Source organism: Fringilla coelebs (assembly GCF_963513975.1).
Source record: "Fringilla coelebs genome assembly, chromosome: 18".
Taxonomy (NCBI): domain Eukaryota; kingdom Metazoa; phylum Chordata; class Aves; order Passeriformes; family Fringillidae; genus Fringilla; species Fringilla coelebs.
This window is the reverse complement of record NC_140044.1, coordinates 6,022,645-6,124,963: the sequence shown is the minus strand read 5'-3', so window position 1 is coordinate 6,124,963 and position 102,319 is coordinate 6,022,645. Positions and strand designations below refer to the sequence as shown.

The following is a 102,319-nucleotide window of genomic DNA, read 5'->3' as shown; positions in this document are numbered from 1 at the left end:
GCAGTGTCTGCACCTGCTGCCAGTGGGAGCACGGGGCTGGAATCCCATCGCAGGGCACTGCCCAGCCCTTCCCGGGGGGCAGGAGAAGCCCCCTCCGGGGTGGTTTTGAGGGGGTGTCAGAGCCTGGTTTGGGGAGCAGACACTGGGCTGGGGCAGCAGGAAGATGTTGCAGCTTGATCTGAGGGTGGGATGTCCCCCACTGCATTAGGGGGGACCCACATTTGGGGAAACAATGCCAGACGCTGCTTTTCTTGGTGGGCGCCGTCGGAGCAGCTTTTTTTAAATTTCAAGGGGGTGACGAATGGCAAGCCCGGATTTTTAGGAGTGGGGGGAGTGCGGGAGGCTGCTGCCGGCGGGGGATGCCAAGGGTTAAGGGGGCGGGCGGCGGCGGGGCGGCGCTGGCGGAGCCGATTGCAGCGGCTCCTGCGGCTTCGGCTGCGCCGGGCGCGGAGCAGCGGCGGGGAGCGCGGGCGGAGCCCCCGCCGGAGCCCCCCGCCGCCCCCGGCCCCGCCGCCCCCCGCCGCCACCATGGTGCAGAAATCCCGCAACGGAGGCGTCTACCCGGGGCCCGCCGCCGAGAAGAAGCTCAAGGTGGGCTTCGTGGGGCTGGACCCGGGCGCCCCGGACTCCAGCCGGGACGGAGCGCTCCTCATCGCCGGTTCCGAGAGCTCCAAGCGGGGCAGCATCCTCAGCAAGCCCCGCTCCGGGGTCTCGGGCAGCGGGAAGCCCCCCAAAAGGAATGCTTTTTACCGCAAGCTGCAGAATTTCCTCTACAATGTGCTGGAGAGACCGCGGGGATGGGCTTTCATTTACCACGCATACGTGTGAGTAAAAGGGTGGGGGGCAAAGCTGATGGCAGAGACCCCCCCCGGGTCGGGGTGCCCTCCTGCAGCCCCTGAGCCCCAAATGAGCCGGAGAGGAGGGATGCTCCAGCTGCGGAGCGGGTGCGGGGAAGGGATGCCGGGTGCCAGGGCTGGCTGGGGAGCCCCGGGGGATGCTGCGGGGGGCGGAGGCTGAGCCGCTCCCCCCCATCCTCCCCGAGATCGGTCGGGCCGCCCGGCCGGGCCGCTGCTGCATCCCGCATCCCGCATCCCGCATCCCTCGCCCCAGCCCAGGCGGTGCCCGGGTTCGGGGCGGTGATGGCCATCCGGGGAAGGGGGCGGGGGGGAAGAAGCTGCCCCTGCAGAGCTGGGGGGAGGCTCCCAGGAGAGGTGCGCTGCACCGAGCCCCTGTCTCCCCCTGCCCGCTCCTGCTTGCGGGGGAAGGGGCTGCTCATGCGGTCGGTGCAGGGGGCTGGAGCAGCGGGAGTGATGGGTAGCGACTGTTCCTCCGTCTTGCTTGAAATCACCATAGCAATGCTGTGAGCAGAGGAACAAAAAGCTCTGCTCAGGCACCGTCTCTCCTCCCCCCCACCCCCCAGCATCCTTCCCTCCCCGGCCCCATCTTTGCCTGCTGGGTGGCTGCAGTCGGTTCGGGGCCGGGGTTGGTTCTGGGGCTCTGCTCAGGGTTCTGGAGGTATTTCTTGTCCCCGGTGGGAAGCGTCTGAATGGGAGATGTGTCTAGAAAGAAATGCTAATCAGTGTCTGGGGCTCCCTGCCTGTACAGCCGAGCGGTAAACAAAGGAGCATCCCTGGGTGCTCATCTCGCCCGGGCACCCGGGTTTTGGGCAGAAATGGCCCAGCTGACCCGTGCTTGGCAGAAGGATTCCCTGAATCTCTGAAGCATTGCTGCATCGGAGTGCAGATGACTTCCCGTTGTTCCCAGGCTTGCAAAGGGAGGGTCAAGATAAATCTCGGTGTTACTGCAACTCCCTTCCCTCTGGGACTTTCCACAGTCCCACTGGGCTCTTCTGCAGGCCTGGGCTCAGGCTGAGCTGTTCCTACTCTTGGTGCCAAAGCTTTTTTTGTTTTGTTTTTGTGCTTTTCCTCATGGCCAGGGCCTCTGTCAGCCACGGCAGAAGGATTTCTGGGCCCTTTTCTGGTTTTTACCCCCCCTCCATCCCTTTGCTGTTATGCTGCTGTCAGATAAGGAGTTGGGATGTGCTTTCTGCTCCTCAGCCATTTTGTACATTGAGGCCTTCCTTGGAGGTGTTGGTGGGACCAGTCAGAGAGGGGAGATCCTTGCTGGGTGGAAGGGGGAGGTTTGCTGAGCATTGCAGAGAGTTGGGGTCCTTGGGGAAGCTCATCTCCCCTGGGAAATGGGAGAGGAGGAGAGAGAACATCTGTGGAGCTCAGCTGCAGCTACAATGAGGAGTGTGAAGCCCAGCACTGGGCATCCTGAGCACCTTTCATGCTCCTTTCCACCCTCTGGAGTTGTGGGTGGTTTGTGTCACAAAATCTTCCAGAACGGTGTGGAGGGGCCGGGTGCTGATGCTGGGAGCTGGGTTATTGTGTGTGCACCGAGCTGTTGTGTGCAAGGGGCTGTTAAACACAGCTGAGACCACAGCTGGGACACTGGGCTGACAGGGACAGACGTGGAAGGGGCTGAACGCCACATGACAAACAGCAGGGGTAGCTCTGACTGTGAGGGCTTTACCAACATCTTTGGCTTCTTCAGCTGCTCTGTCTTAACTTCTGACCTGTTTGGCTCTCTGCATTTGCTTGGGCAGCCAGGAGCAGGAGCAGGGTCACCCCAAACTGCCCTGTTCCCAGTGCCAGCCTGCTCCCAGTGCCCCTTGGCTCTCACCACGTAGCTGCATCCCCCCCAGCCCAAGCAGCTGAGTTTGTTCCAGGATTGTGACTCCACTTGTATCTGCTGTGGCACCACAGGGAGCCTGTAAAACCAGCCTCTGCCCCCAGCCTCACACACCTGCTGGGAAATGGAGGCTGAATTCTGGGCTGAAGTGGTAATTGCACCAATGTCTGTGAAGAGTTGGTGATATCATCCTTTTTTTACAGTGTATTGGGAAGTTGTATGGACTCCAGTTTTCTGTACTATACCCAGGAGGGGTTTAGCCTTGGCAGTTTGCTGCTACAGCTTTGGAAGAGCTGAAGGATATGGGAACCTTCACAGAAAGCTGCCAGGATAAGCTCATGCCTCAGTTATCCCCCCTTGCTGCCTGGGTGAGCCTGGCATGGCCTGTGCCAGGTCTGGGAGTGTTGGAATGGGTTTTGTAGCTGGAAGTCAGTAATGCAGACAGACAGGACAGATAAAAAGCTTATTCAAAGGTGTGGGAGGAGGACAAGCCTGCCTCAAGGTCATAAAGTTTGTATGGAAGGGCTGGAGCCATTCCCATGTCCCAAAGGCCAGCACAGTGCCCTACCTGTGCTGCTGGGGTCCCTCTATCTCCTTGTGCCCCAAACCTCATTTTGTGCCAAAGCCTGGAGCACAAAAGCACCTTTAGCCCTCATCCTGCAGGAATGGGAGTCCTGAAGAAGCCTGTGGATGAGGGTGCCCTGTCCTGCCACTGTCCTGGCTTCAGTCAGCCCTCTCTACTGCCAGCACCCCTCTCTCCCTGCTCCTGCTGCTCACAGGGACTTTCTTGCATGAAGGTTTATTTCCAGTGTGAGTGAGTTGTGATGCTGCAAGGCTGGGTGTTATCTCAGAGATGCTTACAGACCCAGCTGCCTTTGCAGGCACGGAGCTGCTCTGGGGCTGCTCAGGCAGCTCCCTGCACCCAAAGCCAAGCAGAAACTACTGGGACTCTCCCAGCACAGAGATGTTTCAACAAATATGAGAGGTGCCTCTGGGTAAGAACCTCTGCTAAATTCCTGCCTGCAGAGGCCCAGGCTGGGTCTGATGCTCTGCCTTGAGAAGCCTGTGCAGGTTGCATTTATTTCCAGTGCTGCATCCTAGATCCAATCCATCTGATTTCATTCCCCACCTCTTCCTGCTGTCGATCATTCCCTTTCGCACCATTTCATGCATAAGAAATCAGGGAAATTCAAACCAGGGAATCTCTCACTCCCCCAGCCCTGGTCTCATCTCAGATGTTGCCTCTCTAAAAGCAGAGCTGTTACCTCTGTGAGCAAAAGCAGGGTTTTATATTTCTGTGTTATGATTCATTTTTGTACTTAATAGCTCTTCCTACACTGACACAACTGGGTGACCTGCTCTTGGGAGCTGTGGGTATGATATATATGATATATATGATATATCATATATATTTTGCATAACCCCATGGACAGCTGAGCCTGGTGGGACGCATTTTTGAGTGTAGCTAGAGGTGCTCTCTGGCTCACAGAAGTCTGAGCCTTCTTTATTTCTCGCCTTCTCCCAGTATTTCTCTCAATACCTTTCTTTTCTACTTCCCCCCCACCATTTTTCTTTTTTTTTTTTTTTTTTGTTTTTTTAGTGACAGATCCTTTCCATTGCAGCACATGGCTTCATTCTGTTCAAGGCTGAACTGAAACTTGAAAAGTTGAGCTGTGTCTAAATAACAGGTCAGGCTTTTTGAGGCGTGCAGCAGCACTTGGATCTCAATTTAGTTTTCTGTGCAGGAGGCCTTTGGCTTCTAAAAGTTTTCTATTTTATTACTCTGAATGATTTTTTTTTTTTTTTCCTTCTAGCCCTTTTGGCTTGGTTTCTGTAACCTGTCCTGTGCACAGGAAGGGCTGTTATACTTGAAAGTGATTTTTTTTGTCTCTACCTGCCGTCTTATTTCAGGAGGGATGACTGTTCTGTGCCAGCCCAGTCAAGGTGCTCACACTGGGCTCCCCCATGGTCTGAGGTGTCTGGAGACACATTTGCTGATCCCTGGGTGAGCTGCTGAGCTTTGGTCCCTGAGCTGAAGAAGGGGCTGCATTTGGAACAGTGGCAAGAAAACAGCCTGGATTCAGGCACCTTTAAAGCTGGGTGCTCAGGAACCAACATAATTCTTGTATTTCCTACTAAGAATTTACAACCCTGATGGATCTCTTTAACTGTGTTAAAAATAGTTTGGGTGCATTTTTTCATCTGCATACTGTGCACCATACATTTAGTTAATTAAGCAAGTGCATGGACTTAAATTATAATAAGGAGGAACATTTCCTGTCTAATTCCATTCAAATTTCCTTGTGCCATCCCTATCCCGTTTGCTCTTCCCTTTTCACCCAGGGGAGCCACCTCTCTCTCCTGTGTCCTGCCTGCTCTGCCTGCATCCTGCCATGGCCATGGCTGGCACAGGGGGAGCACAGAGAGGGGACGAGGGGTTTCCCTGGTGTTCCAGGGTTTCTCTTTGCAGCAGTGGCCTCTTTTGTCACTCCTTTCACTCCTCAGAACTGATGGTTATTTCACGTAGATCCATTCCCAGATAATCTCTTGCCCCAGAATTCGGGGTGAATGTGGTCTGGCAGTCCATCCCCAACCCCTGAGGAGTGGTGGTTCATGGCAAACCCTCAGACAGGGTTGTTGTGGGCAGGTAAGATGCCACCCACCCCAGCCCATCACCAGTGACATGCAGGGACCTCTCCTGGGTTCCCCTGCCCACCTCCAGGCTGAGGGGGATGAAGGGGCCAGTACAGTTCTCCCACAGGTGCTGGGCTTAAAAAACCTGCTGGCTCTGACCTCCAGGGCTTCTGCCCTGAGCTGGGGGGTCCTGTGCACCCCAGGGACAAGGGGACCTTCCTGCTGGGATGCCTCACGAGCTCCTCTCCAGCTGCTTAGTCAGAGCTTGGTGAGAGCAGCCTGATTTCAGTTGCTTTAATGTGTCACGTTCCAGCCATCATATTCACCCCACACTGACATTAAGGAAATGAAAAACAAGCTGATCCCCTGGGTGACCTCCTTTTTGTGCTGCAGCACACCTCAGATGAGTCTTGCTGTGGTTCGATGTATTAAAGAAGGAATAACCCAAAATGCAAGCCCCAAATCCTGTACTAAAGGGAAGATGGGCATAGCTCAAAGAGATAGAGTTACAAAAATCAGGTTTCTTGATTTTTTGTTTGCATTGCAGCACAAGGAAGGGGTGACAGGGTGAGACACTGTGCCCAGGGTGAACTGAGCACAGGGTTTGCCAGGTATCCGTGGTGCTCACAAGGATAAAAAGCATGTAAATTCAGTGTTCAGCTTCTGGGAGTTAAGTAGCAAACACTTAGCCCTGCATAACCCTTTTTAAGGTAGCCCAAATGCTCGCTGGTTTCTTAGTTCCTGAGGAACAGATTGTTCTTTAAATTGTGGTGACAGGGAGCTGTGCCAGTCCCTTTTCCTGCCATGTAATCTCCTGTGGAACAGATATGGTAGAGCTGAGAAAGGTGGGGAGTGGTTCCTACAGAGGATTAACGGCCTGTCCCTGTTGCTGTGACGTCCCTGCACATCAAAGAGAGGAGTCTCCAGCACTGAGACACACATTTCTTCAGAATAATGCAATGATTTTTCACCCCTGTTGGTCCAAAATGAGCCACATTGCAAAACCAGATTGTTGTGGTGGCCTGGACTGAGTTTCATGAATGTATTTAGGATGCATTTAGAGTGTATTTAGATGTGCTTGACTAGTGAACACACGATGGCAAAAGCAGGTCGTGCAGAAGGACAGTGGGTGCAGGGTCCTCCACCACCACACATTTAAATGGCTCTGATCAGGCTGCAAGACAAAAAGATTTGGGCTGTTCTGACAGCCACCTGAGACGAAAGATGATTCCAGCAGGACTGCAAGAGTGGGCATTTCAATGTAAAATTTGTTTTCCTCCGAGAGCAATGTGTGTGATGAGCAGGTTGTGTGAGCCTGCTCAGCTCCCTGAAGCTGTGGTGACCTGGGCTCCCCACATGGCCTTTTCCTGGGAAAGCTGCAAACCCAGCCTCCTGTGACACTGACAGCAGAGGTGTCTTGGGGGCGTCCTGTGCATTTATTGCGAGGCACTGGAATGATTACTTGTGCTGTTGGATGGGGAGTATCACACAAAACACTGGCTGGGGTGGCAGAGCTGCTTCCTTACAGCCTTGGGGCTTCTTGGCTGCACAACTGCCAATCAATGAGGGAAAGCAGAGAGCTCCTGCAGAACTCTCTGGTCTCTCTTTGGCATCACTCCAGCCTTTTAATGTGCTTTTTAGATGTGTGGAAAAGTTTTGGTGTTGGTAAGCACCCATAAGGTGATTTTATTTTGGAGTGGATTGGATGTCAAAGAGCTGCCTTTTCCAAGAGAGGAAGCAAGAAGATCTCTGGAATCTTCTCACCTCTCACTCTTGCTTGCTTGCTTGATCAGAGTCACCGGGGTTGCTGGGTGCAAGCCCTTGTGACTGAGCAGTCACTTGATTTGTCTTAGGATTTATAATGTCCAGATGTTTAAGGTGCAGTGAGCTTTCATTGTGAGTTTGGTGATGCTCAGATGCATGGTGGATTCCTCGTGGCAGTCCCACAGCAGCCTCAGTGCAGGGTTAGGTGGGCAGGTTTGCCTTCTGGAGCTGCCCATTTCCCTCTGTTGGTGGCAGAGGGAGCCTAACTTCCCTTGCAGACCTGTGAGAGCTGGGTGGGACCAGTGCAGGCAAGGAGGAGAGAAGACAGAGCCTGGCATGATTTTAAACTGAAAAACAGGAGCGAGAGGAGGCATCTCCCACGTCCAGCCACAGCCTGTGGGAACTGGGGTGTTCAAAGGCAGAAGTGCACCCCAGCAGCTAAGGTGAAGGGGAGAGATGAGGCTCTCCACACTGAAATGAGATGACCTGGATCTGAGATCCACCTTTGAGAAAGGAATCTTTGTAGCAAACCCTGATCAACTCTCGTGATCTACAACCCAAGACTGGGAAAACTCAGAAGCCACCGAGCCGTGTTGACCCTGCTTGCAGCTCCTGAGCAGCCCCAGTCGTGTTCCAGAGCGAAGTGCCCCAGTGCCATCTCCATTCAGAGAGCCTCCTTTTCTTACTGCCACCCCCATGAGGGTGGGACAGGGAAAGGAAACCAGAGGACAGGCAAAGGCAGAGGGAATCACTGAGTTAGGAGGCGACTGCTCTCTGTCTGAACTTCCTGGCAGCCCCATCGTGGCTGGTGCTTGGTCTCTTCAGGACAGATTTTGCCTTGCGGAGGGTCTTTCCCAAGCATTCGCAAATTCCTCATTTGTAAACAAACCCTGATCTGCCTGGCAGTTCTGCTCTCTCGTTTAGAGCTCTGCCAGCCCTGGGGAGGTGACAGTGTGGGAGCAAATTAGGGCTGGGGTGGCAGCAGAGCTGCTGTCATGCACTGCAAGGGATGAGCACAGCAGGGCAGGCACTCCTAACGCAGCTTCCACAGCGAGCCTGTCACTCTCCATGAAGTTATCATGATGGCCAGGGAAAAATAAGCTCTCAGAAATCCTGGCTCGAGGGTGACTTGTGGACACCTTGTGTGTCTCCTGTGTGAGGGCACTAGGTTGTGTCTGGGTACCTGCTGTGTTTGTTTCTTGCAGATTTGGTGTGGTGGAAAAAACTAATATGGGGTGCAAAGGAAAAAGAAAATCAGTCAAAGAATAGTTAAAGTGAATAGAAAGGGGAAAATATTGTTCTGTTAGTATTACAGCAGTGTGTAAGCACCCCTAAGGGGAGTAGAAATCTACAAGCTTCTGTTCTGCCCATCAAGTCAAAAAGAGCCAATCCCTGCTGGAAGACTTGGTGTACTGAGCATCCAAGACACAGAAAAGGCATAAAACAGTTGTTGGGGTGCTGCTGGTAAATGTTATCTTTGCTCCACTTTTCTTTTTAACAGCATTTCCTGTCACCTGATTTGCTTTTGGATTGGTGGTTTGATTTCTGTCTGTGCTCCTTGGGTTTGCACAGGAAGGTGGGGGTGGCTTTGGCCAGCCTGAGAACCTCAGCAGGGCTGACACTGGGCTGGGAGGATGAGGGTGGCATCTTCCCAGTGACATGGATCACCCACAGAGGGACAGTTTGCTGTGATCTCACTGTTCATTACAGATGCAGCACGGGGAGGGCTGTGAATGGGTCTCATTGACTTTCTCCTGTTGGGGTGTTATATGTGGCAGTGAAATGACAGCTCTGGGAGATGTTCTCCTGCATGTTTATGGGCTTGTGCTCAACTCAGAGTCTCAGAGTGGCCATTAATTGGGTTTATGCTTGCTGGGAGGTTCGTTACCTGATCTGAAGAATGTAATAAGGGATGTAAGAGCACTCCATCTCTGAGTCAAGAGGAGAGCAAAATAGGTAAATATAAATATCTGTATATTATAGCTGGACAAGCAGGGAGTGAGGCTCTGTTTGCTATTGCCACTCCAAACCATATGGTGGTTAAGCCTGAGTGCTTCCAGAAGGGGCAGTGAAAAACAAAACCTGTCCCAAATAACAAGGACTACTCAGTGCTTTTGAGGCAGGTAGACTGCAGGAAGGGCTTGGGCTGGTGTGACCATTGCCTCAATGCTGGACATTGTTATTTTTCAGTGGTTATTCATCCTTCCTCTTCTTTTATGCCTGGCAAGGATGGAAATGCCAAGTCTTGCCCAGTTGACCTCCTGGTAGGCCTTCCTCCATGCTTTCTGGGGTTTATTAGCAATGATTTGTGCTTTAAGGACTGGTGAGATCCCTGAGTCATCCCCTTAGGCAGGGAGCTATTTATTTCAGTGTGTGTGTTACACTCCCTGGGAGTGGGTGTCTCTCTTCCGCTTTTGGATCCTGCCCTGACACTATATAAAGACTCCAGGCTTGAATGAGCAACAAAACCAACCCTCAAACTGGCTCCATCCTTTGGAAGATCCGTGCTGCTGATCCCATCTCCCCTGGCTGCAGGAGCATGGGTAGGAGCTTGCATGGGATGTTTTTCCATCTTGGGGTGTGGAGATGCTGGGACAGCTCCTGGGGACCTGAGTGTGCTGCATGTCCTTGTCCAGGAGCAGCTCTTGCTCTCCAGTGGCTCATGGCTGAGGGGGAGGTGGGATTTGTACTCCAGAGGTTTCTCTGCTGATCCTGCTGGGTTTTTGATTAGTGGGGTTTTCATTATTTAGAAGAGATGAGGTGTTGAGTGGCTGTAAGTCTCCGTTGGTATCACAGCAGGGACTGGAGGTGCCATGGGCAAACGTGGGTGGGCTCCTCTGAGACCCTGCCAGTGCAGGAATTTTGCTGTGTCCTTTTCCCCAGGGTGGGCCTTTCTAGACGCACCCCATGCCTGCAGAAAGCTGCCCTGCAATGAATTTGGGGGAAGGAGTAGCACCTCTCTGGTACCTGCACAGCAGCCAGCCTGCTAATGGCAGTGTTCATCCAAAAGCTGACTTCACACCCAATTAAGCATCACCCTGAGCCAGAGGGACAACTCCTCATGTCATTATGTCTTGAACTCAATTGCTGGCACTTCATGAGGGCTGTGTCTCCACAGCCTGAGGGAATGGAGCATTTAATCCACATCAGCTCTAAAGAAACTTGGTTCATGTGATCTCTGGTTGGGTTCTTGTGGGTAGGGGATGCACATCTCTGGCATGGTCTTTTTGTTATTTATGGCTACTCCTGTAAGGAAGGGAAAAGTCTTAGACAGAAGGAGAATTTCCTGAGCTCTTTGTCTGTAATTTACCAGAATTTTGCATTGAATTTTTCTTCTCCACCTTTTCTTCTTTTAACATCTTGATGTTTTTAATGCTATTCTTAATTAGCAGCTTCTTGCTTATGGTGCCGGCTAATGAGGGATAGAAAGAATTTCTGCACTGACCTTTTGTAGCTGATGATGTTTTTCTTTTCTGCAACAGAAAACAGATGTAATTGGAAACTTTCTCTGAGCTGCCCCTCCAGACCCAGAGGCTGCACCCTCCCCCTCCTGATGCAGTTGTGGGTGCTGGGAGCACCTCAAGTCATATTAAATGACACAGAGAGAGCTGCTGAGGCTTGGTGTGAGGATCAGCAAATTAATGGGATAAATAGAATAATAGAATTGCATTAGAAGGGATCTTGAAGCTCATCTTGTCCCAACCCCCTGCCATGGGCAGGGACACCTTCCACTATCCAGGATGCTCCAAACCTGTCCAACCTGGCCTTGGACACTTCCAGGGATGGGGCAGCCACAGCTTCTCTGGACAACCTGTGCAGGGTCTCAGCACCCTCACAGGGAAGAATTTCTTCCTAATATCTAATCTAATCCTGTCCTCTGTCAGTTTAGATAATACCGTGTAGGTATGAAATCTGGTTTTAAATTGGCAGTGATTTCAAACAATCTTAGTATAGGGAGAATGATTTGGGGTTATAAGTATATGAAAAGGTAATGGAAGTGTCTGAATAAAACAAATAAATAGGACTCTAAAGTTGTTTCTCTCCTGCTGTTTTTACCAGGTGGTGGGGATGTAAACATCTACAAGAATGTGGGGCATATCCCAACCTTGGGTCTCCACCCAAGATTTGGAATAGCCAAACCTAGGAGACTTACTAATAATTCAGGACTTGGTTTTGCCTGGACTTGGCCCATGCATATGCAAGAACTTGGGCACTTGGGAGCACCTCCATCAAACCTGCCATTTTTGGTTCCCCTCTTTGCAGACAACATTTTGTGGGTGTGTGTTTGGCAGAGAGCACCTGCCCAAAGCCCAGCCTGCTGTAGATGAGCAGGCTGAACCTCCAAGAGGAGTTCAGTCCTCTCTGGCCTTGCTCTTCCCCCCTTGGGAGGTGAAAATCACAGAGAAATTCACGAAGGTAATGAATTGCTTCCCCATCAGTTTCTGGGGAGACCCATCTACTCTGCAGCCACATCCCTGTGGGATGTGTTGGGAAGAGTGCCTGGAGTCAAGCCTGTCCCTGTGATGGCATTTCCTGCTGGCTGCAGTGGCCTGGTGGGATGTGCATCCCATCTGGGAAACAAGGGCTGGCAGAGCCCAGGACAGCAGCACAGACCTGATGGGCTAGCTCACTTATTTTCCATTTGCTAAAAGACAGCAGAAATTAAATGAAGATTAATTAAACTTTTTTCCCCCTCCTTCCTGCTTCCTCTTGCTCTTTGCTGTTTCTAGGGAAGACTGAAAATATGTGCTGGAGAGGAAGCTGAGCTCTGAGCATCCTTTCCCAAGTGCAGCATATGGCCCCCATGGGACTGCAGGGAAAGGCCCTCTAATTATGGGGAAAGTCCTGTGAGGCTGGGTTACACAACCAGCATGGAGCTGCTCCTGCTTTGGTTTAGCAGCAGGCTGAGGATGCTGTGACTCCAAACACTGTGACTTCCACAGTGCCAGGTTATAAACTGCGCTCTGGAAGTGCTGTTCCCACATCCCCATCAGCTCCTCCTGCAGCTGAGAGTGGCCCTGGCAAACCAGCCTGGCTGTGTTAGACCCAGGACTGTAGGTCTGGCTTAGAGGGAGCAAGGAGAAGGTGCAGATGCAGAGCAGGAGACCCAGGGCCAGCTGCAGACCCAGCCAGCTGCTGAGCTCAGTGCTGGTTTCCCGTGGCTCCTGGAGCCTGCAGTCCTGGCTGCAGATTGCTGTAATTCCCAAGGTCAGACCCGTGCTCGCTGCCTGCAAGGAATGGGTGGTACCTGCAGCTCTGCAGGAGATGCTTTGAGCAGCACCAACCCAGCTGTGGTCCTGCTGTTGGTCATTCCCTTACTGCAGCAGGGTCTTGCCCCACATCTGGGCACATCTGTGTGTGCCTGCACCAGGAACCTGCAGCATCCCTGAGCGGAGATGCTGGATGTGACCCAGGCGGGTGTTTCCCTGTTTTTCCAGAGAATGAGCTGTGGAAGCCGCCTTGGGAGTAAGCTGGGAATTGGATGTGGGATCTCACTGCTGCCAGGCTGGCTCTGATTTCCTCTGGAGCCCAGGGGAGAAGCACCATCTCCTTCTCCTGTTCCCAGGCTGAGCTGCAGCAGCTCTCCCAGGCAGCAGCAGTACAGCGATGCCGCAGGGCTGGGGGAGCTGCTGGGGGACTTGGATCATTCCTGAGAAAAGGGGGTTAAAAGCAGGTTTTTGCAAGCCTTTGCCTGCCATTTTAAACGGGAAGGATGTTTCCCTGGCAACGAGATGGATGCTTCCCAGCAGAGCATATGGCTTCCATCGACTTTGATTTACCAGCGTGTTGAAATGGCAGCTAGATAATCTCTCTTCAGCTTCACTGTGCCCATGCCATGTGTCCCTGGTCCTTAGGAGTTTTTAAAGGATCCAGTCCCTGCAGTGCTGCCCCTGCTCCTCTCCCAGGGCTGGGGCTGCTGGGGTGCCAGGGCTGAGTCTGGGGATCTTTGCAAAGAGGGACCTGCACAGAAAACCTGAGCATCACCCAGAGCAAAGATCTGGAGGGTGGGAAGAAAAACCTTCCTTGCCTCTGCTGCTTTTCCCCAGCTGAGCAGCTCCTCCTCCTCAGAGACTACAATCCACAGACCTCTCTTCTTATTCTCCTCCCTGCTTTAAATCATTTTTAGATGTTTTCCACCTTTCACCACACAATCATCTGCCTCCTGCAGCTTGCTATTTATTGTTGTGTTTACTGGCACAGGGAAATAAGTAGAGGGGACAAACCTGTCATTTGCTGTGCGGGGGAACATGGGGGAGCTGCTTTCTGGGAGCTCGTGGCTTTCCCAGGCTGGGTAGTGTGTGCCAGCCCCATGGAGCTCATGGGGCAGCCTCCTGTGAGGGGCAAAAATGGGGGAAGAGGTTCTTATCCTCACTGCTGCCCATCACTGTGGCAAACTTGATGAAAATCAGCCAACAGGTCCAAACAGGTAGAGGCAGGGAGGCAGCCAGACTGGGTGATTGTGTGAGGCTCATCTGTTGTCAGCGATGTCAGAAATTTGGTCACCACCTGCTTGGTGCTGAGCCTGATTCCCATCTGCCCATGTCTGGGTGGTTCATAGCAACGAGCAGCAGGGATGGACAGGTGTGGAGTTTGGGAGCTGGCTGGGTAATGCAGCCTTAACTGAAGTGAAGAAGTTGTGCTGACCTGTGAACTGCTGCATTGCAGGGACAGCTGGGGGGGACACGCATCATTCCTCCCCTCTTCCACTATGGAGGTTTTGGGGGAGTTTTGGGTGGGGTAATGCACCTTTTTTGGAAGTATCCAGGTGAGCACAAAAGCCCTGAACGTGCTGGCTCTCGACCCCAGCCCTGCTTGCAGCAGGCCCCCAAAGCTGCCCCGTTCAAACAAGGCTCCCTCATTAACCGAGGACGCCTTGGTCTCCCGTGGCAGGGCCATGGCTTCCATCCCCTTTCTGCAGGGTTCAGCTCTCTGGGCAGCCTCTCCCTCTGCAGAAGGTTCTCAGTGTGTGAGCTGTGCTCTCCTGCTCCCATCCACACCTGGCCATCCACCTGCAGAACCTGGGTTATGCCAGGGAAGAAATGAGAGGTGACAGAAGTGATTAGCTGTCCTTTGGAGCTGGGGATTCATGTATCAGGTGCAAGGAGAGGCTGTGCCCTGGCAGAGCTGGCACTGTCTGTGCAGGTGCCACCAGCTGCCCTGAGCCAAGGAGGTGCCCATGTGGGTGGTGGCAGGATGATGATATCCCCATCACTCCTGGGGAGCACAAATCTGCCAGCAGCTCAGGGAAACTCTGCTGATGGAGAGGAAAAGGTGGAAAAGGACTTTTGAATTCAGAGTTGCAGTTCTGGGAGACTCAAAATAGTTCTGTTAGTGGTGAAGTTGAGCAGGGATTGACTGGCAGCTGGTGTGATGTTCTCCTCTCCCTGCGGCATAACTGGGCTGGTTCAGCAATTTTAGGGCTAAAGAGCGCTGTCTTCTAAATGCTGAGCTCTCCAAAGATCCAAGTTTGCTTTGTGTCCCTTCACCCTGGGCAGCTCCTCTGGGCTGTCTGTCTGCAGGGCCCAGATGCTTCTCCTGCAAGAAATGTCCCCATGCTGACAGGAGCAGCTTCACAGGCATGGAAACACCAGGGCTGTGCTCTGCCACCCCTGCTGTGGAGGATCACAATATCCTGCCAACGTGGGGAGGGGATGCAGGGCTCCAAAACCACCCCTGGCCCTTTGTTTCTGTTTGTTGGACCTAGTCCTGCATTCTCTTTGCCAAACTCAGGTGTCTGTCAGGCATTGCAGGGTTTGGACCCAGCTGAGCTGGAACCTCTCCTGTGGCAGTGCAGCCCCTTTGGCTTTCAGGGGATTACTCCTGATTTGAGCTGGAGTGGGTAAGAGAGAACATCAATCCTGATTATTGTGGCATTCCTGTTATTCCTCAGGTTACATTTTTTTACCCACTTTGGGGGTCACAGTCTTTTGGGGGCTGAAATCTAATGGCTGTAAGCCAATTCTTTTGCACCTTGGCTGTGAGCTCCTGCTCACTACCTGAGACAAGAGAGGTAAAGTTAAACAGATGCTGAAATTGCCAACTCAGATTTTATATGGGCAGTTTGTAAATATTTCCTTATTTTCTCCAAGACTCTGTTAATTAAACAAACAAATTAAATTATCAGGGCTTTGGTAATCCTTGCATTTTACACTTTGGTGTTATCCATTAGCCTCTGGTTCTCAGAAACCACATCCTTGTCTTCTGTTAGCAAGGAATGAAGCTGGGGTTGGGCCCTGGGAAGTGACTGGGGCATTTGAGTGCCTTCAAAATTGCCATATCTCAGCCATTCTCCTTCAGTCTTAACTGGGAGGGAGCCCAAGAGCAGCAGTTCTGGGGTCCTGCTTGACAGCAGCACAAGCCAAGGACGTCTCCCATGGGGAAATGGAGGTTTCTAAAGGCAGCACAAGGATTTTGAGCCATTTAGTTGCCTTCTGTGGGTCTGGGACAGTTCAGGTGGCAGCAGCTCCCTAAGGATGCTCTCAGTAAGGAGTTGTGGGTTTGAGGTGCTGGAATTTGTGGTGCTGTAGAACTAGTGCAGAGTCAGAGATGGGGAAGGGAAGCTGCAGGAGCTCAGGGGGATGGAGCACATCCTTTGTGGGCAGGAAACCTCAGGCTCCAGCTGAATTGCTGCTTCTGGGACAGACCTTTGAAAAACCAGCTACTATTCCTGTCTGCTGCAGGATCCAGCCCGATTGGAGACAATCTTCCTATCTGCAATTAGACCAGAGCCTATTTTTGTATACCACATTCCCTCGAGGAATGTTTAGATGAGATGCAGCATTACATTTTATAGGGACAGCTTTCTTTTAACCCAGTTCTAGAGCTCACCTCAGATCGAGTGACTTGCCCAGGTCAGTCAGAGGAGTTTGACTTCAGCAAAAAAAAATTTAATTCCTGCATGCTCCAACCATGCAGCATTTCCTTGGCTTCTGAAATTTATTTTTCTTGAGGTGTTGTGGAAAAGCAAAGCTTAAGAAACAGAAATAACTTGATCTTCAAATAGGGATAAAGGTTGGATCAGGAAGGTTTGTATTCCTGTGCTCACTAGCAATGATTCCTCCAGGGTGGGGAGGAAGCAGAGGCACTTTTGGGGGAATACCCTGTGGGATGAAAGAGAGACAGTGCTCAGATTTCAATCTGAATAATGTGGGTATTGCATGAGACAGCAACTTTCCCTCACATTAAAATCAATGAACATGATCTGAATAAATGCCTGCACAGACATTTTAAGAATTACTTAAATGTCCAATATTTTATACTCTTAATTTACCTCCCAATGCACTGTAATTGCACCGTGGGCTTTAGGATTCTCTCCCATGAACCATTTCTGCAGCTGCATGAATATATTTCTCCCCACCAAATTTTTTGAAAGAAAGCCTCAGCCCAGCAGAGCTGGATCCCAGCAGGAACAGACTCTTCTGGCAGGTGCACAGGCTTGATTAATACTTTGGGTTTTCCTCCAGACATCTGGCTCCTCTGAGGCTGCGTGTGCAGGGTGAGGAGAATACGCAGACAAGCATTTCCAAGTGATTCATTCTGGGTGAGGACAAAGCAGAACATTGGAGCTAGAACTTTGCATGCAGTCATTATTATTAATAAGGCTTTTATTCAGCCTAAGTTAAATGATTAGAGCCAGCCTGTAAAAAATCCAAGCAATTCCTTACATTTAATTCCTTTTCCCACTGTAAGGGTTCAGATCTTGATCTCCATTCCCTGGCATTTCCAGACAGCTTTTGTTCTTTGAGGCTTCAATCCAGAAAAGCTCTTAAGCTCACTCTTGCTCCTAAGTGTGAGGATACACAATCCTTTGCTGGACTTGGGACAAATTATTTCATGGAAACCCAATTTCAGCTCAAATTCCTGCAGTCCATGCGTCTGGGTCAGGACTCTGGCACTCCTGTTACAAGGAAGGGCAAAGGGCTGGAGGAGCTTTTGGAGTGGAAACTGGTTTCAGAAGCGGTGGATATTGAAGGAAAAATTTCCTAAATCCTGCTTTTATTTCTGATAAACGTGCTTCCTAAATAGAAGGAAGGCAGGGCAAGAGGTTTTCTTGTGACTTGGTTGTGCCACTTTGCCATGCTCTTACAGGGAGATTTCACAGATGTGTAGAGGTGGCACTTGGGGACATGGTTTAGTGGCAGTGCTGGGGAAGGGTTGGACTCAAAGATCCTGGAGGGTTTTTTCAACCTAAATCATTCTATGATTTTCCTTCCCATCCCAAGGCCAGCCCTTTAACATGGATCTCTGAGAGCTGTTTCTCTGTGGCCTGATGAATTCTCACCTCCCAGCACACCACCTAAAGCCTCTCTGTGCACACCACAGCCTTCCCTGGAATGCTGCTTTGGTCCTCTGGAGATGCTCCAGTGCTCCTTTTAGACCACCTGCTCCAGTGGAAGGTGGCAGCCTCAAGTCAGGGGCTTGCAATTAGATGATCTTTAAGGTCCTTTTCAACCCAAACCATTCCACAGTTCACCCCACAGTCCTCAATGCTCTTTATGGCTTTGTAAAGCAAGGGGGTTCTTATCAAGGCAGCTCAGGCATCACCTGAGTGCACTGAGAATGCACAGGAGCTGTAAATGTTGTTCCAGACAGGCCTTTGATAATGATTTATTAAAAAGTTTATACACCATGACAGTCCCTGCCTTGGAGCCAGCCACTGTGCTCATCACAAACAATGTTTCCTACCCACATGGATGCTCAGGGATCCTCCAGGCTCATCCAAGAAGCAAAATCCCAGGACAGAGGATGGGGCTGGGCATGGCCAAACCTGAGGGGATTGAGATGCCATCAGGAGTTATTTTTGGGAAGGAGAGCATTTATTAAGGCACAGCACCAAAAGGCAGGAGTCTCCACTTCTATTTCCAGCTCTTCTAGTGACAGAATTTCTCTTGGGAGATGATTTTGGCTGAGACCAAGTGATGTGGGAACCCGGAGTGAGGTATTCAGGCTTCTATTCAGCCTTGGAAATGAGCAGCCAGGTTGCAAGTCACAGCAGGATTGCTTACATGAATAAAGATGATGGATGCTCCTGGCTAGGGGTAGGTGCCATACAGCAAAGTTTTTATCCCTGGAAAAGTCACAGCTTTCTCAGCATTTTGCTTCTGACTCAATGGAGGTTTAAACTGAGCTGCAAATACTCCCATTCTGATTTTGAGGCTCTCTGAGCACCAAAAGGCGTTTGCCAACCTCTGTTCCTCTTTGCTGTGGATGCCCTTTCACCTTCCCTTATTGTCATTTCTGTGTTTTCCTGGCCTTTGATTTACATCAAAGTTTGAGGTACTTGAACTGCAGGGTTTTACAGAGCCCACAGCAAATGGATTTACTGGGGTTGCACATAAGCACGTCAGTTTTATTTTAGCACAGTTATCAATGCCTTGTTTACATCCCCAAAGTAATTTTCAAGTGTTTTAAATGTTTTAAGTTGCTTTTCATGGTGCAGCTCTTGAATGTCTGTGGTGAAATACTCCTTCCTTTTCAGCTTTGCCCCTTCTAATTAAACAAATCATTAACAGCCTTTCCCAGTTCCAGGGAAAGCCATCAGAGTGGGCAACAAGCACAGTGGCTTATTGCAAACTTCTGTCACCTCCTTGTGCTGTACCCATCTCCATCACACCCAGTTGCTAATTAGTGGTGCTCCATCAGAGGAACCCCAACATTTCTGAATGTCAGTGAATGTTATTTGAATATGAGTATTTCAGGAATAAATTTAGAGGCCTTTTAAAATTCTTATGTAAATGGGCATGTAGATTCCAAGGGGGTTTCTTTTGGAAGGCAAATTAGATGATTAACCTGAGAAGCTTTATGATGATTCCATCATGTGCTTTCACTGGGGAAGAAAAAAAAAAAAGAGAAGGACAATCTTTCGTGTTTCTTGCATTTTAAGTATTTTCATTTCCAAGGAGGAGTTCAGTCATTCCTTTTTCTGTTGCTAACCTGAAGCACAGCGGATATGAAATGTGGATATGCAGATTTTGTGCTGGGATTTAAAATTTGTAATAAGAAGCTTGCACGGGTGTTTTAAGTCAACATAACCTTTGGATGTAAAGTCAGACTTTGGAGGTCTTTGGATTTACTGGCATTAGCAGCAGTCAGATTTGCACAGCTGAGTCTTGGCTGAGCTTAAAGGTCTCAGCAACAGGTTTGGGGGATGTCAGAGCAGCAGAAGGTGCTGGAGGCCTGCAGGAATGAGAGGTGGGTGAAAAAATGCAGTGAGGTGTCCTTCTCCAAGAGGCTGGAGACAGATTTCTCCTTCCTGTTACTCTGGAGAGGAGACAGTGGTCCCAAACCACCCTGGACCTGCCCCGAGTTTTGGGGACGCTGGGTGCTGACTCCAGCCGTGCATCGGGCAGGACCTGTCTGCTCAGGAGGAGGACATTGTCTGCTCCAGTGTTTCAAGCAGAATTGGCATCTTTAATGTAAAAATCATTAGATGGGACCTAATTAATGCTCCTTATTGCAAACTAACATTTCCCAGAGTCAGGCTGCAGACGTAATTTACTTTCATTAGATATGTGGCTTTAAAAATTAGATTCATCCCAACTGCTACACTATTTATTGGCTTGTTTCCCTTTCCTTAGCTATCCATTATTATCTGAAGCCCTTTCCTGATCTGTCTGGTTGGATTAGGTGGAATTAAAGCAGAGTGCAGTTTCCTGTTCCCCACTGCCCTCCCTCTGTGACAGCTCAGAGGATACATGTCCCAGTGTGCACGTACCTCTCAGCTTCCCTCTTCCACCCCTCTGCAGATCCCTCAAAGCCTCCCAGGAGCCAGACAGACCTCCACCCCCCAAATGCAGCTTCCTTTGTGAAAGGTGCCATTCTCTGAGTCTCCTTTTGCAGCCCCCCCAGAGGCTGGTGGGCCACATGCTCAGGCAGAGGAGCTGCATCACCCTGGAGCTATTTTGGGATGTGTGTGCAGCTCATCCTGTGCTGATCCAGAGCCTGCAGCCCTTGCTGGCAGCGCTGCTCCTTACCTGCTGGCTGGGACAGGGAGATCCCTTACCTGTTGGGACTGAGCCAGGGCAGGTTTTGTCCCTGTGGGGTTTGGCCATGGATCTCCCGTGCTCTGCTGGAGAAGCTGGTGCATTCCCCGCTGCCTCCTGTGCTCGGCAGAGCTGTAATTAATGCTGGCCCTGCCAGCCTGATCTGCATCAGGTCTCCCTGGCAATGGAAGCCCTGGGGAGCCCAGAGTGGAAATTGCAGCAGCTCTGAGCTGGCCCTGGGGAGCTGAGGAGCACAGAGAGGCTGGGGATGAGGCTGCAGGGATGTGCTGGAAGGGGGAGAAGCAGCACCCAGGTGTGCAACTGCTCCAGTAGCACCTGGAGCTGCCCCAGCTCTCCCCATAACCACAGCTTGCACAATCCATCCTTGGGATTTGAAGTGGTAAAGCAATTTCTATTCTTTCTATTCCTTTTTTTTCCCCCTCTCCCATCAATATCTGTCAGCTTAACATGCAGGAATCATCTTTTTTTTTTTTTTTTTTTTTTTCTTTTTTTGGTGGTGTGTGTCCCTGCCAGGGCTCATGAATTGATGCTGGCTTCATTCTGATCCATCCAAGGTGATCAACTGAGCAAACACAGTGTGCAAGCCTGCTCTGATATTGACATCCCTTCCTCAGGCACTTTACAGTGATGTTTGGTCACAAAAATAAATACAGCTCACATTCTGCTTCTTTAATCAGAAAATGTAGAATTCCCTTTTCCCTTGATCACTTTCCATTATAGTTTTTGCTTGTTTGTTTTTTCCCCTCTTTCTTCTCTCATTGATTATTCATTTGTTTCTCACTTCAGCATAGAAGTTTGCAGCAAAATCTGGGCCATTCCAGGTGTGCAGCAACCTAGTTGCAGCTCCTTCCCTCCTGGAGTGTGGGATTCTGCTCCCCCTGCCATGGTGTGGGCAGCAGTGGGGCCCTTCTCCTGCTCCCAGGGCATGGCCCCAGCAACCTGGAGAAAGGATGGATGGATGGATGGATGGATGGATGGATGGATGGATGGATGGATGGATGGATGATGGATGGATGGAGCCCATCTGACTGCAGGGCAGGTTGTGGTGGGGTTGTTTGTGGCAAGGGCTTTAAGAGACCAGCTTGGGGAGAAGAGATATTGAAGTGGCACCTACAAGACATTGAGTGACATGGTGAGTGGGATGGCAAGTGAGGCTTTCTTACTCTCCTGAGGCTGTTTTAAGTGTCTGCACACCAAATCTGGTGTGAGAAGGAGAAATTTGCAGTGAGAAATCAGGCAATTATCTGCTTGATGCTGGATTCATCTTGTGGCTGATGAAGCTCAGCCTTGGCTGAGGTGGCTCTGAAGGTCCCTCACCTCCAGCAGTCTCTTCCTCCCCACCACGTTTCAGCCTGTGGTTCAAATAAATACTGCAAATCTCCCTATTTTTACTTGTTACTGTGACATTAATGGTCACTGCAAAGCCACAAGCATGACCTGGTGGTGTGAAACTCCTTTTCTTTATTCACCAAAAAGCAACAGCCCCCACCAGCAGAACCAAACCCTATAAATATTCACAATGCAGTTGGTAGGAATGTGAGACAAAGTCAGACAGATGAATTATTTAATGCTCTTAAAGAATGCAGCTTTTAGTTTCTCCTTGCACTGGCCTACTTTATTGTATTAGTAAATCGATCCTGAGTAAATTAATTTCCCTGCTTTTGTTGGAGCCAGCAGTGGGCAGGGGTGGCAGCCTCCATCCTTGAGCAGATGCCAGGACACCTTGGCAGCTGCGGATTCAGGCGCTGAGTGTCAGAAGAGAGCCGAGCTCCTGTCACTCATCCTGTGCCCTTTGATTTGCATCAGCACATCCAGCACTGGGCAGCATGGTAGGGGCAGGCAGTGAGTGACAGGCTGGGGTGGCACTGCCCAGGCTGCTCCTGGATGGAGATGCCAGTTCTGGGGTCTGAGCATCTCCCTGATTCTGTGGTAAATTGGGGATTGAGAGAGCTGATATCAAGGTTGTATCCCTGCAGCTTGTGGGAACAGAGACCAGCCCAGCTCCCTCCCCAGTGCCAACAGCACCAAAATCACATTCCCTTGGGCTGGATCAAACCCCTCTTCTGTTCCATGTCTGGCCACAGAAGAGCAGAGTAACAACCACCCACCTCCCAGTGATGCTCCAGCAAACCCAAAAAATCACCAGTCTCTCCAGGCAGTGGGGAATTAATGTGGAGTGCCTGCCTGAGAAAGGAACATTAAAGCCACCCAAAAATGTCCTACTCTGGCAAGAATTGCAGCACCACTTCTGTGAGTTTTTGTGGATGTAAATGCATAAGTAGAGTCCATGCTTTCAGCAGACTGGCTCCTCAGCCAGTCTGCTCCTCTCTTATCCCAGTTAGAAATCTCCCTGCTGGTTTGGGTGCTTTTGAATGTGTGTTGATGAAAGAGCTGACATTTTCTTGGGAAAAAAATGTCAGAAGTGATCAGAGCTGCCAGCCGGAAAGGGAACTGGATTGGCACTGGTCAAACTGGGAATAGTCCAGTGGGTCCATCCACACATAATCCTTCCAGTTAGCAAAACTGGGCTTGACTTACCCTTTTTACATGTTGGTGTAGTAAATACTGAGAGAGAAATGTATCCAAAATTGCTCTCTGAGTTCATTGGATGAGTATAAAAATTTACTGCCATTAATACTGACCTTCTATCTCTCTCCCTCTTTGTGTTCTTTAGTTTTCTACTAGTGTTCTCCTGCCTGGTGCTGTCTGTCTTTTCCACCATTGACGAGTACCAGAACAGCTCAGAAGGGGCCCTTTACATCCTGGTAAGTGGGGCTGACAGTGAGGAATTAAAACAAGGTCAAAATCACAAAAACTCCTGAGACAGGAGGTGTTTGAGACAAGAATTTAAGCTGTCCCTTGTGAGAAGGGGACCACTCGGGCCTGTGGGTCGGAAATGGGAAAAAAAATGTTTAAAAATCCAGGGTTCATGGATTCCCCTGTCTCCTCTCCTTTCGTCTGTTTTCCTCTTCCCCATTCCTGCCCTCCATCAAATCAAAAGGTGATCCAGACTAGTTAGGACTTCACTGGGTTTGACACATGAGAAAGGCGAGGCAAGATCTCAGAGGGAAGAGAGCATGCACAGAATATTTAGGTGGAGATGGAAAAAGATGGAAAGAGCTCATGTGGCATCAAGGGATGGAGGATCTACAGCATGCCTGCACCAGTTCTCCCAGCACACACAGGCAACCAGTTTTCTAGGGAAAAAGCTGAAATCCCCTTTGTCATCCTCTAGGATTAGGTTCAGTGATTCCCATCTCTGCTCTTCCCTCTGCATTAACTGATTGGGTCCTGTAGACTGGTGGTAGGGAGACAGCGAGGTGTTCATCAGTCCTGTGATGGGGGAACAAGCACCACATGAGGAGGTGTAAAACTCCAGTTCATGACTGCAACGTGCAGAACCTCTCACCGTGCTGGGGAGGGGGAGGGAGGACACAGAAGCAGAGATCTGATGATCTCTCCAGCCTGGGCTCTCTGTCGAGTGGCGTAGACTGCTCGGCGCTGTATTTTCTGAGGTGCATTTTTCTGAGGCCGTGGGTTTGTCCTGGATTCCGGAGCATGGTCTCCACCATCCTTTCCCCCCCCTCAATGTCACTGTCCTCTTTGCAGGAAATTGTCACCATCGTGGTGTTTGGGGTGGAGTACTTTGTGCGGATCTGGGCCGCCGGCTGCTGCTGCCGCTACCGGGGCTGGAGGGGACGCTTGAAATTTGCCCGCAAGCCTTTCTGTGTCATTGGTAAGAGCTGAGCCCCGTGTGAGATTCCCCAGTCCAGGATGGCCATTCCAAGCACTGGCTTGCATGGTGCTCTAGTGTCCTGCATGTGTTTTGGGGGTTAAACTCAGCTGCTTATGGTCATCTTGAGAAAGGAAAAAACCCAAAGGCAGAAGTCCTAATCCATGGCCATGCTTTTTGTTATTTGTCACAGGGCTCTCCCTGTTGTCTGCTGACCTCGGAGCCATCCCAGTGCCCTGCATACCTCAGGTGTCACTGACAGCTGTCCACAGCCACAGAAATAGGGTTTAGCCAGGAGAAGCTGAGCGCAGGAACTGGAATCCTGCAATCCTCTGTCCAACCTCCACACCAAATTGTTCCCAAGTCATTGATACTCCGTGTCTCACTTTGCCTTCCCTGGTGCTGATGAGCTGCCTCACAAGGGAGCTGTGAGACTTAATTAATTATTGTTTGTAAAGCACTCAGCGAGTCTCCTGTGAGAGGGGCCATCTGGGCACAGCAGTGATATTTTCTGGGATTAGAAATGGACAGAGTGGCTGTGCCCTTTGCTGTGGAGGCTGCCTTTGGGAGCTGGCAATGGTCATATGCAGGATTTCAGTTTATTCCACAGAAAAACATTCCTATAAAATTTGTGTAGCAAATCAGAGAAGAGGGAAGTTTATGGGATCTTTGATATGTATTGAGCAAGACTTTTTTTCTTGGCCAATTTCTTGGACTTTCTTTGCCCTTAAGCACTTTAGGATTACTATGGAGTACATATGGATTTTCATTCCCAGTTTAGATGGGGGAATTCCCTTCTACATAACAGGCAGCTATGGCTGATAAAGGAATGGGCCTTTGGCAAGGATTTAATCCAACGTTAACACTGAATCAGATCAAAATCCATTTGCAGCATTTGACCCATTTTCTATGGGAATGATGACCATTGAGAAGGAAACCAGGATGTTCCCACAAGGTGTGCAGTGGCTGCTTTCATCCAGTTTCAGATTAGTGCTGTGTCTTTCCAACAGGGGTCACAAACGTAGGGGATCCCTGTCACCCACAGCACGAGGCAGTGGCAACACCATTCCCTTTGGTGTTGATCTGGCAGTGTGAGATTCACATTCTCTGAACCTGAGAGAAGCAGTGAGAAAAGCAAAGAGAATGATCAAAACAATTCTTATATCATTTGCTGCACCTGTGTTGTGCCAAAGTAGAATGCAATGTGGAGATTGTTTAAAAAAAGTGATGCTATTTTGTTTCCACACGTCCAGACTGTCGGTCAGGAGGTAGTCACGAGATTTTGCTCAGTTGAGTGTTTCTGAAGTTTCAGTTGAGATGTAGTGTAATATAGTATAGAATAATATAGTATAATAAAGTAATAATTAGCCTTCTGATATCATGGAGTCATTCTTATCATTGTTCCCTTCTCCTGTGCCAAAGTAGAATGTAATATGGAGATTGTTTGCCCAAAGTGATGGTGTTTTGTTTCCTTGGCTATCAGGGCCAAGCGCGTGTCCAGACTGGTGAGGAGACAGTCATGAGATTTTGTTCAGTTGAGTGTTTGTGCACTTTAGATGTAGTGTAATATAGTGTAATTTATCATAGAATAATATATTATAATAAAGTAATTAATTAGCCTTCTGATATCATGGAGTCCTCCTCACCATTCTTCCCTTTGCCGAGGGGGTTGCCTGTTTTCCGATCTGGCGGCGCTTCCTCAGCTTTCCCTGGCCTGTGTTCCCCCAGACATCATGGTGCTGATCGCATCCATCGCCGTGCTGGCAGCGGGCTCCCAGGGGAATGTCTTTGCCACCTCGGCACTCAGGAGTTTGAGGTTCCTGCAGATCCTGCGCATGATCCGCATGGACCGGCGCGGCGGCACCTGGAAGCTCCTGGGCTCCGTGGTCTACGCACACAGCAAGGTGAGCAAGGCCCAGGCAGGGACGGGGAGCTGCTCTTGGTGCTCTCCCCACCACGGACACTGCTTTGGTTCAGCTCTCCATCCCAGAGTTCTTCCAGGCCTGGGGAGATTGGAAGCACACTGTAGGTGCAACACAGGGGAGCAACAGAGACAGAGACACAAGGTCTGGCAGAGTGCTCCACCGGTCAAGGAAGGAAGGGAGAGAGAGATTCCAGTCATCGAACCAGTTCCCGGTGTAAGGGGATCAGTTAGGGAAGAGGTTGTTGATAATTGCTTCCTGATGCTGTATTTATGATTTTAACATTTCTCCTGCTTCCTTCATTTTCTTTTCCCCAGAAAAGCTTAGCCAGCTTCTCCAGCATTGTGTAAAAAACACAGGAAATTTGTGTGCCTCCTTTGTCCACCCTTGCACTCACCTAATCCAAAAATAATCACTCCTGTGAATTCTGAATTAAAATTTGGGGGATAGTCCATCCAGACCCCAACTTCACAGCTCCTCCTTTAGAGGATTGGACCTACCCTGAATAGAATCTCCAGAGATCTGAGGGTTCCTATTTCAGTTTCAACTCTGCTCCCCTGTGTGAACTGGAGAATTATCAGAGTTTTTAAAGTCTCAGTTCCGGTTTTTGCAGTAATGGAGCTCTTAACACTCCCTTCTCCATTTGCTATGTGTGTTTGGATGATTTGATCTTCAGACCTGGCAGAGCCACAGTCCCATCACAGAAAGTGCCACCACTGATCTCCAGTCAAAGCCCCAAAACCTAAACAAGTGCAGGGAAAGTTCAGATCCAGCAGCAAGCAAGAAACTCAGTGTTTGGAGATGCGCACCAGGACCGCAATTATTCTCTTCTTTCTTTTAATGATCTCACAGGAGCTGATTACTGCCTGGTATATTGGCTTCCTGTGCCTCATCCTGGCCTCTTTCCTGGTGTACTTGGCCGAGAAGGGAGAAAATGAGCACTTTGATACATACGCAGATGCACTCTGGTGGGGTCTGGTAAGTAATTTCCACAGAGCAGCTGCTGGTTATTAAAATAAAATGTCCATTAACCCTCCATCTTCTATCACTTACGTGAGGTATCGACTTAGAGAGTGCTTAGTTAACATTTTTATTAAATGGCCTCAGGCTGTTCCATTTAGCTCTTTTTCTTACACAAACCTCATAGAAATTGTTAGGGGATCACATTTCTGAACTGGCTGGAGCTGTAGGGGAACTGAGAACTGGTGTGTTCCCAGTCGTGGGATGGAGCTTTGTCGTGACAGAGGCAGGTCAGAGAGAGATCCTGCACCACAGGGTGCTTTGATCACTGTTTTGACAAGTACTGCTGCCCTTTAATTATTAAAATTGCACTTGGGCAAGGTGCTGTTGAATACGCTGGAATAAATTTCATAAAATTAATAGGGCCTAAGTAGCAGTAAGGCTCCAGTGGGGCGAGCACTCCCCATCACATTTCTGCTGAAAGGGCAGTACTTGTGGTTTGCTGTGCCTGTGTGTGTGCATGTGAATTATTGGATTACCCGATTAACAAAGAGAGAATTAATGACATTCTAATCTTCTTGCATTATTGTTCTTCTGCTCCATCACCAGTCTGGCCTTGATTACAAAGCATGTAATGAAAATCCCCGATCTGATCAAATCCCAATAACAGGCTTGGGGAGGAATCGGCTGATCAAGCAGCTCCTCCATTCCAACAAAGGGAAAGAGGCAGTAAATTGCTTTTCAAGCCCCTTAGTTAGGACAGAAAAATAAAAACAAAGCCCAGTTTGACATAACGAGAAAATAAACAATGAAGGAAAAGTGACAGCCCAGATTAGAGCTCAGTCTGGGGAGAACCATGGGCAGATTTATCCCTTCTGCTTCTGAGACTGTTTTGCCACTGAGAAGTTCAGAAAAAACATTGAGCTTCATTAAAATAAACAGTTTTTGTCAGAGTCCAGCTCATGGATCCAATATGGGAAGTTGTTGAGAGATGGGACAAACCAAATTTCAGGTTCAGAAGCTCATCCCTTGGTTGATCTTAGTGTGTCCAATACTTGTTGCTGTCTATAGAAATTAAAAAAATGTTGTAAACCAGCTTTGCAGTGATTATGGAGAGAGCCTTGCTCCGACTCTGCGTTTCAGTAAGGATTAGCCACGTTGATGCATTTTTTAACCACTTGGTCAAAATAGCATCTAATTGATAAGGCTTTTAGTGGGCCCAATTAAAAGGCGCTTTGGGATCCTCTTTCCATTTGTGTAAAAGTGATTTTTTTATTCTAAATGGAATGCATGCTTCCAATGCCACATCAGCATGGTGTCAGCTCCCATCCCTGGGGCCAGCGCTGTCCACGGAGGCTGTGTGACAGGGACAGCCTTTGGGAAGAGAAGTCCCAAAGATGTTTCTAATCAGACCATCCCTCTCTGCCTTTCCTGCCAGTCCCAGGCTCTCCAAATCCTCTTGGAAGCCTTGGGGTAATAACCAGCTTTTCCTACTAGAGGTGTCCATGGATTGAAGTGGGGAAAAGCATCTTCCCTGGCAGTTTGGAATTTAGGAGACTCTATCTCCAACAAATCTCTCAGGTCCTTCCCTAAAATGCAGCCAGCTCTCTCCTGGTGCATTGCAATAACACAAAACCCATCTCTAAATGAGGTGGTGTGGAGGAGCTGTAATTCATCCTCTCAGCCTAACGGGCTGTTGTTAAATAGGGGAGTGGAGACCAGCTGATGGGCACTGCTGGGAAGGTTGGGAATAAACAGCAGCAGGTCTCTGTGCATGCCAATAGCTTTCCTGAGCTGCCGAGAGGGAGTCTGGGGGAACGGAGCCGGTTTGCTTCCCCTGCCGAAGGCACAACCCCTCCTGGGGGAGGTTCCGAGCTGCCGCCAGCCTCTGCACCAGATGGCAGCTCTCTCTGTGACAGCAAAAGGCACCAAAACGCTCCCAACTGGTGTGAAACCGGCACGTGAGCAGGGAGGGTGTCGGGATGTCTCTGCATCCCGTGGAGCTGCCCATCCCTGCTGGTGCCCCAGGTCCCCGAGCTGCACCGTGCCTCTCACAGCTCAGGGTACACGGTGACCCGGCTCCTCCATGTGCCACTCGGCTGTTGTGGGAGTTTTGGCTGTGTTGTTTCAGTTTTAAGGCTGTCTGACCAAGGGCTGGGCACTGATCTCCTCCCTGCAGATCACTCTCACCACCATTGGCTATGGGGACAAGTATCCACAGACCTGGAACGGGCGGCTGCTGGCGGCGACCTTCACACTCATCGGCGTCTCCTTCTTCGCCCTTCCTGCTGTAAGTGTGTTCTGAGCCCACCTGGGCCTTGTGCCCAGCCCCTGGAGCTGGTGGCACTCCAACAGCTACAGTGTGATGCACTCAGAGACCTCCTGACTGTAATGTTCTCTGGCTTTTGAGTCAGAAAATGAAGGAGAAAAATTGAAAGCCTGCTTGAATATCCACAACTTGGGAATCATGTGCGTGAGCAAATGGGATGGGATGGGAGCTGTAGATTTGGCTCTGCACAAATATTTATGGAAGCAATAAAACCCCTTTTTTTCCCCAGAAGGCTTTTCCTTGGGGTAATTAATGTCTTTAAGATGAAAGAGGGTAGGTTTAGATTGGATGTTAGGAAGAAATACTTTCCTGTGAGAGGGGTGAGACACTGGCACAGGTTGCTCAGAGCAGCTGTGGCTGCCCCATCAAGGCCAGGTTGGACTGTGCTTGGAGCAATCTAGTGGAAGGTGTCCCTGCCCATGGCAGGGGGGTGGACTGAGGTGAGCTTAAAGGTCCCTTCCAACCAAACCAGTCTGTTGTGCTGTGATTACACCATTTCAGCAAATTCCCCCTGTCCCTTTGGCAGTGCATTTCAATGTGTTGTGGGATCAGGATTCCTGTTATCTGCTGAATGCCAGCACGGTGGGGTTCTTTTGTATTTTATCAGTTGGTTGGAGATAGTTTGGGAAAATTTGCAATTCCAGTGAGTGCCAGCAAAGTCTGCTGCCCCTTGGAGAGTGTGCACCATGATTACCAGGATGAAGGCTTTTCCCTTCCTCTATGTTTGAATCAAAGATGAGCCAGGAAAAACCTTTGGAGGGAAAGCTGGGGACAATTCTGAAGTGGAAGCTTAACTAAACCTCTGCTAGTGGCAAATCGTTGTTCTCTTCCCCAGGGCATCTTGGGTTCAGGATTTGCTCTGAAGGTTCAAGAGCAGCATCGACAAAAGCACTTTGAGAAGAGGCGAAACCCAGCAGCGGGCCTGATCCAGGTGAGGGTCACATCCAAGGAGCCTTGTGGTGACACCATCCTGGTTTTAGGGGGCTTCATGGACTTTTAGAAGTTGGGGAGGAAATAAATGGGGCCGTGTGTGTAAGGTGTGAGACAGCAGCTGGTGACTGGTTTTGTCTGGGAATAAATGCCAGGAAATCAGCTATGGGAAAACAGCATATGTGGTAGGGAATCTAGAGACAAAAGGGATGGAATTCAGCAAGCAGCCAGCTCAGCAAGACAAATGCATTAGGACAGTCTGTTTTCACTCTTTTTTTCTCCCCAAAGAGAATATTTATCCTGATATAAAGGTACAGTTGGGAGCATTTTCTTCACGAGAACAGATGTCCATGCAGAAGGCTTGCCTTGTTGTATGTCTTGGAGAATTGAAATTAGTCATTTTACATTCCCCTGCTCCTCTCTCTCCATATTTTTCACTTCTTATTGGGCAACAACACCCATCCTGACCTCAGCCTGGCAGTGAATGCCTGGGACCTGCAGCATTTTTAATTGAGCACACATGGTCAGGAGTATGATGGCACCACCCCAAGTTTGTCACTTTCCAAATCAAGGGGAAGGCAGAATGCTGGACCCATCCCATAGGACTTGGTGTGTTGAGGTTTATAAACCCAGGGGTGGTTCTGGCCACGCCTGGGTGCACAATCCCACTGGGTTTTCTCCTGCTCAGGCGGCTTGGAGATTTTATGCCACCAACCTGTCCCGGACAGACCTGCACTCCACCTGGCAGTACTACGAACGCACCGTCACCGTCCCCATGTACAGGTACCTCCTCCTCCAGCTTCCTCCTCCACTGCCTTCCTCGTGATGCCACTGTCTCCATAGTTATTTTTGTTATCTGAATATATAATTTTGCTCATTAATTTACGTTTTTTTTTTTTGTTGAAAAGTTGATTTTGAGCTCCTAAGGGCTGGTATATGCTTTTGCTTTTGGAGATTTTTTTGCTTTGTATTTTTTCATTGTTTTTCTTTTTGACTCGATTTTAATTTCCATGTTGCTTTGTGTTTTCTTTTTTTTCTTCCCATGTCTTTGTGTGTGTACATGCTCTTCTTTTCACCTTTATTTCTCCACGCCTGCTGGTAGTTGCATTGTGTTGTGACAGTTGCCGTGCCCAGGTGTGAAGACTTCCCTCCAAGCTGCCCTGGATCATAGGTAAACACCACCCTCACCCTACCTGCAGCTCCTTGTGCCCTCTCAGGCTCTCCTTGCTGGTCCAACTGGTCTCTAATGGTCCTTCTGCCTTTCAGCAAACTTCTCTCCCACCCTTGACCAGCCTGGCCCTCTCCCAGGTGCATTTTCCCTGGGTCCTCCTTTCCTTTCTTTTCCTTTATCTCTAAGAGGAGAAAAACTAACTCGGGATTCAGGGAGCGTTTTCCCATTTCTTGTATCTCATTTATCCATCCCAGGGAGTTGACACAAGCAGGGAATGACGTTGGAACCATGATGGATGAGGCTGCTGAGCACCAGAGTGTTTTAGCAGTACCCACCTGCCTTGCCCTACCTGCAGTAAAACCAGGCAGGTTTTTATGGTGAAACCATACAGGTTAGAGCAGTGCTGTGGAAATTCACAGCATCCTGGGATTTGGACCTTCATGGAGCTGGGGACAGAGTCCCCTGCCATGCCCTTCCAGCCCTCCAGGGCATGGGGAAGCACTGCATCCTTCATGTTCCCTTTGGGCCTGGTGGCTTCCTCAGAAGCTAAAATGTTCTATTCATTTTCACTCCACACCTCCCTGTATCCTGGGCAGGATACCCAAGTGCCCCTTCCTGGTGTATTTTTAGAGCCTATCCATGACTCTGTGTTTGTAGAATGGTTGGATATGTTTGTTAGATGTTCCTGTAGCTCTGTGGGGTTTTGTTGGGTGTGATGGGGCTCCCTGTGCCCCGTCTCCCTGCTCCCATGCAGGGCTGTGGCCCAGCACTGGGCTGTGGCACTGCAGGAATAATCCCTTCCTGATTTCCCATGTTACTGGTGCCTTCTAGCCCTCAGGCAGACAGCCTGGATGTATTTCCTGGGGTAAGCTTTAGCCTGTAATTCATACACAGCAGCCAGCCTCTTAACCCATCATAAAAACCTGTTGGAAGTCCCATTGTTGTGGTCAGTAAGTTCTCATTGGATTCATTCCCAGTGTGTGTCTGATTGGTTGCTTTTCCCCTAGAAATTTATGAACCAACTTGAAGATTTTATCTAAAAAACCCAAAACAACAACAACCCAACAGAACAGAACAAAGCTGTTTTCCAATAGCATTAAACCCACCCATTGAAACTCTCCCTCCCTGTACCTGACCTCCTGGCTGTACCTTTGCAGCACTGCCTGGGATCAGCTACTGGAGTAGATGAGGATGGAGCTTGGCCCAAAATCCACTGCAAAAAGCAGGCACTCAGGGCTTGTTTTCAGTGGACTTTGCCAGATTTTACTGCTCTTTGAAATACTGAACTCACCATGCAGCCAGACATGCAGTGACACCCTTTTGATTACCTGTTACACAACCCCCTTGTTAAAGCCTGTATTTCCACAGAGCTAATATGCAGGAAGAAATCTGAGCTAAAGATCTCCAGAAAAGGCTAAATAGAAACTCTGGGGAGGAGAAAGAGGGAAAAAAAAGTAGTTTGGAGAGCCTGCTTATCTTGAGTAAAAAGCCAGGACAGATTTGTAGCAGGGTTGTAGCAGTTTTGCTGGCTGCTGCTGTGGGTGCTGCTCAGCCCCACACAGCAGAGTCACCCTGGCCTTCCTTAGAAATGGATTTCTCTGAAGTCTCAACTTCTCCCTTAAATCCCAGCTCCTGTTTGTGCACAGATCAAGTGAATATCACCTGGGCAAGTGAGCTGTGGGTGCACCAATGGATTCAGCCCTCAATGAAATTGTTTTACCAAAAAACCAGTGAACTCCTTCTGAATATATTTTGAATGCTGTCAAATAAATTAAGTGGATTTTTTTTTTTTTTTTTTGAAAGGGAGTAACTGTATGTTCTGGCTGCAGCTTGCATCACTCACACTGACCATCTCTCCTTGCCTCCCCACTTCCCCAAGCCAGCTGTCAGGCACTGGCAGGTGCTGGTGCTGCTGCAGCCCCAGCAGCACAGCCAGCCCAGCAGCCCCTTAAGGCTGTGGCTGCTGACATGTGGCTGCAATGCACAGTGTGGTTTGGAAGTGGGCTAGAGGAACACAAAATCCCCTCTCTGGTGCCCAGGGATGATCTGCAGTCACCACTACCTCGGCATCCTTTCTGCTCAACACTGAGCTGCTCATCCCTCATAGCAGGAGCCTGTGCCTTTAGCTCATCTCTCTTCCCGAGGCATCTCTGGAAAGGCTTGGCTGCTTGATATGAGAAAATTGTTACCAGTGCCTTGGAGGAGCTCATATGGCTCCAGAGCATCACTCCAATCACTGCAGTAGAGCTACTTTGATTTGTCTGGGGGAAAATATGGTGGCCTCTGAGAGAATCCCAGATTTCATCTTTAAATCCAAAATGTGGCAGGACCAAATTCTGAAATGTGCACAAGGCTTCTGTGTGTGCAGGTGTGGTTTGGGTTGGTGCACCCAGACATCATAACCCGTTCTGCATCAGCTACTGGATTTATTGGGAAAAAATCTGCTCTTATTGTCACTCATGAGAGCAGGGCCTTGCTCTGAACTGCTATCATATATTGGCCTTCACTAAAACAACCAAACCCATGGGCACACCCTGCCCATTCAGCAGCCCAGCCCAGGGTGTCCCTGGCTGGTGGGGCTGAGGGCTGTGGATGTCCCATGGAAGGTCTCTGGGAGGCCCCCACACTTTCCCTGCCCCATGGTGCCCATTTGCTCTCAGAGCAAGGTGACAGCTGCCTGTCCCTGAGGGTGACACGGGCGTGCCATGGCTCCTGAGCCAGCCACAGCAGGAGCCAGCTCAGTCCATGCTCCTGTGCCCACCTGTGAGCCTGGCCACAGCATCTGCTCCTGGGGACACACTTCGTTCATATGCTAATTTTCTTTATTCTGTTTCTTTCCCCCTCTCCTCCACCCCAACTTCCCCCCCTGTTTTTCTTTCTCTTACCCCTTTTGGTTTTCTTTGGTGAAAACACTTGAAAAGCACGCAAACGCAAACGTATGGTGCCTCCAGGTATGAAGTGCATGTGACCCTGAAAGTGTGTGTCATGTCACTCCTTGTTCTTCATTTGGGACTGTAACATGCAAAGCCTTGAATTAAAAAATAAAACCCGAAACAACAACAAACAACAACAACAACAAAAAAAAGACAGAAACATTTGAAGATGAGTTTTTTTCCCAAGGAATAAGTGAAAGCCCAAAGCAGACACGCCCTGCTGCTACAGACTAACCCCTGCACCTCCATGTACATTTTAGCTGTTGGTAACACACAAGTGTTGGGAAACTGCCAAAATGATGATGTCAGGAAGGAGAAGGGGAGCGTGCTTGATAAGCTTGCTTTGTTAAGGATGATTTCTTGATGGTCTTTCCAACCTTCCCCGATCCATGCAACGCTTAACAAGAAAACATCCCCATTCATCCTCCATTGCCCTCTGCCCTCACTCCCGTGTGTTCCCTCTCTCTAGCCCTCTTCTCCCATCCTTCATTCTGTCATTTATCTGGCTCTGAGCTGCAGGAGTTGTGCCCACCTGGCTTTGAGTTTGCTGGTGTGGTGGCACTGCAGGGCACATCAGTGGTAGCACAGAATAAAACCTCCAGAGCAGCTGTGCCTGCTTTTGAGGGTAAAACCTGGAGAAGAGAAAGATCTGGGATGCTAAATTGATATGATCATTCATTTCTTCGAGTAATCCAATCTGATTTTTTGGTGAAAGGATGCTTCATCTCAGCAGGACTTTTCCATTTCAGGTTTTAGTTCCAAGACCCACCTAGAGCTAAGCAGTTATTAGCCACAGTTATTCAATCTGGGACTTAACCTTTTGGGATCAATCCAAATGCAAAGTCCTGGATATGGCTGTGTAAGATTTATGATAAATAATATTATCTCAGGTTCTGCAGAAAGGAGTAGATTTGCAAATCACAGGAGTATTTTATATGAGATGGGTATCTGAAGGTATAGTCAAGTTAATATTTTAAGATGGGGAATAAATGACTTTCATTTCAAGACTGCAGGACAAGCTCTGTTCTTAGAGCAGTTTAAATCCTCCCTAGATGCAGTAATGCCACTAGAGCTGATGTGATTTAGTGTCTGATTTCGAAACCCAGTTCCAGTTTTCACAGATGCAAGTTTTACAGCCTTAGTAAATCACACTTGCTGCTCTGTGTGCTTAATTTATAGCAAATTGCATCAATGAACTGCAAGTATAATCTTAAGAATATATTTTCCTGTTGTGCTGAACAGCAGCCTGTTTTGAGAATCAGACATTTTTCTATTATTGGCAGAGGAATAAGAATGTGCCACTTCTGTTCCATTTGTCGTAATGAAGTATTTTATAAGCTTCACAAATGTCCTCACTCATGAAAAATAGCTTCAGTTGGAGACATGAAGTCATGGTTAAGGCACAAATTGGCCACTCATAGAAACTCCAGCACTGCAGGGAGGCTCATTTAGGTTCCCATCCCATTCCAGCACCATTCTCCTTGCCACCATCTCCTTAACTGTCCATCCTGGGACTGTTCCAAAAAATCATCGTGGCGTCCGCGAGCGTGTCGTGGTGTGTCCGTGTGGCTCCCACCGTGTCGTGTGCTGCTGCCCTCCTCGTCTTGTGGGGTTCTGGTGGTGTCCTGGCCCGAGGCATGACCTCCCTCCTGTCCCCTAATGCTTGAACAGTTCTCTGTGCTCCCAGGAACAGCGGATCCTCCTTTCCCTGCGGATACGGGAGCCGGCGCCTGGAGTTAGCGTGGCCTTTCTCTGTGCTGTACTGGGAGGGGTGGTGGAGGCAGCTGGGGGGACCTGCAGCAGCTGACAGGTGTTGCTGTGGTGGGTGGCATGAGCTGTGTGTGTCCCGTGGTGTGCAGACTCCTCAGCCGGCTCCCCCTTAACCGAACACGCTTCCCTTGCTAACCAGTGACACACGGACCAGGAGGAGAGAGAGAAAACGTCAGGAGCCCCGGCCAGAGGTTCCTCCTGCACCTGGCGTGGTGGCACCTGTGTCCCCTGTGCCTGGGCACACACCAGGGCAGGGTGCTGTGCACCCAGCATGCTGCAGCAAAGCTCAGTTCAAGAGCTGTGCAGAGTTCTGCCTTTTTTTTCCTTTTTTAAGGTTCTGGAGAAATGGTGTGGTGCAGTAGCTGTTCCCCAAGCTGCTCTTGCAGTGACAGGTTAGGCTGAGGATGTAGCTGAGATTAAATTTCAGGTCAAGTATATGTTTTCACTTATTTTTAATAATAATTATTTCATTAAAATACTGGTGGTTTCCACCTCATGTGCACCAGGCCCACGAACCAACCACAGAAATGGTGAATTTCTGTGTTTGTTGTGTGTCTGTACTTCCTCATGGAAGCATCTGTGGTGGCCCAAGAGGTGGCCACCTTCAACACACTGCAGACCATGGCCTGATGCAAAAGAAGTCATTCCTTTTGGAATCCTGAATCCTCCAGTCTTTTGAGCTAATGAGCTCCTCAGCTGAGACTTCCACCAGTGAGAGCCTGGGATTTGCAATCCCAGCTGGAGAAAATGGGGTGATTTTCCCCTGTTCTGCTGGGCATGGACCTCCCTGAGGAATTAATTCACCAAAGAAGAGCTGTGCACCCTTCATTGCCTGCTGAGTACACTCTGTGCTGGATTCATGCACCACTCTGCCAACCTGGAATGCATCTCCCAACCCAGCTGAAGGGAGGTGACAGCCCAGCACTCATGCACAGCTCCACTGCATCAAGGTCAGCTTCTTCCTGATGTCTGGAATGAAGAGGATCATTAATTCAGCAGATCAGGATGTGCTTTTCTCTGGATGGAAGCGACTGAGGAGCTGAGCCAAAATTTTTCAGGCCTATTTTTGTACTTTTCTCCATACTTAGAATTGGAAAATTTTCTGATTGCCTCAATCTTGTGAACATAAAATCTCTGCTGAACCACTGTGGTTTTGAGGATAAGTTTTGTGCAGAGAAGAGGCTTTTCCAGTTGAGTTGGATTATTTTTTTAGTTAAAGTGTGAAACTACTGGTCTCATCATGACTGAAAAAATGTGAGCATGAATATCTCCATTTATTTTATTAGAAGCCTCATTCCTTACAGTCTCCCCCTGACACCTCCGTCCTATGTTTCTCTTGGTTGAAAACCTGGCTGGAAATATCAATATGAAATATGTAGGGGCCAAGCAGTATTTATTCCCAGGGTCTCAGGGAAGAACCCAAAAATGGATGTGGAGTTAATTCCATGTCTTTTAAGCACAAAAGCAGAATAGGCCACAGGATGTTCACTGGATTTTTAATTCTTACCAGGATTCCCGTTGTCAGATTCTTTTTTTTTTCTTTTTTAACTGAGACGGGAAGGAAGCTCTATGGTTTCTGGAAGGCAGTGACACAAGATTTTGTCTCATTTTAGGGCAAACCCTGACATGGAGAGTAGGGAATTGATTAAACTTGACTCTGGAGCACCCTGCTTTTTCTCCTGGGATGCTCCCAACCCCAGGTCTTGTTTTCTCTGCTCCACAAGCTTCTCCTTCCCATGCCTTCCCACATTCCCAAGAGCAGCAGGGTTGAGTTTTCCTATTTCCCCCCAAAGCTGGAGTTTCTCTCCATTTAGCAATGCCAACCTGCCAGATTACAGCTCTGCCAAAACACCTCCGGACTGCCCAGGAACCCTGGCAGCTGCTTGGTTTTGGGGAGGTTCAAAATCCAGTGGTGCAGACAAGTTTCTCTCTCTCTCTCTCGCTGTCACTTTCTCTCTCTTACCCCACTGCTCTGCCTCAGGACACTGTTGGAAGTAGCAGCCAAACCCCTCTCCATCCTTCCTGAGCTGTCCCCCAGCTGCAGTTGGTGGCACAAAGCTGGTTCTGGTTGAAAGAATGGGGCAGCAGGGGAAGTTGCCGAGACAGGAGGCTCTAGAATCAGCTCTGTCTGGATACTAATGCCTGTTGTTTTGTCCCTCTAGACTCATCCCTCCTCTGAACCAGCTGGAGCTCCTGAGGAACCTGAAGAGCAAGTCGGGACTGACATTCAGGTTAGCAGCAGAGTTAAGAGAGTTTGGAACGCACACACTTTGCAATATTTTTCTTTTTTTTTTCCTTTTTTCTTTTTTCCTTCCTGCCTTTTGCATATGGACATCCTTGAAGATGAAAGAGGTTTGACAGCTGGTCCCACATGGGTCACTCAGTGACCTCCTCCCTGCCCCTCTCCCGTGCTCTACATGAATTCCTTCAGCCTAACTCGGCTCTGGAGCAATGTCATGGTGCTTGACTGACATCTCAAAGCCATATTCTCAAAGGGGCTGATGGAGGTAGTGATCCCAGTCTTCCTCTGACCTTTCTGCTCCTCACCACACTCAGAGGACACTCAGGCCCATGATGTGTTAATTCATTCTCTGTTCCCTCCAGTGATAGCAGGCAAGGTTGCAGCAGTGAGAGGATTTTGCTAAATTGGCTGTGGAAGGGTTTGCATGAATCCCCCAGAAGGGCAGGAGCCCTGCACCTTCACCCTCTGCTTGGGAGGGGCAGTTCTTGGGGTTTTTGAGCACTCAAGGCTGCCCTGTTGGGGAATGGGGAGTGTGCAGACCCTGGGAGGGATGGAGAGGTGCCAGTGGGCACCGGGGCCAGCTGGGGGGTGTGGGATGGGGTCTGCCCTGGGCTGTGTGCCTCCACAAAGAATACACCCCTGGGTCAGCCTGAACAGTTTAAAATGTGAGTATTTGAGCTAATGACTGAAGCTGGGATTCCAAGCTTTTCTGAACAAGAAGCAGAGGTGGGGGGAAAGAGATTTTTCTTAGTCTCTCCAGGCTGCTGCCTTTAGCTGAGGGAGAGGGGTCGGGCTCTGTGCAGGTCTCAGTGGTCACTGCTGAGCAGCAGCAGGGCCAGGGCTGGTGCAGCATCACACTCAGAGCACACCTGTGTTAGGGGAGGCAGAGCCGTATCTGCTGAGAAAACACTGCCTGCTCCCTCTCTGAGGGGCTACAGGGACAGGGCTGGTCGAGCCCCCCCTAAACAACATTCCCCAGTGTAGGAGTTGTGAATCAGAGCAGCTTTTCCTCCCTGCTGGAGGGAAATGCCACCACAATGCCTGCTCAGTGAAGGTGAGGGGTGTTTTTCAGTGTGGCCTTAGCATGGCTTGCAGTGTCCTGGCTGCTCTTTTGTAGGCATTCAGCTCACTTTGTCCTCAATGATTTTCCAGGGCAATCCAGTTTCGGATCGCAATACGAAACTGCAAACCCAGACTGTGGTGTCCCACCCCCTCCATGCTGCCTTTGCCAACTGCTTTGGTAAAGTAGCTGCCAAAGACTCTGGAGGCACAAACCCCCCCTGAGGTGTCAGGGTGCCAGGGAAGGGGTCTGTGCCCCTTCCCACCCATGTCCAATCCCAGCACCCGGCGTGAATCCGTGCATTCGGAGATCTGACATGAGCCCTGTCCCAATGGCCAGGGAGGAAAAGCAAACGCACCGAGGTCATGGGAGCCATTCAAACCCTTCCCCATGTGCAAAACATGAGGGCAGTGCATTTCCAAAAGAAGGGGCCGGCTCTCTGAGCCCACAGAAGTCCTCCTGTGCTCACACAAATCACACGACCCTCAGGTGTCTCAGTGCTGCGTAGGCACAAGGATGGGTTGGGATGAAATCTTCAACCCTGTGCGTTGTATGTGTCTTCTCTGAGGTTGTGTGAGTCTCCAGTGATCTTCTGTCCGGGCCAGAAACTCCAGGAATTAAGTGCTCCTTTCCCTTTCTTCTGTCCACAACTTCCACTTAGTTGTATTGTTGGTATTGTCGTTTCGTTATGTTTTAAGAGTGAAGCAGCAACATCTTTTGCCACCTGACACCATGCTAATGTACTATTGCTTCTGTTTAAAGGAAAGAGCAGCAGCCTGAACCATCGCCAAGGTCTGTATCACTGCCAACAAGCCATCCCCATGCATTCCCTGTAGATTTCTGTGTGTGTGTGTGTACCATGTCGTGGCACCATCGAGGGAAGCATTCCTAGGTATTTCCGTGCTTTTCCTGTGCTGTGCAGTCCGATGTATCTACGTGTATGCTGGACCTTAAATCATATCTTCCCTCCAGTCTGCCTCGGGCTGGAGCAGGGCAGTGAGGCTGGGGCGGTGTGGAGAGTGGTGGCAGCACAGGCAGAGCTGGCAGACACTCACGGGGGTGACAGCAGGGCTTTGGTTTATGCTTCTTTATTTTATTTTGGTGCTGGGGTTATAGCTGAGTAACTCGGTATAACGCAGGCTCAACGTGTGCCCAGGGCAGGTGAGGCTTTGCCTGTGTCTCTGTCACCCTGCTGGGCAGAGGGGACGTGGGGAACACGAAGCCATCACCCCGTCACCGCGTTAGCAACTTCTGCTGAGCTCCTCTCACTGCAGGGCACGGCGTGGACCTGCTGCTCCGTGGGACACAGGAGGGCTCTCTGGCACGGCACGAGGTGGCATGGCAGAGACACCCTGGGTCCTCCCCACTCCCTGGGGAGGAGGCACATTCCCTGCTCCATCTTCCCTCCACGCCTCCAGCCCACGGTGCAGAGCGTGCTCTGGATCGTGGCGAGCACCTTCCAAGGGCGGCTGTAAATCTCACTTGTGGTAGAGCTTTTCTCCGTTCACAACTCCCAGGGAAAGCAGCAGGGCTGGTGTTTGGGATACTTTTAGGATGCTCTTCATCCACTTAGAAGTATTTAATTCTGGGATTTTTTTCGTCCTGTATTTTCCAGTTCTTTTAAAGAATTCTGGAACTGAATCTCTTTTTTTTTTTTCTTGGCTGATGAGACACAAACTGATGATCAGTGGAGATCATCTGCTTGGCTTTCTGATCTTCCATCTCATTCCTCAAAACACAGCTCACAGCCTAAATTTTGTAAACAATGAATACATTTTTCAGAAGTACAGCTAGAGCCTGGCATTCTGCAGATGTACCTCTCTGCCATGCCTCTTAGCTTATAAGAGGCCAGAAGCTAATTTTTCCTTGGCATAAAAGCCAACCAAAGATATCTGGGTAGATATACTGCTGACTAAAGGGTGGAAAATTTTATCTTTCCTTCCTTCCTTCTCCCTCTCCCCACCCCCCTTTTTTTTTCCTGTCATTCATTTGAGCTTTACTTTGCAAGCAGAACCTTTGTAGCACTCCATCTACTTTCCTGCCAAATAACCCAAATCTCCAAGATCATGTTTCAACTATCCAGATTTCGGTGTGTTTTTTAGGTTTCTTTTGGTTTTTTTTTTTTTGTTTAGGTGCAGCTCGAGTGAAGGCAGTCTCCATCCAGCATTATTAAAGCAGGGGGCATTACTTGGGAACAGCTCTCTGAGAGCAGACCAAAGCTGAAATCTTGGCCACCTGCATGTGGCATCAGGAGGGTCAGAATTTAACCCCAGGGTCTGGCTGCTCCTCTGCCCTGCCTCAGCCAGTAGTAAACTTTGGATGCATCAAAGGGTAAATCCACATTTCTTACAGTGCAATGAGACAAAATCCCTGTTCAGCCCCATCTGCTCCATAGCCAAGGAAATCTGAGGTCTGACAGTCTCTTACAGGGTTACCCCAGCCAGCATCCCTGCAATCTAATCAGACTAAACAGTCTTATTTCTGAGTCACTAGCCTTATTTCTTATTTTTAAATCTTGGTCCTGTCTTGCAGGGTTCATATTTATTTACTTGACACCTGAAGTTGAGTACAATATTTCTTCATAGAGGTTGCGGGTTTTTCCCTGATCATTTTCTAATTTCTCAACCTTATGTCACAGAAAGAAGTAAAAATAGTCCTTCCCTGTGCTTTTTCAGAGTATTTTTTACTATTTATAGGTCCTTCATCAGAGTAATTTCCAAGTGCTGTTTCCTGCTCCTGTGGCGCATCTGTCTCTTGTGACACTGATGGGTTTTGTTGCTAAACCCCAGCCCAAGAAGGGCTGAAGCTGAGGGTCTGCAGCTGCTGTGCAGAGCTTTAAAGTTTATTCCAGATCCTTCAGTTCTGCTGCCATGGCAGCACCAAAGCTCCTTCCTTCTGATTTGTTAGGGCAATACCAATTCTACCTGTTCCCACTGTTCTTTTCTTTCCATCTGATAATATCTCAGACCTCAGGAAGGATTTTTGTGTCTAAGGGGGCCCAAATTGCCTATTTTCCCCAATAAAATTTTCTGGGTCTTTTGCATTCACATCCCAAATCTTCCACCCACTCGAATTTCCAGCAGCCTCTCGGTGATGCTCAGTGTGTCATCCTGCCCTTAGAAAAGAGAACTCATCCTGTTTCTCTGCCCACCTGACAGTTAATCACCCACTTGCTGGTGATGCTTCACTCAGGAAGCTCCTGGGGATGAATTGTCTCTCTTAGCAGACCCCCAGCTCTACACTTTTACTGCTTCAGCTGGGAAAGGATTTTCCATTTTGCATTTCCATTGCTGTAAGGAAACAGTCTTACACCTGGAGGTAGCTGGATCTTCCTCCTGTTTTGTGATTCGTAGGGAGTGGCTGATTTCCTATATCCTTCTTTCCATAACTGATACACCACAAACCTCCTGCAGCAAGTGGAACAGAAAGAGCTTTTTCACTACTTTTCACCTTATTATATTTCAGTTTAGAGAAGGGATGCTGGCATGGCACATGGGATTATGCTGTGCAGGATAAACATTGTCTTGCAAGGTCAGGGAGCATCCCAAGCATTCTGCCAGAGCACAGGGTGGCTGTTGGAGTCCTGCCCTCTGACCCCAGTGCTGCTGTGGCCGTGCTGATTTCTGCCAACACAGCACTGGGACAGCTGCTGCCCAGGCTGGGAGGGCAGGAGGAGGTGATGGGGTCAGTGTGGCAGAGGCTCGGGGTCCCCTGGAATTTCTCTTGGGTGGCTTTTGATTTAGTCTTGGCACAAAATGGGACAGCTGATCTGAGTGACAGGTTATGTCCTTTCTCTATGGTTTCTGCTTTGTTTTCCCCCCACGAGCTTGTCTGCATCCAAATCTGAGTGCTGGGAACGCTCTGTGCTGCCTCGCTTGGGGGCCAGGAGCTCACCTCCCCCAGAGGTGGAGCCCAGGCTGTGATGAACGGAAGAGATGCTGGCCTTTTCCTACATGCCATGTACCCCTTCCCCACTTTTTATTCTCCTCCCTTTAAAAAAACCCAAACGCTTTCAGAGCCTCCTGTTGCCCATCACTTTGGGTGTTGTGTCCCTGCCCCAGCCAAGCACTGCCCCCTGCCCCTCCCCAGGCTGCCTGTGCTGCCAGGGCTCCGGGACCCATCCCACCTCCGAGACCCCACTCCTGCCATGCAGGGTTCAAATACAAATCCACTCTCCCTCAAATCCCCAGGGAAGGGGGCCTGCTCTGTGCTAGGGCTTTTCTCACCCCTCCTGCTGCAGAAATCCAGCAGATCAGCGTGGTAATGGGGGGTGATTACTCTTCTGTTAATCAGGCTGAAAATTAGCTGTGGCATCTCATTTCTGTTTGTTTTGCTTTGACTGTAATGTCAAAAAGACAGACACATGGTTCACCAGGGCTATGGAGGCTTCTGTATGAAATGTGGGCTTCAGATGCTCTTTAACAGATGGTTTGAGAAACATCTGAAGGCATCCATAACCACATTTCTTCCTTTTGCATTTTCAAAAATACAATTGGGCGAAAAGCTAAAAATTAATGAACCAAATGATCATAATAACACATTCATATCAGAGAAAAAGAAACAGAAGGATTCCAGGAAAGTGGGAAGCTAAAACTCAGATTACTTTGTCCAGCATGAGTTCAGTGCTGTGGGTGGTGAGAGGAACCTCTTTGGAAGGTTGTTCTCAGCTGTGGCTTGTCCTTGAGCCCAGTGAGCTCAGCAGGGCCTTGGCTGTGTATGGGGCGAACGCTGGGCTGGGTCCTTGTACCGTGTGTGTTTATCTGTGTGTATATCTCTCTCTCAGTGTGTGTATATGTCTGTCTGAGATACACACAACCCCAAGATCTCTCTTCAGGGGTGTGATTAAGGCTTCTGTACGCACTGGAGGATGCCTTTGGTTGACTCAGTGGGCCCCTGCTCATCCAGCTAAGGATGTCCAAGGTGTCCCAAACCTCTACTGCCCATGGAAACCAGGGTCAATCATGGGAACCCCATGGGCCACATGAGCCTGGGCTGGTGTTTGGCCTTCTAACCAATTTAACTGGTGTCAGAGACTCATGCTGGGACTGACAGTAATCTGGAAATAATCAGTTGCCTTTAGGGGAGCGGATTATTTGCACGGAAGGAACTGCATCTTTCTGGAGGGACTGCAGAGGAGACTGAGAGGAGAGAAACCCATGTGTCTCCCTGAGGCTCTGCATGCTCAATATCCCACTCCCACGCCAGCTCCAGGACAGCCCTGGTAGCACCACCAGCCCCTGGGGCTACCTGGGGATGCAGGGTCCCAGTGTGGACACCTGAGGAGTCCCCAGGATGCCGAGGGTGGCGTCAGCCGAGCTTGCATGGGATGCTGTGCCCGTCAGCTCCTCTGATTACCCACATCAAGTGTAAAATAAGACTGGGATTTGATGCCCTTCAGCCTTTCCAGTCTGCCCCTGAATTCAGCAAGAGCTGCCTGCTGGTGGTTGGTGGCCTGGTGGGGTGATGGGGCCACGTCATTCCCCTTCCACAGGTAGAGGGCTGCTCCATGGCGTGGAGGACCCTGGTCCTGGTGGGGATCTCCTGGCAGGGCAGTGCCTGAGCAGCCATTTGGGATGGAGCTGTGGTGGTGCCTCCTCAAAGTCAGCAACTCCCCAGAAGTGGTAGGCCCTGTCTGAAAACCATTACAAAAACCAGATCTGTGAACGCAGATGTTCAACTCCCTTCTCATAAGGGACTGCACCACACCCTGTTTTTTATATATTTTTGTTTTTTTCAATGCCAGGCTTAATAGAATGGTATTTTCCATATCAAATAATTCACAGATTAAGTAGCTCTTTTTATAAGTGGGTTTATTTTTGGGGGAAAAAAAAAAAAAAGAAGAAATTTGAGCTTTTTGGACATTATTTGGCAAAACAAGTTAAAGTTTTGGCTTTCCATGGTTTACACAATTTTAAAAATCTTACTTTTTAAAAATATATTTAGAGGAAGAACAGAGTATTTTTTTTGTTTCCAATACAGATGAAAAATCTTCCTGCAGTTAATTGTAGATAAACTGACACCACCAACTCAATGAGCAGAATGCCTCATGTCTAATAATTAAATTTACTCACCACAGTGAAACAAATTTCAGAAACCCTCAAGATTTTTGATTTACCTTTTTTTTTTCCTCACTGAACACTCAAACAGAACAATCCTGTCATGAACCCGGCCCTCAAAACACCTGTCTTTTAAACCCAGAGTCCGTAATCAAAAGTTTCCTGTCTGGCATTTGCTTCCAGGTCTAATTTTTACTCTCCCCTCATTTCCAGTAAAAGCAAACCGTGCAGAGAGTCACTATGCGGATGCTGCTCAGGAAACTCTAGGTACCACGGGAAATGCGTCGCACGAAACTAATCAAAAGCTGCACGGCTCATTCTCCCTCTACCCTGCTACCACCCGTTCTGATCACTTCTCTGCTTAATAGAGGTACTAGATGAGTAAAAAAAAGGTGGAAGAGCCTCCCCGCTGCCCGCCCCGAAATTAGAGCCTTCCCTGGCTGCCAGTTGTGCAGCGCGCACGAAGCGAAGGGATGAGGATGGGGAATTTGGGCTGGGCTAGCCAAGCCAGTGTCTGCTCAGCAAGGGAGGAGGCCAGGAAATGAAGTTAAGCAAATCATGAAAAAATTTTTAAAAAATTAAAAATAAAAAGCAAAATTTAAAATTTTAATTTTTTTTTTTTTTAAAGATCCCTTCCTCCCTATACCTCCATCCCTCCTCAAGGTCCAGGGAATCCTTGCAAATTGACTTGCACTGTACAGCAATGTCCAGTTAGTAGCATGAGAAATACCAGCTTCCTGCCTCTGCTCAGTCACCATTCCTTTGGCTCTCTGACCGTGACAAATTGACCTTTCCTAGCCTGGTGGCCTTTGGAAGCCACAGCTTGCCTATCTAGCACCTCTACTACGCAGCTAGAGAAGGACTAATCTCAGCCTGTCCCGCCAGACCTAGGGGACAGGGCTCCCCTGAGCGTTGACATTGGCCTTGTGAATGGTTCTGTTTCTAGACCCCCAGGGGGACAGACAGCTTTAGCTCAGGGCTTTGTACGAGCAGGGTTTGCATCTTTTTCATCCAGCTGACAACTGCTAGGCGTTTTCAGGGACTTCCCAACCAGCATCCCTTAGTGCACCCACGGCCATATACACAGACACATAGATCTTATCTTACTTGTGCATAAATTCTTCCACACCTGCACTGGAAGAGTCTCTGCCCCCACCCCTGCTCCTCAGCAGCAAACATGCACCTTCTTGATCTCCCACTGCCCAGAGTTTGCATGCTGTGAATGCTGGCAGGGGACCCCCAGCTCCTTGCCCCACAGCCAGGCAGGTGGACAGCCCAGGAGTGGCAGGGCACTGAGTGATGCCGCATGTTTGTGAACTCGGATTTTTGCATGCTCTTTTTTGGAGTCCGTTTTAATTCTCAAAATCACCAGTCTCTGTATCCCTCAGAAAGCCAACAAACTACAGCTTTGAAAGTATAAAACTGCAGCTCTAACAGTATATGTATCTCTGATTTTCTTCATTAATTGTTTCAACCTGTATCTTTTCTTTTCTTGCTATTTTTTGACCTGCTGGCTCTTTTTATTCTCTGTCAGTCTAGAGGGTAGGACTCGTGGCTGAGGTTTGCATGTACCAGGTGCTCAGAAGTAGAGTGGTAAATCCCATCTCTGAATGGGTAACAAAGAGGAATGGGGCATGATCTAGGATTCATAAAAAGCAGTTTCTCCATGGTAGAAAATCCCTAACATCTGGATAAATAGCCTGAACCTCTGAGTCAGCCTCCTGCTACATATTTGGTGGTGCTACGGCCTTCCTTGAAGGTTAGCCTTGAAAAGTGTGGGTAAATATTGGGTGATCATCAGTTGCACAGGCAGCATTTCAAGACAAATGGCAAAGATTTGGTCCACAGTCTAGCTGGAAAAAATGATCCTGACTTCTATGGTGTTTCCATTTGCCAGGTGAGGTTGTTTTATGTGTGGAGGTGTAGTGTGAGCAGGGACTCCTCCCCAGAGAAAGCCTCCTCTCAGTTGCTTAACGCTGAGGTTGTTTTTGGCAGAGATGAAAATGAGCAGTGCTATTCATAATCTGTCCTCTCATCTGTTCGTGTCTAGTTCTGTTTTCTGGAAAATCAGCCACTCTGTTCTCAATGTCTTCCTTGCATGTCTTCCTAGGCATGGATTTTTAATTGCTGGAGCCAGTGTAATTTTTTCTGTTTTCTACTGAATTCCTTCCCACTGTGGTCCCCATTTCATCTCCCACATCTTGAGTTCTGCAAGGGAAAGGGAGGATGAAACAAAGTGCTGCCCCAATACCTTCTTAATCTGTTGGAGAGTCTGAAAAGAAGGATGACAGACTGTGGTTCTTCCAGTCAAAAAGGAGCCCTGGACTTTGGAGTAGCTACAAGAGCATCTTTGTTACCTGCATCCATCCTGAACGTAGTGTTATACACCCTGTGCTTTAGTAGAACTGTGGGTTAATTTTTAAGGGATGTAAAAATAATTCAGATATCTTGTTTCTCTGGATCCTTGGGTGTCTGCCACCAATCCCCACTGCACAAACTCCTGAGGCAGATGCCAGCACTTTGATGCAGCTCAGGCTGAGTGCTAAAAGCCTTCATTTAGGATGCACATAACGAAATAACAGCGCATGATGAGGCAATCATGGAAAACTCAATGTAGGTAAATTAATAGAAAACTCCTTAGAAGCTGTGGTTTCTTAATGTACTAAACCAATGATCTTTAGTCAATAAATGCAATAACACCTTCATTTTTAGACAGTAATGTAACTACACCAAGCCAGATTACAAGGTCTATCACATTCTGCTTCGTAAGAGACTTTCCTTCCAAACTCAGAGAGGAGGGCACCTCACAGTGGGAAGAGCACCCAGAGCAGTGAAGGAAAGGAGTTTGCAGAGCCCTTGGCTGGCCTGTGGCTCTCTGGGTGGAGCAGGTTCCCTAAAGGCTGGTTTGGGAATGATCAGCCAGCTCGGAGGTGCAGCCTGGCTGCTTTGCTTTGCTCCCGAAATGCAGCACGAGCTGGCAAACAGCAGAGGGCTGGGAGAAGATGCAGGATGTGGCTGATGTGGTGTGTGACAGCTCTCAACACCAGGCTGGGCGAAGAGGGCTGGGAATTAGGAAGAGATGGGTGATTAACAGAATGCTGCAGGACAGCAAAGGTTACAGATGTGAGTCTGGCTCCGCTGTCCCTTCACTCATGCCAGGCCCTGTGCTTTTCTGTGCTCATGTGGTGGCTGCAGGGATGCTGCAATTCCAGTCTTTGCCATCACAGCATCAGTGGCTCCCGTCCAAGTCTAGCACCGTGGTTGTGGATGAGGAAAAGGAGAGGGATTACTCACCATGACAGGATCACTGGCTGATGTTTTGTTTCCCTTACACCCAGGTTTCTCTGCTTCTAGAAACTGCATTCTCTAGGCTGAATTCACCTTTAAGCAATGGTTTTTTTTCTGGAATCACTGGAGGCCAACCAGGCTTGAGCCGGGCCCTCTGTTGGTTTTTTTTAGTTGTGGTAAATTTTGCATACACAGATTTATTTTCCTTTCCTTCATGTCTCCAGTAATTGTTCTCTGCCTGTTACTCACAGCAGCAAGCAGCCTGGAGCCCGGTGATAGTCACAAAGGCCATCATTCACTCCTGGCACTCCTGCTTGGTTTTGATGAGTTGTTCTCATATGCTGGGAACAAACTCTTGATTTTAAAAAAGCCCCTCATTTACCAACAGGAGACAACCTTTTTCTCCTGGCCACAGCTTCTCAGAAGAATGAGCACTGATACTGGTTGAGTTTGGATGCAGAGATGGATCTGGGTCTGTGCTAGTCCCACTCATTATGGCTAGCTGAGAAGAAAATGAAGTAATGGCTCAAGCATAGTTTAAAATCAATGACAAGACCTTACAACTGATACGTTTTATTGATCTGGAATTACTGCTAATGTAATGAGTCCACAGTTTTTTTTAAAGTGCTGATTTAATACTATAGAGAACTGGAATAAACCCCAAACCAGAGCATTTCAAACAGGAGCTTAAACCCCTGGCATCCTGATGAGGCTGATGGCAGCTCATTCTGAAGGTCAGTACTTGTGCCTTTCTCTGCTGAGTGCTGGGCAGTTGGACTTAACCAAAATGCAAAGCCCACTAAAGCAGTGAACATCATCCAGTTTCTCCAGCTTGGACTCTCATTTTTTGACTGGCAACAGAGAAAAATCAGCTCAGTTTCTACCCTTTGTTAAATTCAAGTCAAAGCCTGAATATTTATAAACCTTCCCCGCAGTCAGCCTGGAAAGGTAATTTTTTGCTATCAAACCTGTTTTCATAGATGCCACTTGTAGTGGACCTAGAATTGAATCACAACCTGATTTAAACCTGTGATTTAAACCCAACAGGCTGTTGTGGCTTCCCCTGATCTGTGCCTCTGGTTGCAAAGCCACAGTTCCCTTTCCCTTCCTCCCACTGGCACGAGCAGAGCTCCTGCCCCGTGCTCGCGCTGCTGTCACGACTGTGAGCGTCCATCTGTCCCTGCTGTCCTCACCTTTGTGCCACCAACACCTCCCACTCAACTGAGGCTCATTACCATCCTGGAGTGACATCCAACACCACCTCTCTGAGGCACTCTACATCCCCGTCCCTCTGCATGACTTTCTGGTTGAGTGAGAACATGATCTTGGATTAGCTGACGACATATATCCCTGTGTATGTCTGTATTTCTTTGGGATTTTTTTCCTACCAGCTCCTGCAGACCCCAACAGCATCCTTCTCTGCAGGGATTGTACTTGCATGTGATTCCAGGTGTCGTTTCCAATGAGGGAATTGCATGGCAGAAGGAAAAATTCTATTACTTGTTCATGGTGTCTTGTGTCGTCAATGTTAAAACAAAGTTACATCAACCATTGGGTTTTTTTCCTTAGTGAGTACTTGGGAACAAAACCCACCCAGATCTTAATTGTTCATCAGATTTCTATGAGATTTTTCAATGTGCTGCTCCTCATGCTCTCAGGATTGAAACTCTTTGCTTGTATTCCTCACCAAGTTCAACCCTTTCTTTTTTTGCTTTTTGTGGTTCCTGCAAACATTTGTAGCACATTTGTTGTGGGAATGGAAAAGAGGCTCCAAGGAAAAGGCCCTGCCATACTCAGTGAAAGGCAACTGGTTTTATGCTGGGATTGGTGATGGGAGAAACTCAGCAGAGGAAAGGGCACAAAAAGATCACCTTGAATCCTGAATATTGCTGTGTTGCTAAAGCATTTTTAAAAAACTTTTTTAAAAGGTAATTCAAAGTAATAGTACTACTGAAACACAGTGGATTCAAAAAATATTATTCTTTAAAATCAACAAAAATAAAGAAAGAAGATCCAGTTGGCCTATCTAGAATCAAATGATGAAATTTCAGTCTGGTTTCTAATCCAAGAAACTCAGAGTGAGAATTTCCTTTAAACCTTTGGCACATTATGTACTATGGTTTTGGTGGCAGTAGTAATGAAGGCTTACATTCAGAAAGGTGTTTAGGCACGTGCTTGTTCCCAGAATTGTGTGTGGATTTGTACCTCTGGCCTGGATTTCAGCTCTGCTGATCCCATGGCCTTCAGACAGACCCTACAGATGGGCACCGCACTGGAAATTCAATCCCCAGCATTTACTTGAATTAAAATTCATCTTTAATTGGAACAATTCTGCCTTTTTAATTTCGTCATGAGCACATTTTATTTTCTTTCCCACCCATCTTTCAATGTGAAATTGCTGCTGAGCTTGTGGCCGCAGCCAACCCTTCCCCACAGCCCAGAGGATGCCCTCCCCACACAACTCGGCAAAATGCTGCCTAAGCACCTTTCTCTCCCTGTAAATTTTTGTTGTCTCACAATGTAAAGTGACTTTTGTAAAAATAGCACCTTCTTAGTCAACAAATCTGCTCCCTGAGTGTCCTCAAGTCACATCTTCTTCCTTGGCTGGCCGGAGCTGGTGTCTGCTCCTGTCAGCAGGGAACAGCCGGCGGCTGGGAAAAGGGAGCAGTATTCTGCTTTGCTTCAAAACCAGCAGCCAAGTTCTCACTGAAGAACCTCGTGCCAGTTTTGAAGGCAAAGAAGGGCCGTGGGGGCTCTGACTTTTAAGTTGGTGTTGCTGAAAGACACACCAAAAAAAAAAAAAGCAGGTCTTTGGTTGGTGATGTGGAAATTAAAATTTCTGAAATGTTCTTCCCGCAAATTGCGGCAGAGAGTTGGCAGCAGAATGATAAGTGGCTGCTGCAGTGGTACAGAATGCTGGGAATTCAATCCCTGTCTTCACTCAGTTTTGATATTCCTATATATAAAATATTGGCTATTTGTGCAGCTATCTTGCACTGGTTGTCCAGCCTCTAAACAGCGGAGCTTAATCATTGATTGCTATTAAGAAAATATGGAATGATCCAAAAGTATTTGCAGTCTGCTTTCCCCAGTGCTGTCTCTATAAAGTTTTTGGTTTCATAAAGATTCACAAAATGTCTTTGTTTTTAAATTTTCACAAGAAAATTTAACATCTCCATTTGGGTGAAAGGCTTTAAATGCAAATTTCAGAATTTGGAAACTAATTAGAGCTGGGTGGTCACTATTTCCTAGCAAGATCTCTGGAGACACCTTCTTTTCCAACCATAATTGCAAAGATTCTAGTAGGAAAAAAGGTATGAAAGTGCCATATTCTGGAATTTTAAAATTTTGCTTTCCATGTTTATGACAGCCATAGCAGACCTCGAGGGAGACAGCAGATAGCTTTTAGATGGATATTTTATAGGATACAAAGGAGTTGCGCAGTGTTTGTATTTATGTGTTTCAATATGTAAAAAAATGGATAAAGAGGAACTCTTTGGAATATATGAAGGGGGCAGATAATGTTTTAAGAGGGAGGAAATACAGGAGCTGAAGAAAGGGACAGGACAGATCTGAGCACCAGAAGTGAAGCATTTGCACAAAAGTTTTAAGGTGGTGGTTTGGGGTTTTTTTAATTGGTATTTTCTTATTAGCCGTAGTGTCTTGGAAGGCAGTTGTGAAAGAAAAGCTTCCTAACTCGTGATCGGAGCCGATCAGTGATTTAAGGAATCATAACCTCATTGTTAATGTCATTCTGTCCCGCCAGCCCTGGCTTCCCATGAGGGGCTTCTGTTTAAGTCCTCATTATTTTCTCTCTCTTACGAACCATTCCCATTTCACTCATGATGACGGAAACATTTCTACGATGCTTTCTTTAAAACAAAAATAAAATAAAAAATACATATTGGAAAAAAAAAAAAAAAAAGAAAAGCCAACAGCAAAGCTACATGTCACTGCTGCTTGGAAGTGCTCTTGGTTTCTAATGGCTGGTGGGGAAGGACTGCGTGGTTTCCAGAATGACTCCTCCTGCTGTCTCCTTTTTGTCTTTGTTTCAACGTGTTTCTCTGAACAGTCAGAAGGTCAGTTTGAAAGATCGTGTCTTCTCCAGTCCCCGCGGTGCTGGCACCAAAGGGAAAGGCTCTCCACAGGCTCAGGGCATCAGGAGGTCCCCCAGTGCTGACCAGAGCATCGAGGACAGCCCGAGCAAAGTGCCCAAGAGCTGGAGCTTCGGAGACCGCAGCCGAGCCCGGCAAGCGTTCCGCATCAAGGGAGCGGCGTCGCGGCAGAACTCGGAAGGTGAGGGCTTGGGCTGCCATGCTGGACCCTAAATTCCCAGCTGGCTCCAACATCCTCTCCCTCCCCACCTAACAAGGGCAGAGCTGCCAGCCAAGGTGTTGGGACTCCTTCCCCTCCCAGTCTTTTAGCTTGGAGTAGGTTGAGCAACCTGATCAAGTTGAAGGTATGTCCCTGCCCCTTGCAGGGGTTTGGGCTAGAGGGCCTTTAAAAGGTCCCTTCCAACCCAAACTTGTCAATAATGATTAGGAGAGGCAAGAAAACACCTTCTAATACCCATGATAATGTTTGTATTTCTGTATGTAAGGATGGGGAAAGGAGGCAGGGTCAGGTGTTGGGACAAGACGAAATGACCTCAAGGTGTGCTGGGGAGGGTTAGGTTGGATATTAGGAAAAATTTCTTCACTGAAAGGGCGGTCAAGCCCTGGAACAGGCTGCATAGGGCCATGGTGGAGTCACCTTTTGGAGGGATTTAAAACTCATCTAGATGTGGCACTTGGGGACATGGCTTTGTGGCTGGGCTTGGCCGTGCTGGGGGAATGGTTGGACTTGGTGATCTTAGAGGGCTTTTCCAACCCAAATGACACTGGGATTCACTGACACAGGGATATGTGAGAGCTGCAGCTGGCACTGCTGAGTGTCACCTAAGCACATCCTGGGAAATGCTCTCATCTGGGTGCTCAGCAAAGGCTTCTCTGCTGCTTCCCCTGGGGTTGCCGTTTTTGATCTGCCTCATCTTTCCTTGTGCAGCACCGGCACAGGAAACAGTAACGTGTTGTGTTTCTCCTTCCCTGTCCCAAACCCAGAAGCAAGCCTCCCTGGAGAAGACATTCCTGATGAGAACAAAAGCTGCAACTGCGAGTTTGTGACAGAAGATTTGACACCAGGGCTGAAAGTCAGCATCAGGGCCGTGTGGTAAGAGAGGGAGAGGCGGGAAGTGGTCCAGAAAAATAAATTATAGAGAAAAATGACAAGTGTAAAGCCTGAGAAGTGCTGGCAAATGCTGACATGTGTGTGCTGCAGGCTGCTTTTCCCCTGGGTGGCCTGCCCTGCTTTACAGACAGTTTTGCCAGGAAGGGCAATTTTTGCTTAGGGAAGGAATAAATGGAGAAACAGGAAAATCCCCCACAGGGATGCATCCAAATGACAGTTCTCACCAGCTCTGAATGTAATGCTGACATTTCTAAAAGTGGTGCAGACAGCACATGCACAGATGACAGTCCAAGGGGCATCAGGGACCCCCTGGTGCAGACAGGGCTTCAGCCACCAGCCCCCGCAATCCCCTTCCTCTCTCCTCTTGCTGCATCCTCTCCCAAACCCACAGGGTTGGGATTTATTCCATTTTCCTTCCAAAGCAGCCCCCTGCAGTGTTTCTATCCTCCATGAAGCAGGTCAGGCTGCACCCAGGGATGTGTGATGATTTTGCTCTCTGTCTCCTGCAGCATTATGAGGTTTCTGGTCTCCAAGCGCAAGTTTAAGGAGAGCCTTCGGCCCTACGACGTGATGGATGTCATCGAGCAGTACTCAGCTGGGCACCTGGACATGCTCTCCCGGATTAAAAACCTTCAGGCCAGGCAAGAGACCCCTCTCTTTGCTTCATTTTCCACTGCTTTTTGTTCACTGTGGAGGTATTGCCAGGGGAGAGACACTTCTCTTTGCAGCTACAGCTTATTCTTTTCCATTTTAAGACAAATCCCCATGGAAGACATCAGTGCTTATGGCTGGAACCCACAGGGAAAAGCAGGACAGGGACTGCCCTAAAAAACTCCCTTACTGCCCATCTCAGGACATCATGGCTCATCCTCCTGCTTTGTTTTGGGAGCTTTTGGCAATATGGTATATTCCTGAGGAAAGGTGGGTGGGTATCTCCATGGTCCTCCTGGCTAGGTGCAAAGGTTTGGTGCCCCAGGGTTCAGGCTGATGTGGGTCACTTGGTACCCTTCTGGGAGTGAAATAAGACAAAATTCGATGTCCTGGCTGTGGCCCTGCTGCAACAGACACAGAGAGCAGTGAGGAGGCAGCAGCTCCCTCCCACTGCTGGGAGGCTAAGCCGCTTCAAGAGGAATCCCTCCTCGGATGGCACAGCCTGCTGAAAATCCATGCAGATGGGAGTTTCTCAGCCAAGCCCACCAACGTAGGCGGGGTTTAGCTGAGCTGCATTTCAGCTTCTGTGCTCAGATTTTAGGGCAAGATGTGCTCATTTTAATAGGAGAAGGAATGTGGAAAAGGAACAAATGTAGCCGAGAAGGTTCCATGTTTTTCGTGTTTCTCCTAGTAGAAAAAAAAAACAAAACCAACCCTCAAAGAGGGAAGTTTGATTCCTCTAACAGAGGATCAAAGTTTAATCTTTTAGTCTGACCACTCTTCCCTCAGGCCTGATGGGAAAAGTAGACCCCAGGCCTCCAACAGCCCTGGTTGTGTTGGCTCAGCAGAAGTAGCTCCAGTTCTGCAGAGTTTGAAGGACACCCAGAACTATGGCAGGGCTTGGCCATGGGCAATCTCCAGTCAAAAAAATACACCATTTACTTTTACACTTGGAGAATGAAATTACTTCCCTTGATGGCTGTGGCAGCCCAGCTTCCCCTAGAAGTCATTGAGGAAGTTTTCCTTTAATTTCAGACCCATTTAAGTCCCTGGTAGAGTCAGCAAATGTGAAGAAAAAAAAAGTGTTTGTGTATGCAAACAGCTGACATGAACCTCAGGAATGAAGTAGGAAAATTGTCTTGGGAAAAAGAGGAATCTCTGTTCTGCCATGAATCTCTTAGAGACCATTTTAACTCTGCTATTTTTGATGTTCAAGATGCAGAGGTAACTTTCTCAGCCCTGCTGCACACTGTGCTTTTCCCAGAAGGAACATTCTCCCTTGCAATGGAGACCAAAATATCCAGGAGAATTTCCTCTGTGTGAGCCTCTCACTCCTGTTCTGTACAAATTCAGTGATCATAGATCCAAGATGTGTAGCTGAATACAGAGGGAGAAGAGGAGGGGGAAGGGACTGAGATTTCCTAACTTTAATAACCTGAAAGAAGAGGCCTTGAGGCCACCTCTGCAGTGGGTACTGGGCATTGGGGCTGTCACCTGGCTCCAGGTGGGGTACCTGAGTCTCCAGCACCCTGAGGGCTGTGGCAGATTGCCTCACTCCCCATCCAGATCTCCTCAGTCCTTCAGGGACATATGCTGCAAAGACAAAGCAGTTTGGTTGTCAGCTGTTTTGGGGAGGCTGGGGCAAGGAATTGCAGCTTTCAGAGACCAAACTGGATTCTCCTTTTAGCTGTAGGACTGGGACTGTGAGGATGAGGCTCTGGGGCTGGACAAGGCCACCACCCATTCTCTCACAGGGAAGCCAGGAGGACCAGGAGCTGCTTCAAAAGCATGAAGCACCTGGATTTGGGATCCAAGACTGCCAGGAGGCTACTGTTTTCACTGTCCCCACTGAGCAGGAGATCAGAGATGGTGATGGGAGCAGACCCCTTTGGGCCACCCTTTGGGCACCAACAGGTCCCATGGCTGAGTACTTTTCCAGTACAACTGGAAGGGCCCCCTATGGACAAGGCCATGGCCAGTGTTGGACCCTGCACCCATGTGATGGATCCCAGAGAGAAGCCATGGGGCACCTTGGAGAACAGATATTTTAGTGTCCCTTTCCTTCATCAGTCAGACCCCGTGTGCTGCCTGCCCGTCCAGGCAGGGCTGGGGTGGATTAAAGCTGCATCCAAGCACTTTTCTGGGGTGTTTACATGTACTTTCCTCTTTAATCAGTGAAGCCTCTGTCACTGTGTCTGCAATGTGCTCTTTTCAGTGTTGTGTTCACATTGTCTCGTGTTCCATCCTGACACCTTGCCAACCATGGATGTCTCCCATTCATTGAGTTATCCAGTCCTGCAGCGTTCCTCGCCGACTCCCAGCAGCTCATGCTTCCCTGAACTAGCTGAGGATGTGTTCTCTAGCACTGGAACTGAAAGGAGGATGAATATATGTTGTTTCATATCCAGCCACCTCAATGGGATATTGCCACACATATGCAAATATATTCCAGAGGGTAAAGCATGGTGCCTGTTATATCTGGGGCGGGGGGAGCTCCTAATGATGATGCAGTGGTGCCTAAATCTCCAAATCTTACCCTGAGGTGGGTAAGACTCTGGTTTTTCACCAACAACCAGGTGGTAGGCGAGAGCCTTCTGTTTCCAGCGGAATATATTTTCAATTTCTCTCTCTTTCTCTCCCTGTCGTTCTGTTTGTCACTTGTTTCCCTCTGCGACTTTTCTCTGACCAACTTTTCTCTACGTGTTGCTTCATTATGCATTTTGCTGGTGTCTTTTTTTCTTATTTACTTTGCCAGGATAGATATGATTGTGGGTCCCCCACCCCCTTCAACTCCCCGGCATAAGAAGTATCCAACCAAAGGACCCATGTATTCTTCCAAAGAGTCTCCCCAATACTCGCCTAGGTTAGGATTCACCAAAATGCCGCTTTCTCCGGAATTTTTTTCATTTGCTTAATGTCAAACCCCTTTCATGCCAGTTATATGACGGCATTTCTCACTTAGCAGGGCAGTGCAGCCTGCTTAATCATGGCTCACAAGGGTTTGCTGCTCTGGGTGTGCTCTGATTTGCCTTCAAGCCAGAGGGGAACAAAAAAGGGGATGTTCATTCAGTCATCAATAGCCATCAGTTCCTTCAGCCAGCCTATTTCCTATTTTCAGTCTTCTTTGAGGTGTTAGAAAGCTAAATTGTATCTTTTTAAAAGATCTCATATTTTATCAGGCTGTCTTAAACATAGAAGGTGGAATATTAACCCACAAAGCCAATATAAAGTGAACAATCCACTTCCTAAAGGATGACACCATCCACACACAAGCAAAGGAGCCTCTGCAGCTCTTGGGACAATGAAATGAGTTTATTTCAGTGGGCAAAGTAAGAATGAAGTGTTTTGTAGCTGATGAACACAGTGATCTCTATTTCCTCCTGGTGCCACTCTACTGACCATTGAGGAAAAAATTGTGTTAAAATACTACAACCATGGGACTCATATTCTGAAAAATAAGAAATCAATCCTGATTTTCCAAGGAAAAGGAGCAGGAGTCAAACCCAGCCCTCAGTCACACAGCAAGATAGTTCTCATTAAGTTCTCTCCCTAAGTAAAACCATATCTGAAGTTCATGCAATGAGGAATATATTCTCACAAAAATTCCCACTTTAGGGCATTCTGAGGTCTGGGCAGCAAGGCCATGAGCTGGGCTGTATTTTCTCCTTGTACTCAGACCAGTAGAGCCCAAAGCAGGTGTAAATATTTGAAAGTAATTTTCCCATGCAGAAATAGTAGGTGATTTTTAAATGCAGTAAGCTTAGCCTCAAATATTTTTTTTCCCTAAATATATTTGCTTCCCTAAGAGCTAATATGTGACAAATCTCTTGATTTTTATTTAAGCTGCTCTGAGTAATCTTCAGTAGAGAAATGTAAGTAAAAGGAATATTGAAAGCTTACCTTTTCCCACTCAGCTAGCTCAAACATTAAAAAAAATTGAATTTTCTAGAAGCCCAAAACTTTATGCTTGAAAAAAAATGCTTTCAGAAAAGTAATTTTTCACATTCTTCCGAAATGATGTCTTATGGCAGATGTCTTTGAAAACAAAATAACCTTGCTATCTGCAGGAACAATTCTATTTAAATTTAAAAACACATATTAAAATGGATTTTGTTGTATTTTACCTTTAAGATGATATGTCCAACAAGCCCTCACTAAAAGCAAGATTTTCATGTGAAAATTTGTGCCTCACACACAGCAAAGGTGATTAATGGATCTGAGGGGAGGAGGCCTCAAAATGGAATATTTATTTTATTCAGTCCAAAACTGTTGCTGAATCAGGTTCATGCTAATGACTTTCCCCCCACCATTTATACAGTTTCTAATACTGATTAAAAATCTTTGCACATGCCCGCAGGGCTCCTGGGAGGTTTAGACTTTTTTTGTAATTTCTCCCTTTTCCAGTGTTTTTTTTCATTTCCCCCTTATCAAGCTGTGGCTGCAGAAAGCAGCAGAATACAGAAGGCTGCTAAAATCTCTGATGCCACCCATGAAAAGGCATGTGCTACACTTAATTTTTGGCAGTTTCATCCTCCCACAGACACCAGCAGCACTTGTGAGGCGCTCAGGGGGCTGATGGATGGGAACCAGAGCTCTGAGCAGCCCCAAGCCCAGATCTAAAAACCCTGGGTCAGGCTCTGCTGCTGCCATGGTCTTTGTCCTGTGAGGTCCCTATGGATGCTTCCAGCCTCACCTTTTCATTCTACACCCCCTGTTTTAGCCAAATTCTGCCCAGAGAAACAATCATGGGAGCTCATGTCCCATGAGCTGCATTCACCCTATGGATTTCTCAGTTGAGCCAAAATCTTTCTGCAAGCAGCTCCCAGAAAAGTCAGGGGGATCCTGGTAGATGCCCACAGCTGTGGTTTGGCTGATGGTGTTTGCTCCATGCTCTACACACAGACAATTTGGATAAAATTCCCTTGATCAGCTGATTTAGTCTAGAATAGGTGCAATCTCAGCTGTAATTTTTAGAAAACAGTTGTTGATCTAAATTTGTCCAGAGCAAGTTTTATTGCCAAATGAAGGGATAAGTAGCCAGTCCTGTGACATGGATGAAGGGGGTTTGGCTTCAATGCCTGGATTGTTTACAAAAATTTATAAGAGATAAAGGGAAAAAAAAGGAAAATACTTGACTATCTATTCCCAAACACTTCATTTTTATCTCATTTGAGCCGTTTGACCTTTTGATGTCTGCTTCTGGCCCGAGGCTGACATATTACACCTCTTTGCATGCACTGTTAGCATGAAGCATAATGAAGCATGAGAAAACCTGCACTGTGGCTGATGCAAGAATTTACATTTTTTTTGTATCATTAGAAAGAAGGAAAGACAGTAAAGTCCACTTTAAAGAGCAATCCCCTCTTCTTTCTCCCTCCCAAACTGAGGCCCAGCAGAGCCAACCAAGGACAGCAGATGGCACAGTTGGTTGTGCATTCTTAGAAATCTCTGAATCCTCTTCTGCCAGGAAAGGAAGAACATGGGGCTGGCTCTTCCAAAGCTTCAGCTGAATTCTTCCCTCTGCACACGTGTATTTGGCACAGCAAAAATAAGTATTGAGAAGACACAAATCTCCCCATGGCCTGTAGTGTAGAAGTGGGGTGGGAACCCCAGAACATTCTTGGTCCTCTGTCATGCAGTAAGAACATAAATCATCCCCTTCTGCTTGCTAAAGTGGAATATGTTCTTTCTTCTTCATCTTTTGAGCTTTGTTGCCCAAAAATCTCAAAATCTTGTAATGGCTAAAAGGACCTCCTGCTCTCGGTGGTTCTGAGCTAGCTGCAGGTGGGTTGGGAGCTCGCAAGGAATTTCCTCTTTTCTCTTGTATCAGATGAGGCACAAATGAAATCTGGGCTTTGCTGAGGGTAGGAGCACTCTCCTGTGCTCCAGCCTGTGCCATGGGAAGCAAAGGGGTGGGAGACCTTGAGGCTGGTTTCTCCCATGAAGAGAGAAGGACTTGACTCACCTTCTCCCCTCCCTGCATGGAAGCCAGAGGCCCAGAGCTGCCCCCTGCACCATCCTTGGTGCTGCTCTGCCTCCAAGGAGGGGTCTGGCTCTGCTTCCTCAGAGCTGTGGAAGACAGCCACCCCAGGAGTCAGGACTGTGTTCAGGTACAGACACTAAGGGAACGAATCAAGCAGGAATTCTGGGCTCTGGTGTCAATGATATAATGGGAATGCTTTATGGGTGAGCTCTGTGAAGGGCTTCAGCCCTGCCCCTGAATCCCAACAGGTCTATAGGCAAGTTGTGGCCTTGAAAGTGAGAAACAATTTAGTGCTCTTCTTAGTGATCACTCCAGCTGTGAAGTGCCAGCTGGCCCCTGAAATGGGCCATGTGAGGGTCACTCACTGGGTAGCTCTTCTCTTCAGATGTGAAAGACAGCAGAGGTCCTGCCTTGATTTCTGCAAGGATAGAATTAGGGTTCTGAAGCAATGTTGGGTTCTCCTCTCTGTGTCACAGTCTGTCCTGCCTCCCTGCTCTCCCCCACAGCTGCTGAGGGACGTCTCATTTCCATTAGTGGACATATTTCAGTGTCACTGTGCTGCTGGATGCGACAGGAGGACAGAGCACCCTGACTGTTCTCGGCCTTCTGCAATACTCAATAACATTTAGACTTTGGGCCTCTTTAAACTCGTGTTCATTCTTTTACCAGTCTACTTGCTTGTGCATACAGGAGAGGAGTTCATACAGTGGCTGTACCACGCCTTGGCTTGTGATTCCCCACCAAGGTAGCCCGAGGTACCCAATTTAACAGCTCTTTGCTTACATGGTAACGACATTGTCCTAGGATTTCTTGTGCTGTATGTCCTGTCAGTAATTGCATCCCTCGTGGGGAGTTCCTGTAAATGTCAGTGACTTCCTTCTCCCATTACAAGAGAGAAATAAGGCATGCATATTCCTCACACTTGTAATTCCAGCACTTGGTGCTCCTTGTACTCCTGTGCTTATATTGCTAAGCAAAGGATCAAACATGGCTTTTTAAGCAGAACAGAATTCTGTCACATCCCTGCCCAAATCAAGTAGCTTCTGGGATCAAAGCTAAACTCTGACACGATTGTTGGCTTATATTTTCTGTCTTTAGTATGATGTGCTCATCCACTTCATCTCTTTGAGCCAGATCTGGTGCTGTAAAGTGCTGTTGCTCTAATATAAGCTAAGGGAGCCACGCTGGTCCATTCCCACTGGTACCTGTCCCTCAGTGTCAACAGCCAACATCAGTATGAAGTCCCTGTCCAATGTGAAGCAAACAGATGGTTCTTGTGTTGGAAATAGCCTCACGTCTCATTCCTTTCCTTGGTTTTTGTTTGTTCATTTCCCCCTGTCTGTCTGTGTTCAGCTCCTTCCTTTTCCTCCTCCTGGTGCATGGACCCATGGCCCACACGGCAGAACTGTGTAAGAAGCATTTTGAGTTTTCGCTCAAGATTCCTCAACTTGGTTTCAGTCAGATTAATTAACCCTTCTTTCCCCCTGCCACCCTTACATTTGGTGCATTATGCAAGAGTAAAGTTTGCCCAGCACAGAATTAATCTATAAACCTGGCTGCCATTAAGAAGTTATTCCAAAAATGAGTTGCTCCCCAAACTTTGGAGGGATCAAGAAGCTCCAGTGTTTACTCTCCAGAAATTTATATTTGATGCCTCTAATAAAATTGAATTCCAGCTTCCAAACTGGTTCTACTCTCCTTCTTTCCCTGCCTATGGAGCTGTTAATCAACCCAGGTCTTTCCATACTGGGAATAAGGAAGTGCAAATGTGATGTGTGTAAAGAATTCAGTACCAAATTATGTGTCTGGTAACCTTTCCCAGCTGATTTGGCAGGAGCCTCCTCTGCTGCTCCCAGCTGGGAGCCTTGCTAATAAAAAACAGTAAATCTAGCAATAAAAGTGTGAACTGCATTGAGATGAAAACAGTTTGGTAATGTTTGGTGAGTTCTGGCCAAATTCAGCCTTGGTGTAATTCCACTAAAACTGTTATCACTGCACCTCTTTGTCTGGATCTTAGGGCAAGCAGCTTATTTTCATGGACATGAGAATTACACATGGACATTTGCATGGAGGAGAGGGAACTGCTGCAAAGACTGAAAAAGATCCCTTTGATATTTGCTAGACAGAAAATTGATCTTCCCCCAAAACAACAATTTCTCAGCACAAATAAGAAGTTAATCGATTTGGAACAAAGCCAGTTAAAGAAATTCTTTGCAGTGGGCAAATTTACTGTGCATAATGTGCCAGGTTTTATCTGTATAGACAGAAACGGATAATTTCAAACTCTGCTAATACTGCTCTGAGTTTTGCATCTGAATTAACACCTCAGTGCCACTGCGTGTCTGTGAGTAATTTGGAGTGTTAGCTGGGAGAGAGGCTGTTGCTTTGTCCCGTGGAGGCACAACAAGCAGTGCCCTCCCCACCTGCTGCCTCCAACTGACTCCAGGTCCTTTTCCGGGGGTGGGGGGACTTTCTGATCCCGCTAGAGTTGACCAGATTGTTGGGAGAGGATCCTCCATGACCGACAAGGATCGGACCAAAGGGCCAGCGGAAGGGGAGCTGCCTGAAGACCCCAGCATGATGGGCAGGCTTGGAAAAGTTGAAAAACAGGTATCTTGGGTCAGGAAGGGGTTCTTGTCGGAGGGTGTTGCATGCATTGTGTTGGTTTTTCCTTGGTTTTTTCCTTCAGTGGGATGTTACCTTTTAGTTAAAAAAAAATGAGAACCCTGAATACTTTGAAAAAGAAGCAAGGTGGATGTTACAAAAGGGCACTAAATGCCTTGGAAGCCTAAGTCCTACTTTCAAACCAGGCACTTTGAGTCTAGTTTAGTGAGCTTGTCAAAAGCCTGCATTATTTTTGCAAACAGCACATTGGTTTCTTTGCCACCATACTGGACACATTTCAAATGAGTCCCTGAGCCTGGCTGCTGGAGCTGCTGGCCTTGCTGAAGATTTAAAATCTTCCTAGAGCATAAGGCTCAGAAATCCCAATGGCCTTCTGAGCTCAGACAAGTGCAAAGTGAAGGAAGGAACTGGAAGGAGCAAATGTTCTCCAGCTTTTCTACAACTTGATGGCTGTCATAAAGATTAGAGGAGCATAAGGAAAATCTGGTAACAAGGGGGAGAACTAAACCCTTCAGAACAGGACAATTAAATATTCACTAAAAGTTTGAGATGCCGTGGGTCAGTGTAGGCAGAGGTGATCTATGAAGTCCAGCCCCCCACTTGTGCCTGGATGGAAGTTGCTCATCCTCAGGATGTTGATGTGCCTCAGCCTGCACATAGTGTTGGAACTGTGGTGTTTTTGCAGGTTCAGTCCATGGAGAAGAAGCTGGACTTCCTGGTGAACATCTACATGCAGCGGATGGGCATCCCACCAACAGAGACAGAGGCTTACTTTGGGTCCAAAGAACCAGACCCGGCCCCTCCCTACCACAGCCCCGAAGACAGCAGGGAGCACATCGACAAGAACGGCTGCATCATCAAGATCATCAGGTCCACCAGCTCCATGGGTCAGAAGAACTTCTCCGCCCCACCAGCCCCGAGCAACGCCTGCCCACCCTCCACGTCGTGCCAGCGGCAGAGCCACGGCTCCTCTCCCATCGGGGAGCCCGGCTCGCTGGTCCGGATCCCGCCTCCGCCCTCCCACGAGCGCTCCCTGTCCGCCTACAGCGGCGGGCACCGGGCGAGCGCGGAGTACCTGAGGAACGAAGACATTACAACCAAACACCACGAGAGTGCCATGAGAGACAGCGACACGTCCATCTCCATCCCCTCGGTGGACCACGAGGAACTGGAGCGCTCTTTCAGCGGCTTTAGCATCTCCCAGTCCAAAGAGAATTTGGACATCCTTAACAACGGTTGCTATGCAGCCGTGGCCAAAATCAGACCCTACATTGCAGAAGGGGAGTCAGACACCGACTCTGACCTCTGCACGCCCTGCGGTCCCCCCCCGAGGTCGGCCACGGGCGAGGGACCCTTCAGTGACATGGGCTGGTCAACCCCCCGGCAGTGAAGCCTCCCTGCCGCCGCCGAGCCGCGTCCGAGCGCTGGCACTGCCCGCTCCAGCTGCCCACGTGTCGAACTTCTCAAGGAGATTGACAGCTAAGGTTTTCCTCTTTCTAGGACACCCTTAGCTGGCAGATACTTTCTTGCAGCTTACTCTGGGGGGAACAGGCAGGTCTGAACCTGCACTTGTGGAAGAGGTCACGGTGATGAGCGAACTGGAGCCGTGAAGTCCAGATTTCTTTCATACTCTCTTTCTAAGATCATTAGGTGAAACTTCCATGGCGCAGAGTAGGCAATTTGCATTTCTTGGGAATCTTCAGAAGTGCAGGGCAGGAATAAATCACCCAGCCAGGGCTTTTGTAGATCGCATTAACTGGTGGCTGACAAGTGTTAGGTGGGAATTGATATGTCATGGCAGGGGTTGATCACACCTTTAGGTGTTTTGGAGTCACAGACAGGATACATGTCTGTTTCTGGCTTAGGTTTCAGGGCACGTGTAATAATGAGGGGTTGTTACTCCATGGTTCCTCATTAGCTGTCAGGAAGGTGACATGATTCCAATATAATACATGGAAAATCCCTAGAGGAGAGGGATGGTGGCTGGGATATTTCCATGAGCAGCAGATGACCTTAAGTGGGACTTGCCGGGGTACTGCTCTGAACCAGAGCAGTTTGGAAATGATCCCATTTTGGGAAAAACTCAGAAAATATAAGCTTGAATGCAAGGAGAGGGACAATCCACAGGGCAAATAAATGAGACAGAGATGAGGACAAGACACGATGGGGATGGAATTTTATATTTTTAACCATGTATTATATTTAATTATCTCTCCTTCTGCTGACAAGGGACTTCGGGGTGCTTTGAAAGCAAAGACAAACCAAAGGCAACCCCTCTGGAGGGCTGCCATGATCCCAAGCCATTCTCATGGCCAGCAGCGCTGTTGGGGAGGCACAGCCACCAGGCAAAGGAAGAGGGTGGATGTGCAGGATGCTGTGGTCCCTGCCTTGCTGTGAGTGAAGTGCTGAGCTCCATCCTCTGGAAGCCCTGTTGGTCAGAGTGGGCACTTTTCTTACAGTTTGCATCGTGCCTGAACACGTTATTGCACACACTATGCCCGTCAAAATCTTTCCTTTCTTCTTCTGCCCTGCCAAGAATCTCACCCCCACATTCTTGGGACATCCTTTGGTTTGTTTGGATCCCTCAAGCTGAGTTAAGAGGCATTGCTTTGTTTATTCATGGTCTTTCAGAAGCCTCTTGCCTGTGCTTACCTGCAAGTTTTGCCAATCCCAGTCTGCTTTATTTTGTTGTGGAAGCACTTCCTCTTGGAAAGGTCATTGTGTCATTATCAGGAACCTCAGCAGCTCCTTCAGCTGGGGGAAGGTGAGGGGAAAAGTGATGCTCCAAGTTTCTTTTGGGACCAAAACAAAGCCACAAAGTGATCATTTACAGGGATAAGTTGATAAAGGTTTTTATTTGCAAGGGCATGGGTCAGGAGAAGTTTGGTTTGGGATCTGTTTCCAGAGCTGGGACACCATGACTGGCATTGTGCCTCTGGACCTTGCTGTGCATCCACAGCCCAAATCCCATGTGTGTTTTCTGCTGTGATTTCAAACCCTGTCTTTCCACATTTTCCCTGTGTCATATCAAGAGCCTGTTAAGGCTATTTAGGTGACAACTTCATTTCTGTGTGGCCTTTGAGAGGTTGGACATTGATTTTCTCCTTTGCTTGGGTGAAGGGAGACCCACAGCCTTTTTCTTTCCTCCTGTTTGCTTGACCAAACACAGGGGAGACCCAGGACAATTTTGGCCTTAGGGAAGATGTGGGTGAAGTCTGACAATGTGCAGACAGGAAATAAAACCATTATTTTGCTAGTGTCCAGGGCTAGCACACAGGTCTTATCATGGAAGGAGGAAGGGGGAAGTATCTTCACAACTTTTCCTGCCATTCAGGAGGGGAAAACCTTGTTCTTAGGCAGAAACTGGGCTTCCAGCCATGCTAGTTCCTTTCTTTCCTCTCTTGAACCATGTTTTTGTTAACTCCTGCCATTTTTCCCTCTCTGTTTGTGCTCCAAAACTCCTCCTGGCTCCAGATTCCTTTGTGCAGAGTTAACGCAGTGATGCCCTTGACTTCCACACAGTGACAACTTTAAATGCCAAATGGCTGTAAATTGTGCAGATTTGCCTCTGGTGTATTCCAAAATGAGATCCTTTCTGCTAGAACAAGAAGTGTCAGCAGGTCCTAAATCAAATGTGTGGCCTGGGCTTTCTACCGACCACAAGAATGGAAATTGCATTTGGTGAGGCAAAAATCGACATTGCTCCAGCCAGCTGCTCACTGCAGATTTTGTCCAAGCCAGAGATAAAAGAGATTTATTCTCTTATTTGTTTGCAATTACTTTTCAAGGCCTGCTGGAAATTTGGCACAGAGGCTATGATGTAGAGGCATGAATGCCAGATGAGGATGAGGATGATGCCATGCAGTCCTATTGCAGCACAGGTACATGACTGGTCTTCAGTAAGGGAATCACAAAATCATCCATTCACAGAACCACAGAATGGTTTGGGTGGAAAGGGACCTTAGAGTTCACCTTCAGGGGTTGTATAGGAAAACAACCCTTCTTCAACTTTGCGCGATGGAATCTATAAAGGTCTTTTGATTTGTATCTTGAAAAGTTGTTGGATTTGTCCCGTAAACAGTGATTGCAAAAAACTGGTTTTATACACAGAATTCACATAGAATTTTTCTTTGAAGGTATGAGATCTATTTTTCTGTGGCGTCATATCAAAGAAATTCTGACACACCACCATGCACAACCATGCCATAAATCATCATTTCTCATTCATCCAGGCAAAACCCCATGGATTTTGGGGTTAACTTACACTAGATTTAGCTACAAATAACACTCATCATTTCCATGAAATTATTTAAGTCTGCATAAACAATGACAGGTCCTGCTAGTTGCTTATGGACATAAATAATTTCATTCTTCTCCTAAATCGCACCCCAATACTCTGTGAAAAGTCTTCCCTTCTAATCACTCAGCTCCCCCATGTCTGTACCACACATTCCTGGTGGCAGTCTCCTGCAAGAACCGTCAGATTGCAAGAAAATAAATCAGTTTTGGGTTGCTGATAAGGCAGTCCTGATGACAAAGACCTATAAAAAGGTGGGCAGGCAAACTTTGTCCCTCTGCTGAGCCTCTCTTGGGCTGTTCTTTGCTTCCCTCTTCCTCCCAAATCTTACTCCTTATTTCTTGGAGGACAAGAAACAAAGTTCTAGGCAATGCCAAGTGTGGACAGAGGAGTCCAAAGAGAGCTGAAGATGTGAAAGCCAAATTTCCAGCAGACCATCCTGAACTGCTCCCTGGCTGCCCATGCCCACACTGGGCTCTGTGCCCAAGCCTGGTTCCAGGAGTGTCTGTGCTGAATGTGAAGCCATGACCTTGGAGCACAGCCTGAGCTCTGGTCTCCAAGAAACTTCTGGGCTTCTTTTTTTTTTTTCCCATAATCTGAGTCTAGGTCTGGAAAGAAATCCTGCAGTTGGCCCACCCACGGGATGGAGCAATGCCTGGGGCTGGGACATGAAGTTTTTTGGTCCTTCAGGTCCAAGTGTGAGTTCAGGTGGTCTGAGGAGTTCTCTGAATGGGGGATGTGGCTGGAGATGTTGCAAGGTGGCCTTTCATAATGTGACCCCAAGACAGAGGAACAGCCATAAGTCAAATTTCCCAATATTTGGGAAGGGACTTTAATGTTACTCAAGTGCAGATTTTGTATGTGAATTTCCTTGTTGACCCATTTTCTTAGAAACAATTTTTAAAGCAAAAAATGTCAAGGAGCTTACCAAAACCAAACCTCTCACCCAGCTCAGAAAGCCATTCTATTTCTTTAGGCAGACTATGTGATAGATCAGATTTTCTAAAAATGCATTTTGTTTCAAATGCTGCTTAATAGGTCCAAATAAATTTTGCAGGGTCATTGCTATTTATGGATAAATAGGTATATTTTTACATTTTTAATTGATTTTTAAAATTTTAAATTATGTGAATTTTTAGAAAAAAGTTTGTATAACCTACCTGAGAAGCCAGAGCATCACCTCAGATACAAATGCTCCCCTTACAGATAATTGCCCAAGAGAAAAGAGATACACCTTCACTCATACTTTTCCCAAGAGGGAGCCACTGGAAACCACATTTTCCTGATATCCTCAGACCACCATGGTCACAGCAACATTATTGTTAAGACTAAAATGTAAGTATTAAAAGAGAAACTGAAATTCCTAAGGAATTTACCCAAAGTTGTCCCATACAAAGACCCTTAGCAGTGAGTATTTTATTGGGAATATTAAAAAGCCCAGGAGCAGGATAAGGATTTCTGTTTCTCCATGATGTGAACGCTCAGGCTGAGTGAGCCCTGAGCCTCCAGCCCTTTCTTCCCAACCCACAGCTGCACGTCCCCATCCTCCCCATCCTCTCTCCATCACGGGTCAGCCTCTTCTGTTCTCATCAGCTTCCTTTTCCTGAGCCACAAACAAGGAAATCAGATACAAAAGCTCCTTCAGCTGCAGGTAGCATTGAGGAGAAGGCTGTGGGGAGGGCTGAGGGCAGCAGCCCCTCCGAGCCCTGCAGGGTCACTGCTGCTCAGAGGTGTAAAAGCAAACCCCTGCTTTTAGCACACAAACACCCCGACTTTTCTGCCTCACGGAGCAAAACCTGCTCCGTGCAGGGGTGTGGGTTCACTGTTTTTTTTAACAATAACAATAGGGTGGGTTTTTAACAATAAGGATCATAATACTGCATAGGAATCTTCTTTAGTATATCTTAGTGTTTGATGCCCCAGTGACACAATACTGCTTGCCTTACCTTAGTGTCTAGAGGGAGAGGGGTCACACACCTTTTGATACACTATTAATCACGCTTTGAATTTAGGTAGCAGCGGGAACCTTTTTAACTTATGAATGTGCTTTCTGGACTATCTCACTGACTGTACTCTCAATTTTGCCTGCTACTGCATGCAGCCTGAGATGAGTAGACAGCAATATGCTCCAGCTGTATCTGCACTCCCAGATTGCTGTAGTACCTGACAAGGTAAACATTGCCAAAAGCACCACTCTGGGGAGAGGCTGTGCTCCCAGGGAGCCACCTCGCAGGGTGCTGCGGTGCTTCTGTAGGTAACACTGATATACCAAGTGTCTTTCATGCTGCAACTGGTCGTCACCCCATCCCTCTGATACAGCATGCACAGACTCCATTTCTACTGCTTGTGACTACGGGGTAAAAAAACCATGTTTGTACCTGTGGTTCCTTCAAGTGTGTAAATGGGGAGGAAAAAAATACTAATTGTATTGGCTGTGTGTTACGACCTCCTTTCCATCTGGATGCCTCTGATAAAGAGCATCCCAGATAGCCCTTGCTGCAGGTTTGGAGGAGCAGGCAGTGCCAAGGATGGAGGCCTTGTCTGCATTTCAAAGATGCCATTTGAACCCACACGTGTGGCACCTGCCATATGTCTGGTTCAATTCCCATAGGATTCTCCCACCTGCATCCAGCCCTGGGGTGCCGTGTGCTTTTGTGCTGCAGCACAGCCCGAGGCTCAGGGGAGAAGGTGACTTCCAAACTTAGGAAACCACTCTTTGGAAATTCCACCCACCCTTCTCTACAGCCTTGGTGGTCTCGAGCACCCTGGAACTGTGCCATAACCATTCCTCATGGAAGCATCTCTCACTCTCCTCACAGAGTGGCACTGAGCTACATTTTCATCTCCATAAACATTTTGCCAGTGTTCTCCCCGCTGCAATACCAGGCTGCCATGAGGCCTTCAGGGTTTGCCCATCTTGCTGGTGTTTGCAGTCTCTTGTATCTCTTGGCACTGCTGCCATGACTGAGTTTCACCCCATTTCCTCCCCTTCCTTGCCCAGATTATTTACCAGGGAAGCTGTAATGCCAGAACTCTGCTCTGAGACTTGGCCTGGCATCACCAGGTGCACCAGAGAGCCTTTGTGTTTTGTTAGCATGAGAGTTTTGCTTTTTTATTGGCCATTTATTTGCTTCCTCATTGAGCCACCGTGGCCTCACCCCATCCCTGGTTGTTCTGCTGGAGCTTTTCCATACGGGGATGGGGTCTGTGCTGTCTCTCTGTGCCCTGTGAGGGTTTGTCCCCGTGGCTTTAGCTGATTAAAGTGAAACAGGGATGAGGTCTGGCTCAGGTTTTCTTGTCCAGGTGAACATCTCTGAGGAGAGCTCACAGGCTCTACCAGTGGAGATGTTCTTGCTCCCTGAAGCAAGAGCTGTTTTCAAGAGCCTTGTCCCCTTTGGCAACCCACAGATGTGGCTGTGCATGCCAGGCTCCAGCTCGGTAATGGGGAGAACTGGAAAGCAGCTGGTCCAAGCTCTGCTGTTTCCAAAGCTGCCAATGAACCTGGAAGCACTTTGCCCTCTCCTAATTCCTGCAAATACAGCTGCAGGTGGATTGTCAAGCAGCATCTGTTTGCCTGGTTCTGAGAAACCACAAGGCTTTCCAAACTCAGTGCCAAGCCCAAGCTGGATTTCACCTGCAGCTATGCCTATAATTTTAGGGCAGGGTTGATGATTTCAGGTAGAAGCCATGCCAGAACCTCCAATTTGGATGGTGCTGACCCCAAAACAAGGCTGAATGTCCTGCTGCCAGCAAAGCCTCTGCTGGAATTTCAGCTCCATTTGACACTGGTGACTGTGGATGTGGAGAGATGCTCTTTTCTTCCCACTCCACACAAGAAAAGCTCAGCACAAGCCTTGCAAGCCGCAATGGGAAAATACCTCCTTATTTCAACATGCCATGGGCACTTCCCTTTCATTTCACAGTAATTGCTTAAACTTGACCAACACAGTGGCCATGATCCAGTGTTTTCCACATACAGTGATGCTCATGAAAAGGATTGATCACAGGTGTGGATGTGGTTCTTTAGCCTCTCCACAGACAACGTGTTCAGCCTTGCTGAGAACCTGAGGACAAGTCATCAAGGCTGGTGACAGGTCTCTTCTATCCTGCCTGCTTATTCACACTGGTCCAGCATCTTCCCTGGAGCTGGAGTTACCCCGTGCTCCTGTCAGAAGCCAGGATGGAGACCTTTCTTTGTTGGTTACTCTTCCCTCCCCCTAAAACCCTAAAATTTGACATTTCTTCACTTTTTCTCAAAAAATTCATGCACAGTGTAGAGTACCTGAGACTTTCAGGAGCACCAAGGCAAAACAAGATATAGCTGATAAATGACAGAGATTTTGTTATTTTAAATCAAGAGCAGATTTCAAACATAGCTGCAGTTGCTGCGTGGTGTATCAAACGCTTTAGGAGATTCAAGAAATTATTCTTATAAATGTTTTATTCTTTTATCAGTAATTTATATAGGTGGGTGCCACTGTTCTTATACAGCAACAACACTCCACACACTAAAACTATATTCCTGTTTCTCCAATATAGACACTGTATTTATGAAATTTATCTTGCTTGGTGCCACTTTGGCACATTATCCACATGTACTGCACACAGATTGCACATTACATGCCACGTGCTGATAGGTATCTCTACATGTAATCAACCTATGTGCATTGAACAGACACCAAAGTGTCACCTGCCTGGTTTGTGATGTGACTCAACATAACTGGGAAAAGGGAAAAAATGAACATCCTGTTTTGTTAAGAAATTCACTGCATTTGAATGCTTCTTTAAACAGATTTTATCAGGAAGCTAAAATACGAGATTGCCTCTGTGATGTTAATTAAAAAATACCTGGAAAAACCAAACACACACAGCCCATAAACACTTAACAGCTACTGTATTCCTATATATTCTTCATTGCTATTCATCTGAACTGTAAATTCTGTACAGATTGAATGAAGCTCACAGTTTATCTTTGTCATAACCTGCAAGATAAAAGGACAACACAACTTTGGCTGGTGCATGTGGTTTGAGTACATGCACCACATGTGGCTGTGTGTGCATGTGGGTCTGAGCAGGTGTGCACATGTGTTCTTCATCAAAACAGAAAAAGCTGCATCTGAGATGCACAGGGGGAAGAAAAGTTCTGTTTTGGAGGTGAGACAGTGGGTAAAATAAAACCAAATTACCTTTTCAATAATTTGTCTTGGTCAAAAAGGAAGATTTGCAGAGGGGATTGGTGTGTGACTGCCATCCCAAGCAGAAATCCCACTTCTGAAGGCAGCACAGCCCATGCAGCAGAGCGATGAAGTTCTTTGAGTGAGAATTTCTTTGGCTTCCTTCCAAACAAACAAAAATAAGAGTGGCCAGTGCCAACTTCAAGTCCAAAAAGCCCATTCCTAATACATGTGGCCAAGCAGTTGTCCTGTGCCTTTGGAGATCCAAGGGCAAAGTCTTTACGTGCTGTGCCAGGGTGTCCCACGCCAGTGGTGCTGACTGAGGGCAGTGCCAGAGCCTCCCACAAACCTGCTGCCCAAGCAGAGGATCCCAGTGCCCCATGGGTCTTACCTTTGCCTATATTTAAAAAGCCCTTAGGTAAGACATGTTTAAAAAAAGAAACATTAAAAGCCCATCTTTGATCTTAGAGTTATGGAAGAAAGGACCATGTTATAACCAATAAATCTCATTTTCTGAGCAGGTCAGCCCATAGAGTCCAGTAGCCCCTATACAGAGATTTCACCAGCCTCACCAAATGAATCATCCTCTAGGACTGAATTCTGCCCATATTTTCACAGGTACAAGATTTATATTGGGTAGAGCTTACCCTTCAGTGTTTAATCTAAATAAACAAAGGCATGAAGAGGAAACTTTTCTGGTTTAATACTGCTGGATGCCTTGAATAAAAAGTAATCAAATTTTTGCATTGGCCTGAAATTCATCTCTGGGTCCAAAGTTCTCAGCTGTAAGAGCTGCTTCAGCCCTGAACAGGTTACTGAGCAAAGGGTACATCCATTGCTGGAGTGTGTGGCCGCTTCCTTGAGATACCTTGACACTCCCATGGTTTATAACAGCACCTGGCTCATTTGGCCTTACCTGGGCTCAAAATGGTTCACGTTTTTGTCCTGACAGTGAGAGCTGAGAGGTGAATTTCCCACTGGGAGGAGCGCGGGGCCGCACGCCCGCGTCTCCCGCGCGGGACGCGCCGGGCTCGGCTGAGCCGGGAAGTTTGGTTGTCCTTTAGAAAGCAAAGACAGCTGCTGCTTTGCTTCCTTTCATTTGCTCTGTTGCCTTGGCTTTCTTGCACTTTCGTTTCATCTCCAAAGAATCTCTCATAATGCCTTTGGTACTTATGTACAATTTGAAAACATTTTGTATGTATGGAATGAGACACACTTTTCTCTTGTAAAATAGCAATCGGATTTTCTTTTCTCTCTTCTTCTTTTTTTTTTGTTTTCTTTTCTTTTTTTCTGTTGGTGAATGTGTAATTTCCTCTGTACATTTCAATCATGACTTTGTGCAATGTACATTTTATAGGGACAGGTGCCAAGGGAATGACCTGTAGTTTTCCTAAGGGACTGGCTAGAAGCTGACAGACAGTCATACATGGTTTTACATGAGCACCGTGGAAAAGCAACGTAGCCCAGACTTTTACACTGAAGCACTGAGCGTGGGTCAGCTTGTACCTTCACAGGAATGACTGTGGCAGCTGCAAAACTCTTTATGTGTGGTGTGAAAACCAACAGTGACGGTTGCAACTGGAAGGGAAATGGAGGAAAATTAAATAATCACAATCATTAATTTAAGCCTCGAAGCATCAGAATGGAAAATTTGCATTCAGTAAAAATACCAGAGATTTAACCTTCATGAGATGAAATACACATTTATTTTTCTTTGCACTTCTTCTGCTCTCTTTGTTTCTTTATTTATGGGGATTTCTTGGGAAATTTCTTGGGAATTCCCAAATTACTTTGGGAATGTATTTAATGGCTGATGAAGTGAAGAGAAATGAGGGCCTGACTTCCTGACATTAAACCTCCACACATTTTTATTTCCAATGTTAGAATACATTTTTCTTTCTCGTGTATAAAATCAAGCTCATAAATCTCAGATGCCCTTAGTTACAAGGACACTGCCCTTCAGAGTCCTTTAACAATATTGACTCTCTTAAGGTTCAACATCAACCACATCCTGACAGATAAAAGATGGTTCCTGAAGCCTTTTACCCCTCTGCCAGCTCCCTATCACCCTGCTAAAAATGGAGGTTGGTGTCATCGAGGTGGGTTCAGAGCCAAGAAATGGCACTGGCAAGGGAGTTACTCATGAGTTACTTTGCTTATCAGGCATCAGCTCTAAATCAAAAAAGCTGGATTTTGGAGCACTGTCTAGGATTGACTGACAGTATTTCCTGAAGTGATCTTGGCTGAAGAAACAGCAGTTCCATTTTGTAAATGAAAAGGAAAAAGTAAAATCCCTCCCTCCATGCTGATATTTTTTTCCAGAATGATGCAGCATGAGAATCTGGATGATCCAGGGCCTGGGTTTTAGAAAGCCTGCCAGTCATTTGGGCAAGGCAGTGACAGAGGCTTGGCAGAATGAGCAGCGTGCCCAGGCACAGCAGCCCCTGCTTGTGCCAGAGCCCTTGGCTCGGAGCCTTCAGCAGCTCCATCCTCCCCAGAGCTATTAGAGAAGTCCAGGTGTGAGCATTTCCCAATGGATACAGCACACTGAGAGGGCTCCAACTGCATCATTATGTTTTATCTCATTAGGTTTCACACCAGTGAGATAAACAGGAAAATTCTCAGCTTGCTGAGGCACACTCCCCAGTTGTCTGCACAGGATTATGAGCTGCATCCAAACACTGTCCTGCTGCATCCCACAGGGATGCTGGTGGAGCCAGACATGGCACCTGCTGTGCCAGAGCAGAGCTGCCAAGCAGACCTGCAGCCTTTTCTCACATATTTGCCAAGCCAAGAGAGGAGACCAGCAGGAGGAGGCATTGCTTTTCCTTGGGTATTGGCCTCCTCATAGACTGGAAAAATCAGGAAGGCCCTTTCCCTGAAGCAGAAGGAAATATTGGAGTCTTAGAAAAAAAATTATATGAATAGAAATGATTTATATCCCTTAGGAGAGCAGTTGCTATCGTAGGAACACGTCTACCCGTCTTCTCACAGATAAAGCTCCTCAAGGGAAACTGATTTTTATTCAAACTATTTTCCCTCAGTGTTTAGCTCTTGGCCCACCAGGATGCTGGGAGCTGGGCCCCAGGGAGCTGACAGCAACCTTCAGTAACTCTGCAATGATCCCCTGCAACTTCACAGCCCCCTGACTCTAACTAAATCTCAGAATTTAAGTAAAAGTGGTTTTTCCAAATTAGCACAGTTATTTGGAGTTGTATATGCAGTGAGAGAGTCATTGCCAAAAACTCTGCTGTGCTCTGCTCCTAAGCAGAATCCCAGTCCGGGTATTTTTTTGCCTTGTTTGCTGATTAATTAAACCATTTACTCTCCTTGGAAAAAAAAGGGAACATTTCTTCCTTATTCACTGGAGGGATAAGCAGGTGTTGCAAGATTAAGAAGCAGTTTGTAAAACCTCAGTCCTACTTTTGAGCACTGGGTTTAAGATACCCAGAGCTGACACTTCTCAGTCCAAAGTGGGAAAAAAGCCAGCCCCAGCTTTTGATCCTGATAACACCTGAGTCCAGCATTTTGATTTCAAGCTCAGGGTGGGCAGAAACCTTTTTCCTTTAGGAAGCTGTGCAATAACTCAGTGGCAGAATGGTGAATGAAATCTCTCTGATCCATTAAATGCTACTCCAGCTCTGCTCTGGGGTATAATTTACCCTTATTACTTTCTTGGCAGCTGTTTCCTGTTTCCTGATGAAACCTTGTTTCCATCAATAGTCATTTAATGGTGGTTTTGGGCATAAAATGTCTTTCTGGAAAGAGAAACCATTTTCAGCAAGGTGGTCACTCTCTTTATATAAGGAAGTTAATAATACATAGTTAAAGAGAAAGGCAGGCAGAAATTGAAGTGGAAGGAAAAGGGAATGGGACACACTTTAAAGGATTATGTAATTTGGCATGAATAAGGGATTCAATGAATAATGGAACATGAGACTTTTCATACAAAACTCATGAGCAAATTTTCTTATCTCCTTGCCCTTGAAGCACTGTTAGCATGAGACAGGTCAGAGATGGAAGGAGGAGGTTTTGGACACACCTAAAAGGCTGATAAGATTATTCTTTACACCATGGTTGTTAAATAAAACAAACAAATGTCCCTGAGCTCCTTTTTACACTTTGGATTTCAGAGATTTCTTAGCTTCAGTTGAGCCAGTCCCCCATCACCAGACCTATGAATTACACATTTCCCAATGATTTATTGAACAAATGTTCTAAGAGGCACTGACACACTTTATCTCTCCATCTTTCTAGTATGAAAAATGAGTGGAAATCCTTGCTGTTTCTTTTTCTCCCTCTTTCACTGGTCAGCACTGGTGTGAGGTTTTTGTTATACTGGCACATCTTTAGTTTTTGTAGCTTTCTGCCCCATTCCTTTATGAGCACAAAAGCAGTGCATGGGTCTGGGACTCGTTCTCCAAACTAAATAAAAATCACAAACTAAATAAAAACCACAGTTGCTGCACCTGTTCAGGTCCTTATTTCATCTTAAAGAGTAAATACTAAAATATTACTTAATAGTTGACCTTTTCCTGACTCAGCTGCAGCTTTTACTGAAATCAGAGTATGAAGAAGCCAGTGGATATAAACCAATAAACCCTTTTAACTGAGTGGTTAAACAAACAGCAGCAAGGCACAACAGACGACCTGGGAGAACTGGTGCAATCCCACCTGCTCATTAATGGAGCATCATTAGGGCAGGTACTGGAGGGGCTCAAAGCTGCAATTTCCCCTCCAGCCCATCCTGCAGAAAGGCTGGAGGTGCTCCCCGGAGGAGGGGGGTGAGCAGCCCTCCGCAGAGCCGGACCCTAGAGGGCAGAAGGAGCTTGCTGCTGAGCTGGAAACCGCCCAGCATCCCCTCGGCGGAGCACCTTCATTCCCTCCCTGCTCCAGCTGAGCTCCTGCGTCCTGCAGAGCTCAGGAAAACACATTCTTGCTGCTGATTACAGCCAGGCACCAACTCCACAAGCACACTGAGGGCTTCCAGGGAAGCATCACAACCAGCCACCTTGGAGCTGCTTTTCTGGGGAGAAGCAGGAGAGCGCTCCCAGAATTTGAGCAGACACACAGCCCACCTCGGCAGCTCAAAGCATCTGCATTTCCTTTCTCCTAAATAAGGGAAGAAAGCAGACAAATTTAGGGTCTTCCCTGATTTAACAAGTCTCCCTTAGGATGTCTCACCTTTTTTTTTTTTTTTCCAGAGTGGAAACTGCACTGCTGGCAAAAATAAAGGCATTCCGTGAAACTGGGTTCCTAAATGGGGCAAAAGATGTTTGCTTGCAAGGAATGGGGTATTCTGTGAAGTGGGAAAAGCTACTGTGTGGGAAGAACCAGAGACAGGAATATTAATGTTTCCTGACCTTTCCAGCCCTTTAAGCTGAGGATGGGAGGAGAAGAAACATTATTTAGGTTTTATTACATGATTTATTGATAGCATAGAATATATTATTCAAGGCTTCCTTCTCATCTGAGGTCTGCAGGCTTTTTGTTCAGCATGGCAGGAAGGGCTGGGGTGGGCAGAGATCCTGTCTTGTTTTCCCCATCTCAGCCACATCCCTGGGAGTATTTCCATGGTAAAAGAAGGAATTTCAGATTAAAGTCCTGTGAAAAAGCAGCATCGTTGGCGTGCCAGGCTGTGCAGCCATGAGCCTCTCCCCAGCAGAGGGTGCAGGAGCTTTATCTCCAGAGTCGATGGCTCCTTGCATGTTTAATTTGAGATGCAGTTTAATTTGTTAATGCAGCATTGGCAAGCTGACCCTGAGTTCTTCCACCTGCATTGTGTTCTGCAGGTTACAGAGACCGTGCTCACCTCATCCACATCCACATCCATATCCACATCCACATCCACAGGTCTGTCCTGCGAGAAGGGAAGGAGCTCCCAGGTGGGTTGGGGTGTGTTTCAGCTGCACTATTTCTCCCCATCCTGCACAACTGCAGGCTGTCCTGTGTGCAGCAGAGCTATTTAGCTAATGGACACAGGGCTCTTGGAAGATGTATGGCCCTTTGTAAAGCCCTGCTATGATTGCTCTGCATCGCTCATAAAAGGCAAAGGTGCAATTCCTCTTCCAGCGCAGCCTGGAAGCCTCTGGGACCAGCTGAAGAGCTGATTTACTTCATCCTTTCCTAATGAAGAGAGGGTTGGGAGGCTGAAGCTGGCCTTTAAAGGAGATGCTCTGTGATGGATATTGATAGGGAGGGTGTTCCAGAGAGAAATGGGGTGGTTGAGGGAGGGATAAAGGCAGAATGAGGGTCTGCAAATCAAATTTCTGCAGCTATGCGGTGGGTGAGGTGGCGTTACACAAAATGCAAAAAAAGCTGCTTTCATGGGCTGGAGTTTAGCAAATGTGGGATAAACACCGCTGCTTCTGCAGAAATATGAGCCTTCCAGGAATCCCATTTCCCCACAGCATCCCAAACTGTTTGACAGAGCAACCTGTGCACTCACATGGACGTTTGGGACGCACGGGGACAGGGTGAAGGCTCCTGCTGCTGTCCAGTGGCTGAGGATCAGCTCAGAGGAGGCACCAAAAAAACCAATATCACCAACACAAAGTTCAGCAGCATTTGGAAATATTATCTGCCACATTATGGGGTTGTGTAGGAGTAAATCTTAAATAGGCTTTTCACCACATTGCCTGCAAAATGGGAATTTTGATCAAAGTGATTGAATCTCAAAGCTGCGCCTCAATCATCCCAGGTGAATGAGGACCTGGAAAAACAAAAAAGCAAGCAAGGAACTTTTCAATTCCTTTAATTTACAAGATTTCCAGTTCCCAGGAACCACCAGTACCAATGGATGGGATGAAAGCTCAGTCCTGTGCTGTGCAAAGAGAAATCCCTTGAAACTCTCAGTGCATGGATGTGCCAGGTGCTGATCTTTATTCAGCATTCACCCTCTTGCTGTACAAGGAAGAAATGAGAGTCACTGAAAGGAAGGATCCAGCTGAAGAATGAAAGAGAAGCCAACCTTGGCTTACAATGATAAATCCTGCTGCTTAATACAGCACTGCTGCAGAGCCTCTTGTTCTTGCCCTGCTTCCAAGCAGAAAGGGTTTGATTCCCAAAGCCTGTTTTCTCCTTCAGTCTTCACAGATATTGATCTGTATGAAAATGGATTTTAGAAGAAGGAGGGAGAAAACAGCCCCATGACCTCCACATTTTTTCAGCAGTCAGAGTCACTTGAAAAATATCTTGATTATAGCTTGGCAATTTTCTCAGGCTGGGCAGCTGATGCAGGCAGGAGAGTGCCACAGGCAGCAGAATTTGCCTCTGTACTCTGAACAAAGATTTATTCCAGCGGGGATTTTGTCCAATTCAGCCCTTTTGAAGCAGAGTCCAGGTAAGTGGTTTTGTCAACACTCTTCCCTTTGGCTGCTGGTCAATGGGTGCAGCTCCACCAGAGCTGTTTGCATTTTTGAGGGAGCTGGTGAGGGCCTCACCACCCCCACCCAGATGTGCTCCTCTCACCCAGACCTTGTGGGATTCCCAGCACCCTCCCTTGGAGCCACACATCTGGGCTCCAGTGTCACATGTGGATGCTCCCAAGCACTGCTCACATCCCCCTAATAAACCACACACATCCTTCTTAGGCAGTGGGGCCTGCAGGGAATCACAGGACAAGGGCAGGGACTGGAACTTCAGTGGCCATGACTGAGCATAAACAGAGTTTTGGATTCCTGCAGTGAAGGTATCTGATAAAGCCAGACCCTGCTGAAGGCAGCACACAGAGCTTTGCTCGTGTGGTTTTGGAAAAACTCTTAAAACTGTTCTGTTCTGGATGTTGTATTGGTAAGAGGTCAGAGAAATTTCCAGGCATCTCATAGATGTGGTGGCAGATGGGATTGGTGCCTGATTTCTGGAAATCCTTGCTCTTGAGGGTCCTTGTACTGTAGTTTCATTTCAGTGCAAGGTATGATTTATGCTAAGAAAAAGAAGAATAAAAAAAGAGCAAGTCCTACAGAGAAAAAGAGAGGTTCTGTTCTCTTGCCTTTGGCTAAAGTATCTGCAGTAATGTTGGCAAAATAAAAGGAAAAACCAGGTTTTGTTTTTCATGGACATATGGACAGAGAGCCAGAGAGCTCGTGAGGAAAGCTCCAAACTGACCCTGACCTCTCCCTCCTGGGCAGAGATTTCCTGTTGCCTGGGGGTTGTTATGAGGATCTGCTCTCTTCTCAAGGATTTTAGAAAGCATTAAATGAGTTCCCTGATTGAGAATCAAAAGCCAACATAACAGCACCACAGTCTGCTTTTCAACATCTCCAGTGTTTTCTCCCTTTCCGGAGCAGTAAAGGCAGGCATAGGAAATAAATAAATAAATATCTTCAATATCTGTTAGTCCTAAAACCTCCAACCACCATCTCTATGCACAGTCAAGGCAGCTTTCCTTGGAGTCTGCACAGGGACAGCCACTGAAAGAAATGCTCTGCTGGAGACACTCACTAATCCCCCATGGAGAGAAGGCACACAGAAGCTCTGAAATCTTCTTCAGATGTCGAGAGCCCCTGGTTTTTGCCTTCTGTAGAGCTGCAGATGCAGAGTCCTGGCCAATTCCTGTCATGCCACTATTTGCTGAGTGAATTAAAAGTCTGTGCTTATCATGGGCACACAAAACAAGTGTTATCTCTGTAATTAGACTGTTAAAACCACAGCACAAGCTACAATTTCTCATGATAATAAAATAGTTCATTAGCATAAGTCCATCAAGAGCAGATTTTAAAAATAATTGGTTTAGATTTTGAGCTAACATCTGCTTTGATTATTAGCTCTTGGACACTTTGGTTTTAATTGGACAATTTAAAGAAAATGTTATCCAGGGCCTCTGGTCTTCCTTCAACAAAAAATTTCTTTTTAAAGAAGAGTTCAGTGAAAGTTTGCCTCTCTGTAAAGAAATGTGTGTGGGTAAAACAGTCTGTAATAACAGCAGTTACTGCTATTCTTAACTGTAATGGTGGCCAGGGCACAACATTTTTAAAAAAGTGAAATGGGGTAGTATTTTCAAAAGCATTAATTCCCACCCTCTAGACCTGAGCACAATGCCCTGGAGGAAATAAGCATCTTGCAAATCACAGTTTCTTCAGGTACTGACAATGCTGTTCCACCTGGGACTGTATATTTTAAAGTGACTCAGAGATATTTTTGGGGGGTCCCAGCCCAGGGGTTGTACAGCTGCCTGCCCCAGTGGGCTGTGCTGGCAGAAAACCCATTACAGTCTGCAGGGCCAGGGAGAGAGAGACAGAGTGAGCTGCTAGAAATGGCCCATGAAGCTTTCTGGTACAGAGAATGGATCACATGCACAGAACACCAATTTAGAGAGACAGAAATACACAGCAGATGGAGGAGACCTGTTTGTGCCAGAGCAGAACTTGGCAAGGGGTGGCTGAAGCTGTTGAGGTAACATCAGCTTCTGTTTCCTTGGAAAGCTCAGTGAATTTTTTTTGTAACTTGAAATCCTGTTGAAAAAAAAAATAATAATGTGAGAAAAACAGATTTTACAGCACATGAGGGAGAAGTATCAGGTCCCAGGCTGAGAGAAGACCCTTGAATCCTCCTCTTCCAGAACAATGTCAATCCTGGCCCATCCCTGGTGCTTCTCCTCCTGCTTTTCAAACTCCAGCCTTTGGCATTGCCAGACATCTCCTGTTCTGCTGCTGCTGTTCAGCAAATTGGCATCATGTTCTCAAATCATCCTCTCACTGCCTCCAGAAGCTTGGACCATCTTCTCCCCAATTCTGCTGTTCCAATCCCACTTGGGGGCCCCCCATCCTCCCAGGCTTCCCACAAAAGTCTCTCACAGGAGCTCTGAGCTCCCCCAGGTCACTGCTCCCATGGAAATCATTGCAGAACATGTCCAGACAACTTTTCCCTTTCCAGCCCAGATTTCTGGAAATAGCAGCCTGCCCACATTTGGACACCTTGCCTGATATGAGGCAGAGGAAGCCTCTAGAACTCTTTTCCTGACATTCAGAGCTGCTATTTTTTAATGCAAACTGTTGCCTTGGTATTTGCATTTGAAATGGGTTTGCATTTCCTTATCTCTGGTGCCACCCCCTCTGTGGTTTTACAGGAGCATCTGAGGCACCAGCTTGTCCCTGAGACCTTTCCTCATGTCCCCAAGACGTGCAGACCTTGAAACAGCCCACTGAAATGATGCTGCTGCCCTTGGCACGGCCAAGAGTCACCCCAAGAGGCAAATCCCAGTCCTCACAAACCAGTGGGAAAAGGACCAGTTCTGGCACATTCTGTATTCCAATCTCTGGTTTTTTCTTTATGATTTCATGACTTAGAAGCTGTAATCAAACTGTTTTGTTTTCTCAAAGGCATTTTAGAACAGCTAGTCATTCAGCTTCTATGGAGCATTATATCCTACAGGAAGAATAAGACGTAGTGTGGATGACCAAACAGTTAAAATCTCCTTTTCCTGGAAGCAGAACACCCTGAATATAAAGCAGAAATCAAAGATGATACACTGGGTCTTCTTAATTTCAAGTGTTTCCTGAATTTTTTAAAATTTGAAATTCTAATCAAATTATTGACAGGTAAGGGAAGGTAGCTGCTACTGCCAGGTAAAAATATATTTATGCTGAAAATTATCATAGCTTTTGGCAGTTGAGGTTAAGATTACATAAAGTCTAGCTAGAAAACTGTGGAGTCACACAGACTTCAGTGTGAGAATATCCTGGGCTGTGAAATTTTCAAAAGGGAATTTTGTACACCAATTCCTTGAAAGCAGAATTCTGCTTAAATGTGGAAGGATTTGATTGCACAGAGCCTACCATGCTTGCTCTAATATGACAGATTAGAAAGACTGAAAGTTAAAGGGCTATTTCATCACTTTCTTTTTAAGGGGTGTTCACTGCAATCACTCATTCCAGCTATCAGATCCACAAACCTGCACAGAACCTCGCGTAAAAAATGCTGGGATCAACACCAAGTTTTCAGTGTGGGTGTTCAGTGCAGACTGAAAGAGAAGTGAAAGGATTGAGTGCCAAGCGTGAGCACATTTCTCAGGAGAGTGAATCAATTCCAATACACTCAGGAGAAGGAATTTCATGCTTTGGTAGCTTTTCCTGACAGTGTAATTCATATGGGCCCTGCCTGTGTAAGTGCTGATCTGTGTGTTTTTCCTGAGGAAATCTCAGCTCATTTTCCCCCTGTGACACCATGAAGGGCTGTAAACTGGAGGAACCCCTGGGTGCCTCCTGCTCCATCCCCCTCCCCAAGCAGGGCAGACACTGGTGTTAGACCCAGCTTTGAAGGCAGACCCAGCTTTGCAGCCAGACTAGTCTGCTCAGGCCATTTTGCAATCCATTTTTGGATGTCTCCAGGGATGGACACTTCCCAGCCACCACAGGGAACCTGCAGGGGAAGCCTGAAGCTGAACAGCAGAAGGGTTGACACAATTTTGACTCTGCTGATGACCCAGTGGTGAGCTGCTCTTATCAAAATAGAGTCCTTATCAAAATAGAGACAGCACTCAGTTATCTAAACTCAACAGACCCATAGACAAGTGCTACATTTGTGCAGCTTCTCTGCCAAATCATGTAAGCACATAATCAAATGAAATCAAGTCGTGGCATGACAAGTCCCAGCTCAGCAGAAGAGAGAAAAAACCTTGTCCATGCTTTCCTCCCTTTGGATGGTGAAATGTATTTGCTAAAGGTTCCTCATTAAATCAGTTTAACTTGTCCACATTACCTGGCACTTGGGCCAGTCCATGGTGATGTGGATTATGGAAACAGACTGGGGAGTTTCCCTCTGTCCTTTCCTTTTCCTCACTGCACCATTGAGTTGTCTCACAGAAGATTAAACACCAAAGATGTTTCTTCCAATGGGAATCAGACAAGAATCTCAGGGGACATAAGTTTATTCACCCAAATTCTCTGCTTTAAAACTGAAATTCATCATGTGCTGATGTGCAGGCTTCATGAGTAATCTCCAGATCACAGCAGGGCTGGCTGGACGGTGCTCCTGGAAGCCTCTAATCCAACCTCCAGCTTGGAGCAGGACTAATGCCAGCACTTGATCAGGCCAGAAATTCCTGACCTTGTGAATTTTATCCCTGCCCTTCACACTGTCCTATTTTTCCCTATTTTTCTCGTTCAGTCAGTATTTCTATTACTCTGTCTCCAAGAACACCCAACTGCCATCATGCACCACTGTGCACAAAGATGCACAGATACAAAATGGATGTGATTTGTCTGAAAACTGTTGAACTAAGCAAGAAACAGCAGTGTCTTTATTTTGCAGTTGGGGACACATGGAGGTGCAGATCTGCCTTAGGGCACGTGAAGGGCAGGAGGGACAAAGAAGGAGGAATGCTGTGACAAGGGAGGCCTGAGCTTGTGTCTCAGGGTGCAGACACAGACAGGCTGGTGGGTTTGATGGATGGGGAGTGAGAACAGCAAAGTGTCAAGAACTCAGTGACCTGATGCCTGGAACAAACTGGTTCAGAATTCAAAATCACAGAATGGCTTGGATTTGAGGGGATCTTAAAGCTCATGTCATTCCACCCCTTTGCCATGGGCAGGGACACCTTCCACTGTCCCAGATTGCCCCAAGCCCCATGCTAGGGCTCAAACTGGATTCAAACACTTCCCAAAATGGGGCATTCCAAGACCCACTTCTTGCTGGTTTTTATTTTCTAGACCCCAGCCCAAATTTTATCCAACACAAAAAAATCCCATTTGCCTCCTAATCATTTCCCACCACAAGAGCATCCTCAGGAGGGGCAGCTCTTGCTGATCTTCAGAGCTCTGTCATCTTGCAGCAGCTCATGATTTACTCCCCAAGAACACCTCACAATCAGAGGTTGCAGGACCTGGGCCTGTAATCTATTCTGGGAAAGGAATCCATCTTCATTAACTCTGGAAGCAGTCATGTGCGTCCAAAATCCTACATTAATAATAGCTGGTCCTACACTTGATTAAAATGGGGGCACGAGTCCAACTCTCATTAAAGGCAAGGGCCCAAATCCCATAAACATTCCTGGTGCCTTAATGACAATAGAACAGAGAAAAGACAGCAGTTAGCCATGCACTTTCTAACAGGCACTTGCAGTTGCTCTGTATTACAAGGGCACAGGGAATAGAGACCTTATTGGAATGCATCGAGAAACAGCAGCCCTCAAAAGAGCCCGAAGAAAATGTCTACCATATTTTAATGATTTTTTTTTCCCCATCTAATTTTCCACTTAAACAAGGCAGCAGTATCAGTTTGCAATCAGCTGAGACTCTGGCACTAGCTCCCAGTGCTTCCTTATCACATTTACAGCAGCTCTCCCATGCAGCGTGGCTGGAATTAGCATTCAGGACCAGCAGCAGGGCAGGCTCTTGAGCCAAGCACCTGTAGAAGATAGAAATTAAAATCAGGAGCCTGAGCTGAAAGCCAGATCTCACATACAAGCAACACAAGTCTCCAGAGATGTAGTAAAGACTGGAGGATTTCACACTGCACTGAGCATGAATGGAGCCTGATTTCTAGGACCCAATCTGTTCTTACTAAAGGCATACAGAGCAAGGATAACACACGAGGTAGGATTTGGGATGGGGGGCTCTGCTTTACCACAGATTAATCTTGAGCAATCACTTTGCTTCTCCATCCCTGAGTTTCCTGTAAAATGAAAATGGCAGTCTCCACCATCCACCCTTCAGGCTGTGAGATGCTGAGACCTGAGCAGGAGGGGATGGAGGAAATAGGCAGCAGAGTTGCTTGAATAAACCATTCAAATACCAAATGTTTATTTGTGTGGGAAAAAAAATCCCACCAAAACAAATTTTAAAAGCACAGACACCTTCTTTCACGCTTATGGAAGAGAAAACCTGGCTGCACTGAGGGCTTGGGGACAGTCCCTGGCTGAGGTGACCCTGCTCTGTTCCTGCCTGTGCACTGAGTTACCTGAACACAAAGCCTCTGTGCCGTGTTTGGCTGGGGCTGTGGAGGACACAGCTTTTCCCTGGATAACTGAGCTGTCGTTTGGTCTGTGCCCTCGGAAAGGAGCTCACAGCACTCTGTCAGACAATGCCTTTTGTTTCCTCTGCCTGCTCTCTTTTTAACTGAGGTTACACACCATAACCAAGGTCTCCAGTTGACCCCCAGGCTCGGGGCAGCAGAGCCTGGCTGTGCAGATGTTCCTTTGTGGATTTGGGCTGTACACCCCACATGCCTGTTACCATCTCAGGCACAGGGAGGGAAGATGGGGCTGTGCTCCTTGCATTCAAGTCATGGCACTCAGGTCCTGACCACTCATGGCACTCAGGTCCTGACCATTCAAGTCATGGCACTCTGGTCCTGACCACTCATGGCACTCAGGTCCTGGCCACTCAAAGGAAGCCTCTCCTGAGCTGGTGGAGTCAGATTTTCAGATAGTCACAGGTTACAGGCAGTCACTAAGGTGAGAAGTGTTTTGTAGCACAAAGACCCAAACCCCATCTGGAAAAGTGAAGCAGAACCCATCTTTGGGGTGACAGACATATTAATGTTCTTCTCATACTTTCCCAAGCAGGACTGCAGTGTTTGCCAACCCGTAGTTTAAATGTGGTAGATGAGAGTCTGGAAAAACAAGATTATATTCCCTGAGCACTTCAAAGAGAAGTGGCAACAGTTCCATGCAGCAAACCCAGCTCTGCCTTTCCTGAGCATCCCGCCAGGGGAGGGCACAGGAGATTTGCCTCCACCAAAAGCAGCAAAGGGACTGTCCCCACCCCTGTCCCCACCCCTGTCCCCACCCCTGTCCCCATCCCTGGCACCTCTCCTTAGGCCACTCCACAGGCACACTACAAGCAGCTCTCTCCTTCAGAAATACTAAATCTGTGTTCTGCTTCTCCCCGGAGTCATCTTTTCACTCCAGATGGCACGTGATTAGAGTCCTAATCGCCCATTAGCTTATCAGCAGCATCCCTCAGCACTGACCAACCCAGAAATAATAACAGAAAGCAAAAGGGAATTAAAGAACAGTGGATTGGCTTGTTTAGCTTATGAGGGTTTGCAGGAAGCAATTAACTTGAATCCTCTTGATTGGTATTTTGTAGAGGAGGATGCTCTTATTGACACTTTGGAGGAAAAACTATTGTGGGAAGGAGAGTTAGAATGTGAAGGGAAAATATGCTGAAAATTAATTGAGCTCATTCTTTTACCTTAAGCAGAGAAAACAACGAAAACAACACAAAAAGTAAAATGTTATTTGTGCCCAGGCACTATTCCCACCTCCACAGGCTCTGAGTCACTCTGACACACACAATCCAGGGTGTAGCAAAACCTCATTTGGCTCCTGCAAGCCCTGTCAGTCACATCCAGAGGTTGCAAAAAAGCAGCTGAATTCCATGATTTCCACTGGAATTATGGAGATTTGCATCCCCTCTGATGATCTGGCCCTACTTATGCCAGGCATGACACAGAAAGGGGCTGGAACACTTGAGGTGATCAAAATAATACCTTAAGAAAGCTGGAAAGCAGGTAAGACACCAAAATAAAATTAGAAGCTAATGACACATTTAGGGAGGCAGAGAAGAGGGAGAGAATTCCATCCTGAAAGGTCACAAAGGAAGGAGCTGAATTACAGAGCCAGATATAAACCTGGTTTGGATGTGATTCATCCAACAGGGGAAAACCCATTGCAATAAAATAAAATAAAATAAAATAAAATAAAATAAAATAAAATAAAATAAAATAAAATAAAATAAAATAAAATAAAATAAAATAAAATAAAATAAAATAAAATAAAATAAAATAAAATAAAATAAAATACAGAAACTTGCTCAATGCTTGGAGTACCACTGGACACATGGTTCTGACATCTTTGTGATGAGCAGGAGTTCTTCCCCCAAATGGGCCATTGAAACTCAGAGTGAGCTCTCAAGTAATGGCTTTGTGCTGTATTCATCTTGGGAAGGGAAATGTAAAAATATTCCTCTTTTTTTCCTCATTGATTTGCCTTTTCTTCTCCACCCCCCTGTTATTTTGGATTAGCCCATGTTCCAGAGGTCACCAAATGTGTCCTCAGGTCCTGTGGACTTATCCCAGTCTCTGCTACTCCCCTGCTTGTTCCAGCATGACAGTGCTGTGTGAGGGACCAGGCAAGATCTTTCTGGGGGCTACACTGCAAGGATAAACACTTCCCCTTCCCAATTACTTCCTCCTCATTACAACTTGGAAATCTATTTATTGCCCAATTGTCCACCTTCAGTCAGGCTGCATTTGGAATCACTCCTTGCTTCTTTTTTCTAAGTATAAAATCACTCCTGCTATAGCCTGAAATCCATTTGATTTTCCCATATTGCAGGAACTAATCTAAAATTTGACACCATCTGAGGATTCTCCCTATCTGTCCCCTCATTGGGTCTTGTTAAAATAAATAAATAATAATTTTAAAAAGGAGTGTAACTCCAGTTTAAGCTGCTTTTGAAAGATACAATTGATTGGTGTAATCAAGTCCTTTGAAGCACCAAAGGAAGCTCTTTATTAAACAGAGCTGGCTGGTTTCTCAGTGTGCCAGACAAGCTCTCCAGGTGGGATGAATGTATTCCTGTGATATTTTATTCATTCCTGGCTGTGCTGAGGCAGAACTGATAGCACAGCAAGCTCGGAGGGTGGGAGGTGGCACAGCTCAGTTTGGAGGAGGCACAGCTCCGTTTGGAGGTGGCACAGCTCAGTTTGGAGGTGGCACAGCTCCGTTTGGAGGTGGCACAGCTCAGTTTGGAGGTGGCACAGCTCAGTTTGGAGGTGGCACAGCTCAGTTTGGAGGTGGCACAGCTCAGTTTGGAGGTGGCACAGCTCCGTTTGGAGGAGGCACAGCTCAGTTTGGAGGTGGCACAGCTCCGTTTGGAGGTGGCACAGCTCCGTTTGGAGGTGGCACAGCTCCGTTTGGAGGAGGCACAGCTCAGTTTGGAGGTGGCACAGCTCCGTTTGGAGGTGGCACAGCTCAGTTTGGAGGTGGCACAGCTCAGTTTGGAGGTGGCACAGCTCCGTTTGGAGGTGGCACAGCTCCGTTTGGAGGTGGCACAGCTCAGTTTGGAGGAGGCACAGCTCAGTTTGGAGGAGGCACAGCTCCGTTTTGGAGGTGGCACAGCTCAGTTTGGAGGTGGCACAGCTCAGTTTGGAGGAGGCACAGCTCAGTTTGGAGGTGGCACAGCTCCGTTTTGGAGGTGGCACAGCTCAATTTGGAGGTGGCACAGCTCAGTTTGGAGGTGGCACAGCTCAGTTTGGAGGTGGCACAGCTCTCAGGGTTTTGCTCAGCCCCTCCTGGGCAGGCTCTGCCCCCAACCCTGGCCAGGCAGGTTCACCTTTCAGTTGTCACCAGAACAGACTATAAATAGGATCCTTGGCTAACCCTCAGATGGCAGATCCTGGATCTTTCCAGACTCTGTGTCTGACAGAGCATCTCTAGGTCAGGAACTGGTAATGCCCTGCTCCTGAAGGATGTTGCTGGGTTGGTTTTGCCAGGATAGAAAATTTAGGGTTGAAGTTATAAGATCTTCCATATTTTGGACAGCCTGGGAAGCAGGTCTCCTCACTCTAAGCTATTTTTCAGCTGTGATTATATTTATAATGCTCTATTATTTATATTTTAAATAGGGCATCAATGCTGCAAAGTGACTTCCATTCCACTGCCCAGTTTCCCATGGCCCTTTCAAAGAACAATCTGACAAATCTTGCCCCTATGGCATGGGTTATTTACCTCCAAACCAGCCTTTTGGCATTTGAAAGGAGAAGTCTGTCTCCTGTGAAAAGTGGAAGGCAGCTGAGAGACTGAGAAATTTGTCTTGCTGTTTTTCCTTGCTGGAGACAGCATGAAGGCTCACACACAGGTTTAGAGTCACCCTGGGTCTTCCTCTGCTAAAATCAGGAGGAATTGTTAGCACTGAATGGGGGAAAGGATTGCCTGATCTTGAAAATCACATACACTCTTTAAAAAATTATTTATTATTATTATTTTAAATAAAGGTGATGGGAGATCCCAGTGAGAAACTGTCTGGGCTGCTGAACAAAAAGGACACGAGAAGGGTGGGGGTGTTCTGTGGGGTGTAGTTGCTTGCTTGCTTTAATTATTAAACCTCAGATGAAGCTCCATGTTTCCCACATTAGCAAAAGCTGGATTTTCCATCTTGTAGCAGGCACTAAATGAACCAAAGCTCCACCAAACCTCCCCTTTTTCTGACAGTAACTTTGTGGTGAAATTCCACCCTGAGCCAACCCCCAGCTCAGAGTGTGCTTTGTATTGACATCTCCTGTTAGCAAAAGAAAGGAGGAAGAAAGGAGTAATCTGAACTGGAGCACTTTGTATGAGTCTATTCATGTTTGATTTCTGATGCCCAGCAAGAGGATGTTAATAATGCATTGCTGCTGAAGGTTCTGCACAGCCTGGGCAGGAAGGGTGGCAACTAAAGCAGTGAGGCACAAATGTGAGCTCCAGAACCAGAGACATCTCCCAGGACACTTCCATTGTGCCATTTGCTCTTCAAACCACAATAATGACAGAGGCTGGGAAGATCTGTGCTGCAATTTAGTGGAGGTGCCATTATCTCTTCTGTTATGTGCATTTCCCCTAAAGAATTTTACATCTCTGGGCGTACTAAGTGATGCATTGCCAATCCCATGACCACATTTAAATGTTTAAAGCAAACATCACCTGAAGAAATGGAAAACCCCCCCAACCTTCTCCAAAAAATCCTCAGAAGCTGGTTGTGTTTGTGATATTTGTTACACAAATATTAGTGAGCAGGATGTCACAAGCTGGCTCAGTTTGTAAATAATTTCTCTCGATGTCACAATTCTACACCAGGAGGGAGGAAAGTTGACTTTAGAGTCCCTGCTCCTTTTTCAGGGTAAAGCCCATGAAGTTTCTTTAAAATATTCAGTTTATTTAAGTGTGTTTAATAACTGCCTGTGAAACCTGAAGAGACAAAGAATCATTTTTTTCTCCCTGGCTAAAGCTAACCAAGACACAAGATGTATCTGCATTATAGACTCTTAAATGAGAATCACCCGAGGAAAAGAATATGACCTTAAATTTAGAAATTTCTCTAATGAAAGCTGGTTTCTAAGGAGGGCTTTATTACACTCTGTGACAAACTGAGATATCAGTGCATTCTTCTCTTCTCCAGCAAGACTGACAGTGCCTCTGGTCAATGCCATTAGACTGAGGCTCCTGGAAGTCTTTGAAATGTTTTTCTTCCAGAATGAAAGGGAATAAGTCAGATCAAAGTTGAATAATGCAGGCTAAAAAGCTTCTCTTTTCCTCTTCCACTTCCTAATTAAGATGAGTGTGTAATCTCCATGAAGACAGAGGTTCAGCAAAACCAGGGAATGGAAGTGCTGCAAATACAGAGCCAGAACCTTTCTTCACTAATTGAACCTTTTCAAGTAGGCTCCACAAGCCATGAAGAGACAAATTACCCTCCAGGACTGGGTGAGTAGGAAGAGAGGTTTGCTAGAGACAAAAGCAGGAGGAAGAGAAAGGGGAAAATGTGTGTTATGAATCATATTTTTGAGTGAATTTCCATTCCCTTTATCAGCCTGAACATGCAGTCCAACTCTATGCAGCCTGAGATTGGTGACATTCTCCCTAATTATCATCCTGAAGACCGAACCCAGCCATTCCCAGAGCGTGGCTTTAGAGCAGCCTTTGAAGGAAATACAGGCTCATTTTGGGAGAGTTTAGGGGTTCTGAACACGAATATGATCATTTCTTCCAGAGCAAACTCGGTGCTGTTAACACTGAGCAGCTGAACAGGCAGAAGGTCTTAGCTGCTGCCTTTTTTTTGCTGGCAAAATAAAGCCAGTGTTGGGTGCTGGGGACCTGCCTGGCTCTGCCTGAAGGGTTTTTGTGTTTGCTCTCTTCTTGCTTAACAGAACAATTTGCCCCAGCAAAGGAGAGCATCCCAGGGACTCCTCAAACCAGGGCCAGCCTGGCCTCTGCCTGGCTCAGGGCACAGACAAGCAACAAAACTATTGTTTGTGATAGTTTACTTAAGTATGGATTTAGTCCTTTTGTGCTGCTGTCTGAAATCACTGACACCCTGTCACATCCCATCCCCTGCACAAAAACTCACCCTGTCTCCTCTGCTCCAGGCATCTGGCCAGCATCAAACAGGGGCCAGTGGGAGCGAGGTGAGCCAAGAGGATAAATAATTATCCCTTGGTGCAGCGAGATGCACTGGGGGAAGGGAGGAAGAGATTAAAATAATCTTTTTGGAAAATGGATCAAAAAGCTCTAAGCGGAGATTATCCACAACCCAAGGCAGGCCCAACGCCGTACCTTCCATAAATAAAAATACCACCCCAGTCAAATGAAAAGTCAGAAGATTGACATAAACCCCTCAGAAATGCGTGGCTTTCACCCTGCCTGGCTGTTTGGACCGAACAGCAGCAGCAGAATGACAACAGGCAGATTAGAGCCAGCAGGGCGCCTGTGGAATCTGTTCCACTAATCACCTCCTCCCACAGGCTTATTATGATCTCGTGGGGGCAAAGTCAGCTTGGTCCCACTATGTCCCAGCCTTTCCCCTTTTCCCACTGGTGATAGGTGAGGGCAATCCATCTCTAAAGGATGTCAAGAGCACAGAAAGTACACAAAGATAATCAGTAGACTGGTTTGTGATTTTCAAATTTATGATAACAGTGGGTTCTGCTACTTCCTTTAGGCTAAAGTAAGAAACCCATGGAGAAAGTACAATTACCTGTCCCCAGAAGTGATGCTGGGAACCCCCAGCAGAACCAGGAAGGCAGGTTTGGACACAGAGCTGCTCAGGGTGAGTTTGTGGGGAGAGGCAGACGGTGAAAGGGGTGCTGTGCTACTGAGACTCTCATGCCCTTGTCCCACAAAGAAATCCCAATATCTGTAAAGTGAGGCTGGTCACTCCTGAGTTCTCTCATCCCCGAGACATGGAGGTGGAAGAGAAAAAGCAAAAAATGTTACATTTTGCCTCCAGTTTCAAGTTTCCCAAGAAAAAGAATAAATATTTCATTACTCCTTTTGCTTAAAATAAAATGCTGTGAGTCAGAGAGAAACTGGCAGCCAGATCAAGTGGGCAATGTTGAAAGATGCAGCTGGTTGTCTTCAAGCTGAAACGCCGTGGCATAAAGTGACTGATAAAGGATGCTGGAGTCAAACTGACAAGTGCCCATTCAAGAACACTTAGCTGAAAGCTCAAAATGCTGCGGTCTCTGTTTATAATATGATTATGTTTCAAGTTACACAAAGAGAATGGGCAAACCCCTGGGAAACCTGCACGTGCTAGGCAAGAGCAAGCGAGGAGCTGCTTTTTGTCCGGCCCCTGGTCCATCCAGGCAGAGGGAAACAAAGCTAAAGTTAATTTTATGTTGTTGGATAATTTCTCCGCCTTCCCATCTCTCTGCTTCGCTGCTGTTTTCACTCGGAGGCATCGCCTTGGAGGCAGGGATTCAGCCCAGAGCCCGGGCAGCTCATCTGCATCCCTGTTTCTGGAGGAGCAGACACGGCCCCTCTCCCGCGGCGGTGCTGAGTCATTATTCTGGCACAAAGGACGATCTGTTCTGCGAAAGGAAAACGGGTCTCGGAGGGGCATTTTTCCGTGCTTTATCACACACAGCACTCGCACAGACATGCGTGTAAACAGAAAGGCAGCGCGGGTCCCAGCAGGGGCGGAGAGGGAGCAGAACAAAAGCTCAGGCGGCAGAAAGGATTTGGAGTGATGGGGAATGAAAGGGAGGACAATGAGAGGTGGGGAGAGGGAAGGAGGAGGGCAAATGTCGGGAAAGGTGGAAATAAAAGAAAGGGGCAGGAAGGGGGAGGGCAGGCAGCAGAGAGAAAGAGAGATTGCAGAGTGGTTAGGAGAAGCAGGCAAAGGGCTGTGAGAGGAGGCAGCAGCAGGATGCGAAGCCCAGCAATCCCAGCTGGACAGCTCCGAGCTCCCTGGAGGCTCAGCCCAGCTGGTCCACAGGTAAAACCAGGGTTTAGTGATGTGCTGGGCTCAGTCAGGTGCTGTTTCAGGACTGAGTTCAGATCCCATCTCCTTCCAAAGCAGGGGTACAGCAGGACACCCTCCCTCTCCAGGCACAGGGGGGTGGAAGGAAACCCTTGGGATGGTTGAGCCTCCTCTACCCTCAGAGGTGTCAGGAGGCTCATTGTCCAGAGAACACCTTTCCCCACCAAGTTTCCACATTCCCCAGGGCAGCAGAGCCCTGTCTTTCAGCTTCTGAGGCACGGCTAAATAACAGAGGTGTTTCTCCCTCACCTGCATGTTCTCAAGTGCCTGCAATAGGCTCAGCCCAGGTTACATTCTGCAGTAGCACAGAACTGTTATTTTGTACTGAATTCAAATGAGATTCCTGGATTATGCATGGGGAGATAACTTAAAGGTAAGAGCCTGGATGAAGAGCAGGGACGGGTTGTGTGCTGCTCACAGGGCAAGGTGTCAGACTCAAGGTCAGTAAATCAATCACCATCCAGGAGCCAGAAAAGAAATTGGACAATGCAGAATCTCTCTGACATGCAGATCCTAAGCACAGCCTTCTGGCATGGCTCCAGTGACAGAAATAAAGGGTTTCATTCCCTGTGGCACCATTGCTGCTGCTGCTTTCAGCACCTGGGCAATTCTTCTTCCCAGAGTGAGGACAGCTTTCATAATCCATTATTGCACTTGCTTGAACTTCTTGCCCATCCATCACACATGCCAGCACTCACGGCAACGTGGACCTCACACTTCACATCCCTCAGATGTGTCCTTCCCCTCGCAGGGCTGACTTGCCCTCAGGTTTCTGTCCACAGAATGTCACAGCTCCATAAATTATTATTTCCAAGTGAGAGCTTGGGGCTGCTGAGAGAGCCCAGCAGCTCTCTCTTCCACCCTCTTCCTTCAGCACTGTGTAAATCTAACTTTCACCTGACAACTGGAAAAATAATAACCCACCACTGCCTTTTGGTTTATACCAAGATTAGAGCTGAAATATTTTATCAACATGAATTCTAACATCTGTATTTGTTTTAAATCCCAGCCTGCCTACCCTCTCCTAAGAATATCTGCTGTCAACCCTTCTAATTGTATGTGCAAATGCATCCAAAAATCCCCCCCAAATATATAAAAATCAGCAGGTACAGTGTTTGTGGGGGTCTGTGGAGCCATCCAGGTAAAGTACATGGGGGATTTATCCCCCAAGTGTATGTTGTTATATAAAACTGTGCAACTCCTTCATGTCCCATGGGAACGCTGCTGTATTCACAGGGAGGAATGATGCATCTGACTCCATGTGCTCAGAAGGCTCATTTATTATTTTAAGGTACTATATTATATTAAAGAATACTATACTAACGAATGCAGAAAGGATACTTACTCAATGCTAAAAAGATAATAATGAAAACTTGTGACTCTCTCCAGAGTCCTGACACAGCCTGGCCCTGACTGCCCAAAGAGTGAAAACAACTCACAGCAGAACCCAGTGGAACAATCACCTGTGGGTGAACAATCCCCAAACACATTCCACATGAGCACAGCACAGGAGAAGCAAATGAGATAAGAATTGTTTTCCTTTTTTCTGAGACTTCTCAGCTTCCCAGGAGAAAAACCCTGGGTGAAGGGATTTTTTCAGAGAATGCGAATGCCACAGAACATGATTCATAAAACTGCATCACTGCAGTGAGGCTCCAATGTGCCACACAGCCAAATGTGATTAACCATCTTCCCTGAGTCAATTCAATCATTTCAACGCATCCCCGCCGCTCTTCAGCGTGAGCCTTGCAGAAAAACAAGTTTGTTGTAAGGAATGGCTGTTCAGGGGGAAGAGGGGAAACATCTTCATTTGCTGTCAGAAGAGATTTGCTGCCCAGCACACAGCCAAGGCTCAGCTGGGCACCTGCAGAGGGACACAGCCATCCCTCCAGCTGCTGGACCAAGGGGTTCTCCTGCTGATGGAGAGGTAGAGAAGGCAGTGCCAGCCTGTGGTGAGCAGCTGGAGCAAAGCCAAGGGCATCCTGTTCAGGCTCTTTCAGGTTTTGGTTGAGTTTTACCCTCTCCACATCTCTCATTATATTGGTTTCTTTCTGTCCAAAGGAAGAGCAGAATCAGTTTTCCAGGTGCCATGGGAAGAGTGTTGTTCCAGCAAAACCCATGCTGGTTTGTGGCTTCAGGGTGAGATCCCAAAAAATAAAAACCACAGCTGCATTTCCAGCTCAAACTGCACCTTGCTCTCCTTCCCTATTTTGTTTGCCCTTGATCAAAGACAAGCTTTTGTGAAGAGCTGACATGAGTGTCTGAGAGCTACCACAACTTTTATTTTCCACAATGAATAATGGTAAGTAATTAATATTTGACCAGGGGACAACTTGCTTCAAAATCTGAAGTTTTTTAAGCTGTCAATCAAAAAGCATATTTGTAATGGGCTTAACACTTCCTTCCTCTGCAGTTCCAGGAGGGAAACCCTGGATGAATGGTCACTGTTATGCCTTAAAAAGTGACACAAGAGTGATATGAAAATAAAGATCCAGCAGTCCTCTGGGTGTGGGAGAAATCCCCATTGTTGCTGTGCAGGAGAAGGGTTCCCCTCCCACTGGGAGCTGGTACCTGTTCACTGACACCTGCAAATGCTCCGGGGAACATGGGGCAACATCAGGGATCCACACATTGTGATGAAGAGCAGATTTGGGGTTGCTTCCCCACTCCCCATACACTCTCTCCTCTCCTCCATGCCTCACCCAAGTGACCCCTTCAGCCTGCAGGATCTTGCTGTTTCCTGTTAGAAAGGTTTGGAAATAGATAACCCCTTGCACTCCCTCCTCCCCTCATCCCCTCCTGCACATCTTGAAAGACAACACGGCACAAATTGCCAGCAAAAGTAGCTGCAGAGCAGGCGAGCCACATCTAATGACACCACTCAGCCCCTAAATGGTTGTCACTCCCATTATGGAATTAGTCCTGACAAGGAGTCATTCTCCCTGCAGTAAACACACACAGGGAGTGCAGCAGGCTGCTCCCAACTTCATTCCTCTGCTGGTGCTGCTGAAGCTGATGTTTGGCACCTCCATGAAATTTTCTGTATGTGTTAACAACCCCCCAGTACTCACTCCCTGCTGAGCCACAAGGACAGAGGTCCAGACTGCTCTTTCCTGCCACAGAAAGGATGGCATTCAGCCATGCAGCCATTTCTTTGAAGAACAGACCAAAAGGATAATTATTTATCATCTTGGTTCGCCTATCTCTTTTTCATGCATTCCTGGAAACCTAAGTGCTTTCTTCTGCATCACCTCTGAGGCTTCAGGTTGTCCTGACCCACCAGAACAGAGGCACCTGCATCTCTGTGAATCAGCTTCCTCTTGTTTCATTTGTAGCAAAGAACAAATAATTGGAAAGACAGGTTCTAAGGGGGAAAAAATGTTGCAGAAAAGAAAAGAGAGAAGCCTCTGACTAGGTACTATCAATGAGGAACTTGGAATATGGAAGATCTGCAGTGTTAGGCTTTGTCTTCGCAGCTTTTTCCTGTCTTCACTTCATGATCTTAAAGCTGTTGTTCCCCATGAAATTTCCATTTTCCAATGTTTTCCTTTCTTTCTCTTTTTTTTTTTGTCTTTGTTTGTTTGTTTGTTTGGGTTTTTGGGGGTTTTTGTTTTGTTCTGTTGATCAACTGAGAAGTGAAGTGAAGGAGAATAGAGCTAGGTTTATCAGGAAGCTTAGCTTGATCTTCTGCCTGACTCCTAACATGTTGAGAGGGGAGGAAAGGGTGGGAGCAGCTCATTGCTATGCTGTTGTTGCATGCCAAGGAATGGCTGATGAATACATAAAATGACCCATCCCTGCAGGGCAAGGTTATCTCCCTGCTGCTGACCCTCAGTGAATTCCTCTGCTGAAGACAACCAACTGCTCCACTGAGCAGGAGGAGGAATTAGGAATCCTCTTCTGCTCAGCCTGAGCAAACAGCTCAAATCCAAGGGTGGTCCTCTCTCTGAAACGCCCCAGGCCTTGCAAACAAATGCAACATACAGAAATCACATTGCTCTCCTTCATGCCAACCCCAACCAACAAGGTATGAGAGTTAATAACCCTAAAAAACTCCTCTCCAAGCGCATCTCTCTGTGCTAACAAAGCTTTGTTAACCCTATTCATCACAATTTGCATAGACTCAGAGAATTCCTTTTTGTTAAAGCCTTTCTTGTCTCCTGTTTCCACTTTTATGAGGTGGAGAGTTACCCTCAGATTCTGTTCTGCAGCAGATCCTGTGCAGAGGTGATCCTCTTGTGAGGAAGGTCCCACATTTCTCAAGACTTTAAATCCCCTCCAGATCAAGTGTGGATGTGGGTTTATCAAGGAAGAGGCTGTCAGGTAGCCCTGCTAATTGTTTCCATTATTTCTGAAGTGTTGGTTTTGAATTTGTATCATGCTGCAAAGTTCAGGTGGGTTGGTCACAGGGCTGTGAAGTGAGAAAAGACCCATGGCTGGGTCCTTGTGCTCATCCCACCATCCCTGCCCTGTCTGAGCACTTCTGCCTCCCAGCACATTGTATTTACAAGTCCCTAGGTAAAAGATTTATTTTCCTCTACTATGTGGAGAGAGCTGATGGTCTCTGTTGAAAGATGAAAAATGCATTTTTGGAGTCTTTTCCTGGTCACTTGCAGCTTTAAATGTCATGAGGAAGGGAGCAGATGAACCAGTTTCCACCCATCACTTGACAGGAACTTGTAACCAGCACCAAATGGGAATCCTTTATCTGATGTACAAGAACCAAATTTAACACAGCCCTGGAAGACCTATTGGTATTGATTTTTTCTGGTCTGGGATGATCCAAATCTGTTGTTGACAGATTGGGCTTTGCAAAGCTGATCCACACAAACAAAACAAGGGATTGCATTGGCTTCTTGAGCTCCTGAGAAACCTCTGGAAGGATCAGACATGGCTTTGAAGTTTGGCTCCACTTTGTTTGTCCCCAGGCCCATTTGGTACCTTTTGAAGCTTCCTCTCATTGTTCCTCATTGATCAGCGACTGACAATAAAAAAGCAATATGTAAAAATATAAAATTATGCATGAGGGGTTTATATTAACTTATATATGTATTTATCTATATATTTTGTATATAAAATATGTATTCGTATATAAATATATGGGTATTTTAAGTGAGGCTTTAAAGAGTTCCTACTGCCTGCCTGAAAATCAAAAGATGTTTAGGGAAAATGCAAAATTATAATTTCTTGTGACAGTAAAGTTATGTTTATTTAACCTATTTCCTGTGCTGGCTTTCAAGTCTTATCCTGAAGAAAACGTTTTGCCAGTGCTTTATCATATTTTCACAACTTGGACTTTAAAGAAAATGATCATCCCTGAGCTATTTTTTTTTTGCAGATCTTCAGAAACTTTAAATAGCATTTTCTGCCTTCATCACAAAACCAGTTAAGCACTATCTGACTAAATGCGTGAGCAGAAATATCATTTTGTTCAAGCTTTTAAACTCTCCTTGTCAACAAATGATTTGAGCATCTCTGCAGAGTGTACTGTCACTTCTCTGCCATCTGTCATCCATCACTTTTTCTCTCTTTTTCCCCAAGGAGAAATGTCAATCTCTGATTTATATTTCATGTTTTCCTTTACAAAAGAAAATCCTGTTAGGATACAAATAAATTTTGTAGCTCTTACTCAACTTCTCAGAGGCCATTAATTGTTCTCTTCCAGGCACTATGTAATTCCTTCCTACTGAAATATTCTGGTTTTCTCCCTTTTTTATAATTTTATTTTAGGAAGCCCTACCTTCTGTTCACTTGAAAGTAAGGAAAGCCTAAACAAGTTTCAGCAAAAGTACTAATTGTTTGTTGATACTGCTGGAAAGATGTGGAATCAAAGGTCTGTGGATTATTCTAAATTAGAGGAGACAAACATTATTATAATTTCACATGTCTAGGACAGCCTCAGACTCACAAGATTTGCTTTTGGGAAAAATAATTTAAATCACCCATGGCAAACCATTTCCAATCAGCTCTCACACACTCTGGGACAAGGGATGGCACATGGGCAGACCAGAACAGCTGATGTGTTCAGACAGAGACAGAATTAAGATTCCCTTTTGATTTTCAATCTAAGAAAGAAGGAAGGGAAGAGAGGTTTTACTGCTGTGTATTTAAATTGATCCATTTACATCCATTTAAATCCACTGTCTGTCCACTCTGTATAAGAGTAGGAAAATAATGGTTTTCTACACATGGAAAGCAATGTTAATTTTGAACCAGAGGACCTGTTCATCAGTTTTTGGCTCAAAAAGTGTGGTGATGGTGTTTGACCTTCCCTTCTCCTTGGATGCTCCTGATGAGCTTCCCATCATCTGGCTCGGAGCCCTGTGGGACAAGCAGTGACAAAGGAAAAGGCACGTGGTGCCAGAGGAAAGAACCACAGGGGGTTGTACAGGAGGGGCAGAGAGAGCCCAGATTCAGAGGAAGGGTTGGAAACCTCTCTGGAACTCTCCATTCTTTTACTGCCCTGCAATTGTGTGAGAACTGGAGGAATCTCAGACGCAGGCAACGCTTTTCCAGCAAGGCCACCCCGCTGCTGTGACCAAGGAGAAGGAAAGCCAGGCTGGTGGTGGCCTCTGGTGGACTCTTCCCTTTCAGGGGTTTAGGGCAGGGTTTGGAAGCTGCCAGAAATTTTGGTCCCAGTTTATACTACACTCAAAGGAAGATTTGTGCTTCTGAGAGAATAAGGTTTTGGACACAGCTGGTAAAGAACCCAATTTGAAAATTGTAATAGTTGCCATGTGTTTATTTCTTCTCCATCTGCTTTTGATCACTTCTCTCCAGCTCTGGAGAGTCTTCAGCTAATGGGCAGGATTTTCACTTTAGCTTAGAAAAGCTGATGGTTTCAAGATTTAATTAAAAGTAGCACTTGTAATGATTTAAGAAGTGGCTCCCATTGCACAGGGAGGTACTCACACCAAACCACTGCTGTAGAGGAAATGGTGCAGCTCCAGCTTTGGGAAGAGCCCTGGCTTGGATCAGCTGCTCTGGTTGTGGCTACAGGCTGAAATGGACACTCAGGAGGGATTATTTACAGCCCCTCTCCCCCACCTCACATTTCTACCTTTCTTGAAAAACAGTGATTTATCTTCTGTACGAATGCCATAAAGAGAAGCTCAGTCCCTGGGGAAGCTCTGGCAAGCTCCAGTTGGATCCCTGTGGTGGGATTCAGTAGGAAAGGGTCACCCAAGGCCCCATGCCCCTCACAGCCCTTCATGAGCATTTTCCCATTAAACCAGGAGTACGTGGTGATTTGTGCAATTGGATTTTTGAGCCGAGCGTCTTCAGCGGAAACAGGGGCGATGCAAAGCTAAGTAACAGATGAATAATTTCAACAGAAAAATGTAACACATTGCCCAGAGGAGCCTGGTGATGTCATTTACCTCATTTCCCCTGTGCCTGAGATGATGTGCTGCTTCCAGCAAAAGGTGAAAGTCTGCTCACCCCTCCAGATCCCTGTGCACCACAAATTAGATCCAGATGAAGCTGACTTTGATTTAAACACCCTTGCAGGAGGAACATCGGCAAGCTAATTAAACTTGCAGCAGTTCACCTTTGTGAGAGCTTAATTAGCTGAGATGCTGCCTTCTCTATATTTATCTTGTGTGTCTTGCAGAGATGTGTGTTGAGAGGGGGGTTGATTTGTGGGTTGTGTAACCACGAGTGTGCATAAGCTCTTCAGTTCATCTCCCTCTAATGCTGGGTGTGGGGTGGTGGAGGATCAATGGTTAAGTCCTTTTTTTTTCATGGAGCCTGAATATTCAATATTATAAATTTAAATTTCAAGGTCCCTGAGTGTTTTCATACACAAGTGCCATAATTTTAAACTGAGTTGCACCATGAGGTGTGTCAGTCACTCCCAGTGCTTGAATTGCTGGTGCATGTCCATTAAGGTCAGGTCACCTTTCATACATA

At 47.3% G+C, this 102,319-nt stretch overlaps 1 protein-coding gene across 4 annotated transcripts; it reads left to right on the top strand.

Annotated features, from left to right (window-relative positions):
• Positions 1–515: 515 nt before the first annotated feature.
• On the top strand, positions 516–74,159 carry KCNQ2 (potassium voltage-gated channel subfamily Q member 2). Of its 4 annotated transcripts, XM_084218108.1 has the most exons (18): positions 516–824; positions 22,771–22,861; positions 23,706–23,832; positions 25,558–25,733; positions 26,604–26,729; positions 28,891–29,001; positions 29,876–29,971; positions 30,659–30,753; positions 34,063–34,092; positions 38,007–38,075; positions 39,909–39,938; positions 45,416–45,469; positions 52,563–52,786; positions 53,590–53,698; positions 54,226–54,357; positions 57,123–57,230; positions 62,837–62,960; positions 63,661–74,159. In XM_084218108.1, the coding sequence occupies exons 1-18, from the start codon at positions 529–531 to the stop codon at positions 64,363–64,365; spliced, it is 2,703 nt and encodes a 900-aa protein (XP_084074234.1). In that variant the 5' UTR covers positions 516–528; the 3' UTR covers positions 64,366–74,159. The 4 variants fall into 4 exon arrangements, 1 of the variants encoding a protein (XP_084074234.1); XR_014616610.1 differs by lacking the exons at positions 39,909–39,938; positions 52,563–52,786; positions 53,590–53,698; ... (2 more) ...; positions 62,837–62,960; positions 63,661–74,159 and adding exons at positions 31,073–31,141; positions 35,762–35,895 and having other exon boundaries at positions 45,416–45,463; XR_014616612.1 differs by lacking the exons at positions 39,909–39,938; positions 45,416–45,469; positions 52,563–52,786; ... (3 more) ...; positions 62,837–62,960; positions 63,661–74,159 and adding exons at positions 31,073–31,141; positions 35,762–35,895 and having other exon boundaries at positions 38,007–38,339.
• The last annotated feature ends 28,160 nt before the right edge of the window (positions 74,160–102,319 follow it).

Bases quoted from the DNA above. Each gene is read 5' to 3' on its own strand.
- KCNQ2 (XM_084218108.1), top strand. From the start codon at position 529: ATGGTGCAGAAATCCCGCAACGGAGGCGTCTACCCGGGGCCCGCCGCC. The intron at 825-22,770 runs GTGAGTAAAAGG...TGTGTTCTTTAG, and splicing joins TTCATTTACCACGCATACGT to TTTTCTACTAGTGTTCTCCT. The intron at 29,002-29,875 runs GTAAGTGTGTTC...TCTCTTCCCCAG, and splicing joins CCTTCTTCGCCCTTCCTGCT to GGCATCTTGGGTTCAGGATT.